The sequence below is a fragment of the Onychomys torridus genome, chromosome 12 (genome assembly GCF_903995425.1).
Source record: "Onychomys torridus chromosome 12, mOncTor1.1, whole genome shotgun sequence".
NCBI lineage: Eukaryota > Metazoa > Chordata > Mammalia > Rodentia > Cricetidae > Onychomys > Onychomys torridus.
Window position 1 is genome coordinate 2,929,058 of NC_050454.1, and position 144,179 is coordinate 3,073,236.

Here is a 144,179-nt window from a genome sequence, read left to right on the forward strand (position 1 = left end):
GTAGGGTGTCTGCCTGCAATCCCTTTTGCATTTTTAAAATTGGATTACAAGATAGTGTCTCCATACAGCTTTTTGTTTGTTTTTCCCCAAAGTTTCTCTATTTAGCCTGTCCTGGATCTCACTCTGTAGACCAGGCTGGCCTTGAACTCACAGAGATACACCTGTCTCTGCTCCCCAAATGCTGGGATTAAAGGTGTGCAGCACCACCACCCGGCTTCCACATAGCTTTTTGTATATCCCTTGTTTTGGCTGTGACTCACACCTTGCCCTCTTGATTTTCAGTCCCCCAGTGTCTCCCCTGCTTAAACCTTTCTGCCCCTAATGCTCCCCTTTCTTTTCACCTGTGGTTCTATTTCTTGTGCCTGAAGGCTCCACCCCTCTGCCCTCCAATGTCCACTTCCTACTTTCTTTTCTTCCATAGCAAAAAAAAAAAAAAAAAAAAAAGAATGTCACAATTAGAATTCACGTGAGAGAGACACCACGTGGCATATGTCTGTCTGGAGCTGGGTGACCTCACTCAGTACAATTTTTTCTAGTTCCATTCAGCTGCAGACTTATAATTTTTTCTTAACAGCTGTATAAGATTAAGTGTATAGACACTATATTTTCTTTTTATTAAACATTTTAGTCTTATGTGTTCATGAGTGTATGCCTCATGTGTATGGGGTTGCCTGAGGAGCTGGAGTTACAGGCAGTTATGAACCGCCCCATGTGGGTACTAAGAACCAAACTCAGGTCCTCTGGGAGAGCAGTAAGCCCCTTTAATGCTGAACCATAACCCTGGCCCCATGTACCACATTTTCGTTATCTATTCATCAGTTGATGGAAGTCTAGGCTGCTTCCATTTCTTGGTTACTATGAATAGAACAGCAATTGCTAGTATTCTGACCGGCCCCTTGGGGCCACCCTGGGTCCTGACATAAAAGCCCTTCCTCTCTCTTCCACCCTCTCTCCATTCCTATGATGTGTGCACACCTCCACTTTCTCTCCCTTCTCTTTCTTCCCTGTCTCCCTCTTTCCTACCTTTCTCTCCATCTATTATAATAAACTCTCCAGGTGGATGCAGCGCCTGGGTGTGAATGACTTTCCACATGCGGCACCCCTGCTGCATCTGCCCAGCATGTTTTCCCTCACAAGTGGAATACCCTGGCCTGGCCATCTGGGGGTCCCCCACTCCTGCAAATTCATAACAGCAATGAACATGGATGTGCTGCTAAATGCTGTCCTCTAGTACAACATAGCCCTTGCAACCAGGAACACAGTACTGCAGTTGCCTGCACTGGGCATTCGCAAGACCAGCCCTGATGACAGTCATGGATGGGGGTGGGCTCATAGGGTTCTACCCCTTCCTGCTGTACTCTCAGTTACTGACAGATTCTTGAGGGGAGGCGCTGTCCTAAGTTGTATAGCCATTGCTGAGCCCACCAGGCTACAAAAGAAGCCATGGAAAGTCAGGGTCACATAGGACGAAACTAACAGATGAGAAGGTGTGGGAGATGTGGGGTAGACAAGGGTGTAGGGGAGCTAAGAGGAGTTGGAGGTAAGAGTAATCTGTAAGGATTCTGTATAAGTGCAGCTGGGGGGGGGCGTCTCATCTGGCGCCTTATTACATCATCAGCGGGCGACTTCGTCCCAGCCTAAAACCCGAAGTGCACCCCCACAGGCTCTCTCTGCTCTTGGTCTCTGTCTCCTCTGCCAGGCCTGGCTTCTCCTGTCCTATCCCTCTTGTAATAAAGCCCTTTCTAACTCTGGTAACCAAGGCTTGTGGTTCTTCCACCACTGACCAAACCAGCGCCACCACCACGGTAACCCATATAGCCTTCCATAATCTGTATGCATTAATTAATTAACCTTGATGCATAGCCTTCTTAAGATTTCCTTCTGGCTATGATGGTACACCTCGTGCAGCCTTGAAGCAGGGGGAAGGGCTTGGACTTGCCTCTACTGGATGTGCCTCGCTCTGGGGGGCCTTGCCTTCTTGTGGGGGGAGTGGGGGGTCAGTTGGGGGTGAAGGCTGGGGGAATGGGAGGAGGGAAGAGGGGGATCTGATTGTAAAATGAAAAAATTTTCTTAATAAAAAAAAAAATGGGAGAAAAATATTTCCTTCTGGAACCAAAGAGACCTAAAACTGGATTGATTTTTGCTTCTGAATTTTTGTTTCACAACATTTTGCGGGGATTATAGCCCACTAGAAATTTTGCCAGAAAAAAATTCAGAACCTGTAGCTATATTAAAGGGTTAAAGGTGTGCATCACCACACCCCTGTTTTACATAATTTTAAGCTTCCTTCTGTATTGGTATTTAAAGAGGGACAATTAGGACAAAGGTGGCTAACTCAGCAGTTCTCAACCTGTGGGGCGCAACCCCTGGGGGTTGTTGAAAGACCCTTTCACAGGGGTCACCTAAGACCACTGGACAACAGATATTTACATTATGATTCATGACAATGTCAAGTTTACAGTTAGGAAGTAAAAGCACAGTGAGGAAGTAGCAACACGATAATTCCATGGTTGTGGGTCACCACATGAGGAACTGTATTAAAGGGTCACAGGATTAGGAAGGTGAGAACCGCTGCTCTGGAGGAAGGGAGAGCCTCTGCCCTTGAGTTGCCTGACCTGTAGTCTTGCCTGGGCAGACCCAGGCAGCGTCTCAGCTGGCAGTGCAGGCTGTCCTCTAGTTCTGCAGATCTGCACAAACTGCCATTCCACGGGGACCCAGCAGGGGCGCACTTCCCACAAGGCCCCAGGAGAGGCTGCAGCTGCTGGCTGCACAGGACTCACCTAGCTGTGTCCCTCCCAAGAACTCGGTGGACAAGGAGCTGCCCCGGCCCGACTGTCCAATTGCTGTTCCCCTAGGCCACTAGCTGACACCCCCGGGAGACACAACGCTCAGCAAATAAGACACCAGGACGCCAGGATCTTGTTAGCTTGGATATTTTTTTTTCCTTTTTTTTTTTTTTTTTTTTTTGTCACAGAACACTGTTTGCAGTAGAGAAAACCGGCATTGCAGTCTGGTGATGTCTTGGCTTCTTCACATAACCAGGACGTAGTCATCCTTCAGCGCAAAAGCCCTCATGGCACGTACCCTATTGAAATTCAGGACGGCTCTGTTATTCTTTGTCATTTTTTAAAAATAAACATTTTTAGATTTGTCCACAAGAAGGCCACACAGGCTCTTGGCTAGCGGAAGACAAGTCAGAGCAGTCGCTGAATACTTGGGCTGCCGCCTGCGCCAGGCTGGCAGTTGAAATCTTTTTTTTTTTTCAACTCATTTTTATTAAAAAAACAAAAAAATGCTCCAACTATCAGTTTTACAAAATCTCTAAGGGAAACACAAGAGCAAGGTGCTGAGGTAAAAAACACCTGAGGTAGCTTTATTTGTGTGTTTTTCTCATTTTAAAAAAATCACTAAATTTAATGCCCTGGGCCAACAACCTTGTATAAATTGCTGTTTTCCTGCACTTTAAATTTTTAAAGAAAGCAATAATTTCACTAAATGTTGATGGCTTATATACCAAAATGTAAAAAGACAAAGTACATTCTTTCTTTATGGAGTTTTCCTTTGTTTGGTTGGCTGGTTGGTTTGGAGGGTTCCCGTTTTCCTCTTCCGAGACGCTAGGACAAGTGCCATCGACTCTTGTTCGATTGAGTAACCAAGTGTAAGCTGAAGCTGGTTTGTGTTTCCCGTTTGTTCCGTTTGTGTGATGTGATACTCAGAGCACTGCTTTGCCTGGGGGGGGGGGGTGTGCATAGATATGGGGGGAACAGAAAAGGATGAAGGGATTCAGAAGGATGGTGGGCAAAGAGGAAGGGAGGGGAGGGAGATAAACAGAGAGAGATAGAAATATATAGCAGTATGCAAAAAACCAGTTTACAACCTGTGAAGCAGAGAAATGGGTGTTTGGGGTAAACAGGTGACAAGGGCCTGGGGCCCCTCCTCAGGGACGGTATCCCTTCTGTTGATAGACACAGGTGACCCACAACTGCCATTAAGTATCCTTGATGAGAGTTCCCTCCAAGTGAAGTTCGTGTGGGCGGCTCAAAGTTCCTTTCTATACCAATGGACCTCACCCAAGACTTTATTCTTTGAAGTCTAGAAAAGCCTGCTTTCTCTTCAAAAAGAAAAAAATTAATAATCGAGTAAAAATTGTAGTTAGTTGAGTTATTTGATATATTATTTCTAAAATATATTAACGCTGCAGGCACCCTGTGTAACCCACAGGCCACATATCTTAACATCTTTCCCCTTCTAGTATGTACATACATGTACAGAGACAACGTTCCACAACAAAGAAAAGGCTGTGGATTTTGCTTTGCTTTGAGTCACCTATGTTAGTTCAACTGAAAGGGATATCGTCCTGGGAGCTGAGGAGGGATCTGAGTGGATGGGCAGTGGGTGGCTGGAAGCCTGCAGAAGCCAGGGGAAGCTGGGCACAGGCCAATTGGTGTTTCTGGGGAAGCCGGGCCCTCCCTATGCTCTCCTGGATCCCAGGATGTGCAGGGGTCTGCAGGCCCTGGCTGCTCTGCAGACTTCTCGCTCCTCAGGATGGTCTTTGGTTTGCTCCCGATCTGCTGGCTGTTTGGTCTCCTCTCTCTCGGGTGGTGGGAGGGTTACATTCATCTGCTGTTTGCTGGCGCCTGTGGGGGCCTCACTTGCTGCGCTGCTGTGAGGCGACTCCCTGAGGGTATTTCTGCTCCTGCTGCTTCACCTGTTGTACAATTTCCCTGATCTTGCGTTGCGCAGTCTGCAGCAAAGAGAGGGAGGGGAGGGCACAGGGAAGAGACAATCCCAGTTCTGGGGCCCCCACAGGAAAACAGAGGGTTCCGGACTTGGGAAAGGTTCAGTGCTCAGACCAATCTCATTTCCCCCAGGTCGTTTATGACCATGCTCAACAGCCAGGGCAGAATTCCTCCTCACCTCACCAAGCCTGCCAGGTGCTAGGTGGGAGGGGGTGGGAGAGGAGGGTGCACTGGGGTGGAGGGAAGGAACTGGCAGCTTCTAACTCACAGGGAGCAGACTGCCAGGGATTAGCAGTGGGGTCAGTGATGGGGTGGGAGGCCAAAGGCCCTGCCACTCCCACCTGAGTTCTCATATGCCCCCTTCCACCTCCACCCCCTTTCCAGAGCACTAGAAAGATCAGGAAAGGGGAGAGACAAGCGCCCTGACAAAGCCCTGAAGAACAGGAATCCCAACCCTGAGCCACAGCTGCCCACAGGCTGAACTCTGCCACTGGCCACAGAGCAGCTGGGAGTCGGATACAAATCTCCTTCGGCTTACAGGAGGATCCCAGTCGTCCTCTTCTAAACCCACCCAGCAAGAAGCATCAAGACAACGAGGCCACAGACTAGGCCACATGTCCCTGCAGTGCTGGATTCTGTGAGTGCAAGGCAGCAGTGAGGTGGTGTTCTGGGGTGATGGGGAAGAGAGCAGCAGACTACTTGGTCCCTTTCATTAGTATTCTGAATCGCCCCTTGGGGACCTGCCCAGCGTCCTGATGAAAACACTCCCCCTTCACTCTCTTTCCTGACTCTTGCCAGAGGTAGAGTTCACCCCCCTCTCTCTCTCCCCCTTTACTAACAAACTTTCCACATGGACATGTGTCTGCATGATATGAGTAACTCTCCACCTCTCCACACATCTGCATGGTGGGTCTCCCTCACCCACCAGGGCCCAACCCACCAAGGCCTCCCTTGTCACAACACCTTGGTGAGTAGTTACTTTCCACAGTGAAACTTGGCCACCTGGCTGCTCTGCCGGGGCCTTGCTGGCCATGTGGCTCCTCAGAGGAAGGCTGGGAGGGCAAGCAATGCTAAGCTCCCAACTCCAGTGGAGCAGAGCGTGCCAGGAGCCTTGCACCAACAGTTTCCAGTCCCCAGGGCCAGGGGCCAGGGAGGGGCTCCACTGCGTGTGTTGTGTGGTGGTCGGGAGGGGCTTAAGCACATGGCCACTTGACACAAATACAATACATGAACTAGTGGAAAGAGCTGGGCGGGAGGCAGAGCCCTCACAGAATAGTACCTGGCTGGCAAAAAAGTGTCCGATAATCCTGACGATCACCTCTTCATTTTCGTCTGGTGTTTGGTCACGAGGCACAATAACTTCTGCGCTTGTCAAGTTCTGTAGCTCATTTACCTGGAAAGGCAGCGAAGGAAGCAAGTGAGGTGAGTAACTCCCCCTCTCCCCCATCCCAGCCACCCATAAACCCGATACTTGGGCTGTGGACGGAGAGACCAGGGACCCCTCTTTCCTTTCTCCTGCCTCAGCTCCTGTGGGTTTGGCTCCAAAGGGCTGATTGACAGAGAAATGGGGGTGTAGCCCTAACTCCACGAGGTTGCTTCTCAGGCTGAATGCTCTAATTCTGCAGACACTCGTGGGGACTCCTAGTAAGAGCCCAGGTTAGTGGACCACTTCTGGACCTGCTTCCTGGCTGCTGGCCAGGAGCTATGGCCTCCTCTTGTCTGACTCAGAATAAACCAACCCACTTCCTTCTCCTCCCCCTCCTCACCCCCACCCTCTTCTTTCCTTCCTTTCCCTCCCTCTGCTCTGTCTGGGCCAAGGTTGGCCTTGAACTTGCTATATAGGTGAGGATGACCATGCACTTCTATCCTCCACTCTCCATTTTGCTGGGTTCTGCCTGCCCTGGCCTTTGGCATGATGCTCAGCTCACAGTCAGGGTGAGGGGATCAGAGGGCAGCTAACCACAGCTGGGGATAGAATTCAGTGACTGCTTCTAGTCTCTGTCTCCAACATTTCAAGTCTGTCGAGCGGTCAGTGTGCGAACCTGGGATTTGGACTGTACTTGCAGATCCAAGCCAACTATATTCTTTTGTGTATGACTCACCACATCTAGAACCTGAGCTCCCCGACCCCAGTTCCTGCCACTCAACATCACGTAATCATCACAGGCCCAGAACTGCTCCAGTCATCTCATCAAGAGAGAAAGCCATATTCTTGTGTCCACAGATCACCTATTGATGTCTAGGATCAATATTCTTTCCTCTGGGGGCTGAAGGTTGATCCCAGGGTCCCATACTTGGTAAGTGCATGTTCTACCACTGAATTATGCCTCCAGCTCAGGGAATTTGGGTGACGTGTGTTACTGAGTCCTTCAGACTGAACACATAAATTACACCTTCTTACCCTATTGCTGAGCCAACTCCCCTAGAGCAGATGGCCAGACTTGAGAAAGGACCAGAAAATGGGATGTACAGTAGGGAGAGTGAAAGGGCCCCTGGAGACTGTCGTCAAGAGAGAACACAGGGCAGTTGTAGCCTCTGAACTTGGAAACCAGGCAGAGAGTGGTCTCAAATGGGTTGGTTCTATCTGCTACATGTGGGTGTGAGGGTAGGGGTGGGTGGGATAGGAGATAGCCTTCTTGTCTTCAGATATAAACAGGGCTGGGTGGCATAGTGCTCAGGAATAGGGTGGGCTTGATACCATGGGACTGGGCCCTTAGTGCTAGAGCCTTGCGGATGACCTTTCTGTCCTTGGAATCCCCCTGCCTCATGCATCCTGCATGTGCCGGAGCCCAAGTGTGTCAGCCCAAGGCCCTCATACATGTTGAGAGCGAGCAAAGGAGCTAGTGAGGATCCGAGGGAAATCAGGCATGGCCAGGGCAGGGAACTCATCCAGGTAAAGGGAGTCGGGAGCCAGCTTACCGTTTTCCCCCCTTTGCCGATCACGCGGCCAGCCGTGGATGAGGGAACACGGATATGGGCTTCCAGCTTCACCTCTTCTTTGGGGTTAAAGAAGTTTTCTTCCTTCAGCTTCCCAAAGATCCGCCCCTGAGCCTGAGAACAGGATGACTGGTGATCAGGCCATTCTGTCAGTGCTTTGCAGGAACTCGGAGTCCCAGGGATGGAATGTGTGGGCTTCCCTCCAGGCACTGGGCAGCTGCATACCCACCTCAGCCACCCACCTCAGCCACCACACTCTACCATCTGTGCACGCTGCCAAGCCTTGTGGTCTGCAGATGACTGCTTCCTCTAAGGACTGTGTGTGTCTAGGCAAGGGCAACGGTGAGCCACCAAGACTGCACCTTCTTTTCATATGCCCAGTGCCTATAAGTGTGTGTTTGGCTGAATTTGTTTAAGGCATTCTTAACTCGCCCTCCACTGTATGCTCCGTTCTCTGGTGACTGAAGGAAGTAACAGGATTTGCTAAGTCTCAACACGCCGCTGCTTTTGTGGTGCTGAGAATCAAACTCATGGCCTTGCACATGCTGGCAAAGCCACCTTCTCCTCCTGTACTCAGTCATTAGTACGCTGTGGGACCATCGCCACTATCCAGAATATTCTGGATCCATCTCAGTGGTGACACAAGCCCATAATCCCAGTTTCTCGGGCAGCTGAGGGAAAGAATTGCACATTAAAGCCAACCTGAGCAATTTAGTGAGGCCCTGAATCAAAACTGAAAAAAGAGGACTAGGAATGTGGCTCAGTGGCCGAGCGCTTGCTGCCTCCTATGTGTGAGGCCCTGGGCTCAATCCGCAAGACTGCCTGTCACTCTCAACCAGCCTATTGTCTTTCTCTATGGTTTGCTACTGGACACATGTACGTGGAACCATGGCCTACATGCTCTTATTTCTCTAGGGCCATTCCTTGGTAGCATGCATTGGATAAATCATTCTCTTCTGTGGACATACCACATTCTGTTTGTTCATTTCCAAGCTTTGGGTTCCCTGTGATTTTCATTGTAAGAGCTGAACTTTTATAAATTAAAGCACATTTCTGACTTCTTGAAATTCAAGTTTTAACGTTCCTCAAGGAAGGACATCAGACACAAAGCCATGTTCCTCGCAAAAGAACTCTCCCCAATGCTGCTAGAATTCCCTCACAGACTGCCAGAACTGCCACGACATAAGGCTTCACCTCTGCACCCATGTCAATGCCCTCAGCTGGAGAAGCCCAAGATGGCCGTCCAATCAGGGACATCCTGGAGGCACTGGCACCCTGACTGGGCATCAACAGACATCCCACCTTTCCATGGAGAGAAAAGAGAGCACAGAGGAGAAACGAGGAACCACGCACAAGTCTACCTGTAAGCAGCAGAAGGGGAAATGGACACTAGGCTGGCAAAGAATCTCAACTCCTCTGAGCTGTCTGCCTTTCACCCAGAGCCTGCAGGGCCGGTGTGGGCTTTGGCACTGACCTTGAACTGGGCTTCAGGTGGCCCGGTGATGATGACCATCCTTTCACTGACATCCGGACCTTCTGCTGGAGCTATCTGCGGTTTGAGAAAAGAACATGCTGAGGCCAAGCTCCTGTGCTTGTCTAAGACATGCTGACAGCAGCTGATGGCCAGCTTCTGCCTCTGAGCTCCACACACAGTGCCACCTCTGCCCTGGGTCTGAGAAGTCATGACCTGAATTCTCAGTATCAAATATGGGTCTTTGGCTACCCAGGGCCAGTAGTTACTGGCTGTCCCTACAGTGAGCACCTTTCCAGCAACTTGCCTCTTCCCTCAGCCAAGTCCTAAGAGATACAGGTTCTGCCAACCCCCAGGCCTAGCGGGAAGGAAAGGTTAGTCCACAATGCTGTTCAATTGGTATCTAGCTGCTCCCTGCAGTGATGAAAATGGACTAAACCTTTGAACTATAAGAAAGTCCTAACTGAACGTTTTCTTTTATAAGAGCTGCTGTGGTCGTCATGGTGTCTCTTCACAGCAACAGAACACGTACTATGACAGGAGTTGATACAGGGAGTGACAGGCCTGACCCTGCTGCTTGTGGTGGAATGTGGACTTTGGAACTTTGGATTAGGAAAGCAGTTCTTAAGGAGCCACTATTAGTAGGTGCATGAAAGACAGTGTTGAAGGCAATTTGAACTGTGAAGTCCCAGTTCAAGAAAGTTCAAAGGGGAAGAATATTAGTAAATGGCCTAAAGACCATTCTTGTGATAGTTGGAAGAAAAAAAAAGTGGCTTCCTTTTTGCCCTGTCCCCCCCCTCCGCCCCTTCGCGTGCGCACACACACACACACACACACACACACACACACACACACACACACACACACAAAATCTGCCTGAGGCAAAATTGAGGAGTTTTGGATTAATGGCACTGGCAAAGATCTCAAGATAGTCTAGTATTGTCTCGTTTGTGTGGTTATTAGTGGTCACTCTCATGCAGATCTACAATGAAAGGGAGCAAGATGAGAAAGGGAAAATACAAAATGTACAGTTTGAGGAGAAAAGGAGCACCAGGAAGTGTCACAGAGCGAAGTCTAGTGCTCAAGGAGACAAAGTTTCAAGAAAAGCCTGACGCTCAATGGAATAAGGGAGAGGGGACCTCAGGGCAAGATCCCATCCAGCTGAGCTTCCAACTTGTGGAAAGGAATTAAAGAAAAGCTTAAGCAGTGAAGAAAACCATCAAAACCAGGAAGCTGATGAAATGTATTTGAATGAGGGGGTCAAGTTCCAGCCCCAGCAAGAAGAACATGGCAGCTTCAGCCATGTGGTTCTGGCTTTGGAGTCGAGGATACAAGTCAGGTGTTGTGGAATCTCCCTCTGTGACTAAGAAAAGCTAGAGACACCAATGTGCTGGGGCCCAAAGAGGCCATTGTGTGACGCTGTGAAAGTGAAGCCTGGATTTCACTGAAGACCCTGAGATGTTGGAGATGCCAGAGTCATGAGGTACCTGCCGAGGAGAGCTACTCACAGGGAGTCGAACCAGTCAATAGAGAGCAGTGTGCTGCAGTCAACAAAGCTGAAAGGAGTTGGAGATCTGAAGAGCGCTTTGACGTCAGACACAGAGATGCAGAGTTTGGAGTTTGTCCAGATGGTTTTTAGTCTTGTTTTGATTTAGTGTTTCCTCACTATGCTCCTTTTCTTCTCTTTTGGAATGGTAAAGTATATCCTGTGACATTGTCTGTTGGAAGTATGGCACCTGCTTTTTGGTTTTGATTTTATAGGGATTATAGTTAAGAGACTGTCATGCGTTTCAGAAGACACTTTGAACTTTGGAATTTTAAACAGTGTTGAAACTATTATAGACCTTGGGGACTTCTGAATTTGGACTGAAAGCATTTTTGCATTATGGTATGGCTACAAGCCTTTGGGGGCCGGGAGTGGAAAGTGATGGTTTGAATAAGAATAACTTTCAGAGGTTCACATTTCAATGTCCAGGGAATAGCACATTGGTAGAACACTAAGACAAGGTCTTTATTACATTTTCCTCCCAGCACATCCTGACTTACTTAAACAAATCTTTAGAGGAGGAAGAGGAAAAAGGAGAAAGTGACAACAAAATTGAGCTGGACCTGGTAGTTCATGTCAGTAGCCCCAGCTACTGAGGAGGCCAAGACAGGACGGTCATTGGAGACTAGATGTTAGAAGTTAGCTTGACAACACACACACACACACACACACACACACACACACACACACACACTCCTCTCAAAAACAAAACAAATAAATTAAAACTCAATCATCAAATCATGGCAGAATTAAATGTAATTCAAAGTCAAATGAATGGGAAGCACATCAGGAACATAAGCGTGAGCCAGGAGCCACAGGTGAGCACACAATGCATCGTGCAAGGCCTGACAGTTCTCAAGTAGGCGTCTTTAGAGCATTTGCACAGCTGAGCAAACCACACTCAGGAGGTAGAAGCAGGAGAATCAGGACTTCAAGGTCATCACAGGCGCCGTAGGTAAGCTGGCAGTTAGCCTAGGCTATGAGACCAAGTCTCCATCAAGCAAGCAAAAGATAGGGGGGGAACATAGTCATTACAGGGCCACTCAGGCAGAAGGAACCCAGGGATCAGGGAGGTGCCATTCCCTCTGCTCTGTGAGCACACTGTCTACAAAGCTCAGAGGAGACCTCCCTCCACTCAGAGGTCTGATTCTGTTTTCACTCCATCCAGGCTCTAAGCCAGGGTCTACCCTGGGACTTCAGGGTCCAGTGCTGTGTCCCAGCCTCCCTGGGAACACTCATCCACAGCATGGTGTCACCTGCACTGATCTAGGAGGAAGGACCCCTTCATCGAGACCTCTGAAGACTCCTCTGTGGCATGAGAACAAACGAAGACACAGGTAACCAGTAAGCGAGCTCCCGAGGACCTCCATGGTGGGCAGTTACTTCTTGGTGGTAGCCGCAGCCTGCTCAGGGGATGGAGACTGGGGCAGGCTGGCCCTGAGACAGGTGGCAGGAAGCCCCATCTCCTTCAAGATCCATCACCGGCACAGAGTCCTGAGAATGCTGTGGAGTGATGCCTACAGACATGATCAAACCTGCGCCTCAACTCCCTCCCTCTTCATTTCCATGAAGGCGCTAACTGGGAATGATTTCTCATAAGCATTAGCAAATGGGGAAGTTATTGCTGTGGTCAGCTATAGTAGATGGTCAGGATCCTAGAGGTCAATGGAATTTATATCTAAGAGCTAGGCTGCCCACTTAGGCTCCTTGCTCAGTCCCTATTCTTTCTGAGTCTCACTTCTTCCGGTAAAGTGTGCCTTGGATGAAGGAACCCTTCAAAGCTCTTTGGTCCAAATTGTCTCACTGTGGTTTTTCAGCATCTCAGACTACAGCACTGAGCACCAGCAAAGATCTCCTGGATGCAGCCAGCCTCTTCTCGTCCTTACTTTCTCCATTGTCTAGGCCAGGATGCTACCTGTGTCAGGCCACTGGGCATCAGAGCCACCTGGTCTAGGCTTCACCCAGTGTGAGTCTCTAACCACAAGCAGACTGATGCAGGCTGAGGGGGCAGCAAGGTGCAGTTCTTTGCCAATGGCACTGCACAATTCAGAATGTTCTGGGTTTGTCTGTCTGTCTCTGTCATACTTGCTATGGGAGAAACTCCAGCTCTTGGGGAGAAAGTGTAAGTATTCTTTCTCTCCAAGTCATGAGAATCGGTTTCATAATTCGGGGTTGTCTCATGGTAGCCAATTACCTTTCACAGCAACGGGAAGTGTTTCCAGAAGTGTTCAGCATCTCAGCAGAGCTGACAGCCGGGCTTGAAGCAGCCCACGGCAAACGACCCTTGACAACTGAGAGGTAAGCCAAGAGGACTTCCCTAGCCTTCTGCTCAGTCCTGGCCTCTTACCAGGTGATGCCATCAGCTCTTGTCTGCCTATGGTTTTATCAGCACCTTCCAGAAAGTTCTTCATTCAATTTGTTTTCTCATAGTCTGTGAGTCCTTGAGGCATGGACTAATAGACGCACCGATGTGCTGAGTACTAGCACAAATGCTCATTCCACTGGAGCACATCCCCTCAGCTCGGAACAAATCTCCAGCCTTCTTTTATCTCCTTGGGAAGAGGAGACAATGCCAGTCCTCAGAGGACCCGGTTTGGTCAGTACTGTTATCTCTCTCTAACATAGTTGTTTGGCTGAACAGGGAAGGACTAAGATGAAGAATGGGAGCAGACAGGAAGGGCCCTGGAAATACGTTCCGCAGATTGTCTCTAGGTGCTGTAGGAACTGCCCGGCACTGACCAGAGGAGACCAGGGGACAGGCAGCAGGCAGCAAACACCTTACCTTGATGGAGGCACCTGCGAATCGAGCCAGCTGTTTGATGTGCACCCCCTTTCTCCCGATGATGGCGCCCACAGCCTGGGTTGGGATGAAGAGATTCACAGTCTCCTGCTCCGGGTACTAGAAAGGAACATGTGCACACTGTCATGCTCACTGGGCACCTCACAGCCCAGCCGAGTACCTGAAGAGTATGGGAAGGCCTCACTACCCAGGGAGATGGCCAAAACAGCATGGTCGACCTTTGTGTGGCCTGGGGCTCTCCACGTGAACCCAAGCGGGATTGCATGAGCCTACAAGCCCCTCTGAGCCTGTGTTTGCTGGGCACGAGCAGCCTGAGTTCTCTGACACACACAGATTTGATATGTATGTTTCCTATGCCTTCATCTAAGAACCAAAATGGTTGTGATGGCTCAGTGGATTAAAAAGAGCTTGTCATGAAAGCCTGATGGCCTGAATTCAATTCCTGGAACCCATGGTGGGAGGAGACAACTTCTGAAAGTTGGCCTGGCCAGCTAAACACACCTGCCCATGGACAGAGGGAAAGCTGTCCAGTCCATCCTGTAACCAGGAATACTATTTCACAAGGTGACTCACCCTGCTGTGTCCAGGCCCCATAGTGAGTACCCAGGGAGGTGGGCAAGCCACCTGTCCCTGGAAACCCCTGAGGAAAGACAGCAGCTCTTAGGTCAGGCTGCCAATGGTTCTTGTGGAAATGATGTGTCTTCAGGGTTAGACTTTGATTAAAGAACAAAAAAAGTGTGGTGTGGTGTGTGCCTATGCACATGTTCATGTGTATACACACATGTTGGAGGCCCGAGGTTGATGCTGCCGTCTTCCTCACTCACTCTCTCCTTAGCTTTGACACAGAGAATCCTAAGGAACCCGGCCAGTGAGATCCAGGGGTCCTGTCACTACTTCCTCAGCACTAGGAGTACCACCGCACCTAGCTTTTATGTGGGTGCTGAGGATTTGAACCCAGGTCTGCGTGTTTGTATGGTAAGTGCTGTGCCAACTGTGCTACATCCCTTGCCTACTGGAAACTTCTCTTTAGCTTATTAATATTTTCTAACTGGTTTTCTTTGTGTTTTTAATGTATTTTAAAAGAGAGAGAGAGAGAGAGAGAGAGAGAGAGAGAGAGAGAGAGAGAGTGTGTGTGTGTGTGTGTGTGTGTGTGTGTGTGTGTGTACGTACGTACGTAAGTGCTTAGGAAGGCTAGAGACCCTGGATCCCCTGGAGTTGCATGTGACTGTGAGTCACCTGATGTGGGTGCTGGCAACTCCAGTCCTCTGATGAGCAGTGTGCACCATTAATGACTGAGCCATAGCTCTAGTCTTTGGTTCTTTAAGGAAGGATTTTACACTGTGCGTAGCTTAGGCTGGCATGAAACTCACCACACAGCCCAGGCTGACCTCAAACTCGATCCTCCCACCTCCCACTCCCAGGATCACCTAAGTGGCCAAACAGTCAAGGAGGCTCCCCAACACGGAGTGTGAAGCAGGGTGGCTTGGTTCATATACTCTGAGCTGTATCCTTCTGGGCAGCCTAGAGCCACAGCAGAGAACAGTCACACTGTGACCTGTAACTGGCCTGTTCATCCGGGGCCATGTGGGGCACTGTGGAGCAGGAAGAATGGTGGCTGGAGCAGGTTTGAGGCGCACTTACGGAGTGATGATGCGGGAATGGGCCGAAATGGTGAAGAGGGTACAGACTGGAGAAGTAGCCGGAGTGGGTCTGCATATTAATGAGACATTCAGTGAGTCAGGTGTCTGTTTCCACGCGGCCCATGTGCTCTGTGAGCCAACACCACTATCACATCTACAGACTTGCACCTCTGTGTTTCTATTCCCTGGTGTCACCCGTTTGCAACAGGCCCCGGGCCGCAGCTTCCAAGATGAGCCTTGCTAGGCACTCAGGCCAGTCCCACTGCTCAGACCCGCCCTTTAGTGGAGACAGGGCTAGTGGCTGCTATGGGGGAATTACAAGTTGTGCATTACAAGCAACAGAGAATCCTGGGGACAAAAGCCAAGAGTTATTCAGAACAAGAAAATGTGATCTTGGGAAGACGGAGCAGTTAGCTGCATCAGAGATTCCCAGAAGGAACAGAAGCTCAGTGTGGAGAAACTGAGAGGACAGTAAGAGAAAGGAAGCAGACAGACAAAGACATCGTGTGCAAATGTGGAGAGGAGAGTCGGGAGGGCAGATGTGGACTCACGACGCAGAGCTAGCTAGGAAGAAATCACAGCAGGGACTATGATATTCTACATCTATTTATAAATTCTTAACCCGCATGGTGGTGCTGTGAGACAGAAACATATCCAAGTTCATATTCTTCTGGGTAGGACACTTACTAAGTGAGCAAAGCTGTGTTAATTATGTTTTACACAAGCTCAAGGAAACAGTACTATCACTGTTGCTACCGGCAAGACAGTGGCAGGTGCAGAGCACCAAGGCCCGACAGAGGGCCATGTGAATGAAGCTTGGAGCTGGAGGAGAGCTGGGCGCCCCCCCCCCCCCCATTTCAAGGTGATGTGTGTGTCTTCCATCGTCTGAATCTCCAGCTGGACTCAGCTCCAGATTAAGATCCACTTATGATTTCTTACCAACTAAAACAATCGTTCTTTTGAGCTCGGGGAGAAAAGACGGAGTTATGAGCACGCTGTAGTACTTCCTAGGTTCTGCGGCATCAGGGCTCATGCTCTGGTTGAACTGAAGAGTCTGCAGTGAAGCCTCTGCCCACTAGAGGGTGCCACCACACTGGGGTCCCAGGAAGGCCTCACGTTTTGAAGGTGGTGGGCCAAGCGGGAGCTGCATCTTTGTGAAAACTGTCTGGGAAGCTCAGGGATTCCAGCCCTTTCTCTGTGCAGGTCCCTATTCTGGAGTGTGGCTGGTAGGTACAGGGGAGACAACTCCTGTAGCTTTTTCGCTCAAGACTCCAACCAAGGGAAATGGGGCCTCTGTCTGCCTCCGGCACTATTCCTTCAGTTCTCATAGCAAAAGTGATTCCTGTAAATTGTGATTCTAACACCCATGCAAGGCCAAGAACAGATCTAGAGCACAGCTTGTATTCCAAGTCCTCAGAGTCCTAACATGAACACTGCCCAAATCAGAACCATCCTGGGACAACAAAGAGACTTTTAAATTAGCTGTAAAAAGATGATGAGGACAGATTCTTTTTATCCATAAGTCAGAGCTGCAGGATTGTTCGAAGGACAGAATTCTTTCTCAGCAACCAGGAAGTCATTTCTAGCTGAGACTTTGGTCTACGTGAGTCTGAATCTCTAGCTCTTGTACAAAGTGGACCATTTTTTTTTTTTTCAAAGCTTTCTGAGTCCACCATAGGCTCAAATGCCTATATCCGATTGTATTTGACCATCCACTCACTCATTCACAAGCTTTTGAGCACTCATGTGTGAGACCTTATTTTAGGAGATAGGGGCACAAGGGACTTATGGTTTATGTGGGAGACAAACGCAGAAAAAACTTCAAAGAAGTCTTCAGACACTGACCACAAAGACAGAATGAACAAGCAGCCCAGGGGCAGCAACTCCTGCTGGGCATCAAGACTCCAAGACCAAGATCACACATGGCCCTGGACAAGAAGTATGTGGAGCAGGGGGTTCCTAGAAGGTCAGGCCAGGATAGGTTGGTCTCTTTGAAATTTAGACAGAAGGCTAGTATGGTGAATACAAAGGCATTTGGAAGGGCATAAGGCGGCAGGGGGTTGAGATCATGCCTTGTAGATCTGGTCCAGATGTGGACTGACCTCAAGAACATCTGTGAGGCACAGAGTGTGGACCGTTTCAAGGAGTGTAGATGAGTTTTTATTTACAACGAAGTCGGTGTCTATCAGCGTCCTTCCCCTTTCCATCTCCCCATGCTAAGGTGGAGTTGACAGTATCCAATAGAAAGGGATTTTCAAATTCTCTTTCCTCTGGTGATCAGAAAGCCATCTATCAGTGACCCGAGAAAAGCAGGATGCAATCACCTGCCCAAAAGGCCAAGCCTGCCTGTCAGTAGGCAACTTCTTCTTGACACTGGGTTCCCTGATTCAATCCTTGTACGAGGGAGAAGAGAACCATTTTTTTTTTATTAAAAGCCTTAGCACAGTATCTGCATGTGGGGGAGGGGAAGGTGACAGCTAGGTGTGCCCCACTAGGAGGCAGTGGGAGGTCTTCTTCATATGCCTGTCCATTGAAAGTTCCCAGTTTGACTCTGCTGGTGGGCAGACACATTTGTGACAACTCACAGGGGTCACCTTCAGTTCACCTCCTTTCCTGGAAGAACTGCAGGATCCAAGGTACAGTTAAGAAATGGGCTGACACCAGAGGTCTCTTCAAGCAGGAGCACCCCGAGACCATTAGTATGAAGAGTGAGAAAGGATAGGAGGCCCAGGCCAGGCTTGTGTGTCATACTTCAATGTTTCAGTGGCTCTGATGTGATGGCAGATTCATACCCAGCTGGAAAGATAGCAGTATTCCCTCTGGAACCAGTGACGTGGGCCCAGGACAGGCAAGGACTTGGACAGTTTTCCAAGGTTAGGAAGGTTAAGTGTTCTGTTCCAGACTGTCAAAGTGTTTTTGTCCCCAGCAGCTTATCCACTCTGGGTTCTCTGGGGACAACTGGGGGAGAGGAGGCAGGGGCCTAGTAACTAAGAAGCAGGAACGAGAAGCAAAATGACCCTAAACCTCTGCAGCCTAAGATGCTTTATCCCCATACATCGTCACATGCAAGTGTTGATTACAAGGAGTCACTGGTCTGGTTCGAGGCCTCTGCTTTCTACTACACTATCGATGCTGGGTCCTCACTAGAACCCCCCTCCTCTCAGCTGTCCTGTTGTTACCCTGTGTCATGGAGATCTTGCAGCTTTGGGTCTATGGGTCAGGTTCCTTCACAAGTTCCAGATCGTAGACAGGGTGAATGTTGGGGTGGGCCAAGTCAGAACCCTGGTTCTGGGCCTTGGTCAGCCTGTCGGCTCTCCCTTGTCCTCACCACCAAGGTGAGCTCTCCTGTACTGTCCTGGCTAGTTCAACTGTCTATAACTCCAGTTCCAGGGGGTCTGACACCCTGACTCACTAATGCACATAAAATTGGGGGAAAGAAATGAGTGAGGAGAGGCAGCAAGGCCAATCAACAGACCCAGTGAACAAGTTCTGAAAGAAAGCAAGATCTCAGAGAATGCAGGAGACAGCCACAATGGACAGGAAACCCTTATCTACCTGTAGATTTAACAAAAGTCCCTAGCAGGAGATTGGGCCTGTGCTCAATTGGTAAGTGCTTGTGAAAGGGAGCCCAGCACTGCAGGAGCCAGGCACGGAGACCAGAGCACAGAGAGGTGAAGCAGCAGGCAGAAGCGGAAGTTCATCCTCTACCACATGGGGAATTTGAGACCAGCCTGGAATACAGGAGACTGTCAGCAGCAAATACATAAATAAGTAGAAAACGGAAAAGTGAAAGTCTGCAACTCTTACTAAGAAAATAAGAGCAAGCCACGCAGTGGTGGTGCATGCCTTTAATCCCAGCACTCGAGAGGCAGAGGCAGGCGGATCTCTGTGAGTTTAAGGCCAGCCTGGTCTACAGAGTGAGTTCCAGGTCAGCCAGGGATACACAGAGAAACCCTGTCTCAAAAAAACAAACAAACAACAAAAAACAACAACAACAAAGAATATAAACATATACTATTAGGAATCAAGAAACAAATGACCACAAGATCAGACATTTAAAAATGAAAACAATCTATTATGCACAACCTCATGGTGTTGTATCTAAAATAGAGACAAATGGATGTTCCCCCTTGTGCTGGAGAGCAAACCCAGGGCCCTGCACATGACAGGCAGGCATCCCTCCATTGACTTTCAACCCAACAGCTGAAATAGACACTTCATAGAAATTACAAACTAACAAAAAGGCCAAGAACTTTGAAAAGAAATGGGAAAAAGTCATCTTTTTCTAAACAAAAGTTGCCAGATCGAGATGTTTCATGAGTAGAATTTATCCTATCTAAAAGGAACACCACCAACAACAAATCAGTGTATTTTCTTTCATTTTGTCAGACGGTAAAAGCCACCAGCTTTCCAGTTCATTGTTAGTGGAAAAAACACAAAAGCAAAAGCCAGCTTTCTGTCGAAACTGCCAGACAGTATAAAACTGGAGTGACTCCCATGCAGTCACAGTTGAATGGGACGAAATGAGGTGCAGAAATGCCATGAGGGAGACAGTGAGACGGTTGGAACCGGGCAAGGCAGTGCGTTCACCCGTGCAGGGGTGGGATGGGACAGGAGGATCAGCGGCTCGAAGCCACAGTTAGTGAGACCAGCTTGGGCTGCCTGAGACCGTCTCAAAGAATCACAAGCAAAACAAAGGGCAGAGCTGGATTTCAAGTTGACTGATAAAAACCGCAGATTACTCAATAAATTACTTTGGGAAACTGGCTATTCACTTGGAAAAATAATAAAGTTAAATCAAGATGAATCCCCTGTAAGATACAGTTATAAACAACCCCCAGCAAAACCAACTACTAAAAATTAGTGTAAGGAAAACATCTGTACAGTCTTGAATGAAGAGGCTTTTTCCTTAGCGTGGCATTAAAGGCCAAAAACCCCAAAGAAAACATCACATTTTCAGCTTTTATTTATTTATCTGTTTCAATTTCTTGAGACAGGGTCTAACTATGTAGCCCAGACTGCCTGAAACCTTGGGAATCCTACACCCTCAGCCTCTCAAGTGCTAGGATTAGAGGCATGAGCCACCATATAGGGATTAAGAAATCATCTTTTTTTTTTTAAACATTATCTTTATCCTTAAAAGTTCCACACCAATCTGGTCTAAGAGAACACTGTGATATTTAAATTGCACACATCATTTTCTACTGTAATTCCAGTTATCAGGGGCTTTAACTTTCAAATAGACTCTAAAAGGCCCCTTATTCAGCCCGTACCAGGAAGTGAGATGTCTTCAGTGCCTTCTAATGGCACTAACTTGGAGATTACATCTCACAGCAAAGGTAAAGGATGTGAACTCCATATCTGCCACCCCATGAGTGTCTGCCACGACCCCTCCATTACACAGCCCAGTGGTGGCTCCTTCCTTTCCTTGAAGGGAAATTGGATATTGAACCGGAAGAGATGGTATGCAGTGATTCCCAACACCTCAGAAAAGCTTCTGCCAGACAGAATGTGCTGGGCCTGCTGGCATGGTGCCAATTCATGCCTGTTTTGAGAGTGAACACAAGGGGGCCCCAAGAGCCACTAGACCTACTACACCAGAAAGCAGAACAGAATTTGCTCACCCACCTGATTCTTCCCCACTGAAACAGTTTATACACAAAACAAACCTTGTGTTTAGAGAAGAAAAAGTGGGGATGGGCAGCTGTCACGTGTCTGGTGGCCAGTGTCTTCAGCCCCCATTTGGTAATGTACTAATCCTGAATGATGATTGTGAATGAGGGCAACAAGCAGAAAATGTACCATTCACATTTCTTCTGCTGAGAACTGTGAGTCAAAGAACACTTACTGATAACTCATTAAATATCAGGCAGTGTGCTGTTTAGACTCAGACGCTGTGGCCTTTTCTTTTTAAAACTTCCTTTCAATAAAGTATGTTTGAATTATGCACAAAGGTGGGAAGTGTGTATCTATTCAAGAATAATCCAGGTGTCATCTGTATTGAATAAGGAACACTCATGAACGTTGTCTGAAACAACCATAGGGCTTCTCTGTGTAGTTCTGGCTGTCCTGGAACTTGCTCTGTAGACCAGGCTGGCCTCGAACTACCTCTGCCTCCCAAGTGCTGGGATTAAAGGTGTGCACCACCACTGCCAGACCAACAACTTTTATTTTTACAAAATAGACCCCGAGTGAATGAATCGGGGAGCAGCTCTTTTTTCTGTGGCATGACACTTACCATGTTCAGAGCTTGGATCAGTGTCAATTTCCCACTGGAAAAGTTCTCACTTGTATTATAATCACCCACAAAGACAGAATGCAAATAAACGCTTTTGCCCTTATTCAACATAGCAGAGTAGCTGTGCTGCCTGGAGGTGCCCAGCATGAGTGAGCCTCAGGACACCGAGCTACTTACAGCGAAGGGGTGGTAGGGGGCACTGGGGGGGACCCCACGGGGCCCTGCTGGTGAAGGAAGCACGGACAGTCCTGTTGAAAAGATGCCAAGTGCACTGAGGTTCAACCCTGGGATTAGATTGGCTTGTTGCTGGGAACAGAAACGAAGAAAAGAAGATGAGGGAGGGAAGCCCAGAGAGGCCAGGCTTGCTGTGGCCAGTCTCCACCTCCTGTCTGCACAGCACCCGTTTCCCAGTCAGTTCCGCCCTGGTACCTGCACTTCCTCACCTTGTCCTGGGCGTGGACAACAAATCTCAACCTCTCAACCTAACTCTGACATTCCTTCAAAGCTTCCCTGTCACCCTTGAGGGTAGCTGCGTATCTGACTATGGTCACCCACGTCTTCACTAGCTGCTTTCCTGCTGAGCCCGGCTGCTACCCGACCAAATCTTGCTTCCTCCATACCCTGTGCCCTTCCACCTCTGGACTCCAGTGCCCTGGTGTTGGTCCAGGTGTCTCCCTGACCCCTCCCAGTTGACTCGGCCTTTCTAGGCTCTCCTAATACTCCTACCCCTCAAAGATACTCCTGGGATCAGTGGCCATTTTACTTAGAGCTATATTCAATATCTGACACACAGTACTCAATGAACATTTGCTGAATGAGAACAAACACCAGTCTTTTCTAATCACCCAAGGACGGGTCAGACCCTTCAAGATCTCATCACTCATTTCACATTTCGACCTAGCATCCTCACCAGGGCTGGAGGCAGAGAAACTTCTGCAGTACCTTTGCTGGCCTGTGCCCAGCCTGCCCCAGTCCTTGGCTCCTGACCATGAAGCAGTCTTCTAAGAGTTTCTGTTTGTTTTTCTGTGGGTAAAGTCACTCTAGAAAAACGTCCCATTTTGTAAGAATGCCGAACAGCAAACCTGGATCCTTCACTATCGCCTCAGGTTGTATGTGAAGACTTGGTGATTATATGATTTCTCTCACAGCATGGACTTGGCACAGGTGTCTAAGGGCTATGCGCTGAAATGGTGCTGTGTAGGGCACCCACACCCCTCTTGAGCACATCCCGGTGTTCACGGAAAGAGATGTTTAGCAAAGATAGAGTCTCCAAGAGAATGAGATGGCTAGATGAAAATGCCACAAAGCTGCTCACCCAGATGTTCTTCCTTTCCCCATCCTGGCCCACAATTACTGTGTGGTAGGCAGTCAGCAGGTGGGGCTGCAGAGGTGGGGGATGGGATGCTGACCTGAGGAAGAACTGTGCAATGCCCCTGAGAGGGAGGCAGCAGGGCTGCAACACAGATCGCTGTGTCAATGTTTATTCCTCTGTGAAATGTTAGTGGGTGGGATGGGAAGGAGATGAAGGGTCAAGTGAAGCCCAGAGGTCAGTAAGGTTGATTACTATGGAGACTGAATTGTGGCCCAGTCTCCGAAGATTATAGTGAAAATGAAAAAAGATTTCACTCTTCTGAGATGAGCCTGGACTTTGCTGATGGGGGAAGAACTTTAAACAATGAATGAAGTGAGGACTAAGTGACAGGAAGAACGTGCAGCCTGAGAGCACTCAAGTGGGTGACAGCATTACTAGGCAAACTACAAGCAGCAATGGGCAAGCAAGAGCTGCCAATCAGAAGGTAGCCCTCCTTCATCCCACAGGCCACTCTGAAATGCCTGCTTCAAATAGACTTCCCCCCAAACAGCCTAGACTAGACAAGGTCTCTGTACCCTATGATGCCATCTGTTTTAACCCTGAATAATTAACTCCAGGCCTTACGTATGCTACACACACATTACCACAAAGGTAAACCTCCAGCCCAGCCTATTTAAATATATAAAGGAGATAGGGTTTCACTATGCAGCCCCAGCTGGCTTGGAACTCATTATGTAGACCACGCTGGCCTCGAACTTACAGACATCCACCTGCCTCTGTCTCTCCAGTTCTGAGATTAAAGGTGTGTGTCACCAGGCCTGGCTAACATATATACTTGGGATTTTAAAGAGAGAGAGGACACAACAATATTATACAAAGTTTAGAAAACAGGGGAACCCACTTTCCTGGCCCTGTAATTTTCATTCTCGTATCACAGCATCCAGCCCTGTTGACCCCCATTACTTTGCACATATATGTATAACCCAGCTTTGAAACCTTCCTGTTCCAATATATGTGATCATGAACATCACCCTACTTTACAGTCTGGAAGATATGATTTTATTGGCTCATACTGATCTGTGTTTACCAGATTAAAGACATCTGTAATCCTAGGAAGTCGGACCCTCTTCCCATCTGCCCTAAGGCAATTCCTCCTCAGCTGAAGGACAGCTATCCTTACAGAGCATGGGTCCTACCCTAGCTGTTGGAAAACCAGCAGAGAAGGAAGGACTGGGCACTTACATTAACGGCCAGCATATCATTTTCGAAGGCCTCTCGCAGCTTCTTCATGATCTCTATCTCAGCATTGGCGCATGCATCAATGGTGCCCTTCACCGTGATGGTTCTCTCGGGGTTATAGATGCTCAAATCCTGCAAGCTGGCCAATGAGGAAAAGACAGGAAGAATAAAATTCCAGACCACAAACACATCCTGGTAAAGACTTGATTTTTTTCCCAACACTGTAACATACAATCCTGCTATCTAGTTGCAAGTCTTACTAGACTAGTACTATGGATTGAACCTTGGCTTCATGAATACTAGGAAATGTTGTGGAATAATCTTTTTGTACACTGTGAAGATATGTCATTCTGATTTGTTTACTAAAAAGCTGAACGGCCAATAGTTAGGCAATATTTTCAGGCACATAGGATGCTGGGAAGAAGAGAGGAGTCACCAGCCAGAGGGAGAGGAAGCATCAAGCATTACAAAGTAAACGAACGTAGATTAAAAGATATGGGATAGGACTAGAGAGATGGCTCAGTGGTTAAGAGCACTGGCTGTTCTTTCAGAGGTCCTGAGTTCAATTCCCAGCTCACAGCCATCTGTAATGAGATCTGGCGCCCCCTTCTGGCCTGCAGGCATACATGCAGACAGAACACTGTATACATAATAAGCTATTGGTCAAGCTTTCATAATTGATAAGTTTCTGTGAGGTTATTTGGGAGCTGGCTGGTGGGACAGAAAATTCTGACTACAAGGAAAGCCTTCTACCTCTAAGCTATATCCCTAGCCCCAAGTCTTACTTTGTATTTTAAGAAAGGTCTCACTAACGCTCTCCTTGAGTTCACTGTGCAGCCAAGGCTAGCCTTGGACTTTTGGTTCAGCTGCCTCTTCTCCCAAGAGCCTGGATTACAATCTTGGGCCACAGAACTGACCGTATTTTTTTATCTTAAAAATTTCATGGTGCTGGGGATGGAGCCCAGCCCACCACCCCCCTCTTGCTGGTAAGTGCTCTGGTGGGATATGGAGCCAACCCTATGGACCTGCTTCCTGCTGCTCAGAGTATGGCATGGCTAAGCATTTCCCCTCCGGAGAAGGGTAGAGGCTAGGAAGGCCCAATCAGTCGCTCCTGAACATAAGTAGTTTGAAGGGGTAGCTTACGATGAGATGGTGATCTTGGTCCCTGTGTCATGTTCAATTTTCTTCAAGTTTCTGCCTTCTTTGCCAATCAGTCTTCCAACCAAGCCGTTGTGGGCCAAGATTTTCAGCGGCACCTCCTCAGCTCTAAAAAGAGAAAGTAGATTCACCACTTAGAGCAGACGCTGTGCTGTCTCTGGGTGTCGTCTTCACTTCTTACAAACGGAAACCCATTTTTAAGGTTCTTTCCCAACCTCAGCTAATAAATCCTGACGAAAATGAGCCACACAGTGGTGACTCCACTTCCACTGTCTACTTACTAGTAGCTAGGTGGCAGTGAGTGGGTCCAGAGGCAGGCCAGTGGGAACTAAATTAAAAAATAGAATCCCATATAATCTAGCAATCCCACTTCTGGGTGTATATCAAAAAGAAATCAAAATCATGACTATTTGCAAATCGACATTCACAGCAATATCATCAAGAAACAGTCAAGGCAGAGCAGTATAATCCAGATAAGGGGATGGACATTTTATGGTCTACAACGTAGAAGAACTTGGGGGCGGAGATAAACCAGTCACAGGAAGACAGATCCATGTAACCCACTTATATCAAGTATTAAAGGCAGTGGTTCTCAACCTTCCTAATGCTGCGAACGTTTAATGCAGTTCCTCATGTTGTGGTGACTCCCAACGACCATTATAATTTTATATATATATATATAGCTTTTCGAGACAGGGTTTCTCTGTGTAGTTGTATGAGTATTTTGCCTGCACATATGCCTGTATTACAGAAGAGGGCATCAGATCTCATTACAGATGGTTGTGAGCTGCCATGCGGTTTCTGGGAATTGAACTCATGACCTCTGGAAGAGTAGCCAGTTCTCTTAACTGATGAGCCATCTCTCTAGCCCCTCCATAAAATTATTTTTGTTGCTACTTTATAACTAATTTTGCTACTGTTATGGATATCTGGTTATGCAGGATATCTAACAAGTGACTATGAAAGGGGTATTTGACCCCAGGAGGCTGTGACTGACAGGTTGAGAACCACTGGTCTAAGGTAATCCAATTGGTGAGAACAGGGAGACAAGGCTAGGAAGTCAGAAGCTATTTAATGGGCAGAGGGAGGTTCAGATTTGTAACCTGAGGAAATTCTGGACATGTATTTTATAACAGTGTGAATGAATACATTGTTATGTGTATTTTACCACAACTCTTCAAAGCATTTAAAAAGGCACACAACGTGGCGGCCGTCCTTTCAAGTTTGGGATATCTTCTGTGGAGACACAAGGTCTGTGGTATTATAAGGAAAGCAAAGCAGAAAAAAAGTCCCAGATCTCTGAGCCCAAGGTTCCAGTGACCTCAGAGCTTTTTAACTGAGGGTTTTGTGTTACCTGACAAAATGTTTCTCACTACTTAAGCCACTTGTATTTTCTACTAATTGAGAATGGAAACGTCTAAGAGGCACATCACTGCAAGGCACCAAATAAGCAATATGGTTAGCGGCTGTCCCAGAATGCACCCCTCAGAGGGCAGCGGAGCCTGTCTGCAGTGCTCCCTGTGCATGCCCAGTGCATACAGCCACATCCAGCACACTTGGCAAATAAAAAGGAAGCTTAGTGTCTTATCGTATATCATTTGCCTTTTCCTGGCCCCCTCTGGTCTCTGTCCTCCCTGGACCCTCAAGTCACTGCCTGTGTCCCCGAGTCTTGGATGGGTCTCGTGTGCAATCACCAGGCTGATTGTTCACCGCTGTGTTCACTCCTGCTCATAGCTTCAACACGAAGCTCAGCGCTCGGCACGGCACAGTGCCGCTGCTCAGAATAACTCAGACATTCAAACTCCGCACACCCATCTTGTGGTCATTTTGTAAGTGGCATACGACTAATCAAAAGAACCAAGGAGGGTGTTATTTGTAAAAGCCTCAATAATTTAGATCAAAGAAGGGTTCCTTCAAATGAAGCCAGGACATTTAGGGAACTTCAAACAGTTCCAAGTAAAGTAAATACTTGATAACTGTTAGGTGAAATGTGGTAACAGACTTGTAATGTTGCTCTTTTTAGAACACGTTAGTCTTGGTTTCGCACACCACATTTGCTATTATTTGCCAAATGAGTTTAATATTCAACATTTCTCTATAAAGCTGCCAGCACTGCCCACAGATTTTGAAGACTGACAATCTTTTTTAAAACTAGAGATAAATTTAAGTAAAATCTAAGCTGCTGGGTACACTTGCGAAGGATTTTTCTTTTTTTCTGAAACAGGGTTTCTCAGCCCTGGCTGTCCTGGAACTCTCTGTAAACTAGAACAGCCTTGAACTCAGATCTGCCTGCGCCTGCCTCTGCCTCTGGAGTGCTGGGGTCAAAGGTGTGCACCACCACCGCCCAGCTATTTGTCTTAATTATATGAAATGGGAAGAGCCACCTTTAATCTGGGCCACAACCTCTGCTGGCAGCCTGTAGCAGGGACTTGGAAGGAGGGAGCTCTTGCTTTGGCTGGCAAGCCAACTCCTTCACTGTCGTCAGTGTTCTTTTGGGATCCATACACTGAAGACCATCTGAGACATGCAGCCTCATGGACTGAACAACTGCTGGACTCTTGGATTTCTAGTCAGTGGACAGCCATTGCTGGCCTAGCTAGACCACATAGGCCACAGCCTGTAGGCCACTCTAATAAATTCCCTTTCTCCCCATCTCTCTCTCTCTCTCTCTCTCTCTCTCTCTCTCTCTCTCTCTCTCCATATATATATATATCCTACAAAAACACCAAGCTACTTAGTCATAACATACACGCAGAGGACCTAGGTCAGACCCCTCCAGGCTCCCTGGTCTCTGTGAGTGCCCATTAGTCCTAGACAATTGATTCTGAGTGCTGTGTTCTCGTGGAGCTTTTTAACACATTTCTCAATCTTACAGAACTGAGTGGTCTAGGCATTGCATGAACTTACAGTTTGGTCTCATCAGCCTCTTTCTGCATAATTTCAAGGATCATGCGGCATGCTTCAGATGTCCCTTCTGGGGTGGCATGGATGGTGACAGGCTTCTCTGCAGCCCCAGAGTTCTCCTTTCTGTGGATGTCTACCCTATGGGGAAAGAATCAGGAGCCATAGCACAGCAATGTCCAATAGGGCCTTGGATGCAAAAAAGCATAGCCCCGGCCAATACAGTGAGGACAGCGGAAATGCTATCAGCACACTTGCAGCTGATGCTGCTCTCCGAGGGGCCGATGTGCAAGGGGGCCGTTCTGACAGGAGTATTGCAGGACCAAGGCACCCAGGCAACCTGGTATTAAAGCCAGTTTGGCTAATGAAGTATTTTGTGTAACCTTCAAATGTCTAGAGAAGTGAAGGATAACATGAGAAGGGAGCAGCCCAATGGAGCAGTGCTGACCTCTGCCGTATGTGAATCCGAATTCCAACACCAAACTCAAGCAAGCTTAATGTATCTGAGCGTGGACAGAGGGACAGAGACAGGGACAAAAGTCTGCCTCTCTGCCTTCCTAAGGTTCTGGTTTCCTTTCTGTTGGCAATCTGCCTTCTTCCAGGCTCTGTCCACTTTCAGTCTCGTAACTGATGACAGCCCCTTTCACTTCGCTGTCAGAAAGAACCAGTCTTCAGCCCCTTTCTCAAACTGGGACCCACACTTTGAGAACTGATGTCACTTCACTGAAACTTAAGCCACCTTATACAATTTTTGCAATCAGAACAGAGACATAAAGATTACTTTATAATGCTGAGGTTAAAGGCATGCACCACCACGCCCAGCTAGATTACAGCTTCTTATTTCAGCATTTCCCGCCAGGGAATATGCACGCTGGGTCTTACCCATCCGTGTCTGCAGGGGTAGGGTGAGCCCGTGTGCTGTGGTCTTAACAGACACAAAAATCAACAATTGTACCAATCATTTTGCCCACTGACTGCTACCTCCAGTTCAGTCTTCTTACATAGAAAGTTAGACACAAAGCCAGAGACTTTCTTCTTCACTGTAGCAGTGACCCACAGCTTCTACAGAAGACAGCCTAGATGGTCTAAATGGCTGCCCCAAGGCTGACACCAGAATGTAAGAGCTCGCCCCAGAGCATCCTATGACCAGAGTTCCTCTCAGCCACTGCGGATCTAAATGTGCTCACAGAACACCAGCGTAAGGGACCATCCTTCCTGGAGGTCCTCATTCTTCTCTTCATGGACTTAGCCTTTCAGGGAATGGTGATTATGTCATCAGCATGAACACTCATCACAGTCCCCACCAGAGGTGAGTCTAGCCAGTCTTTTGAAAGAAGAGCTGGGCCGGGCAGTGGTGGAGCACGCCTTTAATCCCAGCACTCGGGAGGCAGAGCCAGGTGGATCTCTCTGAGTTTGAGGCCAGCCTGGTCTCCAAAGCAAGTTCCAGGAAAGGCGCAAAGCTACAGAGAAACCATGTCTCAAAAAACTAAAAAAAAAAAAGAAAGAAGAGCTGTTCCATATGACAAAGCCTTCCACTATAGCAACAAGTCTGAGCATGGTGGAGACGGGGTGCAGGTGGCCCTTCAGAAGGAAGCAAAGAAAGCCCTGGAGGCACATACCGGGACTGGGTCTGCTTAGTGATGTTCTTTATGGTCAAGCCCTCCTTTCCGATGATGGCACCAACAAACTGGGTGGGGACCAGGATCCGAAGCGGGAAATCAATCTGTCTGGCCTGAGAAGAGTTCCCGGGGCTGTGGCCTTGTTCCCGGGATGAGTGGTCCCCACGCTGGACTCGCTGAGGGGGTGAAGGAGAGCTTGCCTCTTCATCAGGGATGTAGGAAATCTTGAAGGAGTAGTTCTCAAACTGATGTCCACTTAGCTTCTCAATGGCTCTGAAACACAGCAGGGTAGGAAGGCTTATTGGAGAGTACAGGAAAGACTAGACGTCTGGAGGGAGGGCTGACTCACTTCGCTCACTAGCCATTATGTGGTGCCTGTGCCAAGCATCAAGGATACAGAGACAAATCCTGTCTCACCCCTCGAGTCTCAGGCGACAATTAAACAAGCTCTCTCCACACCTAGATCTAGGTGATTCAGGCACAATTCTGCAGTTTTCATCCCTATCCCCAACCCCACCCCCAAGACTAAACTCCTCTCACCAAAACCTGTCAGTATGGGTCCAAGAGAATTGTTTTCTAATCCTAACACGTCTTCATGATTATTTTAATCACATCACAAAATTTAAATATATGTGGGAAATTCAGAAACACATAAGCACAAATTAGGGAAGCTATAGAATGAATAGTTTCCTTGTCCCTATTATGCATTGTTTACTAATGTATTAAAAATAGATATTCTATTTCTGATCCTTAAAACTCAGTTAACACTCTATAATTCATTGCCCACTCCACTTGACGCAACTTTAAAAACGAGGTCAGCCTTCTCCTGGTTCGCTCTAACTCCTGCTCCTGAGCCTCCCTTAAGTTTGTAAATTATGCCCAGTCTCTTGAAAAATCATGTTATCATGGGTACCCCTAAAGTTACATCTCCTCCTCAGGGGCAAACGCCTAGAGATTAGATGGCCCAGTGTCCGGCTGGTAACATTTCAATATTTACTATTCTATAGCAGATAGGGTATATCTATGCCCCCAATCCTCAAGGTTACAGATGATCTAAAAATAACTACTATAAACAACAAAATTTACTTCTGTATTTTAAAAACTGTACATGAAATGGGAGAATGCCTTTACATGTTTCTGCAGCAATCCTACTGGGGGAACACTGAGGGTCTGAGCATTCATTACAAAACAGAATTCAGAACCTTCTGAATTCAATGAAGGCAAGAGAGTAATGTGTAGATACTAGCCAAGCGGTGCCAGGGTATGACTAAGTCGGGCAGAGGTGGCAGGGCCTGGCCACGCCTCACAGCAGATGAGCCCATACTTTTAGTGATGACCAATTATTTAACTTCCTGAGCCTGTCGGTCGGGAAATGGGTACACTATGTCTCCACATGCGCTGAGAACTGCAACAGCAGTGAGGTAAAGCCTGGGCTATGCACAGCCAGGAAGTACGGCCACCTGTTATACTTCTAAGTTCACCGGCCTATGAGGCACTTCAAGGACCTCCTACCAACAGAAACTTCTTAGCTAGGCACATGTACTACTGGACATGGCTATAATCCCCCCACCTCAAGCCCAAAAGATTTTTTTAAAAATCTTGCTTTTTGTTATTGTTTTAAAAACTTAATCCCATGTCTTTTAGTGGCAAACTCTAATAATTACTGAAGCAACAGAGGAATGAATGGAATAAAAATAGAGAGTCCAAGTCAGGCACATGGGTGGAACAGTCCCAGATAATTAAGCCTGCTGTTGTCACTGAGGTGAATCCTTTTAAAAATAGCATACACATTAAAAACTACCGTTTTAGTCTCCATTCAGTGAGTGTGGATAGAAGGCTGTGCACATTTCTTGTGGAAAACGAGCATGCTCCAGGTAAAAGAGGCCCCAAGAAGCTCGTCAAAGTGAGCCAATGGGTGCAGTATCGTAACGCTGGTATCCTTCCCTTCCCGACATGGTTCCCGCCTTTCTCCTGATGCCAAGTTCAACACTGTTCTACACGGAGTCCCCTGTATGATCACCCAACAGCCCGGGATGAGCTCCCTGGGGTTGCACAGACATGGATACTCTGAAGTTGTCCTGGCATGTCCAAGAGGATGTGGACTGCCTGGCACCTGTCTTCTCAGGAAAGGTTTCCAGAAGCAGGACTCAGATGAAACCAAAGACAAGCCCAAATAAACCTGCAAGGAGGTAAACCCAGACCCACTTACATCTTTGCTTCCTCTCTGGTGGTATAGGTGACGTTGACAACAGCAGTTTCTGTATCTGTGTTTACTGAGGAGAAACGAAAATTGCATCATCATTTAAAAAGAGCTCTCCCCCTCTGGCCCATGGAAGGCTGACTTCAGAGGAAAACACATCGTATCATCTTAATTGGAGTCATGTGCACCTCTGCTTACTATTAGTATAGAATGTGTAAATCAAGTGTATACCACACTCTGTAATCAGTTGCACCTATAAAACGTTGCCCTGAATTTCACTTGTTTTTTTTTAAAGATTTATTTATTTATTACTTATTCAGTGTTCTGTCTGTGTGTATGCCTGCAGGCCAGAAGAGGACACCAGATCTCATTACGGATGATTGTGAGTCACCACGTGGTTGCTGGGCATTGAATCAGGACCATCTGGAAGGAGAGCCAGTGCCCTTAACCATTGAGCCATCTCTCCAGCTAGAATTTTATTTTACAAGTACTTCTGAGTAAGTGAACCACCTCTGAATATTTATGTATTTTCATTTTCAATATGCGCACAAAAGCAAACAGTTGCTTCATCACAAGGTGGTTGGGAACGTGCTGTCCCTAGGACTGTCATCCTGAAGTGCTGCTAAGTCACCTCTATGCAGACACCATTGGACTTCAGATTCTGAATTACTTCTTTAGGCTAAAACCACAGAGGGAAAACGAAGGGAAGAATATGACAAAGAAAATAAAGAAGAAAAAATCACCATGATTCTTTGTGCTTCACTATTTTCAAACTTCTAGATCTATTTATTCTGAATTTTAATTATTAATTTAAAACACACAGACTGTTAAAAGTTTCCCATCTGCAGCCTGTGGATGCTGGCTCCCAGAAATGGCTGGGCTTGAGCCTTCTAGTTAAGATATCCACCATATATACACATACAATAGTAAGGAAAGTCAGCCATATATATCTGTGGCATGCAATGTGTGTATATGTGTGTTTCCATCCATCCACCCATCCACCCATCCATGGTAACATCAGGAGACGGAGGCAGGATAGGAAGCCTGGGCTACACAGCAAGTCCCTATCTCTAAACAGACACAGACATGCAGACACAGACAGATACACACACACACACACACACACACACACACACACACACACACACACACAGCATTCAAAGGGCATGATTGATGAAGCTTGCTAAAACCCAGAAAACCTAAATGGAAAGTATGTTTACACAAAAACTAAGAATGACGAAATTGGATCCTCCCTTCAAAACATGACGTTGTGGAATTTAAAGTCAACAGCATTAAAAAATTTCTGGAAAGTCACAATAAAGCTCCCTTTCAAAGTAGCAATACTCCTTCTTAAACTTCAGGAGTTCTAGGACCATCCCCGCTGTAACATCATTAAAATGTAAAGAAATGTAACTCTTGAGATTCTCAAAGGAATCTGGCATCCCCCAAACATTAAAGACTCTAGGATAAAAACCTATTTTGCCCAGTAATTTCAAAGCAGCTTCAGACTTGGTGGGGGGAGGGGTGTTGGGGGACAGGTAGGAGGTGCACAGTCAGCAGTAACTATTGGCACAATGATTGATACATCATCAGCACCAATCCCAGCCCTGGCCTCTGCCCTGGTGCATTAGGCTGCTCCTAATGGTTCTTATTCACAGATGCCCACAGTGCAAAGTGGGGGTATATCACTGTCCTCACTCAGTGTCAGTGTTGTCAGAGGTCTCCAGTCTGCAGTCTTCTAGACTGACAGAGAAGGCTGCAGATGCAGGCTCCCAGAAAAGGCATCCTCTAGGAATCCCGGATCCTGAGATTTTGCTCTCACTTTTCACTAATAGTCTCTGCCCTTCAAAGATATCTGTCTTCTGAAAGCCACGTGGTCCTTAATTCTAGAGGAAGCTGTGCTCCATTTAAGTAATTTATTTCATTGCTCATGACAGCCATGTTCCTAAAACTTTACTGACAGGCTCTAATGGCTCAAACTTGCCTAAGAAACACGACAGAAGAGCAGCTCAGTCGCTTGCTCTGTGCCTCCAGGTGCAGGAAGTGCACAGGTGCTGAAGGGCTGTCTGCTACCTCAGGGCCCTTGAACATCTCCTCCTCAGGTAGCACCATCCTCAGTCGATTTCATGGTTACAGCTGCTAATCTAGCTCCATCTCTCTAAAACTGGGGTTTCAGGTATGGGCCACCGCACCCAGATCAGCACCTTGTTTTTGCAATTTTTTTTCAAGTTCACACCTGCTACTAGAATGTCTTCCTTTCAATGATAAGGAAGTGGAAACTGAGAACAGAATTCATAGAAAACATTTTTCCTTCTGAGTGCTTTTCTTTCAACTCTGAGCATGGGCAAGCAGTTATGAGAAACAGAGAAATGTTCCTAATAATCGTGGAGGGGAGCACACCCATATGATGAGTGTGCTTCAAAATGAGTATGCTTAGTACACTGACAGACTGGACCATCTGTGAGAAATTGGATTCTATATGATCTTTCCCTAAGGACTTTGTGACCCTTTACACTTGTTTACAAAATACACCAACAGGTTTCCACTGAGTGACGTGACCATTTGATGCTATAGGAGGGGTAGAAATCACACTTATTATGTAAGTGGAGACGGAATCAGTGCAGTTCAGCTGGTGAGGCTGAGTGACTGTCCAAGGGTTCACAGGCAGAGGGCGATTAGGGCCAATGTAAACACCACCTTTACCATACTTTGGGGTCTTCATTGTCAGTGTCCTGGGATCCACCTTTCCAAGACTCCTACAGAGCTTCAGGTGCCTTTTTGGTTCCCCTTAAAAATCAGTGCTTCAGTCCTTAGCATATAAAAACGAGTAGCAGGAGAGAAGGAAGTGTTTCTGGGGCATATGCACTGTTGTTCCTGTGATGGAGGGCCTCAGATCTGAGTGCACATAAAACCACTCAGAGATTCTTGATTCAACTATGAGCCACTCCCTCCACCCCTGTAGTAGGACAGGCCCATATGGACGAGGAAATGGGCTCAAACCAGTTGCCAAAGCATAGGACATAACGTACTTCCTTATGAGCCAACCTGGAGTCTGCCTGAGGGCCTAGCAACAGGTGCTGTCTGAGTTCCTGATCGTGCCCAGCCAATGAGGGACGACCATGCAATGCTACCAGGTTGGGACACAGACAGCCTGGGTGCTGGGAGGACGGTATATAAGGCCTTCCCTGTTATTGAAGAAATGAATCTGCTGTTAGACTTCAACTGACTCCCGGTGTCTGGGTCGTTGATGCTGTGCCTTCTCGATCCCTCCCCTAGAGGGAGCCGTTAAAATCCAGCAACACACCCTGAGTCTCCGCAGATTTGTGGTGAACCCTAGGAACCTACATTTTCATACGTGTCTCAAGACTCTTGGCAGGGAACATCTACCTCATAGTAAACAGATGTTCGGTTGTGTCCTCACCTCCTATTGAGCTGGAGTTAGTTAAGTAACAGCAGTGTTAACTATTCTCAGATAAATTAAGCTTGCCCTATCCGAACTATGTTTGTCCAGAGCTTATGCTCACTGCAGGTATTAAGAAGCCTGAATGCTAGGTGAGGTGGCCATACCTCCAATCCCAGCACTCGGAGGCAGAGGCAGGCAGGTCTCTATTATGAGTTTAAGGCCAGCCTGGCACATATATTGAGTGCCAGGTCAATCAGGGCTACACAAAGACACCCTGAAAGATTATTCCTTGAACTGAACTATATAGATATATAGAGATGACAGATAGACATAGATGCCTCTGACAGGCAGGTGTACAGACAGACACTAGAGGAAGAACATGCCAAAGGCGCTAGGACTTACTACTTCTCCTTGATGACTCAACCTGTAAGAAATACAATGTCCTCTCCAACATCCAGTAAGCTAACCTCCTCACTCATTACCTTGTTCCACATTCTCCACTGTCCCACACTCAGCCAACAGTCCATCCAATACCTGTAAAGGAACGGGAAGAAAAGATCATAAAAAAAAGACACTGATTTGCCTCTGCAAGTGAAACACATTAAAACAGAGACAGTGTAAATAAGTTGGCATTTCAGGTCTTCCATAAGAACTCTACACATCTAAGAATTCAGGACTTTTTGCCAATTACTTCCCAACAGCCTATTCAATAAGATGACACCACACAATTTTGGAATCTGGTAACTGAAAAGTTATACTCAACTGATTACTCAAACCATGCTGTTGAAATGAAAAGCAAAATAGAGGACAGAGCTCATTTTTCTTTAGGGGATTTAACAATTCTTCCTTTGGCTTCCAAGCACCCACACAGCAACTTATAATCACCTATAACTCCAGTTCCAGGGGATCAAATGACTTCTGGCCTCATGTGCTACTGAACACATGTGGTGTACAGACCCACACAGACACACATACATACATACACATAAAGATAATAAATTTTTTAAAAATTTTGTTCTTTTGCTTTGTTTTGTTTTGTTGTGAGATAGGGTTTCTCTATGTAACTTTGGAGGCTGTCCTGGAACTCACTCTGTAGACCAGGCTGGCCTCGAACTCACAGAGATGCACCTGCCTCTGCCTCCCAAGTGCTGGGATTAAAGGTATGCACCCCCACCACCTGGCAAAAGTTTGCTCTTTTTTTTTTTTTAAATCCCTACATAAACCAGGCTAGCCTCAAACTCGAGAGATCAGCCTACCTCAGTCTCCTAAGCACTAGAATTAAAGTCACACACCACTATACACCACAATGCCTGGCGTGCATGTGTGTGTGTGTGTGTGTGTGTGTGTGTGTGTGTGTGTGAGGGGGGGGGAGGGAGGGAGGGAGAGAGATGGGTGCCTGCAGAGGCCAGAGGTATTGGATCTGGGGTCATAGGTAAGCCACTCAATTTGACAATTGGAAATTGAACTTGGGTCCCCTGCAACGGCAGCTCTTCAGCCTCGTCCTGTTTCTTCTTCCCCTTTTAAAGACAAGATAAAAAAGCTTTTTTTGAGGCTGATCTGGTATCCTGTGGGTTAGGGCAGTTTGTTCCTAACAATGGGGCCACTCCTTGTATCCTACTGTATTTTATATTAAGATAGCAATCTTAGAACTTTGAGTGCTCTGCAGATATATCTTTATTTTTTTATTTATTTTTTATTTTTTTATTTTTTTTGGAGCTGAGGATGGAACCCCGGGCAAGCGCTCTACCACTGAGCTAAATCCACAGATATATCTTTAATGGTTACTCATAGCAACTAACTCAAAACAAAAACAAACAAACAAAACAAACAAAATCTACTCTGACAAAGAACTTTCTGTTTCCATAGGTTTCCTGGTGCCTCAGCCAATCAGAATGTGAAACAACAAAAATCTTTCATCAGATCATACGGTTAAGAATCACAAAGAGGTGCACACTTTGTCTCCTGGCTGGTGTGCTGGTGTTTGTGGTGTGGTACCTGAGGGAGAAGACTGTGAGAGGCCAGAGTGCACTTCGCTGGAGAGGGAGAAACAACCAACCTCTAAATTGTGCCATGTGCCCCAGCACTGGAAAGGAAGGACAGGACCCAGAGGTGTGGGGGACAAGTCTCAAGGTCTCTGAGTCCTAAAGTAAGAGGAAGCTAAGCCAAGGAGGTGTCTGGTGTCCCGGCTTACCTCCCACTGCAGGTGAGGCGGGATGTTTCGAATCTGGATTTTTCTGCTCCTGTAAAGATAAGAGCAGTCTAGAACATTTTCTCCATACACTCCAACTTCAGCAAATAACAAAATCAGAGAGAAGATCATAAATCAAGTTCACTGTCCAACTATATGTACCAAACCCCCCACAGAACATTCCTACAGTAGATAGTAGGCTCTGGGTTTTAAGGTTTCCAATTACCTTGGGAGGAAAAAAAAATCCACAAATCGCAAAGTTAAAGAAACTACAATTTAAATACAGATTTACATTTCCAAATTCCTACTAAAGAAGTCAGAAGATAAACCAGCATGTGTTGTTTCTCAGATTATTCTCTCAAAACATACAAGCTTGCAACCGGTCCTATTCCTAGACTCAAAACACAATGGGTAAGGTCTCAAATACTTAAACGAAATCAGATTTTGTTTCATGTCAAATTTCATTTAAAAATTTATTTTCAGAAGGTAATTTATTTGCAATTCAAAATTAAAACATCGTAAAAATTTTCCATCTCCAGTTCCTCAGTGGAAGCAACTTGTTTCTGTATATCTTCAGATTCATGTAAATACAGACTTCATCTCTTACAGAAGCACCGGTCCGTTCTCCAGTCTGTACTTTGTTTTTTCACCTGATAGTAACACACTAACAATCTTCCTATTTTAGAAAGCTTCCTCGTCGGTTTCCTACCCCATGAATGTCGGGCATTTATTTCATCTAGCCACTTTCCTTATCGTGAGTGTACACACACACACACACACACACACACACACACACACACACACACACACACCTACCTTTCTTTTTAAAGTTAGAGGCCTTTCTTAAGACATCCTCAAAGTCTGATGGCTCTAAATGATTTAGGTATCTTCTTCTGTGTTTGTTTTTGCTTTTCAAGACAGGATCTCTCTATATGTAGCCCTGGCTGTCCTGGAACTTGCTCTGTAGACCAGCCTGACCTCAAACTCATACAGATCCTCCTGCGTCTGCCCTCTGAGTGCTGGGATTAAAGGTATGTGCCACCTAGCTCTTCTTCTGTTTTTTAATGTAAACATTAAAATTACATGGAGAATAAGCCAGGCATGGCGATCTAGGTTTCTTATACTAACAGTCATGAGGCAGGAGGATCCTAAGTTCAAAGCCAGCCTGGGAAGAAAGGCAGCATGGTCTTTCTATTCTCATCTGCTGAGACCCTATTAAGCTCTGGGAAGACCCGCCAGTGTACAAAAGTGCGATTTCCATTGAGCTCAAATTCCATCGACACTCATTTGCAGGGGATGCTGGGGAAGAAATGTGGTCCCCATTCCTTTTGTCTTCTTTCTGGTGCTAGTATTTCCAAACAGTGTTTGTACACAGCCACATGCATCCCCATGGCTTCAACCTTGGCAACAGCCTGGGAGGAACGAAGAAGTACAGACTACAAAAAGGAAAGCCAGTGAAGCGAGCAGCTCATCTCTTCTCTGCACATGCAGGTTTGAAAAGAGCCTACGAAGGCCAGAGGACAACCTCAGGTGTGTTCCGCAAGGCTCCAGGAGCCTAGGCACAGGGTTGGAGCTCTTAAAGACACTAGGTACACTAGGTTGGCTGGTGTGGGGATCACACTTGTGAGCTGCCATGTCATCTTTAAAGTGTGAATGTGTTGTGTTAAAGGCTAGTATGGGTTAGCATGTAAAACCTCACATCTTATGGCCGGATGGAAAAAGAAGCAAGAATCAAGAGCTACTTTACTGTCTTTACTGTCTCCATATTCTAAAGCCTGGTTTAGCACACTCTTCAGCCACTGTTCTTAATAAAGAGGCATGCATGCCTACAGTAGCTGCACAGAAATTCCTTACAGACGATGCCACCAAATCCATCTGTAGGAAAGTCATCAGAATTTAAGAAAACAAAGTATGTCTAAAGAAAAAAAAAAGGTGTTATTTCGAAATATAAATATTGACTCTAACTGCTAACCAAAAATACAGCCCACAGACAGCAACTTATTCATGAGTTCAAGGATATCTGAACAAGCATAGCTACTGCACAGTAAGTATCTACCAGCAGACGATAAATGAGTTAGTTAGTTATACAATTCTATATAAATGAGCACAGAGTTAGATCAGACAGCTGTTAAAAATGGAGTGGGTAAGTACACACATGTACCCTTGCAGGGAACTCTCCAAGGCGTGTTGTTACAGAAAACCAGTTACTAATTAAGTTGATCCTAGTTTTGTAAATTATTTTTATGTGTATGTGTATACAGGGTGTATGTGCACTATGTGTGGGTGCCCATGAAGGCCAGAATCAGACCCCTTAGAACTGGAGTTAGTTACAGGTGGTTGTTAGCCAACCAACTAGGGTGCTAGGAACTGAATTCAGATCCTCTTACAAGAGCAGTTCATGCTCTCAGCCACTGAACCACATCATCGGCCCCGATGCAGACCATAACATAGGGGCTGTTATTATGGCTGGCTTGTATCTACTATGTAGCCAAAGATGGCCTTGAACTTGTGAACATAGAGTCTCCTTTCTCAGCCCCTCAGCTACTATGAGTTTTAATTGTTGATCTTTTTTTAAAACAAATAATACGGGGCTAGAAAAATAGCTCAGCAGTCCAGAGCACTGAGCAGTGGGTCTATACACATGTTACGTGCAGGAAACTCACTGACGATAGCCGAGCAAGGCACTGATCTGTGAGTATAGCAGAATGTGGTTCACAGTCATTTTATTGCTTCATCCCTTCAGCAGAACAGTAGTGTCTGGTTTTCTCCTAGGTCCACAGCCTATATAGTCGAAGTGCCTTGGCCACCCAGGCAGTGTCGGACTGGGGTTCCATCTCACAGAGTGGGTCTGAAATCTAATTGGGTAGTGGCTGGCTATTCCCACCAGCTTTGTACCACTACTGCACCTGTGTATTTGGCGGGCAGGCTGCCACAGAAGACAGAAGAGCTTGTAGCAGGGTCTGTTTGCCTTTCTCCTTTGGGAGCATGCAGAGTACCGTCCGGCATCATGAATGCTAGTCAGTAAGGTGAAGGTTCTATGTAGGCATCAGCCCAACTTCTCTGTGTTCAGTGAGTTATGAAGGTGCTGTTTTCAGCAGCACGGCCTTAGCATCAGTTTGTGGGGAGCCACCAACATCTTGGGTTGTTTAGGGGTTTCCATGGGACCTCTTTGGCCAACAACTTAATTAAAAGTTACCCAATTCCTGCACTGGAGGTTTTGTTGAGTGACAAGAGACGTTTAGCGGAGCCCTTTATTCAACTATCCCATTTAGATTTCTTTTTTCTTTCCCCCCACCCCCGACACTGTCTCTCGGCGTAGTTTTGGTGCCTGTCCTGGATCTCGCTCTATAGACCAGGTTGGCCTGGAACTCACAGAGCTCCACCTGGCTCTGCCTCCTGAGTGCTGGGATTAAAGGCGTGTGCCGCCACCTCCACCGCTACCGCTGCCGCTGCCGCCACCGCCACCACCCAGCCTCCATTTAGATTTCTTTCACATATGTACACATTTTAAGGAGCTTTTACTTGCTGGGTGGTGATGGAACACAATCCAGGCATTCCAGAGGCAGAGGCAGGTGGATCTACACAGTGAGTTACAGGACATCAAGGTAATCTGATAGGGAAACTCTGTCATTAAAAAAAGAGAGAGAGAGCAGCTTACTTTATTAGGTTTCCATATGAACCCTCAAATGACCCTTAGTCCCTCTCCATACTCCCCGCCATGGCCCCTTCTTCTCTTGTGGTTTGATCCTCCTGTTCCAGTCCGCCATCACTCAGCACCCCTCAGCCTCTTCTCACCCACCCATAACTATCTACTGTATTTTTCTTCCCTAGGGGGGTTCTTCCTTCTCCACTAGTCCCTTACTCTATACCTGAACTCTGTGGTTATATGGTGGGAATGTAAACTTGTATACCCACTATGGAAATCAGTGTGGCAATTCCTCAGGAAGGGGAATAGACCTACTTCAAGATAACAGTTATACCACTCTTGGACATATACCCAAAGGACTATCCATTCTACTACAGACACTTTCTCAACCATGTTCACTGCTGCTCTGTTCATCATAGCCAGAGATTGAATCAGCCTAGACATCCATCAACAGATAAATAGGGAAAGAAAATGTGGTACATTTATTTACACAATGGAATACTATTCAGCTGTTAAACTGAAATCATGAAAGTCACAGGTAACATGAAACCTGTGTTCTGATGTAACCCAGACCCTAAAAGACAAATATGGTTATGCATTTGCTTCCATGTGGATGTTAACTGTTAAGTCTTTTGATAAGCAGGGTATAATCCACATAACTGTCACTTTAATCAATATGTAAGATTTATTCCTTAAAAGTATACCAGAACTTGCTGAGTAAAGAGGGAACAGGATTGCTTCAGCTAGCACTCATATCTCTTGCTCTATTACTGCAGAGCGGCAGTTTATTTGACAAATCGGGTGTCCAAGCGCAACAGGAGAGAAACTTCAGGGCTCATCCCATATCCTAACTGAGCAGTCCTGAAATGACAGCACTTCTTGCAGCAGACACTTCCAGGTGAAGGCTGCATGTCTGGCAAACAGAAAGCAGACCTGATTAAATTCCCACGTCAGGCTGCTTGGAAACGTAATCTCTAAAATGTTTGCCCACAATCCCTCTAGCCACAGATCTGGACATCAAGGAATAAAGGAGCTGAGAACTGGGAGCGGAAGGTGAAGCTCACTAACAGCCTGTACAAAAACCTCTTCAGAAAACTGGAAACCAGACCGGAGGTGCATTCCTATAATCACAGTGCTCTTGAGGCTCAGGGAGGAGGATGGAGAGTTACAGGCTAGCCTGGGCTACACAGTGAGACTGTCTCAAAGAACAAAAGGAAGAACAGGATGAGGAGGAAGATAAAATAGAGGAAGAGCAAAGAAGGGAAGGAGGGGGGCAAGACTGGGAGGTGGGGATGTTGTCACAGGAAAATTCCAACACTTTTCTGAAGCTCTGAATATAATTCTCTCTAGATAACATCCCGCATCAGGCTCCTCCAACTCATTATTTACAATATAAAGAAAAATAACGTTAGCTCTCCCAATCTTCTCTGTGGGCTCACTGATACCCTCTCGCTCACCCCTCTAATAGTTTAATGGGATGTAGACTAATAAAATCTCAAAGATACACCCAAAACATCCTTCACAGTTTCTAGCAGGACAATATGCCCAAACTACAACTGCTACTTATGCCAATGGCTCTATGCTTCTCACTGAAGCCTTACCCACTCCTAGTAAAGTGCCTATCACTGTCAAAATTCTCAGATAAGTAAGCGAGTCCGTTATCTAAGTCTCAGTTAGGGAGTGACAGGTTTTTGCTTCATATATTTAAATATTTAAAAATGTCACACTGGAATTGCCAATTCAACAACAAAAGTTTGTATTTCAAGGATGTATTTTTGTTTCAACACACCCTGGGTAGGATGCATCCCCTTAGACAGAAGAACTACTAGCCTTAGGGATGAACTTAGTGTAAGCCTTTCCTTCAAAATCAACCTCACTGCAGATTTTCACCAAACCGTCTCCTACTGGAAGGAAACTTCTCCATAGGTGGGGACTCATGGAAAAAAATCACCTGTTTCAACTTTGCCAGGCTGTGTCATGCCTCATGGGGCAAGACCAAGTTTTAGAACCTCCCCAAAATATAGGTGGGACAAATTCCAGAGAGCTCCCAGATAAGCATAAGGGTGCATTGCCTTAAAACAAGAACACAGTGGAATTCAAGAATGTGAGACATTGGATACAAAGACTGCATCTGTCTGTGAGTCCCACTTTGCTTTTCAAGGTGGAAACAGAAGAAACAAGAACGCAAGCAAGCATTCCATTTAATCTCTCATTCTGCTGTGATGAAGTGCTACTGTGTGTGGGTGGGGGGGGGGGGGGGTGTTCTGAGACACAGTTTGGGAATGTAGCTTAGGCTGGCCCTGAACTAGCTATGTAGCCCAGGCTTGGCTCCAACTCATGATCTTTAGGCCTCAGTTTCCTGAGTGCTGGGATTACAAGTATGTGCTTTCATGTGTGATGAAGTCTCCACCTAACAAAACCCATTTCTAGAAAAGTGATTAACTAGCTTTATTGGCTCCCAACTTAAAATCTGTATAATTAAGACTAACCATGGTAGAAACAAATATTTATATACAGCAGGGAGTTCAGATAAACAGCATAAAGAACCCAAGTTCTGATGTGGCACCTGGACATGCTCACCCAGTCACCAGGGAGTGTGTCCTCCTTAGCGTCACACCCCCTGACTTCTCTAAGTCATACCTGGATCTACCCTGTGTTTCCTCCTCTGCTCAGATCCTTTTCACTTTCCTTCTTCTGCTCCAGGAGGTAGGACCACAGCAGTGTTCAGCGACCAGAAGCCTCTGAGCATCTGCTGCCTTTTCTCCTAGTCCACCCCATTTTGTTGATGACAGTGGCTAGTCTCTAAACAAGCCACTTTCTTCCATTTCATATTATAAATAATGAGTCAACACCATTTTACCCCGCCCCGAAAAGAAGAAACTGTGTCCACAATCTTTATCATTATAGTCATGATGAAGAATACTAATATTAAATTCTCTCTGGAGTCCAAAGCTGTGCAAACCACATACTCCCCCTCATAAGCACCTCTCACCAGGCCAATCAGATCATGTGTGAGGGCTGGGGTCCTGAACAATTGGACCACCAGTACCCAAATATTCCTACCAAAGGCTAAGAGCACTCTGATTGATTTTGAAGACTAGGATGCTCTTTAAAAGTTTTATCTAAAAGTGTTGCCAAATCAGGTAACAAACACCTGTTGTATCTATCAGAAGCCAGTCCTTTCAAGTTGTCCAATCCGTGGGCTGCATGCAACCCAGGATAGCTGTGACTGTGGCCCACCACACCTGCAGATAACATCATGTCATGATATCAAAAGGCTGAATACCTGTACACTGGGGTGTCAGTGAACAAAGTAACATTACCTTTGCTGCTTACTCTCTAGGGAGTGAAACACCAGCCTCCATTTTCATAAACACTAAGACAATTGTTTGCTCAATCCAAGTCCCTATCTTTCCCTAGCTCATTTTTAGATTTTTTTTTTCTGCTAAAAGCAAAGCACCTTAAATGCCCATGCCCGTATAACATCCTTGTAATGTAACACACTCCAGTAAAGGCAAAGAGAACCCCGGGAAAGCTGGTGTTGAGCGTAGGCAAGACACTGTTGGTGTGGCATAGGCACGTTGAAGAAGCTCTCCTCTACACCCACACTCTGCCCCTGCATTTAGCTCTCTGAGTTTCTTTTTGCCACTCAAGAGAGCATTCTGGAGAAAGACCAACAAAAACTTAGGATGCATCTGCAACATGCTCCAGGAGGAAGAACAGGAAGGAGAAAGTTCTAATGGCTAGTTATCATAATGCAAGGTGATCCAGAAAAGTAATTTTTCTGAAGTGGGGGAGGGATGAACAGCTGTAATCCTGGCTCTCTGGAACCTTAGGCAGAAAGATCCCAAGTCCAAGGCTAGCCTTGGCTACAGAGCAAATTTGAGAGCAGTCTGTAATCAAGACCAAGCAAGAAGCACGTTTTGAAGGACACGAGGAGACGCCAATCAATGACCACCTCTGGCATCTCAGGAGGTGCTGTGGTTGAGAATCCCTGAGGGTCCACAAGGTGGAGGCAGGGGCAGACACCTGTAAGGGGGCAAGGGAACCTCTGGGAAGTAAGCCAAGCAGAACGCTCTTGGGTCACTGGGGACATGAGGCATTTCCTCGTGACTCCTTTGGCAGCTTTTACCCTCCTTGTTCAAAACATCACATGCTCACTGGTGCAACTCCCTTCAATACTATTCACAGTGCCAACACACTCACCAGAACCCAGCTGTTATGGGCTCAAATCAAATGTGTGTGTTAAGTAACCCTTGAATCTGTAAAATTAGCTGCATTGGGTACTTGTTACAGTAATGAAAAGGCAAAACATGACATGTTAATTCTTTCTTTAAGTTAGCTTCCAGCACTAACCACTACACAATTTGAATACACAGAAATTCACTTCTGCCAGGCAGTGGCAGTGGCGCACGCCTTTAATCCCAGCACTCAGAAGGCAGAGCCAGGTGGGTCTTTGTGAGTTCAAGGCCAGCCTGGTCTACAGAGTGAGATCCAGGACAGGCACCAAAACTACAGAGAAACCCTGCCTCAAAAAAAAAAAAAAAAAAAAAAAACAAAAAGGAAAAGAAAAAAGAAATTCACTTTTGAGGATGGGGCCTGTCACCATGCCTCATCCCTAGCCCAAAGTTATCTTTTCAATACTCAAAATTTACTGCTTGCTTACACGGCAGCCTATAGCCAAGTTTTAGAAAAGGTCATCTTAAGAGTATATGGTTGTAAAAACTCTCGGGGCAACTGCTAGAAGAACTCTCCCTGGCGGGGTGGAAACAAAAGCCTTCATTACTGAGCACCAACAAAACCAAGGCACCATTCTTGCTCAAGTCCAACTTGAGGAACCAATGAGCCCATTGAGCCTATTACAGAGCATGCATGCTCGAGGATGACCCCAGACAGCCAGGCCACTGAAAAGTCTCATGCCAGCATGGATGACTTCCCCATAGCTTCACAGCTAACTGCCACAGCCTATATGCTCCAGCACCTCCCACGACCACCTGAGCACCAGCAATCAGGACAGAACTGCATACAAATGGCAGGAAGGTGCTGCAGGATGGAAAACTCCCAGGCGAGGGTCCAACAACCCTCAATCACCACTAATCTGATCTACCGGGGGGGGGGGGGGTGTCACTTGCACAGCTGTTCTGATGAAGATGGTTTTGTGTTCCATAACTTCCTTCACTTCATACACAAAGACAAAGGAATACAATAGAGTTCAGCCCAAGAATCCACATGGTCTAATGCCAACATCTCTGCATCTTCCTTCCACCTCAGTTTCTCTGTAGTATTTCTGCCCCAGAGAGGCATCCATACACTAGATGATGGACACGCCCCTCGGAAGGATACATCCCTGGCCCTCAGTTACAAAGAGGCATAAAGGCTACAGGAAGAGTGACATACAGCTTCTTCCCCGCTGGACCTTCTAGACTAGTGAGTGTTCCACATAACTAGACCAAAGAATGCCTAGAGGATAAGGTGCAACTATTTGAGGACAATGTTCAGAGTTCAGAGGAGAGGAGGTGTGTAGGAACTAAGTTTAATCCTGAAGGAAGAATAGACATCCGGTGGAAAGGGGAGCAAAGGGCATTTATCCTGCAGAGAAAACAGCACAAGTAAGGTTGGCAATCCCAACCAGGTAGCAGCAGGTTCAATATGGGCAAACTCAGGAAAGTCCCAAATCATCCAGAAGCCGAAGTACGCAGAGAAAGCTCAACAGGGCTGCAATGACCTGAGGCCGAACAAATACACGCTAGGATCAGGAGTCCCAGGACCACTAACAGCCAGGCAGGAGGGGACCGATCAGGAGAGCGCTCACAGAGGGAGCCGTCTCCCCAACCCCATCCCCACCCAACAACTCACAGGCAGAGCACCTGGATGTGGTCTGCGGAGGCAGACACAGAGATACACTGACGCCAGGGCCAACCTGTGGGCTCCTCTCGCCCATAGCAGCCACGTGAGTCTTGTTTCCCATTAGGTGTGAGCCCTCTGGGGCTGCAAACGGACACGGGGTGTGACTGGCCTGGAAGGAACAAGGATATTCTAGAGATTCTTGCGGAGCTCACTTCGGCTATCCAACTGTTAGACAAAGGTCCTCAAGAAACTAGAATTTCCCCCCAGGAATCTCGAGCTGGGAGGAGGTGGCTGAAGCCTGGTGCCAGCTAGCGGGGTCCTCCTGTCCCCTCCCTCCACTACCTAGAGAAGATCCACATAGTCCTGACCATCTGCGTGGCCACCTTACAGGAGAAACTAGAGCCCAGACAATGATGGGTTAATAACGGGCAGGACACCCTGGGCACTGGGCACGACTGCTTAACTATATAGCCTTCCACCTATGTTAGGAGCCAGAAAGTGGACTTGGGGTAGGGGACAAGCCGCTGGACATCCTTAACCCTCTTTTTTCTCCATGTGGCCATACTCTATGATTTTCTTTTTTCTTTTCACCACTGGTTTAATTGGCCTGTGAGGGTGGGTGGCTGAACCTGGCTTATTAGGGCAATCAAGGCTCGGTTCTAACCCCAAATAGGTCCAGTAACAGTGAGAGGTCAGAGTCTAAACAAAAATGTATTGTTAATAAATTCTTATAATTGTCATGTGCCCGCCCCCCCCCATTATCCATAGAACAGATGTAGAAAAGCCAAAGGCTCAAGTTCAAAGGCCATCTACCCAGGTATTTGTGGACCTTGGGGGAACTGTTGGGAGAACCACCTCAACTCTTATCTGGTCTCAGACCTCTTAGGTTGGATGAGAACGCCTCTGAAGTGCCACCGTGATTTCTGGCACACAAGGTGTTCTGTTTTTCTAGCTAAAAGGAAGATGAACCAGACTGTATTGGCGTTCTCAAAGTAGTCTGGATATCATGGTAGATGGAATTTCCTAAAGATGACTTCATTTAAAAAAAAAAAAAACAATGCCACCCTGACCTTGCTATTTCTCCCACTGAGATAATTCTTCTGAAATCCTGCCAGGCTTATGGCCAATGGGAAAATGAGTCTCTTCCTTCTGAAGCTAGATCACACAGCACGCTTCTCTTAGGAATGCTACCCTCAGCCCTCAGCCACTATGGTATAAGGAAGAGTAAGCAACCACAGAGAAAAGGCACCGTTTCAGCCAACAGCCCAGCTGGGGTTCCAGTTATCAGCCACATCAACCTATCTCAGCCACTGAGTCTTCCCAGAAGGCCCAACACAGGGCAGAGACAAAATATGCCTGACTACACCCTTTCCATTCTTGACCCACAGAATCTGTGAATATACAGGTTTTATTTTAAGCCACTTAATTTGGGCTTCCTATGTAACAACAGAAACTACAAATAGAAACAGAGTCTTTTAAGGCAATGGAGGATCCTGAAAACATTTGGGAGTGGTTAAAAGTAAGATGAAGGTTTCTAGGTTAATCTGAGTGTGGTCACCCAAGGTGAGGTGAGTGTATTTGGAGGAAATCACCAATCTTGTGGAATGCACACACTGAATGTCCTGGTAGGGAGCAGTTTACAGAGTACATATTAGATTCAGAGGTCAAGGAAAGGTGAGATATTCAAATGACTCCAACACCTGAACTAATGCAACCACCAGAATCAGACATCTCCAAACAGGTTTCTTGGTAGATAATGAGTGGAGAAAGAAAGTAAATTTTGTTTGTGATGATTAGGGTCAATTCAACAGAATTTAGACTCATCTGGGAGATGAGCATCTGGGTGTGCCTGTGGGGTGTTATCTTGATACATTAACTGACGTGAGAAGACCATCTTAATGGTGGTGAGACATTACCTGAGCAGGGGCTTCTGCACAAGGCAGGAGAACAGAGAAGGCAGGAGAACAGAGAAGGCAGGCTGAGAAGCCGCAGGCATTCCTTGCTTTCTGTTGCTTGTTGTGATACAATGTAACCAGTTACTTCAAATTCCTGAAGCCTTGATTCTGCCGCCATGATGGACTGCCTTCTGGACTTGTAAACCAGAATGAACTCTTTCTCTTTGGAGTTGCTATAGTCAGAGCGTTTTATCACAATAAGTAACTAAGACAGAAATTGCTGCACCAGCAGTAGGTTTGTGGCTGTGATAAACGTGACCATGGGGTGGTGGTGTAGAAGCCCTGGGATTGGTTTCACAGTTAAAATGTGGAGGAGTTTGGTGCCTCATGCTAGAAAAGCCCTAGCGTGCTGGAAGCAGGGCTTAACGGGCCATTCTGGTGAATGTTTAGGAGACAAGGATGCTTAGAAGACAGAGACAGTGACAGTCACCTCATGAGGTTTCAGATGGGAGAAGAACAAAGTGGATGAGGAACTGGGCTCTGGGGAATCTGGCTTCATTCTGTGTGCATCCTGAGAACCTGAGTCTAAAGGAATTCAAAGGTATAGAACTAATTTGGTAGCGAGAATCTCTAGACAGGAGAAAGTAGATGCATATCGCTAAAGAGGAATGACTTCCTGAAGACAAAAATCTCACACATCAAAAGCTCCAACATGTGAAAACAAGCGTTTTGAAAAGAGAGAGCTGGAACTGAGAATATATATGGCTGAGCAGTCAGGTTTCCTCCTCCTCCTTCAAAGAGAGTATTTTCCAAGGGTCAGCACACAGCTGCTGATACACCTGTGGCGCATGGGAGCCAGGCTGTATCTCAAGCTGGCAGCAGAACTTGGCAGTGTTGTTCATGTGCTACTGGTTTGGAAGGTATGAAAGATGCAGGATTGTGCCGGGCAGTGGCGGCACACGCCTTTAATCCCAGCACTCCAGAGGCAGAGGCAGGCGGATCTTTGTGAGTTCAAGGCCAGCCTGGTCTCCAAAGCGAGTTCCAGAAAAGGCGCAAAGCCACACAGAGAAACCCTGTCTTGAAAAACAAAAACAAAAACGAAAAAAGAAAGATAGATGCAGGATTGAGAGGATCCTGGAGTCCTGTTCCAGGGTTTCAGAGAGCAACTGAGACCTGGCCATGTGTGGCAGGGTCAGAGCTCCTGCCAGGGAGCCTGCAGAGCCCACTATGTATGATGACGGCAAAGCCCAAGGTGCAATAGGAACTTCAGGGCGTCTATCAGAGATGCCAAAACTATGGGACGCCAATCAAGGACAGCTCCAGGCATCGAGTGGAGCCAGGTCAAGAGAGAGGCTGTGTGTGCTGCAGACAGAGCTGCAGAGGTGGGGCTAAGTAAGTCCTTCGGAGCCACTCAATTTTATCATAAGCCTCAGATGCCACCCATGGGGCTGCAGGATTCGGGGCTGGCCCTGCTGGATTGTAATCTGACCATTTGTTCCTATGCCAAGATTTTTCTCTCCTGGTATAAGAATGCTTATTCTGTGCCATTGCATGTTGGAATAAAGAAATTTGGGGTTTTTTCTGTTTTGTTTGTTTTCAAAAAAGAGCTCCTAGTTCCAAGACTTGGTTCTTTTAAAGTGTTGGAACTGTTAAAGAGTGTGGGGACTTTTAAAGTTGGACAGAATGCACTTTACATTATAACACGGTCATGAGTCTATAGGGACTAGAGATGGAAGGTGACAGCTTAAAAAACGCCTGTGGGTGTCTAGTTGACAAGGGGTGGGTTTTGTGATGATTAGTGATAACCGCTCACTTGACAGAGCCTATGATCACCTGAAGAATGGGTCTCTGGGTATGCCTATCAGGTCTTAACACTAATCAACATGGGAAAAATCAATCTTGATTGTAGGCAGAAGCATCCTCTGGTCAGGGGATTCTGGACTGTGTAAGATGGAGGAGGGTACCAAGCATGGGAAGCATTCCCTGCTTTCTACTTCTTGACTGTAGATGCAATGTAACCAGCAGCCTCAAACACGGCTTCCCCACCAGGATGGAATCTAGCCCTGAACTGTGAGAATACATCCTTTATCCTTTGAGTCACATTCATTGGACTATTTTATCACAGCAAAAGAAAAACTAAGACACCATCCTAAACATGTTGGACCTACATGATTGTCTAGACAATCTGTGAGGTATCCAGCAAGAAGTTAGACATTCATGACCAGAAGTTGACTAATGAATGATTCTGGCTGAAACCTTGGAACAAATAACCATACTAAGAAAATTCTGGCCTCCAGATGCCTACATTCAGTTAATCAGCAACCAAGAGGGACTAGGGTTGCTCCATCAAGAGACAGAATTCTCAAAGTCCCAATCAACTTCTGGAAAGATGTAATCAAAGAGACAAATGATTGCGGTTGATCCAAACAACTGGGGCCTAAAAAGGCCAAGATTAGAGGAGAATCTCTTTGCTACTGACACAAAGTCAATCAGACACATGGACTGAAGAATAGAGATGACAAAATGTACATTTCTAAGAGTGTGGGGCTCACATGGACACCTGCACTCATCTATCTCCAGGGTACACACTAGGTTCCTAGACAATTCTGAGTTCCCCAGCCAGTGGGAACTTCAAACTTTAGAATAACAGTTCTAACGTTAGTTGAACCCTTCAAATTTCTTGGATGGTATATAGTATCACTGGAGGAAACAGGCCATCTATACTGCAAGGCAAAAACCAAAGCAGGGTTAAAAATGGGGCGGCCTTCTACCTGGGAAACTGCACAAGAAATATGGCTGGCTGGATTCCTTTTATGTCAGTAGTAAATTTTTTGATCAAGAGGCTGTTCTGGGAAAGTTGTGGGTGGAACAGATTCATTAACAACTCTAAGGCTCTCTGAATCTCACTCAAAAATGATATGAAGAAGAGGAAGTGGAGACCCTGATTGGAGAAACAATAACAGTGAATTCCAGAAGTGTGGAGCATTCTAAGAACGGCAAGCCAGAGCACTGGGAGGCATGGGGTCTGAGAAGGAGATGCTCTTATACCTGCTTTCATGCTGGTTATCCAGCTTCTTCACAGTGGGCAGACACAGCATCAAACAGCTGGACTGGACTGGGACTCTGGACCTCAAAAGCAGAACAGTAACTGGATGACCCACAAGCAGAGTCGGCAAAGAGACAGTTCTGCAGATCATAGCACCTCAGTCCCCAGCAAGAGTGAGAGGAAAGAGAAGTTACAGTTTTCTAAGATGTTGCTGGAAGTTCCTGGAGAAATGATATCACAATTCTTCCAGTGCTGTGTTTACTTTCCCCAAACACTGTTTGTAATGAAGGCAATGATGACAAGGTCTGAATGGTATGTGGGGTTTTTATATGTGAAGAGATGAGGTTCAAGAAAAATCAAGCAAGCATAAGGAAGGCATTTAGCTGCCTACTGTACACTATTTGGTTTAACACTTACAGTACTCTAAGGAGTCTGGCAGTCCCACTTTATAGAGACCAAATGCACATTCAGAAGGGGTAGGGCTGTACTGCCAAAGCTGAATAGCTAGTGCATGCCAGAGTCAGGATTTTCCCCAGCAAGCCTGCTTCCAGCGCTCATGGGCTGGACAGATCAATCTGTTAAGAGGTGCCTCTTAAGAGTAACAAGTTCAGCATTCGTCAAGTGTGAGCTAATGAGTTTTGTGCCCCAACAACGACTATACCCCAGAACCGGAGACTGTACGGAGGGGCACTTCCATCACATATACCTCAACCAGACAGCACGTCACACACATGTCAGAACCACTCTGTGAGAGACAAAGTTCCTGTTGTCACCCTTATCTTTGGAGAGCCTCTCTCAGGACTCCCATGCTCCTGTCCAATTGACCAACACATCTTCCCTGCCCCACAGTATCCCTGTCTCAACCTGTCATCAAGCACTCTCTTCTCTCCATCCCTTCAGAGTCTGGACTCAGGAAGGAAGAGTTCGGATCACCAGACAACCAATCTCTGCCAAGCTGTTAGCTGACATACCGTCTGGGATACAAGTTTTCATGTAGTTAAGATGTGTCTTACCATTATACGGGTACTATACAGGAGTAATTGCAATGACGGATGTCTTGGGCATTCTAGAAGGCTGAAAGAAGAGAACGATTTTAGGGCAAGCAATCAACTAACCATTCAACCAATAACCTAAGTACAGAGTCCTACCTACACCCACTGTGAGTTCATTACTGGGCAGATCAACTCATTCAGGGAAAGTGCCTATTATTATCACACCCATCTAACGACAGACAATAGCCACAGCAAGGCCGAGTAACCTTCCAGAGTCACAGCCAGTAAGAAGCAGCAGCAAGATCCAAACTCTCACTCTAGAGACACCCAGTCTTACTCTTGACTACTAATCCCCACAGTGCTCAGAGTGATCTGAAGATCCTCAGGGTCCCCAAGATCCTTTTGGGAGTCCATAGGGATAAAACTATTTTCCTCATTATGTCAAGATGCTTCCCACTTGCAGGTATTTGCAAAGGTTGTACAAATCAACAGAAGATTCAACTGCAGATGCTTCAGCCTGACTGGAGGCGTGGGCAACGAGCTGTATCAACAATCCTGGGGTCCCTCTGTCATGTGCTGTCAAAGCAGTAAAAATCACTCAAGTTTAGGTATGTAGATTCCAGAGTCAAAGCTAAAAAAATGTGATACAACAAGTATGAAGACAGCACTCCTACTGCATACTGAAGTGAGGTGACTCGGGGGCGATGGGGCAGCTGTGAGCCACCTTCTGCACGGCAATCCAAATCCTCTGACAGTGGCTGGCAACAAGAGATACTTGGAATTGGGGTTCTGACAGACAGTTCTTGAAAATGAGCAAAGTGAAGTGGTTATGCCAGTATTTGTTGCCAATGCTGAAATTTGACATCTTGAGCAAAACTTAGATTTTTAGAAAACACGTGCACAACACCGTGAGCCTACAGCTTCTCCACATTTGAAGGTTTGGGGATGAGAGTGGTCACGGCGGAGACGCAGGCAGTTTTATGACACTAATGTAACAAGTCAACATTTACAAGCTCTGAACTGCCCGACAATCTAGTATTTTCCACCGCACCATCCCACAGTAGTCAATGGTTTTAAAGTAAATTAAGTATATTAAGAGTTAGTCACAGGGCTGCAGAAATGGCTCCGTTTTAAGAGCACTTACTGCTCTTGCAGAGGACACCCAACCACCTACAGTTTCAGTTCGAGGCATTCCAACTACCTCTGACCTCTAGGCACCTACATTCACGTGGTGCATGTAAGTGCATGCGAATGCGCATGCACACACAATAAAAAGAAATCCATGAATCTTCTTTTTAAGATTATTCATACAGAGCTGGTCTAGCGTATGTGAGGTCCATGGTAGAGAGCTGGTCTAGCGTATGTGAGGTCCATGGTAGAGAGCTGGTCTAGTGTATGTGAGGTCCATGGTAGAGAGCTGGTCTAGCGTATGTGAGGCTTCAGCTTCAATTTTAGAAATGGGAAGAAAGAAAAAAGGGAGGGAGGAAGGGAGGAAAGAAGGAAGTAAGTCAGTTAGTTAGTTGTTCAAATGGTTTCAGATACAACACAGAAAAGAAACTTTAAAAAACTATCTCTTGAGGGCTGAAGAGACAGTCTAGGACACTTGCTTGTCCTTCCAGAGGACCCAGGTCCAATTCCAGCACCTAGAGGCTCAAATCCACCTGTAACTCCAGTTCCAGGGGATCTGATGCCCTCTTCTGACTTCCAGAGGCACCACACACCTGGGTACACAGTCATACATGCAAGTAAAACACTTGGACATGAAATCAATCTAAAAGGAGAGACTACCACTTGTCAATTTTGGTACAGCATCAAAGAAAGACACACACGATTATCTGAAAAGGCTGTTAAAATATCCTTTCTGGGGCAACGAGTTGTCTCAATGGGTACAACCTAAGTTTGACCTCTGGAACTCACATGGCAGAAGCAGAGATCTGACTCTCCGACCAGCTGTTCTCTGCCCTCTACAGGGGTGCTCCCCATGAACACCACGCATGGAGAATGTAGATCATGAGAAACGCTCACACACCTCAGCTTGCTACAGCTTCCGGCTCAGTCACTGCCAGGGTCCACCCTGGTCCCTGATCCCGGGTCCACTCCTCACCATGATGCTGTCTGTCATCCAGCTGCTACTCCTTCCCTCCTTTGGCACCTGGCTCCACCACGCTCTCAGCATTCACCAGGAATTAGGGAAGGCTGCAGTGAAGCATCTCAGGTCCGTGCAACACCGATCTTGTTCTTTATCCCTACAGGGCAACAGCCTTAGAACTCACCTATGCTCATGCCTTTATCTTACTACAGAGCTGACCCACAGCGGCAGAGAACAGAAATGTCGTCTTCCCAACTTTGGTATGTTCCAGGGAAACTGGCTCTCGAGGACAATGGGGAAAGAAGCCGAGGAATGGTTAAAAGAGAAATGTTAGTACGTACTTAATCCCATTGACACTACACGCCAGACCAAAGGCGGAAGCTGCGCGCGAGGGTGGGAGGTCCTCAGATTTAACAGATATTACAGCAAAATCAGAAATCTGAGAAATCAGAGCAAAATAAATGAAATAAGTATAAACACATAACCCTTAAATACATAGAGTAGGAATATAAAAGGCCTAGGATGCTCTTTATCAATAAAACAGGAAAGAAATAGAGGGGAATTTACAAACTTGGTGATAAGAAAAAAAAACATATTCATATTACAATTTAAGCATTTGTTCTGAGCCGGGCATGGTGGCTCGTGCCTTTAATCCCAGTACTCGAGAGGCAGAGGCAGGTGGATCTCTGTGAGTTTGAGGCCAGTCTGGTCTATAAAGCAAGCTCCAGGACTGCCAGGGCAACACAGAGAAACCCTGTCCTGATAAACCAAAACCAACCAACCAACCAAGCAAAGGATTCAGGTATTCAAACATCACCAGGACTTCAGCATGATCTTACACTCTTTTTTTTTCATTCATTTTACACACCAATCAAAGATTCCCCCTCTTCCCTCCTCCCACGCCCCCAGCCTTCCCACTCCTTATCCACCCCCCACTCTCCTCCCCAAGAAGGTAAGGCCTCCCATGGGAGGAACATCCAGTAGAGGCAAGTCCCAGCCCTTCCTTCCCCCTGCATCAAGACTGCTCTTAACATCTCTGTCAGAAGGGGGCACAGCTTTCCTTACAGATTCAGCAGCGGCAGGGAAGCCCCTAGTCCCTCAGAAGGTTGCTCACCTCTGCCAGGGCATCTATGGGGCCAGGCAGCCCAGCAGGAATCAGCATCTGCAGGTGTGTGAGTTAAATGCCTCTCCCAATCTGTATTATTAAATTCGACCAACAGCTAATAGCTGGGCAGAAAGTATGAACTCCTTCCAGCTGGGATCACATAGGTAAATCCTATCTTAAAAATAAGTATCAACTCCTTTTGGAAGAAGGAAAAAGATGGACGTGCCCAAGGCCAGAGACAGCATGTTCTCTTATCTTTGCTTTTATGATGCTGTTGTCACATGTGTGTCTGATTGGAAGCCGAGACCCTGGTGAGGAAATAAAAACTTATTTACAGGGCTCTTCGGGGAAGACACAGTAAGCTTTACACAGCAGATATGAGGCAAAAAAAAAAAAAAAATCTAAGACCCAGGTTGTGGCCACAACCACTAAATACCCCGCAAGCCCACTTCATAGCTGCTAGGTCTCAGAACTCACTGCATCCCCAGGCCTATGGACACCACCGCCAGACTCCAAACTAGTCCCCAATTGAGGCTCATAAAATGTGTCAGATGAGTGAATAGAGGGGGGCTCTAGAGACACCACACCCAGTGGGAGGGCAGATTAGTCTAAAACCACATGCATGCACTCACTAACTCTGAGCACACTGGTCACTCCAGTAAGAGGCCTCTGAAAACTGGCTGGCTTGCTCCCTCCGGGAAGTTTTACTCCGTGCTAGTGTTGGGCTCCCTGGGGGCCCTCAGGTCACCCTTACGATACTATTGTTGGATCAGACCAACCAGATTATAATAAAGTAGGTTGTTCCCACTTCTGGTTGGACCCAGGACCCTCCTCATATGGCTGGCATGCCAGCCAGGTCCCTTCCAAGCGCCTCAGTGGGCTCCCTCAGGCTCCTTCCCATCAGGTACCACACCCCTTCAGGTCTCTGCTGAGTTGAAGGCTATCTCCCCTGCCTAACTTCCACAGAGCAGAGATAATTCCAAGGCTACCTTGCAACTGTCCAGGCAGGAATCAAGGCGCTCTACAGGGATACTTGTGCCTCTCCTGCCCAGCTATGTGACTGTTAAAATGATAAACCCCAAGAAATGGATTTTCCCCAGGAGTCTCAGGCAGGGGGATGCAAAGGCTAGGACTTTGGTTCTGCTTAAACCCAAACTTCATGTCAGGACAAATGGACTTGGGGGAGAGTTCGCACTGGATCGCTCCCTAATTTGGCCACACTAAATACATCTCCTTTTTCTGCTTCTCATGATTATTTGTTTAATTGGCCTATTGAGATTGAATGGCCAAACCTGGCTTAACAGGGTTGCCAGAGCCAAGACTCTGATCCTGCAAACTCTCTCAATGAAAGGTGAATGCTTTTGACAACTTGCACCGAAGACTGTGTGTGACGCTCCCACCGGCTGGCTCTGGTGTCTGTTCCCTCCTGGAACATGACCTCCCAACTACAACACGTGCAAGATCACTCCACACTCACGTCATAACAATTCAAGGGCAACTGAGCTGCAAGGAACCTGCTGCCGAGCTTCACCCACTGCGGCCATTCATCACTGCACTCCTCCATCCTGCTTATCCTCAGAGATCCCAGCAGAGGGCACCAAGAGGGAGGAAGCTGATAGTGTTTAAAAAAACCAACCGTATCCTCAGTTTCAATGAGTCTCCCTACCACCAGATTGAGTCAGCTACCACGGACTGCAACCTGATGCCTCCCGCTGACCCTGATATGCAAAACAGTGTAATCAGAACTGGGTGGTAAATCCACGCTAGGAAGAGGATGACCTCAGCCTTCAAAATTAGACCTGGAGAAAAGCCCTCAGTGTCTCCTGCACAGCAGCTTTTGACATTCCTTCCAGACTTTAATATCATGCTTATAGGTTTCACCATAAAAAATAGATTTTTTTTGAGCTGAACATTTTTTTTTTCCTTTTAGGTTTTCCGAGACAGGGTTTCTCTGTGTAACAGCCTTGGCTGTCCTAGATCTCACACTATAGACCAGGCTGGCCTTGAACTCACAGAGATCTGTCTGCTTCTGCCTCCCAAGTGCTGGGATTAAAGGCGTGCACCACCACTGTCCAGCTCTTTTAGAGTTTTTTTAAAACAAATTTTAAGGGCTAATTTCTAGTTGGCTTGGTAGTTAAGAGCACTGATTGGTCTTGCAGAGGTCTTGGGTTCAGTTCCCAGCCCCCACAGGGCAGCCACAGCTATCTGCAACTCTAGTTCCAGGGGGTCCAACAGCAGCCAACAAAACTCTCAGACATACATGATTTTTTTTAATTAGTATTTTAGGTTAGCACACAAAGTCATGGGTTTGCTGCAGCATTTTCATGGCCAGCATTCATTTTTCTTTCTTGTTTTGATGGTTCTAAACACGTGGTGTTTCTGTCCTTCACATTCATCCTTTTCCAGCAGTCTCTGTCCATGCTGCGCTAGTCAGTTCCTTTCACGTCTCCTGTGTCCTTCCTTCCAACAGTGCTGGCTCCTCTTTAAATTCCTTCCAATCTGTCGACATCTCTCTGTAACCGATGTGTACCCCACCCTTAACAAACACTTTAGGTAGCCCTGTTACCCAAGAGTTCTCCAAAAACCTCTACAGTAAAAACAAAGCGAAAAGGGTAGTTCAAATCTGTGATCTAAGCTTTGATATTAAATTCTACCAACACTGTGCATGAAAGTGTGCATGTCTCATTTGTACAATTAAGATAAAGATATGGGAAGCAGACAGACTCATTGCAACAGCCTCCCCAACAAACTATTCCAAAGACACACTACCCTTCCTTCCTGCTTTCAGCAAAGAACGAACATTTCTCCAGGAATCCTGTGTTGGGAGGAAAAGGCTGAATCCCGGACGCTGGGCAGAGGTAGAGCTCACCCCTCAGGAACTTACGCTAACTTTCTGGCTTTGGTTTGATCTTTTCTATAAAGATTCCAACAGTGACACAGGAAACATGGGAAAACAACTAGGGCTCTTTTTCTCGCTGCTTTGGTTAAATGTAAATAAATTCATTTTCCTTTATCAATTTCCTTTTTGTCATTTCTTTTTAAAGGAATGGCAGTTTAGGGGGCTGCAGAGATGGCTCGGTGGTTAAAGGCACTTGTTGCTCTTCCAGAGAATCCAGGTTCTATTCCCAGAACCTATGTGATGGCTCATGTAACCCCAGTTCCAGGGCATCTGATGCTTTCTTTTGGCCTCTGCAGGCACTGTATGCATGTGGTGCACAGGCATCCATGCAGGCAAAACACCTATACACATGATGTTCTAAAAAAAAGTAAGGAAGGAAGTGGGGGGGACGGACAGATGGACGGATGGACAGATGGACAGTTTATAACTCTAAGTACCTCCTTATTACCGAATACAACTGGGGCTGGAGAGAGCCAAGATCTTGTCTCAGACTCACGGGATCCTCTGACACTGCACTTCTGAACACCGAGACTTAAATGTGCATGCCACATCTGGCTCAGAAATCTTACTAGTTCATCTAATTTGAACTTGGACATAGAACAATGGGGCATGTGTGAGCAGAAGAAACACGTATACTGTGTCCATGGTCACCGCTTGTCACCTGGTGCCCATAGCCCTTGTGAGGTTCTCAGTACAGATTCCGATGGACTCTACTTAGGTTCAGCAAGATTCAGGGTAAGCTCAAGAATGCATCAATCTATGCTTAAACACAAGTCAAGCACCTAAGAAACCAAGCTTCTTGGGAAAGCAGAACTCTAATAAACATGAATGACTTGCATAACATTTTTTTCTCAGCATTTCTATGCAGCCCTGGCTGCCTTGGAACCCATTATGTAGACCAGGATGCCCTTGAACTCACAGAGTTCTGCCAGCTTCTGCTTCCCAAGTACTGTGATTAAAGGTGTGCACCACCATGCCTGGCTCTCATCACCCACATTTTTAAAAGCCAAGTGACAGCAGCACATACCTGTAATCCCAGTGCTGAGGTGGCAGAGACAGAAAGCTCTTTGGGGCCTGCTGTATTGGTAAGCTCCATGTTCGTCGAGAGACCATCTCAAAGAACGAGAAAGAGGCAACTGAGTAAGATGCCCTTCGTTGGCCTCTGTTTTCAACACACACACACACACACACACACACACACACACACACACACACACACAGGCACACACACAAATGTATGAACATACACATGATGAGCCAAACACTGATTAGAGTTCTGAGTTGTGGTTGGGTGAAGTCTGCTAATCAACAATCACCTACAGCCATCTTCAATCAGATGTAACAATCCAGACCACCTACAGCCATCCTACATCAGATGTAACAATCCAGAAGTCAACAACAGGGACTCAGCCCAAAGCAGAAGGAAGAACTTTTAAATGTTAATGCTAATAGTTCCTCCGCTAGCTTAGCCTGTGCCTTAGGAGGTTCCCTGGGAGGGACATGTGGACTGAGGGCAGCTAGTACATACTCTCAACACATCTCTGTGTGACACGAGCAACCTCGGGCTGAGCAGTGAATAACTGCTGGTGCACCTGTCCATCTTTGACACTCTAGAGACAAGATGCAGCTCCTGGCACGCGGGAGATGCCTTCCGGTTGCTAGCACAAGTACTTGAACACAGTCTTACTTTATTCTTGAGACACTCGGGGAAAAAAATACTTAAAAAATAATTTTAGTTGTTAGATGTTACTTTTGATGTTACTGGATCTGAGTAGTGGTGACTTGGGGATTTACTTTATACTCATTGGCTGAATCAGTGTGCATTGGGGAGGGGCACACACACTTAATGTATATGTCTTTGTGTTTAAAAAAAAAAAAGAGAGAGAATAAAAGGTAGTAACTGTTCACCCTAAGAGAAGAAAGAGAAGAGAAGGCTGGGCTAAACAGGATGCTGATTCACATTTTTTGTTGTGGGTTTTTTTTTTTTTTAAGTTTTGGAACTCACTCTGTAGACCGGACTGTCCCCAAACTCATAGAGATGGCCCTGCCTCTTTCTCCTGAGTGCTAGGATTAAAGGTGTGTGCCACCACCACCTGGCACATTCTTTGTTTTTAAAAGATGGAAGCACAGTTTTCATCTTTTTGTTAAACTCAGCATACTATGTTTTCACGTAGGAAAAGAAAACCTATTTCTTAATAAAGCAAACCTTGGCTAAATGAGACACCTGTGCGCAGCGTGCTCAGCATTTGTCCTGACAAAATGAAGGGAGAGGTAGTGGGCGACAATCTGCTCTGACCTTTTCCCACCACCTGTCACCCAGAAAGGACAGAGCGGTTCCAGTTCCGGGTTAGGGATTAGGCAGGAAGGACAAGTGTCCCAGGGAGCGGGCCTACAGAGCAGATCCAACACTGCTCTTTCCAAAGTGTACTGTCAGGACAAGAAAGGTATGCCAGAGGCCAAGGAAAAACAAACTTCAAAGGTATACGGTTACAGGGTTCGAGGTTAGGGAGAATCTACTGTTTTTGTTATGTCACACGTGACTCTGTATGTGATGGGCGAGCATGCCTGTGCATGTTTGAATGTGTGCGCACGGGGAAGCTAAAGTTGATGCCAGGTTCTTCTTTAAACACTCTTCGCTTAGTTACCGAGGCAGGCTCCTCACAGAGGCTGGGATCTGCCATTTCCAGCCAGTCTAAGCTAGCTAGTGTACCCGAGGTACTGTGCTGGGGCCCACAGGTGGCTGTCATGCCCACCTGCTTTAGGTGGGTGCTGGGGCTTCTGCCCAGTTCTCACACAGTCTAGCTGCTTCCCAGCACCTTGAAACATCACACTTGGTGCACTAAATGCCACTGGGTGGTAACAAAGGTCCTGGGCTGCTTATGTAGGCTTGGGGAGCTTAGAACTCATAGTGATTCTCTTGCCTCTGCTGCCACCACACCAGGATACACAAGTGCTCTTTGAGTTCAGAAATATGGATTTTAGCTTGGCCCTGCCTCAACTGAGTGTAGCAGGCTCTGCTGACGCCCCATGGGAGGCCTTGTCATGAAGGAGGTGGGAATGGGGGTGGGAGGAGGGGAGGGAAGGGATCTGTGGTTGGTATGTGCAATGAATAGAAAATTTCTTAATAAAAAAAGAAAAAAAGAAATACAGATTTTTAGCTAGGAGGTGGTGGTGCACACCTTTAATCCCAGCACTTGGGAGGCCGAGGCAGGCGGATTTCCATGAGTTCAAGGAAAGAATGGACTTCAGAGTCAATTCCAGGGCAGCCAGGGCAACACAGAGAACTCCTGTCTCAAAAATAAATATGTGTGTGTGTGTGTGTATGTCAATAGATAGACGGACAGACAGATGATAGATTGATAGATAGATAGATAGATAGATAGATAGATAGATAGATAAGAAATCTTGATTTAAAGCTGCTATATATTTAAAAGTTCTCAGACCTGTTAACACTCTGACCCTGCACCTCTCACTGACCTTTGTTACGGTACTGTCCCAAGCCCTGGGCTTGAAGACCGGCTGCCGAGGGTCTTAGAGGCTTTGTTGTTTTCAATCTCCAGACAGAGATTAGTTCAGTTTCTTTAGTAGGATGTCCCCAGTGGTGACTAGAGTTCTCCCTGTCTTTTTAGAAAGGGATCCCAGGACCAGGATGGCTCAGCAGGCAAGGGTGACTGCCGAGCAAGCCTACTTAACCGAATCCCGTGTCCTCAGGGAAGGTGGATGGAGACAGTAGGTTCCACCAAGCTGTCCTCTGACACAAATGATACATTAAAAATCAGAATAAACAAATAAAAAGGATTCTCGAGCTGAGTGTGGCGGCACGTGACTGTACCCAGTCCTCAGAGACAATTGCCATAAATTTAAGGCCATTGTCTATATCACAAGTTACAGGCTGAAACTACAGCGTGAGACCCTGTCTTGACAAAACAAACCCCTTTCTTTCTTCACACCACCACACTGCCCTTAGCAGCGGTAAAAAGGGGCATGTGGTGTATGAGTCCCATGACTACTGCCCGCCCGTGTCCAGTGTAGAGAGAGCGTCCGTGTACCCTAACATCAGGAGCGGTGGCTGGCAACCACAAAGAACCCACAACACCTGTGTCACCACTGTGGGAAGTCAAGCATCAACATTTCAAGCAGCAGCTTTCTTTTCACCAATGACGAGGTACATAAAAACCCTCCTTCCCAGTCAAGGTATTCCAGACCGGTAGAACTGGATAGACACATACACACAAGCATTAGAGGCTGAGTTCCTTCATCACAACATCACCATGGCAACCCCATTCTCCAACGTATGGCTGCCCTGCATTACTCCAAAGTCAGCCTGAATTCCATTCTTCTCAGTTTCCTTTGCTTCTTTCTTTTTATTTTTGTAATTCTTTAACTACTTCTTTGGGAATTCTGTGCAATGTGTTCTGAACAGTTACCCCTTCTCCTCCTCACCCCCAACTCTTTTTGGATCCACTCCTTTCTCTACTCATCAACTTTGTGTCCTTTAATCCTCAAGTTCTTGACACAAAGAGCTTTGATATCACTGACAAACTCAATCTCATTACAACTCTGTGACTAAAACAATTTAAAAATAGGTGTTGCAATCTGAGAACTTCTCTGTTCTCCAGTTTGAGCTTACTGAGAAAATTTACCATTAACTTTGTTCATGTGCATATATGCCCCATGGTGCAGGTATGAAGGTTAGGTCAGAGGATGACCTGAGGGAACTGGGAGTCTATTCTCTCCTTTCTAAACATATAGGTGGTAGGACTCGAACTCAGGTCTTCAAGGTTGGTGGCAAACACTTTTCACTCACTGGGCTGTCTTGCTAGACCAAGAACGGTAATCTAGCCTAAATAGTTACACATTGAGGCTGGGTTGATAAAGGATGATTGCCTATTGGTTTATTTATCATTCGTCTAGACTTAAATATTGCAGGGGAAAAAAACCACTGAGAAGTTGAGGTCCTCACTTGAATATGGAGTTAAAACGCATAACCATTACTGTTTAGACACTAACAGTAATGAACTCCGGAGCCGACAGTCCAAACACACAATTGGCATGGATGCAAGTGTAAACAGTTCATGGAAACTGGCCAGAAGTCCTCACTCTGACCATTTAATCTCCTGTCTCCATTGTGACTCCCTGGCTGGCCACCTCCTTCCAGGCACAACATCCTTGGGCAAGCTCATTTCTCAGGGGCATCTCTTCTTCCTCAGGGAAAGACTGAGCAGGAGAAAGTTTTCAAGTCATTTCCCTACAATCAGACTCAGAATTAGCCTGGATATGGCCTCTCATTAAAGGCAAATGCTCCATTACAATGAAAAGTCACATTATGTTCAAAAGGTCCCTGACATCAAGCCAAAAAAATAAATTAGTTTAGTTCAGAGAGCAAAGAACCTGCTCCTGAGATAAACCAGGCAAGGATAGAGACCTAAGAAAAATCTAAAAGCGCACCCAAAGCAGCCATTTCTGGGCCCTCAGTCCCTAGCTGACTTAACGTGTAAGGCTCTCAGGAATTCCTGCCTCCACTGAGCATGTAACTACTGGATGACAGTGACCTAAAACACTTGATTTAATCAGAGAGAAAAATTTACATTGCTGAATTAAAAAGCACTTTTAGGGTCAATAAGACAGCAGCTCCCCAAGTAAAAGTGTTGCCACCAAACCTAATTAGTAACTTGGGCTCCATCCTGGGACCCAGCTCCATATGGTGCAAGCAGAGACCTGACTCCCACAAGGTGCCCTCTGGTCCTCACACGTATCACAGAAAAATACAAAGTAAGTAAATCGATGCCACTTTAAACATGTTTAAAAGTGTTTCTATTCATTTATCAGCAATTCCAACATTGATGGTCTTTAAATTTCTTACTCCAAATCAGCTACTGTATTTCCCCCATTTTTAATGGAAAACTTCATTTTGTTAGCGAAATTTTGTTTAAAAAGCAAAGTGTATTTTCTGCATATTTCCTATGGCCAGAAGCTAGTAGGAGTATATTGTAAAGCTTTTCTTTTCAGTAAAGAGGGAGAAATAAGATACACAAGATACTTCCACAGCTATGTTTTAATCTCTCATTCACCTGAGAAAATGTAGGGCTGAGAGCAGGAAGAATGAACTTAAGCATCAGGCTGTATGGTCTGATTAGTCAGCATTCCCCAAAATGCCAAGGCCGTGTGGAAGAAAGGAACTTTCTGATTCACTGTGTGGCTCAAAGGCTTCTCATGGAAATGAATAATGTCAATGGAGGGATTTCCCTCCCAACATTTGAGCTCCATGGCCAACGTGGGCTCCCCTGGTGCTGGGAGTGTCTGGTGCCACTCCTGCAGACTGCCAGCTTCCTCAGGAATGTTCTCTTTCTCTCTCTCTCTCTCTCTCTCTCTCTCTCTCTCTCTCTCTCTCTCTCTCTCTCTCTCCATGTCTGACCCCTATTTCTTATTATCTTTGACTGCCTCAAGGTGTCAGACCTTGTACCAAGAGAATCAACATCAATGGGTAAGATACAGGAAAGGTAATACATAATTATCTTGGAGAAAAAGTCAACTCACATCTCTCTTGTAAAAAGTTCATTATCATCTCCCAAAATAAATCATACCTGGGGAGACCACTCAGCCACTGCCATGAAAAATAAGGCAACTGTCTGACCCAAATGCAGCAGGGCATAGCCATGGTCTCCAGTACTCATTTTAAAATCCTATCTTCTAAGACCACCCCTGTTCCCGAGATCCATATAACACATAATAAAGCAGCAGAATATATCTTTCTCCCGCTGCCCCCAGCTCAGGGCCATGGAGTTACCTGATTACCCTCTTTCCCTCTGTCAAACTTGAGCATCTACTCCCTAATTCAACAAATCCCATTTCTTCTCTCTTCGCAATCTCTATCTGCCTTCTTTGGGCTTTCCCAGTCAATATCCCAGTACAGACCTTTTGACTCAGCTCCTACCCGCTCACACCCATAGCCTCCCCATCTACTGCACATTTCACTCATGGACACCTGCTTATTATCTCACAGCTGATTAAAAACAGAAGCGGCCACAGAATGAACTGTCTTGTCCAGTGTGCACAATTCCCCATGGTTCCAGACAGTGTTCCAAATACATTCCAAAAAATGGGTTCACTGGCCACCTCGCCAGCAAGTAGTCTTTCCCATAGAGAATGTGAACAGTTTACCTCCAGCCCTATGAGTAATCTGTACAATCCTGATCCACGAGTGTCTCATGGGGCTGTGTTTCTCATCCTGGCTGTGATGTTAGATTCTTTCTGTGCTGATACTATAATCATAAAATTGGTCTTAACATTTTCTCTAAAAACATCCTAACTTACATAAATAGAGAAATGGTACAATTACCCCAGCTTTGACAATTAAGCACCCTGTGGCAATCTTACTTCATATATCACCAAACCCACACAGGCATGTCTAACCTGTGGCCCACGGACTACACACACCTCAGGATAACCATGAACATGATTGAAACATTACAATGATTTGGGGTTTTGTCTGGTAACTCAGTCCATGGTTCTCAACTCTGGAGGTGACAATGTCAAGAAGCTGAACGTTATTCCCATTGCTACTTCCTAACTGTGATTCATCTACTATTCTGAGTCATACTATAAGTATCTACTACGCAGGATATCTGACGGGCAACCCCCGTGAGAGGATCATTCCACCCCAAAGGTTGGGCACCCCCCGTGAGAGGATCATTCCACCCCAAAGGTTGGGCACCCCCCGTGAGAGGATCATTCCACCCCAAAGGTTGGGCACCCCCCGTGAGAGGATCATTCCACCCCAAAGGTTGAGAGCGGCTGTAAAAGGAAACCCTGTCCTCATGAGCAGGCATGCCCCTCCCCTTAGGCCTTTGATGGACATCCTCGGCCTACACCCTGCTGGGCCCCATCTGCAGGCATAGAAGCCACCAGTGTTACCTCCAGGCACTGAGAGCTCAGGGTTCCCTAGCAAGTGCCCCCCACTCTCCTCTTAGTCTGGAGTGGAGGACCCATTTCTCAGCTCAGCATTCATTGTGTTGCTAAACTTTCAATGTCAGACATTACACACATTTTCCCAGTCAAATTCTTTCTTCACTTCAGGGTTCAACCTTAACTGACCTTTTGTTTTGCTAATTTCCATTCTCCCTCTATTTCAAGTTGTGGGGGTTTCTTGTTTTTCTGTATTCTTTGAAGACAGAATCTTGCTATGTACTCCAGGCTGGCCTTGAACTTGTAATCCTGTGGTCTCAGCCTCCTGAGTCCTGTCACCATGCCCAGTCTACTTCAGATGTTTCTACACTTGATCTAGAACACTGTTCTTGGACCCGGTTAAGATTTCAGCTCACACCTTCTGGTGTGAGCTTCTTGAGCCCCAAACACTCTGGTTCCTGTCTTAAAGCCCCACAGAGTCCCCCACCACCACCTAGGTATGATTATTTTACTTTTTGTTTGTTTGGTTTGTTTGCTTTGGTTTGGTTTTCGAGACAGGGTTTCTCTGTGTAGCTTTGGAGCCTTTCCTGGAACTCCCTCTGTAGACCAGGCTGGCCTCGAACTCACAGAGATCTGCCTGCCTCTGCCTCCTGATGAGATTATTTTCTTTTTTAATGATGGGAGTTGGGCAGCATTCCCTGAAGCTTAGTCTTGGGGCTCCTACAGAAGCAGAAGCAGAAGCAGAAGCAATGCACGTGATTGGAATGAGGATGTTGGAATTGACTCCTGGGTACCCCCCAAGGAGGTGCAGGTACAGTGGAGCATCTGTGTGGACTGTGTAGAAAGGCTGGAGATGAGCTGGGCGGTGGTGGTGCATGCCTATAACCCCAGCACTCAGGAGGCAGAGGCAGGCGGATCTCTGTGAGTTCGAGGCCAGCCTGGTCTACAGAGGAGTTCCAGGAAAGGCACCAAATCTACACAGAGAAACCCTGTCTTGAAAAACCAAAAAAGGCTGGAGATGGTAAGAATAAAACCTAACCTGGCAGAAAACAGAGATATAGACTGTGGCTGCTGCCTCAGTGACTGTGCAGGGGAAGAATCACACTTCACTGCTGGAAGAGTATGAAGTGTCTGTTCCCACTCCAAGGACGGCTCCTAGGACATTTTAAACAGTGGAGCTGGTTACTTTGCTCAGGGGAAGAAAAACCTCCTGGACCTAAAAACCCAGGTCCCTCAAGGAAAAGCCTCACCAGCAGAGGACACGTGAACTCTTCATTAGAGTTCAACAAGACTCTCCCTGTCCCCAGGACACAATGATTAATGGACCATGGGTCTGAGTATAGTGGTTTGAATAGGAATGGCCCCCACAGAGTCGTGTGTCTGAATATTTGGTCCCTAGAGAGTGGCACTATTAGGATGTGTGGCCTTGTTGGAGAAAGTGTGTCACTGTGGAGGTGGGCTTTGATGTCTTATATGCTCAAGCTATGCCCAGTGTGGCTCACAGTTCACTTCCTGCTGCCAGCAGAATCAGATGTAGAACTCTCAGCTGCTTCTCCAGCACCATGTCTACCAGCAGGCTGATGTGCCCCACCATGAAAACAATGGACTAAACCTCTGGAACTGTAAGCTAGCCCCAATTGAATGTTTTCCTTTATAAGAGTTGCTGTGGCTGTGGTGTCTCCTTACAGCCACAGGAACCCTAACTAAGACACTGAGTTTTCTTTATATGTTCCAATCTTAAACATTCATCACCATTTTCCACTGTAACAAAAACCCTTCGGCTTGGATTTGAACTCTTGTATACGACACTTAAGTTACTTCAGCAAAGTGACACTTCCCGTATTCAATCCAGAGCAGAGGGCACACAGTTTAAAGTCTGCTATTGTATCTGCATCACTGCTCATATTTAAAAAAACAAAAACAAAAAACTCTTTTTTAAGGGGTTGTTTTGTTGAGTTGTGTGTGTGTAGCAGTGTTAAAATTTTGAGGTAAACTTTAATCCCAGCACTTGGGAGGCAGAGGCAGGCAGATTTCTGTGAATTTGAGGCCAGCCTGGTCTACATAGTAAGTTCCAGGACAGCCAGGGATACATAGTGATGAGACCCTACCTCAAAAAAAATTTTTTTGAGAAACAAATACGGGAAATACTGTAACTGAAATTGTTTTTTGACCGTATCTGATTATAGGTCAAGCCCTGAAAGAAGCATGGCTTGAGCCCCGCTCTACTGTACCAGAGCTGACTGTGACCAGGTAACTCACACCTGTTGGACAGTCAGTGCTCTAGCAGAAAGCAGCCTGGTACAGAGGAAACTCTGGGCAGATTAAGACATACAAAAGCTAATTTCTTAAAATAGTTCATGGCAAGATGGCTCAGTGGGTAAAGGTGCTTGCTGCCAAGCCCAATGACCTGGATTTGATCCCCAGCACCTATCTGGTGGACGGAGAGAGGACTCCTGACAGCTGTCCTTGACTTACACACTTACACACACACACACACACACACACACACACACACAGAGAGAGAGACAGACAGACAGACAGACAGACAGAGACCACGGCACATCAGCGCCATCTGCCCACAGTCAATAAATAAAGTAAAAAATGTAAAGTTAACAGGTTCAATTTACTCTAGTGCTTTTGAAAAAAGGTGTGAGAGTGTGTGTGTGTGTGTGTGTGTGTGTGTGTGTGTGTGTGTGTGGTGTACAGCTGTGTACCGTTAAGCATGCAGTGCCTGTGGAAGCCAGAAGAGGGTGTGAGATCCCCAGGAACTGGAATTACAGGCAGTTACAGCTGCCATGTGGGTGCTGGGAACTGATCCTGGGTTCTGTGCAAGAGGAAGCACTCTTAACAGCTGAGTCATCTCTCCAGCCCTCATTTTACTGATAAAATTCATAAAAATTCATATTTCACAGAATAAACTCTATTAACTGGTCTTTCATCCCACTCTCATGCCAAACCAATTTCGTAGTTTCTTAACAAGTTATTTTCTTAAAGAAATCTTTGAGCCTGGCAGTGGTGGTACACACCCTTAATTCCAGCAGAGGTAGGTGGATCTCCAAGTTTGAGGTCAGCCTGGTCTATAGAGTGAGTTTCAGGATAGCCAGGGCTACACAGAGAACCCTGTTTTATAAAAACAACAAAAATGTGAGAGAGCATTTCACTAGGCTAGCTGGAAGCTGTAATCCTCCTGCCTCTTGAGTGCTGACACTGTAGATAATACACTGGCACACTGGTCAGCATGCACTTTTTTGTCTTGTTTTTAAAAGACTTCCAAAGCCTGGAAGACTATCAAAATGACCAGGGGACTTCCTTTGCTGTACTGGGAGCTGAACTTGAGCTCTGAACATGCTGGGCAAGCATTCTACCACTGACCTACATCCTCAGCCTCAGCGAACTGCTAAACCTACTGCACACAGCTTCATGGGTCCAAGATTGAGCACAGGCACTAATGTTTATAAAAAGCTGTCCAAGGGCTAGGAGATGGCTCCGTGGGTAAACGAATACTTCTGGGCAAAAGAGAACCAGAGTTGGAATCCTTCAGAACCCATGCAAAGAGGACAGGATAGCAGGTTCTGTAATCCCATGTTCCTATAGTTAGGGTGGCAGAGAGAGGAGGCTTCCCAGAAGGTCATGGGCCAGCTAGTCTGGTATACACTGCAGCAAGCAACAAAAACCTTGTCTCAAACAAGGCAGAAGGCAAATGACACCTGAGAGTGTGTTCTGACCGACACACACACACACACACACACACACACACACACACACACACACGGCACATGTGCATGTGCACACACACCTAAGATTTTTTTTATAAAAAAAAAAAAGCTTTCCAATGACTCAAATTCAAGTCTGGGTTCGAAAAAAATGACAATGGATACCTCTTTTACAACATCTAGCCATCTCTTGAAAGAATTTTTTTCAATGGGCGGTGGTGGCACATGCATGCCTTTAATCCCAGAACTCGGGAGGCAGAGCATGCGTGCATGTGTGCGTGCGTGTGTGTTTCTTTCTTCAAGTTGAATTTCCAAGCAACACCAAAATTTCCCCTTAGAGGGTCCCTAAGGCACTGCAGGCACACCTCTAATATCACAGAAAGCCTCTGCATTCCTCCTGTGATGCAATGCTCTGGTGTCCACTATTCTCGTCATAAAGAGTGCCATCATCAAGTTCATGCCATAGCTGTGGCATGAGCTAGCTCTGCCCTCTCCTTCGATAACATGCAACTGAGGACTATTTCCAGTGGAACTCATCCTGCTCCAAGCCTACACGACCCTGTCAGGACAGGGACTCAAAGAAGACACGAAATGAGTAACTCTTTCATCAACTACAAGTAAAGCTGGGCTGGAGAGATGGCTCCACAGGCAAGAGTGCTTGCTGATCTCCCAGAGGACCTGAGTTTCTGTTCCTAGCATCCACACTGGGCAAATCACAACAGCCTATAATTCCAGCTCCAAGGGCTCTGACTCCTTCTTCTGGCCTTCTAGGTAACTACGCACACATGAACACCCTACCACACACATAAATAAATAAATAGATAGATAGATAGATAGATAGATAGATAGATAGACAGATAACAATACATTTTTTAAAAAGCATTTATCAAGTCTAGACTAGACATTCAAGGGTAGGGATAATACTCAGGGTAGAACTCTCGCCTAGAATAGATGTCTAAGATGAGCTAGACCCCTCTTAGCTGCAGAGCTGAGGCATGAACGAAAATGTTAACAGTAGTTACCTCTAAGATGTACAACTGAGTGTGAGTAAGAGTGTGTGTGGGGGGGGGGTGATATTTTCTCGAGTATTTTAAGAGGCTTACTGGCGAGAAATATCTTAAAGACAGTGAAACCAGCCTGAAGACTGGAAGCGTGATGGAAAAGGAAGCATCATGGGACAGAACTGTGAGGTTAGGGAGTGCTACAGAGCCAACCCTGCTCCAGACTCATGCTTTAAACACTCGGTATCCAGCTGGTGGCGCTGGATCCCTTAAGGGGTTGGGGAACCTTAGAAGATGGGGGTCTGGTTCCAGCACTTTTGGCTCCCATATACCATGATGTGATCACCACCACCAAACTCTCCCACAGCCATGAACTGTTGTGGGATATTTGTACAATGTGTGAAGATATATTGCTGTGATTGGTTTAATAAAGAGCTGAATGGCCAATCGCTAGGCAGGAAGTATAGGTGGGAGTTCTGGGCAGAGAAAAAAGAAGTAGGAGATGAATCGAGGCACATGAAATGCCATCGAGATACAGAATGAGTTAGACACACAAAATGAAAGGTAAAAGCCATGTAGCAGAATGTAGATTAATAAAAATATGGGCTAATTTTAGTAATAAGAGCTGTGGATCAGGACTGGAGAAATGGCTCAGAGGTTAAGAGCACTGGCTGTATTTCCAGAGGTCCTGAGTTCAATTCCCAACAACCACATGGTGGCTCACAACCATCTACAATGAGAGATCTGGTGCCCTCTTCTGGCCTGCAGGCTGAACGATCATGGTATACATAATAAATAAAATCTTGAGAGAGAGAGAGAGAGAGAGAGAGAGAGAGAGAGAGCGAGAGAGAGCACGCTGTGGGTCAAGGTAAGGCAACACTTTCATAATTAATAAGTCTCTGTCCATATCGTACTTGTGATCTGGCGGCCCAAAGCAAAGTCTTATTGCAACAAACAGAGCTACTCTGCCAAGCTTCCCTGCTGCGGCGGACTAAAACTCTCTCATACTGAACCAAAATAACTCTTTCCTCTCTTAGGTTGCTTTTATCAGGTACTATGGTTACAATGACAAGAAACTAACAGAGAGAGACTAGAGGAACACCACAAACAGGGAGCCAGGCCTGTCCTGCCAGCCACATGAGAAGCTGCGGTAGGAGGGCCCTTCAGGCCTAGGAGTTCAACTACAGCCTGGATGGCACTGAGGCCACTACTCACCCCTAGAAACAAAAACAGCAATTTAAAAAACCTACAGAAATGCCGAAGGATTTATAACCAGCAACTGGGAGTAACTGGAGGTTTTTAAAGGCACCTTTTAAAATAATAATACCTTTCTGGGGCCAGAGATGGAGTCAGCTAGAAGAGTGCCTGACTAGTATGCGCCAAAGTCCTTGGGTGTGATCCCCAGCTCATATAAACTGGGATAGTGGTACATGAGGACAATCTCAGCACTCGGGAGGTGGAGACAGGAAGACAGAAGTCCAACATCAGCTGTGGTTCACTGAATGGTTTGGGGGCCAAACTTGAGCTTCAGGGGGTACTGTCTCAACAAACAAACAAAAAAGACCCCCTTTTTTTCTTGCAGGAGACCCACCCACCTTACAGAGAGTAGTAGGATTTACTCAGTCTATTGGTTAAAATATAGGTCACAAACAAAACACTCTTTTATAGGCAATACAGTTGTGTTGGGCCAAACATCTACACATCATGACCTCTCTAAAAGGGCCACATGAAATTACCCCATGCAACAAGTAATTGCCCTTAAGTTCTTCCCACCATGTGCGCCTAAATAAGACTGAGTGCTCAGTAAGTCACACAGAAGTGGGGGTTTTGGAATCATCTCGAAGGGGGCAGAGGCAGGAACAAGGGCCAAAGACTGAGGCCAGTATTCACTCAGCAGCTCCAGCAACTTGTTGGCACCCTGCTTCTCTTTAGTCCTACACACTTCATGAATCTAGGCCATCTTTTTTTATTTTTAAAGCATTGATCAAGCAATTAAAACAGACTGATGTAGTCGGAGTTTCTCAGGTCCCGCCTGCCGCACCCTCCCCAGACCTGTAGCCACTTATAAAGTAATCATCCAGAGGCTTAATATTATTTATAACTGCTCAGCCACTAGCTCAGGCTTATTACTGACTAGCTCTTACACTTAAATTAACCCATAATTCTTATCTATGTTTAGCCACATGGCTTGGTACCTTTTCTCAGTTCTGCCTTGTCATCTTGCCTCCTCTGTGGCTGGCTGGTGACTCCTGACTCAGCCCTTCCCCTTCCCAGCATCCTCATCTGCTTACCCTGTCTATACTTCCTGCCTGGCTACTGGCCAATCAGCGTTTTATTAAACCAGTGTACAAGAGCATTATCCCACAGCAGACTGAAACCACGGTGTAGATAAGTTATTGGCATGAAGACCCTCACTCATTTATTTAAAAGTCATTGCTGCTAGTTTGAACTTTTCTGTCTTCTCTCAATGTAGCGTGTGAAAGGACGCTGAGCTGTAAATGCTACGCCATCAGCAGGGCCTCAACTTAGGCACCTAAGTTACTAGATGTCTTAGGTAGAAAGAAGACTTTCTGGAAATGGAAAGACCAGGTGAGGTTTCTCCATTCACATCTGCAACAAAAACATCTGTAGCAACTTCCGCCGCTGGCTTGGTGGCTAAGAACTGGCCATCTCATTCAGGTATATAAACAGGTTCTGTGGGACCAAAGCAACTCTTGAGCAACTCAGCTCTCAAGTAAGTGGAGGACACAACCTCAGAGCTCCATCAGGTGGCCAGGAGGGGAGTCTGTCTTGGGAGGTTTATGCCAGAGGCCTGGAAGTGGTTTTCTGGAGGCCATCATCACCCTGATTCCCAGAAGGATGATTCCTAAAAATAGGTGATGATATCTCTCCTATGTGTAATTATGTTACAATAAAGCAGCTGACATTATGACACGTCATTAGTCACAAGCCATACTGACTCAGATTCCTGCCTGTGGAGGGGATGACCTGGGCCACAACTTCCTGAGGGTTTTACTGGACAGCTCTTACCACACTCAGCCTTGCCCCTACCCTGAAGACCACGGGGCCGGGCTGGTAGGACCTATGTATGCCTCTCCCACTGCCTTGACATGTCTACTATTCTGCTCCCAAATCACTTGAGTCCAATGATGTATTTCTCCTCCCTCCTTCCCCTTGCTAATTTTAACTCAACTCCAAATTAATATTTTTTGAGAGCTAACATAATTCCTGGCCCCTCCTACCACTTCTCATGACTGAGGAATGGACGTCAGCACAAAACATCTTCTGGTGGCCTCAGAACAGAAAACTAAGTTAAAGTCTCAGTGCTTTCCCAAAGCTGCCAAAGCTCTGGTTCGCTCTAACTGCTGCTCTACACACCGCTTCCCCCCTCTTCTCTCCCATCTAGCTATATTTAATAAAGCCCCAATACAAGGGATACACACAAAGCAGAATTGGACATTGGTTCTTTGAATCAGTAAGCTCCGGTCTACATGGCACCAGTGAGAAGCGCTGACCAGAGATCAACAGAGGTGAGTGCATGTGGCCAGGCACAGAGGCCACCTCCCTCCTCAGGCACTGCCCCCCCCAGCTCTCCAATCTTTCAGCAGGGGGCTAGATGCTGACGCTGATGTCACTGCATCACACCCTACTCCAGGTGTGCCTGGGGAGGAAAGGGACACCTGAAGAAGACACACCTAAAAGCACGAAAGCATGAAGAGGTGCTGGGAGACTGGGGAAGCCCATGCTTCCTCAGACACATCCCAAGGCAGGGGCCTGGTACCACAAGTTCTCCGCCAGTCACTGATCTCACACTGAAGGAAGTCCTGTGGAACCTGAGGACAGGGAAGTCACTCTGGTTCTGGTTTTCTGGACAGATGAGGATACAAGAGCCATTAAGTTCTCTGGGGAGAGATTCAAGTGCATCGGGCAGTCATGCTATAAGCCTACATACAGACGATTCCACAGGCTCTCGCTGTAAGGAACAGGGGTCACGGGTTCGGAGACAGGAGCCACATCACACTAGGCTTCGGAGTTTCTGTTAAACAGACTCCTGCTTGCCCCACCCCTTTCCCCAAACCAACAGCAGAGACTTGTGGAGAAAATGTACATTTTCTAAGAAGCTAACAGCTGGGTAACAAGCTTATTGTCCACTACAGTGGTCCCCACACCATTACCTACTGTCTAATGGGAAGCTGTTATCATGCACAATCTAAATAAAAACCAAGATATTGTGACAATGTCACCTGTGCGTCTGTGTGGCCTGTTCATATCTGCTTGGCCACTGTCCTCGTTACCCTGTCTGCAGAGGGTTCCTTTTGTCTCACCAAAGAATCTCCTCTTTCGCTCTCTCTTACACACACACACACACACACACACACACACACACACGCGCAATTTTGAAGTACAAATTCTACACACAACTATATTTTTCTTGCCATCATTTCTCCCCTCTCCTCACAAGTCCCCTTTCATGACACATACATATATTTAAATCTAGAGTCAACATATAAGAGAAAACATCTGAGACTTGTCTTTCTGAGCCCGGCTTGTTTCATTTAACGTGATGTCCAGTTCCATACACTTCCTGCTAATGACATCTTTTCGCTCCTCTTAACAGTGGAATATTTTGTGCATATGTGCTGTGCATCTGGACTGTGCACATGTACCAACCAACACTTTTAATCCATTCACTTGTTGACGGCCATCTAAGTGGTTCCATGCCTTGGCTATGGTGAATGATGCATGAAGCACATGGTGTGCTGGTATGGTATGTCTTTGACACACTGACTTAGATTTCTCGCAGCCTATACACAGTAATGGTTTGGCTCAGTCACACGGTTCTCTTTCCAGTGTTTTCTGAGGAACCTCCACACTGATGTCCACGTTGGCTGTACTAGTTTATGTTCCCACTAGTGGTATCTTGAGAGTGTCTTTTTCCCCCACTGGTAGTATAATTAAATAACACCCTCAATTACTTACTACTAAATTAAAATAAAATCAAACTGCACATTTCTCCTACTGCCATCTCTTGTGTTGAGGTTTTTTGTTTGTTTGTTTGTTTGTTTTCTGAGACAGGGCTTCTCTGTAGCTTTGGAGCCTGTCCTGGACTATCTCTGTAGACCAGGCTGGGCTCGAACTCACAGAGATCCACCTGCCTCTGCCTCCGAGTGCTGGGATTACAGGCGTGCACCACCACCACCCGGCTTGTATTGAGTTTTAATGAAGAGTCTCACTATATACCACAGGCCAGCCTAAAGCCCTGAGATTACAGGCATATGCTATCGTGCCCGGCCCTTACAAGAAAAGTACTTAAGAATGCAGTACAGGACACAAGTTGGCAAACAAGAGCCAGGAGGCCAAACTCAACCGGCCAGCCAGCTAGTTGTGTCTTTAGGGTTTCATTTGTTTTAATGTTCTACAAGCTAAGAATAGTTTTTAATTTTTTTAATTACATTCACTGGTGGATTAGTTGACTGTGTATACACAGGAAGGTCAGGGAATAAACTGCAGGAGTTAACCCCTTGTGTGGTCCCAGGAACTGAACATCATCAGGCTTGGCAACAAGCTCCTACTGAGACACTGTGCCACCCCAAGTATGATTTTAACTTTTTACAAATGCTTGAAAGGGCTGGCATTATGGCTACTTCAGTAAAAGGACTAACTTGCCACCAAGCCTGATGACCTGAGTTCACCCCCCAGGAATCCACAGGGTGGGAGGAGTGAACCAGCTCTGACAAGTTGTCCTGTGCCTTCCACTTGTGCACGCATTCATAGATGTTTTGGTATGCTCTGATCACTGCTTTTATTTTCTCTTTACTCCAAATCTGAAAGATGAGTCAATGGGAACCGCTTACAGTATGTTCTTTAGATATCAGACAGAAAAGTTTGGAAGTAGATCTGTGCAAGGTCACAGCCCTGATAAACAGCAAGGCCAGCATAGATCCCTTTCCTTGCCTATATCCTGCAGCATTTCCATTACACAACTCCGTCTTCCTGGCTGTCTACCAAGTGTGGCTGCCCGAAGTCCTTAAACATTTTCTACATATTTGACAGCTCACCATAGTGTAAAATCCATCCTTCCTAAAATAGGATGGAAAACAAACTCCCAGCCCATTTCCTGCGGAGCAGACACAGCACTCTGGGCTAGTGCTGCCCTGTCTGGTGACAGAGGTGGAGCATCGTTGGCAGGCCATTCTGACCAGTTCCTCGAAGCGCTGCCTGGAGTCTGTCTCCTCAGCCACACAACAGCCTGTGTGTGGCCTTCTTATCTGCTCCTTCAGGCTTTCCAACAATCTCACTACTACAGAGCCCTTACTCCGAAAGCACGATCACAGGATCACAGAGTCCAGAGGAAACTTTTATGATACTTCAAGATGTCCTATTATGTACATTTATTTGTATGGAGATGGGAGTGAGTAAGTCAAAGGACAACCGGTGGGAGCTGGTTCTCTTTCCATCATGCTGTGGTCAGGCTTGGCAGCAAGTGTCTTTACCTGCTGAGCCACTTCGCCAGCCCTAGCAGACATCTAAAATCTTCCAGAACTTCATTCCACCATCCCCTTGCAAAGCACAGTCCTGTTTTCACTAGCTCTTACCAGCTACTGCCCTTAAAAAGGACCCTGTGATTAGTAAATTAGGAGAGGCCAGGTTAAACAGGTCCTTCTCGCCACGCTTCTCAGAGCCGTACAAGGCACACATGCTTCACACACTCCTAATACAGAAATAAGGAGAACAGACATTTGAAACGTGTACCTGACCACTGAACCACTACCGAATATACTTCACAGAACAGGAATGCACTTTGGAAATAGAAAAAAAAAAAAATCCACTATCTAGGAAAATGTTTGTACTTATAAAATGTCAAGAAAATAAAGCTGCTGAAATAGGAATTGTAATCCTGGAAAATATATCTGGGCCAAAAATGCTTTCCTACATATTTTGGGGAATGAATTTGGTAGTAATCAGCCAGTGCCTTGGTAATTATACTGTAATTCCACATCTAAGAATTTATACTTTAAAAATCTGAAATGTGTTGGGGCTGGAGAGATGGCTCAGCGGTTAAGAGCACTGACTGCTCTACCAGAGGAACCAGGTTCAATCCTCAGCACCCACATGACAGCTCACAACTGTCTCTAACTCCAAGATCTGACACTCTCACACAGACATACATGCAGGCAAAACACCAATGCAAATAAAATAAAAATAAATAAATTACTTTTAAAAATATCTGAAACGTGGACAAACATTAGATCCCTGCCCCTTAATGTACACCTAAGACTTCATGAGAAAGGGGAAAAGGTGCTAGCCCTTGAGAGAACACATCTCTCTACTGAAAAGAACAAGACACAAATGGGCATTCATAGTCCCATCGAAACAGTAGAAACACGGACTCAACCCCGACCTGTCCCAAGAGGTATCAGTTAAAACAGATCCCCCACATGCCCATAAGGAAGAAATAAGACGACTCCCCCAGATGTAGAAATATAGGGAGAGGTGTTCCACAACTGCACACCCCGGAGGCTGAGCATGATCCTCAAACCCTGGGTGTAGGCGTCCTTCAGGACTCGGTACTTAGCAAAGAACATGATAATGACAATCAATGACTGCACTGTTAAACCTTTTAAACAGTTAATTTAGCTGTTTTAAGAGGTCATTTAATATTAACTACGTTTGTTCAAGTTTTATCTTAAGAACATGTGTAGTAATCGCTTATGAAGGAATACATGAACTGGAGGAGTGGAGGATGATGCTTCCCTTGTGGCAAGCTGCAGGTTCAGATCATGTGACTAAGGCCAGCTGCCCTCTAGTGGTGGAGGGCCACACTCACTCTGAGGCTTCTTGGAGATCAATAAGCTCTTTTTGTTTAAAGTTTTAAATCACAGAAAGTTATAAAGAGGCAACAAAGTTTCTAAAACCCTGTAGAGACTCTTAAATCTTGACCTCCAAATGAACTAAGGACATCCAGTTTAAAGGCTACTGCTTCCTTATTTATTCTCAAATTCAGTGTATAGATCAGTGTTTCTCAACCTGTGGGTTGCGACCCCTTGGAGCCTTTTTGCAGGGGTTGCCTAAAACTATCAGAATACACAGATGTTTACATTATGATTCATAACAGTAGAAAATAATAGTTATGAAGTAACATGAAAATAACTGTCACCACAACATGAGGAACTGTATTAAAGGGTCAGAGCATTAGGAAGGTTGAGAACCACTGGTACAGGCAGCCAACCCCAGTCTCAAGACATAAGCAGAGCATGGTAGCACATGCTTTTAACCCAGCACTCCAGGGACAGAGGCAAGCAGATCTCTGAGTTCCAGGCCAGTCTGCTCTACACGGTAAGACCCTACCACAAAGGAAAAAAAGATCAGAAATCATTTACTTCCAACCACGAAAACTATATGAACCAAGAAGCAAGCTCAAGCCTCCATCATGTTTAAAGCCAATTAGACACTGACCTAACAGTAGGAACCAACAATATTTTCCCAACTTTCTCTCCAACCATGCCAGAAGCTTGGTGGCTTCCATATTCTTCCCTCCACAAGTTACCTCACGATCTTGCCAGGTCCATGTACTGAGACGGACTATGAGCTTTGACGGTCTCCCTCGGACTCACTCATCAATGCTGCTGTCCCATCGGAAGGGAGACTGAGGATGTCTGTAGTTCACTCGGAAGATGAAGCTTCCACCCCAGGACACCACACAATTAGGACACACACATGACTGGTGGGGGCACCAACTCCCTGGGGCTTATCTGGTGATTCACAGGGACCTCTAGTCCTCCCGAGGAAAACAGGATTTGTCGTGAGAGGTAAAATCAGAGAGCACAGTCTCACATAAGGAATAGCAGCGGGTTCAATCTACGCAGAGTTCTACTGTTGCAAAGCTTTCCTTTGCCGCTTGAGTGAAGAGCCTGCAGACTTTGACTCCAAAGAAACAGGGACGGTGAGTGCCTGAGTCTGAGGCCTGACAACCGAGTGGAAGATGCACTCCAGCTCTACTTGATTCCCCATAGCATTCGTGCATCACAGGGGTGTGTGTGCGCGTGCGTGCGTGCGTGTGTGAGAGTGTGACAGAATGAGTGTATGTGAGAGAGTGTGTGCATGTGTGTGTGTGTGTGTGTGTGTGTGTGTGAGAGAGAGAGAGAGAGAAGAGAAGAGAAGAGAAGAGAAGAGAAGAGAAGAGAAGAGAAGAGAAGAGAAGAGAAGGTATCTAACCAGCAAATGATAAGTTTCTACAGGCAGTGTTCTTAGAGCTACAGGAGACTTTAATAGGTGACAAGGGGAAGGCTTTTTTTTTTTTTACTGTTTTATTCATTCATTCATTCATTGGTTTTTGAGACAGTGTTTCTCTGTGTAACAGCCCTGGCTGTTGTGGAACTCTCTCTGAAGACCAGGCTGACCTTGAACTCACAGAGATCCACCTGCATCTTCCTCTGGAGTTCTGAGATTAAAGACATTCATCCGGTTGGGGATTTAGCTCAGTGGCAGAGCACTTGCCTAGCAAGCACAAGGCCCTGGGTTCGATCCTCAGCTCAAAAAAAAAAAAAAAAATTAGAAAAAAAGTAACATTTTGCCGGGTGGTGGTGGTGGCGGCGGCAGTGCACACCTTTAATCCCAGCACTTGGGAGACACAGCCAGGCGGATCTCTGAGTTTGAGGCCAGCCTGGGCTACCAAGTGAGTTCCAGGAAAGGCACAAAGCTACACAGAGAAACCCTGTCTGGGGGGGGGGGGGGGGGGGATGATTCACCACCACCACCATCAGGCTTTTGTTTTGTTATTTTTATTTTATGTGCACTAGTATTTTGCCTACATGCATGTCTGTGTGAGGGTGGCAGATCTCCTGGAACTGGAGTTACAGACAGTTGTGAGCTCCCATGTGGGTGCTGGGAATTGAACCTGGGTCCTCTGGAAGAGGAGCCAGTGCTCTTAACCACCGAGCCATCTCTCCAGCCCTGGGAAGGCTTTTTAAAACCCAAGAGAGACTCATAGAACTTAAAAAGCAAAGAGGTCCCAAACCACTTTCATGCCAAGTATGGTTAGTCCTAGGGCTCCAGAGGTTAAAGTGGAAAGGTCACCAGGAGCTGGGGGGGGGGGAGGTGTGTGCAGGGCAAAACTAGCAACATTAGTTCCATCCTCAGAACTAGATGACAATGGAAAGAGGACCAGCTCCACAGATGAAGGGTGTGTGGTGACACCATCTACTTACTGATCCACTGGAAGGAAAGTGCGTCACGTGTCACCGGCAGAACAGATATTTTTACATAGCTATACGGTTTCTTATTACAAATGTATGTGTACAGAAAACACAGCCCGCCCACCCCCCCCCCCCAAAGTTTCAGGAAGCAAATCAGAACCAGCAAAACGGCTCAGGGAGTAAAGGAAGGTTCTTGTCTCTAAGGCTGATGACCTGAATTTGACCTGTGGAACCCACATGGAAGAAAATGAAAACCAGCTTCCCCAAGTTGTCTTCTGACTCCCACATATGTGTACATGCACACATGAACACACATACAAGTACACAACTGCTTTTAAAAAAAAGGGTAAAAAAACCACCTTTGACAAACTATGGGCATTTCAACATGAAATACACTAGTACGGATCTCTATGATAAATCTTTTTTCTTCATTTTATTTTAACGAAAATTTTAGATTTAAAGCCTATGAGGTTTTTGCCTGCATGTAAGTTAAGTGTACCACACACGTGGCTGGTACCCTTGGAGGTAGGAAGAGGAGTCAGATCCCCTAGAACTGCAATTACAAATGGTTGTGAATCATCAGGTGGGTGCTATAAGCACAAACCGAGGTCCTGCGCAAGAGCAACAAGTTCTCCCAACCACTGAGCCACCTTTCCAGCCCCCAATACTTAAAATGCATTGAACACATGATGCATCCACATGGAGGCCTGAGGACAGTGCCATCCTCAGGAACACTGCCCACCTCCTTTGAGACAGAACCTCACACTGACCTGAACTCACCAATTAGGATAGACTGGCCAGCCAGCCGACTCCAGGGATCCCCTTCTCTGCCTCCCCAGTGCTGGGATTATGATGCATGTCACCATGCCCAAGCAATCAAATGGTGGTGAGGATACTATCACTTTATCCTCATCATTATGGGGATGGGGGGACAAGGTTGATGACCCAAGCCCAGCCCCTGGGACCCACATGATGGAAGAAGAGAACAAACTTACCAAGATGCCCTCTGGCCTCCAAGGGAGCTGCAGCACATGCAAGAACACAAACATACGTACTCCCACATGGTAAATACATACACCACCAAGATCAATGCCAGCTATTCTGAGTTTCTTCATACAATTTATGAATTTGTTAAAGAACATATGTGGCCAAGTACAGAAGTAAACAGATACCATGTACCCATCTCATTTAGTCACGTGAACAATTCTACAAGCAGTGACTAGAGAATTAGGAGGAAGAATCCAGCTATCTGTCTTTAGAATGCCGAGAAAGTCCCCTCCTAAGGAAAAATAACAGCGAACTTGCAAGCCCTTCTGTGAGATGCTCTCTAGCACATCTTTTAAAGCATGGTGTTTACAAGGCTAAAAGGTTACAAGAGACCTTTGTAAGACTATAACCAGCTCCCTACAGGGAACCTTTTGGGAACTGTGCCTACAGAGGAACAGCACCAGGCAGGAATGCATATCTCTATTTGTAACTGCAAGTGCCAAGTCCTGTGAGAAAAGCTCTTTGGTCATTGAAGAGCAAAGTATTTTAAACATCTAAGTTTCTAAGAATTGTTTTCATATTGTTCTCAAGTGGGGTCATAGGCTGTGTGTGCACACATGTGCTCGCTTTTGGGAATGTTTGCAACATGAGGCCATTGGGCTAAAGCATTAAAAACCTTGTGGAGAACTCTACCAGGGACCCCAGGATCATGTTCTGGGAGCTCATAGTATGTCTGAGAAAGGAATTATATTATTATTGTTATTATTAGAATTTGGCAGAATCTATATATTGTTTTTAAAAAGAATCAGGGAATTGGAAAGATGGCTCAGCATTTAAAAGCACACACTGCTCTTATAAAAACCCAGAATAAGTTTCCAGTGCACACACGTGTGCACATGCACACACACGCACACACACAGAGCAGCTCAACCACCTATGGTTACAGTTCCAGGGGATCCAGCGTCCTCTTCTGGCCCCTGTTGGCACTGCACGCACACATGCACACACACTCAGGAACACATACATCATATGCACAGAATAAATATTTTAAAATAACAAAGAGTCATTTGTAACTTGATTCAAATGGAAGAGGCAGATTTCTCATAACTGTAAATATAGGCACTGCCCTGAGATGTTGGCAAATTTAAACCCTGACTCAGCAGAGTAAAACAAGCCCTTCTTTTGAGGTGGAGGTGGAGAAGTTGCTAAAATCACCTTCTGAATGTCAGGGAACAACTGAGTCAGGAACTATTTAATACTGTAGTAGATCACTGAAAAAAAGAAAGAAAAGCCACAGGGACTTCAATCAGCTCAGGATCAGAGCTTATTTCCAGCACTGGTTTTCATGACTCCAGAATCTGCACTTCTCTCTCTGACACTGACTAGCCCGAGATGACACGTCTGCTACAGAGGGTCTTCAAAAAAGTCTTTCTGAGCCGGACGGCAGTGGGCACATGCCTTTAATCCCAGCAGTCAGGAGGCAGAGGCAGGCAGATCTCTCTGAGTTCGAGGCCAGCCTGGTCTCCAAAGTGAGTTCCAGGACAGGCGCAAAGCTACACAGAGAAACCCCGTCTCCAAAAACCAAAAAAAAAAAAAAAAAAAAAGTCTTTCTGACCATCATTGCTTGAAACTGACCTCTGTTCATCACTTCTACAGTGTAATGTTTAATAAGCCTGCGTTCATTTATAAGGAACGTTATAGTACCCATCCCCCACCTTCCGTAGGTCCACACAGTATGGCATTTACAAGCTGGTCATCAAAAAATAGGATGAAACTCGGCTGATAGAATGGTTGATGAGCATGTAAGATGCACCACATGTTAAGAGGTATGGGGTTGGCACTCCGGTAGTGGAGGCAAGCAGTCAAATTCAAGATCATCCTCATTGACACAGCAAGAGTTCAAGACCAGCCTAAATAACGCTAAATCCTGTATCCAAAAACAAAGTTATTCCAGTAATCTTATCCCATCATCAGGAACTAATGGTCATGGTTACTCTAGTCTTGTCTGGTAAGAGCTGCCTGACCGTCCATGTAATGACTAGAAAATGGCATACACAGATGGGTGAGGGCCTCCACAGAGCTGCCATGCAAGGACACTGAACTCCAGGCTGGGGCTGGCAGGTGAAAACCAATGGCATCTACTTGAGATTTTTACCCACAAGTCTTACAGGGTATTTTTCCAACATTATCTCAGGACATACATATGAAGGTATGTGGTTGGGATTAACCACCTGACTGTTTTATCAAGGTACAGGGCTTTCTTGATTTATAGTTATAATTTTCAGTACAAATTTACTTTCATTAAGATATCATGGTAAAACTAGGCCAAACTTGAAATTTTCTGGACAAAAAGATAATGAAAGGTCTCATGTATTCGATCCACAGGCCTGCCTGGTGCCACTTGGCCCAGGCAGGTGAAAGACATCCACAGGCCCACCCAGCACTGTTAGGGTGAGCAAATGTATGGTGGAGAAATGAGAAAGAGGAACAGAATGGTTCATGTGCTATAGAAAGAGGCAGAACTGAGGAGGCGATGGGGAACAGGCTGATCTGAGTGGTCTATGCTGCCACCCAGAACCATGATAACATCTGGATCTGAGCTGCTGCCAAGGGCCACATCTGGGTCCACAATCCTAGAGCAGCCAGGGTCTCTGTTGGTGACCATGACCTCAGTAACCACTGAAAGCCATGCAGATGTCCAGGGTCTGGTCAGCTACCCAAGTCAGAATCTGGGAGCCATGCTGGCCTGTGTTACCACTCGAGGCCATGGTGATGTCTGGGCCCAGGCTGAGGTCTAGGGCCATGTCTGGTTCCATGGCCCTGCTGCAGCCAAGGACTGCATTGATGTCCATGGCTCCTGTTGCCACCTGGGCCATGCAAATACCCAGGGTCTGTGCTACCATCTGGGGCCGTGTTGGTGTTTGGGGGTCATGCTTAGGGGTTATAAAGACCTATTGGCCTATGCTGCCGCCCAGGACCATGTCGGGGTCTGGGGTCCTACTGCAGCTGGGGTCTGCATTGATGTCTGCGGCCCATGTTGCCATCAAAGGCCACACAGATGCTTGGGGTCTAGGCCACAATCTGTGGCCATATTGGTCCAAGGGCTGTGCAGCTGGTGGGGCTATGCTGATCTGAGTGGCCTGTGCTGCCACCAGGATTATGTCTGGGCCCATGGCCCTACAGCAGTCAAGGTCTGAATTGATGGCCACAGTTCCTGCTACCACTGAGGGATGGATGTGCGGATGCCCAGGAGTCTGGTCAGCCACCTGAGACCATGTGGTGTCCAAGGGCCATGCTGCCTCTGTAGCCATACTGATCTGGGTGGTCTGCACTGCTACCTAGGTCATGGGATATCCAGTTCCAAGCTGCTGCTGAGGGCCACGTCTGGGTCCACAGTCATGCTGCAGCTGGGGTCTGTGTCCATAGCCTGTGCAACCACCGAGGGCCATAGGAACTATGCATGTCAAAATCCAAAGGCCATTTTAAGCTGGCCCCGCCCCTCGGTGGCATGGGTGTGGGAGAGCTGGCTCTGCTCCTTGCCTGAGGGAGGTGGTCCCAGCAGCCTGGACTGACTATGACTAGCTCGGCTACCATCCAGGCCCACATCCTGGGTCTTGGGTTGGCCCACCCTAACATCTACCCCATCTATAACCTGCCGGAATGCATGCAAGGACTAGTCCTGCAGAATGCTAACCACAGGACCTCCATGACTCAGGGCAACAGCAGGATATCCAAGAGGAGTTTTGGTGAGTATCCAATGACGACAGTGTGCTAGAGGCCTTGAACCAGACCAAAGACTCATTGCAATGAGCATTTGCAGGTAGGGCTAATTGGACAAAAGAGTATACTGTGTGACACACCATAGTTCCCAATGCCACTAAGACAAATGAAGAGGTGTTAAAAAGGCAGGAAAGACAGGAGTGATGTTGTTTTGTTTTTTTTATTGTTGTTGTTTGCTTTGTTTTTAATTATTGGGGGGGTGTTCTTTTGAGGAGAGATGCTACAGAGATTGGGGCAGATATGAAGGCATTGGGAGGTGAGCAGAATTACGGTGCATGATGTGAAATTCTCAAAGAACCAATAAAGAACTGTGTTATGTTTTAAAAAGAGAAAGGTATCATATATTTGATTCAGATTTGAGACACGGACATGCACCATAGTCATGGTGGTAAGCCTGGCCAGGGACTGTATCTACAGGAGAGCCTGGCAGTGTGACCCTCTTGGGCAAAGAAAAGCTGTGAGTAGAAACACTGGGTACAAACAGGCAACAGAAGTATGGCCAGTCGCAGAATCAGTATCAGCAGCCTGCTATCAAATTTGTATATTCTAAATCGGACACTAGTAGGCGAAAGGATATTAGAAGTCTTAGGTGTTTATCTGATCCAAAGCTCTGATGGTCAGTATTTATTAGATGTTGTTTGTCTAACAGTAAAAACTTTCTCTGATCCCTGCAGGGACCCACACCCTTGAGTCCTGGCCTTTGATCTTGTTTGAGACAGGGTTCTAGCTATCCTTGGAGCGTCTGGGAAGCTGCCTGCGTTTGTCTCTTACCTCGCTGTAGGAGTGCTGGGGTTAAAGACGAGAACTTCTTTCTACAGCTTGCTCTACATAGGTTCTGGGGACCCAAGCTCAGGTCCTCATGCTTGCACAGAAGGTACTTTACTCCCTGATCCATCTCCCCAAGCCACCAATCAAATATTTTAGAATATGATCTCTGTAAGGGAAAATAGTGAAAGGGGTCCCTGGTGGTGAGGATACTGTTCCCAACGTCCCTGCTTCTGGTAGAGTACAGATAGGTCTGTTTGTCGTGTGTGGTTTATTTGTGTGTTTTGGTTTTGTCTGAGACAGTCCAACCCCTCAACCGCTGGATTCCAGGCAATACATCAGTAAGAAGTGTCTGCAAGCAGGCAAGTGAAGGTTTGAGTGTTGGCACCCCACTTCATGGTTCTGTAACGCGGGCAGGTTATCGGGGACCATTTGGCTTCCTATTCTTCAGCTTTAAAGATAACTACTCTAATTTTTAAAGTTTATCTGTGTGTGTCAGTGTTTTGTCTGCATGTGTGTAAATGTGTGCATGGTGCCTGCCAAGGCACCATAGTACCAACAGAAGAGGGCACCACAAGATCCCCTGGACTAGACAGTTCTAAGCCACCATGTGGGTGCTAGGAACTAAACCTAGGTTGTCTGCAAGAGAGTTAAGTGAGAACTAAAGCAGGGTGTAAACTCTGTAAACCAACGAAAGGCTTTGAAGCTTTTTGAATGGACCAGAGGGAGGATGGTACTTACATGTCTGAACCAGGACCATGTGGACTAAAAGGAGAAGAAACACTCAGTACCAACCTGCTCATAACAATTCCATGAGGGCAATGTCCATGTCTCATGCCTGGCATGTAACACAAGCTAAACCTGTGTCATAGGCCAGGTCAATGACAATTCTTCCCTCAGATTTTTTAAAATTTCAGTTTGGGGAAAGAATATTGGTTTCTCTCGGACCACAAGTATAAAGAACCATGCCTACAGACCAGCCCTGATGGTGTGTTCTCTTCTAATGAGAAGAAACCCATCTTCAGTAAGAAACAAAGCCAACACTGGGAGACAGAATCAAAAGCAGGAGAGAAAGGAGAGACCAGCATACCGCCATTTCAAGTCCTAAAACTCACTTCAGTTTTGGTTGAGTAAGAAAACAAAAACAGGAGGAATAAAAAAAAAAAAAAAACCAGACAAGCAACAAAAGCCCCTGGTCCTCTTTGCTAGACCGTGTGAATCTTCATCACTAGAAACAAAGAAAACCGTGGCCTGACATGGAAGGATAAAGTGTGGCATCCCTGATCAAGTATGCCAAAGGTCACCAGTGCCCGGCTCACCCAGGGCTTGTTCTGGCCCTTCCTCCCCTCTAGTCCTCATCTAGGAAACTAGGTTAAACCTCTTTGCTACCAGGTGTTCAGGAATCCCGTAGACCGGCGAGCTGAGTCTGCTTAATCAGGTCTCGCTGCCATGGCTAACCCCTGCCCCCTCCCCCCAAGCACCACATGCAGAAACTTCGACATCTTTCTGTCTAGAGCAGTCACCTCTGCCAAGTGTCAAGCAGACTAGGCTTCAGGCTATGCATGGCACAGAGCTTGGAGGGTGCAGAGAGCAGAGTCTCTTTAAATACAACCAGTGTAAATGACATTCATCTACCGAAAGAAATCTTTTATCACAAATGGACAAGAAAAAAATTCTACTTTCTTCCCACCAGCCAATCACCATTTACCTGGCTAATTCTGAATTATAATTTTCTTTTATTTTTTTCAGTGATGTGGTTATTTTATTTATTCTACCCATTTATATCGCCCTAAGAGTTCATGTTTTTATACCCCAGTACTGGGGTTTTAGAAGAGAATCAAGATGAGCACAGAGAAAACCACCCAGTTCAAAATTCCAACAGTTCAGTCTTGGGATATTTACACATAACTTGGTTTGGGCTATGAAGTTCCTTTGGCTTTAAGAGAACGTTCTGTTGACTTCACTATTAGGAATGCCCCTTACGCTGGTGGCACCTTCTTGGCCCTTAACTTTTTAGCAGTTATCTGTGACTGTATGGAGCTCATCATGATAATTTCAAGTAAGAGCAGGTAACCAATTATGACAGGAAAGAGGCAGACGATGATGCCACTACTCAGTGCCCTTGAGGCCGATAGGTAAGGAGGTTAGCCAAGATTCAGGAGTGTAAGCCTACATGAGGAAAAGTATGGAGCCAGGCTAGGGGCTTACAGAGAAGAAACACACACATGCAAACACACAGACATACACAGTCACATGCACACACATATACATGAAACACACAACAGACACACATGCATAAACACATAGAGAGAAATAAACATTTGCACACATACACATGCACGTACAGAGACACAAAGAAATAAACGTATATACACAGGCACACACAGAGAGAAAACACAGATGCACACAGACACACATGCATGCACACATAGACAGACAGACAGACACACACACACACACACACTTTTAAGAGAAAAGAAGAAGAACAAAGCCATAAATTGCTCTTTCTGGCTGTGGTCGTGGTGAATTTCCCACAATGCCCCTGTGGCTTTAGACACTGAACCCTTTTCTGACCAGTCCTCGGTCATCCTTACAGCCTCTTCTTTTGGATCTGGTTGTTTTCTTCCTTACGAAACTACAATGTGAGAGCTGTGCAATGCTACCTATGCTATGAATAAAAACAGTATGTGACTATGAGTCACCAACTACAAGAAACTGTGTTCGCCTTAGTGGAAAACTCAGAAAATCAGCAATTAATAGGACACTTGGAAAGTGTCCGAAAAGAAGGAAGGTGGGTAGGTGGGTAGGTAGGTAGGTAGGCAGGCAGGCAGGCAGGCCAATCTAGCTCAGCTGAGTGGTGTCTCTGCAGCCAAGGAAGGACCCATGTGTGCTTGAAGCCACGGCTACATGTAAGCTCCGGGCTAGCCTGAGCTACAAAAGATCCTGTCAGAAGGGAAAGGGAAGAAAATGAATCACAGGTTTCTATTTTAGGACTTTATTTGAAAAGAAGGGAAATAAGAATTACTTTCTAACTGAAAACTGTATGAGGGAAGTTGCCCATTTCAGATTTTTTTTTACCAATTTAATATTAAAGATACTTTTTGAATAATTATAAAAGTCATCATTTTGTCACTAGTATTTGAGGAAAGAAAAATAATTTTGGCAGTAGAACTGTGAGCTAATTCATGGTAGGCCCAGGCATTTGTAAAGGTCTAGCAGTTCCTGGGACAGTGGACCCAGGTCCAGATGGTGCTGAGCAACTCTAAGCCACAGAAGACACATGATGGGTGTGAATCGGTCACTGTTGTGCCTTTATACGTGAGCAGAAAATATCTAGCAGATAAAAGTAAATAAAAGAGCCAATAAAGCTGACAAGATGGCTCAGAGGTTAAGAGAACTGGCTGCTCTTCTGGAGATCCTGAGTTCAATTCCCAGCAACCACATGGTGGCTCACAACAACCTATGAGATCTGGTGCCCTCTTCTGGCCTGCAGGCAGAACACAGTACACATAATAAATAAATCTTTTTAAAAAGGGGGGGGGGGGTAATAAATAAAACCAACTTCCAAGACAACTGCATAGAGGTCGACTTTTCTCTTCCCTCAATTCAACCAGACCCAGCAGGTGCTTCGGGGCATGTGTCTGTGCCAAGAACTGCTAGCAGCGGCCAAATGGTAACAACCAAGCAGCTTGCCTGAGGCATGCATCTTGGAGGGCTCCGGTCACCTGGCGGTCCAATGTCCTCAGGCCCATCCACTCATCAAAACAACTATAAAGGAGGGGGTGGGGTGGAAGGCAGACCATGACACACTTTGGAAAAATATGATTTTTAAATGTACTTAAGTATCCTAACTAGCATTAAAAACTTAATAGTTTTATGGAACCTTTTACTCCAATAATACTACTTCTAAGAAAGATACATTCCGACAGAGATGCTATAGTTCTAGTCACAGTCCTGCATTTTTATTCCTCCAGTGAGGAGGATGGCCAATCAGAGATGAGGCAGAAGGAAGAACAACTCTCCAAAGATGGGAAACCAGAAGAAGAAACAGTTACGGCCCAGATATGCCAGGGGTAACTGGAACATGTCACAGCAGCAGGAACCTGCATCTTAGTGCAACGGCCCAGATATGCCAGGGGTAACTGGAACATGTCACAGCAGCAGGAACCTGCATCTTAGTGCAATGGCCCAGATATGCCAGGGGTAACTGGAACATGTCACAGCAGCAGGAACCTGCATCTTAGTGCAATGGCCCAGATATGCCAGGGGTAACTGGAACATGTCACAGCAGCAGGAACCTGCATCTTAGTGCAATGGCCCAGATATGCCAGGGGTAACTGGAACATGTCACAGCAGCAGGAACCTGCATCTTAGTGCAACGGCCCAGATATGCCAGGGGTAACTGGAACATGTCACAGCAGCAGGAACCTGCATCTTAGTGCAACGGCCTAGATATGCCAAGGGTAACTGGAACATGTCACAGCAGCAGGAACCTGCATCTTAGTGCAATGGCCCAGATATGCCAGGGGTAACTGGAACATGTCACAGCAGCAGGAACCTGCATCTTAGTGCAACAGCCCAGATATGCCAGGGGTAACTGGAACATGTCACAGCAGCAGGAACCTGCATCTTTGTTTCCAATCATCACTAAACCCAGGTGCATGTTTCACACTGAATCCTGAATCCTATCCTCATGGAAGATATAATGGCCATCTGCTTGAATGCATGATCACAGTAAAGTTACTGATCAAATTGTAAAAAATCCTGCTAAAAGCAGATTTTTTTTTTTCCTTTGGGGGTTCAGATATCACCAAATTATGATCCCTCCAAATACAGTAACGATGCAGAAGAAAAACTCATCTTGGCTGCTGGGCTCTTGCCTTTCTTCCTAATGGCCAAGTGTCAAAAAAAAAAAAAAAAAAAAGGGCCGGGCAGTGGTAGAGCACACCTCTAATCCCAGCACTCGGGAGGCAAAGGCAGGTAGATTTCAGTGAGTTCGAGGCCAGCCCGGGCTACAGAGTGAATTCTAGGAAAGGCGCAAAGCTACACAGAGAAACCCTGTCTCGAAAAACCAAAAGAAAAAAGAAAAAAAAAAGGAAATGAAATTGTCAATATATTTATTTAGCATAGATATTATCAAGGTTATGAGCACTGATTTGAAGGGTGGGGTGTGACTCTGAGACATGTTTGCCTCAAATACACGAGGCCCTGGCCCTGACCCCGAGCACAGAGTATTCAAAGACAGAACCTGTAAGCTCTCTCACCTCCCTACTCATCCATCCCCTGACCACATCCTACATTCGCCTCAGCAAGAAAAAAGAAAAAACGGGGTGGGGGTGGGGGGACATGACATGCTCCCTGAGTCATTCCAAATAGCATTCTTTGCTTCCTGATTCATTCAGGTCTCCGGAAGGCCTGCCTGAAACAGGAGTGTAAGAGAAGCTCTAAGACCTATCAGATGATAGAGGAGAGGTTAAAAATAGAAAGGAGCCACTACTCGTTAGAAAGACACAGGTGCAAACAAAATGAGAAGAGCGTTCGGCCACACCGTCAGCATTCCTAAAAGACACCATAAATAGGCCTACAAGAAACTAGTGACATCAGGCTCCTGACAGCTCCAAGCCACGTGAACTGCCCCTCCTCCATAAGCAGCCACAGCTCCACTCCCTCTACCTCAACCAGAAGCTCCCGCTGCCCTCGCACACAGCAGTACTGGGTAGTGCTCAACATTTCGGTCCTGATGACCACAAACATGGTCAGTCACTGCCAAACTATTCAGACCTTGGCATTACAGGAAGCTCCTATCAAAGCCTTCCTGGGGGTCCTCTTAGAGCTCTTGCACTGGAGGCCAACTTTCTGTTCCAGGTTACCCAGCTGCACAATCATGTGCCTTCCTATATTAAGACACATGGGACAGCAGAAAGAATGCTAGACCATTTTCCAGTGAGACAGATCAAGGTTGCATCTAAAGTTTTCTTCCCTCCTTTCTTACTAGCGGCCTTTAGAGACTGGCAATTTCCCCGAACTCCAGTCTGCTCTTGTGAGGACTAAGCCTGCCACCACAGGGCTATGGAGAGATCAGCAACAGTCCTGGCAAGTGGCCCCTGTTTTCCATACTAGACCAGCTATCCTCATCTTTCCCATCCCATCCACGTGCTGACCACACATGGATCCTGCCTGTCAAGCAGCCTGTGGATGCTTCACAAAGGCCGAGGTCCTAAGCTCACGGGATAACTGCAGTAAAAGGTTAACAAGGTTTGTCACCGACGAAGCCATCTTCCCAGCTCTGCAGACACAACAGACTAGGGTGCCTCCCGGCCCCGCTGAAGCCTTGTATCATAAAGGCACTGGCCCCTGGTCTCTCTCTTCACCTCGGATCCTATCAGCTCAGTGAAGACGGGAACTGAGAGCAACACACTCATTGTTAAGTGCTGTTAAGAAAAGGCTTTCAAATATGTTTTTGTAGAGGTGACCGAGTTGGCACAGCTGGTGAGTGTGGGCAAATGGTGAGTGGGAAATGGGCCAGAAGACCTGGTCCAACCTGGCCGCCAGCCTCCTGGCTTTCACGGGCTGCCCAGGCCAGCAGCCTGAGTTTCTGCGGCATTTGCTACAATGTGAGCACCTACCTGTCTCACTCCAAGGGTTGTAAGGACTGGTACCGTTACTGCCCCTCACTGTACTGGCTAGGAAGCTTTCCTCAAATGATGTCAAGTAGCTGGGCTATTGGTGAGACAAACATGGGAATCCTTCCTGCCCTTCTTTGCCTCTGCAGCAGATAGATGACCAAACAGAACAGAGTTCCCAGGGAGCCAGGAGAAAACAGTGGCCAAGCGTGCTTTTCCTTCTGAAAACCCTTCCTCGGGAGAGAGTCGCACCTCCAGCCTGGGCGGTCAGGAAGGGTCCTGAGGGTGCACCAATGCCAGGCACTTAGAGTGTGTTGTGTCTTGTCTGAAACCCAGTCTGCATTTCGACTCAGAACACACTGTCAATTAGGAGCCTTGAGGATAGTGGTGTGTTGCTCAGTAACGGAAGTACTGTTTGGATCAAACTATTGTAGCAAGTGTTTTTTGGCAGGTAGGTCCTGTTGGTGCAGAGCCAGGCACAAGTTTTAGAGTAACTGGTACAAAATTGCCACAATTCAGAGGTTCAGATTAAACAGTAACTCGGATTATGCAGGCAGTGTGCTCTAGACATTCTAGGCAATTATCAAATAAATTACCCTGGAGAAAAACATTATTGTTTAAATTGGTCTCCATGATGTTCTACCTCAAGAGTTCTGCCTCTAGAACTCAGTGTGAAGAACACATCAAATTCTTTAACTAGAAACAGTTCTTTTGGTTTGCTGAGATGTTCTGCTGTTTAGCACAGGCTGTCTTCAAATTGGCTGTAATTCCCCTTTCCTGTGGGTGCTGGGATTAGAGGTAAGAGTCAGCCACCCTGCCCTGATAAAAACAGTAGTTTCATTTGTTTGTTTTCTTTACATTTTCTCTATTGACTTTGTATGTGTGCAGCTGCATGCACCACTGTTCAAGTGGAAAGGTCAGCGGACAACCTGCAGGAGAGTTGGTTCTTGCCTTCCACCCTGTGGGTCCAGGGGATCGAACTCAGGTTGTTGGCATGACCGCAAATGCCTTCACCTGCTGCAGCATCTCACTGGCTCAGAGGAAAGAATTTAGCCTAAGCCCTAATTCTGGGTCTGTCAGCAGCCAGCGCTTGGAACAACCCACCTGCCGCTGGTTTTTCACCCATCAAGTACAAGCACACACACTTGCTGGGCTCTCGTCCTCCAGTCTCTGCTCTGTTGATCTGTTTCAAGTTCTCTGGTACACACACACACACACACACACACACACACACACACACACACACCATGTAATTTTTAAATGTTTAAAAAATAAGATGCAAGTGACTAAAGAAGACACCTAACATTGACCTCTGGTGTGTACACACACACACACACACACACACACACACACACACACACACACACACACACTTTCCAGGAACCCCCTTGCTCTCACCACCTCCAGCAACAGCAGTCACAGGTAGGTCCCACCCGAAGGCTTACCCCAGGAAATAAACTGTGAGGAAGATGTTCCTCAAGACCTCCTGATACAGTCTGAATGGCTCAGGCTCTCCAAATCTTTCCTATCTAAATTTGTAAAAGTACAAGTATTTATTAAACACTAGATTCTGTTCCTGGGATGATAGCATTTTTTCCCTCACCACTGAGACCTCTGAGAAGGTAGTGCCCAGATGTATACTATATACATGCTGATTTTGCTGGGCTTGGTGCAAAATTTGTAATTTTAAACTACTACGGATGTCTATAATTATTTTAAACTATTATGGATGTCTACATCATTTATTTCGTCACGTTATTGGTCCACTCTGATTTATTTGATGCCAAAGCCCTGAATAAGGAAATTAACATCCAAGTTTGACACTGTTGCTATGAGAAAATACCACTGCCCGGAAACACCTGTGTAATATACGGACATACTTTCTATGTGCTCATTGCAATATGCCCATCCTATGGCATGCATATGAAGTCAGGGGACAGCCTCGGGTGTCAGCTGAAGCCTTCCACTTTGAGATGGGCCTCTGTGTTTTTCCACCGTGTATGCCGCACTAGAAGCCGCACCTGTCCACGGAGTTCCCTGTCTGCCTCCCGTCTCCTTACAGGGATACTGGGGTTACAGCTACAAGTATGCATCTGGCTTTCTGTGTGGATTCTGGAGTTTGAATCTCAGGTCCTCGTGTTTGCAAGGCAAGATACACACTGCGCCATCTCCCCAGACCTGCCTTGGGACTGGGAAGAGGGCCTAGCAGAAAAAAGTTTTTGCCGCCTATGCATGAAGAACTGAGTTCCAATCCTCCGCACCCACATACAAGCAGCAAATGCCTGTAACCTCACATCCGCAGGGCTTGCTGGCCAGCCATTCCATCTAGCTGAATTACTGAGTACCAGGTTTTATGAGATATCCTGTCTAAAAAAAAAAATCAAGAGGAAAGCAATAGAGAAAGACACCCAATGTTAACTCCTTGCCCCTGCATGCTCACACACAGGAACGCACACAAACACGCGCTCGCGCACACACAGTCACAAAACTACTTTTCAAGATTTCTATGTATGTCTTAGTGTTTGACCTGCACCATCTGACCATGTGCATGCCTGGTGCCCATGGAGTCCAGAAGAGGGTGCCAGATCCCTTACAACTGTAGTTACAGGTGATTGTGAGTGTCCATGCCGGTCCTGGGACTCAAACCTGGGTCCTCTGTAAGAACAGCAAGAGCTCTTAACCGCTAAGCCATCACTCCAGCCCCTCCCCCAACTGCTTTTATAGGGTGCTCTTTTTCCTGGAGGGATGTTTATACTGCAGAATTGTGAAAAGCAGAACTGCCTGCTCAATAAACCCCGACTGAAGTTTTTCATTAATCAACTTTCAGAAGGAAGACACTGGAGAGGACAATACAAAGTGTGTTCTGAATTTCCGCCCACTTACGTCCCTATTGGCTATACACTAGCATCATGTGGGGTCTACACAAAGCTGCCCCGGACCATTTAGTCACTCCCTGGATACCTGTGCGCCATCTGGGCAACCATCGGTGTATTCTTTACATTTCCATTTTCCACCCCACCTTAGACTTCTAACATTAGTGCAGATGTGACTGGCCCACAGGCCACACAGAGAACCATGTACTCAGCCTCCTCTAGTTTAAAAATGTTATTGCTATCTTAAATTGCCTTCTTAAAAATGAGACTACTCTTTGGAAAGGAGTGCTGACATTTCAGATAGGTTTTAAGCAGTATGAGACAAAGAAGAGAATTTTTCCCAGTGTAGTGGTCCAAGCAATGGGGAAGTTGAAGCTTGGGGTCAAGGCCAGCCTAGACTACAGGAGACTTAAAAAAAAAAAAAAAAAAAAAAAAGGTTTTCTGCTTGCCTGTCAATCTACAAAGGTAACTTAGTTCATCAGAATGTGTTCTTCCCTAAGAATGGTACCCAAATCAAACACGATAAACAAGATACAATTTACTTCAATCCTTGGGAATCACTTCCCACGGACTGCCTGTCACCCAGGCATTGATGAACACATACCAGGAGTATGTCATTCCTTCCTGCTATGGGTGTAATCAGACACAGCTGCCATGCATAGGTGGACAGTCAGTCCATGACCAAGAGGGTAAACTGAGATCTGGAGGGAGCCACTCAGAAGGACCAAGAGAGACTTGATTCAAGACAAGGCCTTTGAGATGGGTGTTCAAGGATACTATGGGGCTGCCGATTTCCCAACGTCCGCAACAACTTTTACAATGCCTGTGCAGTTTACTGCCTGCCTGCCCCACAAGCTCCATCTGGACCTTGTCCCCAGCCATTTCAGGAGTGATCAGGAACTACATACTAATTTGAATTCTAGGCTGACAGGCTCTCTGGTTCACTACCTTTGAACTTTCCAGTATTAACCCAATGGTTCCCACTTAGAAATTGCTTGCCAAATGATGGGAGTAAATGGTAAAGAGGCTGTATGTGGAAACAGGTACTGCATCCCAGGGGCACCCACAGGTAGGGGGAAGATCAGCAGCAGCTCCAACTGTCTGAAACCACAAGCCCAATTAAATGCTTTCTGTCACAAGCTGCCTTGGCCATGAAGTTTCTATCACAACAATAGAAAAGTAACTAATACAACCTCTTCATTAGAGCTGAAATAAATGTAGATGTTAGCTGGTGTAACACTTCCTTTGGTGAGCTGATATGGGGGTTACAGACCCCCACATCACAACCGCCTCCCAGCCTCTCTTGCCTACCAACTATAGAGATTATTGTCCTGTCTCCCACGAACACAGTTTGTTAGACTCAGTCTCACACTAAGCTGGACTGGTGGCTCACACTTGACACCCAGCACTCAGAAGGCTGAGGCAGAAGACTGACATGTTCAAGGTATGTGTGGACTACAGAGTGAGTTCTAGGCCAATGTGGGACTACACAGAGACACTGTCTCAAATTCAAACAGAAAAACTACAATTAGCTTAGAAAGCAATGCGGAATCCACGTCAAATGGCCCCCAACTGGAACTAAAGTGCATTATTCTTGGAGAATGTTTCCAGATAAGAGTACCGAAGGGGAAATGTTTTCACTATAATAAGCTGTGAGCATCTCCATCGATGAGTTCTCATCTTCCACAGGTTGAATCATACTACATCCCATGGCGGACGCTCAACACTCTTTTGAACAACTAGAGTGACAGCTGATTTCTACCATCCGAAAGCTTCAGCATCCTAAACGCAAGACAACTCTGTCCTGAGGCTCAGTGGCCACCAGCCCAGCCCACTTGGAACTGCAGCCCAGAAGGGACCGTCTTCCAACCAAGGTTGCCCTCTGACCTATACTTGCAGGCACACACAGATGCAGACACACAGACAAACGTGATAGACCCTGTCTTAAAAGACAAAGTGTGCAGCCCTTGAGGAATGACATCCAAGGCTGACCTCTCGTCTCCACAATCATGGGTGCACACACAGTCAATATTCTAAACTGCAGAGGGGTCAGCAAGCCACTCTGATCATAGAAAAATGGAAGCTGGGCATGATGGTGCATACATTGACGCCAGCATGTAGTAGCAGAGGCAGGAAGGCCTCTGTGAGTTCAAAGTCAGGTTGGTCTACATAGTGAATTCCAGTCCAGTCTCAAAATGGGGAGAGGAGAATAAGAATGATTCAGAATATAAACTGGTTGGGTGTAATATAAACTTTACAGAAAATTTAGCACTGCATTTATTTTAAAAAGCACCTTTCTTTCTGAAGGAGCAGGCCATCCTAAAGGGACTAGGACACCTCTAAGATTCAGTCTCCACAGCACAAAAGAAACAACATTGGGGGGGGGGGGGGCAGTTCAAAGCAATCATCTCTCTCCTAGAGGGCAGAGGTTTGGTTCCCGGAACCCACACAAGGCGGCTCACGGATACCAGCTAACTCCAGTTCCAGGGGATCTGACGCCCCTGGCTTACACAGGCCCTTGCAAGCACTTAGTGCACAAACACTCACACATGCACACACATGCATCAATGCGATGTCAACTTAATATAAGCTAAAGTGATCAGAGAGGAGGGAGCCTCAACTGCCAAAGCACCTCCATAAGATCAGGCTATAGGCAAGCCTGGAGGGCCTTTTCTTAATTAGTGATTGACATCTCATCCCTGGCTGGTGGTCCTGGGTTCTATAAAAGCAGGCTGAGCAAGCCATGGGGAGCAAGCCAGTAAGCAGCACCCCTCTATGGCCTCTGCATCAGCTCCTGCCTTCCGGACCCTGCCCTGTGTGAGTTCCTGTCCTGACTTCCTTTGATGATGAACTATGATATGGAAGCGTGAGATAAATCCTTTTTCCCCCCAAGTTGCTTTGGGTCATGGTGTTTCCTCATTGCAATGGAAACCATAACTAAGACAATAAATTCATATAACTAATGTAATCAAAACCTTTTTTTAAAGTTGCATGTGTTACAGGAATAAGCACGTTGCAGACAGCCAGTGACGAGCTCATATAGAAGTCTGAAATCATGACTGTTACTATACACTATAAATGACTAAGTTAAGTCACTTAGGGCATCCTAGAGCAAAGCTGAGAGGCTGGCATGAGTCTGACAGCCACATGGATATATGTGTGTGTGTGTGTGTGTGTGTGTGTGTGTGTGTATACACACACACATACACTCTTGTACTAGAGATACAGCTCGGCAGCTCTGTTTGCCAAGCATGCTGTGGACTTCCACTGTCAAAAATGGATATGCTTGACAAAAAAGACAACTCTAAACACTATCAATTTCTTCCAAAATGTCAAGTATCATTAGAAGAGTTTGCAATATATTTCTAATGTGTGGTAAAGGTAGGGGCCCATGGCTTTAGATTTTAAGTTGGGGAGAAAACTTCATATGTCTGATATCAAAGTGACCACTATGTCCTGCTTGAGAAAGACATTCCTATTTGGATAGTAAATGGCATATTTCTTAGAAAACCAATGATTTTAAAGAGTAAATCTATTTTCCTCTCGTAGGCACGGCTAACCACAGTATGGCGTAATTCTGGAGAAATCAGACCTCACCCAGTTACAAAAATAGCAAAAAGGACTCTTTGCTGCTGGCAGAAAAGTAACAAACATCCTTCTTGATAGTAGAGAAGTGTTTTGTATTTTCAATTAGGCACTTAAAACATCAGCTCTTCCAGGTGAGACAGAGAGAGAATACTTATTTCTATAAAAGGTGATCTAAATGAAATCATTCTTTAGGGAAGGTTAAAACAACAAAAATCCAACAGAGGTTGAGAGCTAAAACTGTGTCCTCGCTTGAGGCACCAAAAACCTGGGCCTTATTCTGTAACCTCCGAAATGGAGGCTTCTTCCTCATCCCACAGGTGTACGGAGAAGTCCACAGGATGCAGTAGCCGGCAACTGGTCCAACCGTGCTTCCGTCAGCAGTCCAGTCTCACTCTGAAAGGTGCTAAGCCATCCTTGCCCTCCAGTGTAAGTCCCAAAGGAAGCAAGCATCTGCTTGCTGACTCTTCCGGATGGACCTGAACGCCATCACTGCTCCCAAAGTTGCCACCTCCTGACACTCACCACCCTGACAGGGTGGACTAGAGTTAGTGTCTCGTGTCTAATAAAGGGAGGGTGTGCAAAATCAGAGGGTCATAGAAGGCAGCTGGCGACATTGCCTGTTGTGGGGATCTGAATTGAGCTAAAAAGCAGGTTGTGCTGTCGGGGGCCTCCATAGATTGTGTTGCAACTGAGCCTTCAAGAGACAGCCGCTCCAGCTGGCACCTGACCACAGTTTATTGAAGACCCTAGCCACATGGCTGCCTTAGGAAAATGAGTGAGATGGTAAATGTTGCTCTTTTGAAGCACTGATGGGGGCGGTTAATTTATCCACAGCAATAGATGATCAGCACAGACCCGACAGCATCTTGCTTCACAAGCCTAACCTCTAAGAGCCACTGGCTGCTCCACACTGCCCCCCAAACCCTGCACTGCCCTTGTCTGGACTGTTGCAGGACTCCGGAAGCCTCTGCTCTAGGCTGAGCATACCTAGTCAAAACATCCGAAATCTGAAATTTCCAAAATGGGACGCTGTTGAAAATTCCACATCATGAAGGTTAATCCCACATACAAAACCATTAGAAATCATAACTCAGTGTCTTATTTACTAGTCTACTGCTGTGAAGAGACACTGTGGCCAAAACGTGTAAGGGGTAGCGCTTAACTGGGGGCACCTCAACTATGGGGCCCATGAGGTAGACTGTGGTAAGAGGAGAGCAATTGTTGGTTTTCAAGTGTTTTTCTCCTTGTAACTCTCAAGTTTTTAGTGTAACTTGGGCTTTAGACAGAACTACCATGAGGAGGAAATGAGTTTTCACACGATCATGTGAGACTTTATAGATCTAAGAACTGAGCCAGGTGTGCTGGAATACACCTGGAATCCCAGCCTTCAACAGGCAGAGCGGACGGAAGAAGGCCAAGAGGGCACACTAGCCAAACCTCCATGGTGAGACCCTGCCTCAAATACAACAAATCAGAAACTCAACCAGCCTTAGTTTTTGTTTGTTTTCACGACAGGGTTTCTCTGTGCAGCCCTGGCTGTCTGGCTGTCCTGGAACTTACTCTGTAGACCAGGCTGACCTCAAACTCAGAGATCCACCTGCCTCTGACTCCCAGTAGTGAATTTAAAAGTGTGCACCACCACTGGCAGGCCACCCTAATATGTTTTTAAAGAGCGATTTCCGAAGCCTTTTAACCCCACCCAATCTGAATCATCTTCCGTGAGCCTCCTTTGCTATGTGGCTCTGGGTGGCCACCTCATACTCCACACAAGCTCTTACACCAGGAGTCAGTAAAAAAACTGAAAAGGCCATTTTCAAAAGAGTAAGGAATTTGGACTCTTTTCCCCTCACAATGAAAATGAAGAAGAGAAAGGGGAAGAAATTAAAAAGGTAAGCTAATGACATTATTGTGACTTCAATTTTAGTAAATTTGTTTAAAAAAAAAAAATTCTTCGAGGCACAGCTATTTCTGACCTTCTAAAAGTAGCCAGTGGAAGCCCAGAAGGCTAAGGAGATAGCTCAGTTAGCAAAGGATTGGCCTTGCTTGCACTGAGATCTGAGTTGGGTCCCCAGAATCCATGGTTTAAAAAAGGGGAAGCAGGTTATAGGGGTACATTCTGTGATCCCAGCACTGGGGAGCCAGACTAGACCACCTGACAAGTTCCCAGCCAATCATAGGCTCTCAAATAACAGTGAATTGTGCCCAAGGACACTATAGGTTGCCCTCTGGCCTCTACAAATGTGAACACATAACCAGGTGTGTGCACATACACGTACACACATGTGCACACAGTCTAGTTCTCATGGTAATTCAAAATTTTGAAGTTCAAAGCCAGAAGTGGTAGCACAAGCCTTTATCCTAGAACTAGGGAGGTTGAAGGAGATGAATCCCTACGAGCTCAAGGCCAGCCTGGTCTATACAGTGATTCAAAACAAGTTTTTAAGTTCAGAAGACCAGCCAAAGCCTGGAGTGCTGATACACATGCATTAAATCCCAGCATGCAAGAGGCAAATCGCCCTTGAGTTCAAAGGCATCCTAGTTTACACAGGCCAGCCAGGGTAACTATGAGATCCTGTCTTTAACAAAAAAGAAAGAAATGGGGTCAAAGACCAGTCCTCCCTCCTCTCCCCACCACCCTGCCCTGCAAAATGGAGCTGGCCATTTTGGGGGAACCACTTGGATCCTGAAGTTCCAAACAGTGTCTGAGCTATGCTGACTGGAGTCTTGAAAGACATGGTTTTCATCTTACCATGTGTGGTGGTGTGCATAGGAATGGCCCCATAAACACATGTGTTTGAATGCCTGGTCCACAAGGGAACAGCACTATTAGGTGTGGCCTTATTGCAGGAAATATGTCCCTGTGGGGGCCAGCTTTGAGGTCTCATATGCTCAAGCTATGCCCAGTGTGGGGAATTTCCTGCTGCCTGTTCACTTCCTGTTGCCTGCAGATCAAGATGTAGAACTCTCAGCTACCTCTCCAGCACCATGTCTGCATGCATGCTGCCTTGCTTCATGATATGACAATAAAGGACTAAACCTCTGAATCTGTAAGCCAGCCCCAATTAAATGTTTTCCTTTATAAGAGTTGCCGTGGTCATGGTGTCTCTTCACAGCAACAGAAACCCTAGCTAAGACACTACTGCAAAGTGACCAGCTTCTTCATGCTTGTGACTTACGCTACAAGGTGCATTTTAAAAGTGTAATTACAATGCTGGGCATAGTGGCACACGCCTTTAATCCCAGAACTGGAGAGGCAGAGACAGGTAGATTTCTGTGAGCTCTAGGCCAGCCTGGTCTACAAAGAGTGTTCCAGGACAGCCAGAGCTGTTACACAGAAAGTCTTTTTTAAAAAAGTGTAATTTCAACTTTCAGAGCAGAATGTGTTTTGACACAAACAAGCTGATGTCTGACTCACTTCTGATGGCTCCCCTCTGCAACATTAGGATAACAGGGATCCACCACACCAGGTTTATGAAATACCAGAGATTGAACCAGGGCTTCCTAATGCTAGGCAATCACTCTAGCGACTGAGCTACATCCCAGATCTCAGAGTGGTTTTTATTTTCGTTTTTCGAAAATGTCTCTTAAGTCAACAGTCTCTAGTTTGGCCTTAATGAGGATTTATTGCACCCAGAGCCAAAGAACAGAATCCAGACAGCCTTCAACTGCCTCAACTTAAACATTCAAAAAGTGCGCTAACTAGAACACTTTCAAACGTATTCAAATGCACCACTTTTCATCAACATATTTCCCTACTGGTATTTTACTTCCAAAACCATCTTCCTTTTCCAGGAACAGTGAGGCACACCTGTCATCCCAGCCCTTGGGAAAGCAGGAATAGGGTGATTACAAATCCCAGGCCAGCCAGGACTACATAGCAAGACCTTGGTTTTTTTTGTCTTTTTGTTTTTTTTTTTTTTTTAATTAAGTTATGGTGGTATTTGTTTGTGATGTAACAAATAAAACTTGCCTGATGGCCAGGCAGTGGTTGCACACGCCTTTAATCCCAACACTCGGGAGGCAGAGCCAGGCGGATCTCTGTGAATTCGAGGCCAGCCTGGGCTACCAAGTGAGTTCCAGGAAAGGCGCAAAACTACACAGGGAAACCCTGTCTCAAAAAAAAAAACAAAAAACAAAAGCTTGCCTGAAAATTAGAGTGCAGAGCTAAGCCACTAGTTAGCCACAGAGGCCAGGCAGTGGTGGCACACACCTTTAATACTAACACTCAGGAAGCAGAGGCGGGTGGATCTCTGTGTGAGTTTCAGGACAGTGGGGGCTACATAGAGACACTGTCTCAAAAATCCCTTCCACAAAAGTAGATAATGTCTTCAGCAACAATTTGCAGATGCTGGCAAGGTAGAGAATGCCAACGGTAACCCATGAGCCTTACATAACCTCTACCTGTGTAGATGTTTACAATCGACATTTTTGAACTTGTTGCCAAAATTTAAAGTTTAGGGGATTAGGAGCTCGAAAGCTGCTCAGCAGTAAAGAGCACTGGCTGCTTTTCCAGAGAACCCAGGTTCAGGTCCCAGCACCCACACAGTGGCTCTCAACCGTCTGTTAACTCCAGCTCCAGAGGATTCAATGTCCTACTCTGATCTCCATGGGTACCAGGCATACCCACGGTACACATGCATACATGCAGGCAAAATACACATAAATACGTAAATCTAATGATTAAGTTTAAGCATTAAAAACTCTGGTTTAACTTTTCTCTTGGAAACTGTATTTGGGAACACTGGCCCTACATTTCCCAGTGCAACAGATGGCTGATGCTGTCTCTTCTGCAGGGCTCCAGAAACCTCCTGCCACCACCTATCACTGTCATTGCGGGCTCCTGAGAATGGGCTGCTGCTGCTACGTATTTGGCAAGCTCTCATCTTACTGCACAAGATGGATGTAGCTATGAGGCCACTGATCCCAGAAGGCAGGAGGAGAGAATGATGCACACAGACATAGCAACAGAGTGGTATGAGCTGGGCATCACCTGTGCGGTTCTGGAAAAAGCACTGAAGCTAAGTTCCAAGGTCCTGCAGGCTCCTCAATAGTCTGTAGCCACAGGAAAAGTAAATAAATAAATATATATATATGGGTTTTTTTAATTATTTTCTTCATTCCAGATTTTTATTTCACTATGGAAGTTAAACTCAATATAGAAAGCCAGTAGGAGAAGTTAGGATCTACATGTCCCCATGAAGGTCAGAGAGGGCTTCCTAGTTCGGCTGGCACAGAAGATGGTGGAGATCATGAACTCACAGCTCAGGCTGCCTGCACAAGATCAAGCCAGTGAACATTCCAGAATGAATGGAGAGAGGCTCACAAGCTGCCACTCGACCTGAGGAGACTGACAGCCAATGGCTGATGGAGAAGCCGTTTTCTCTAAGCATGTGGCCACTGTGTTGACCACGCTCAGTAGATGACGTGGTCGTGGTTGGCACAATTTTGGTAGATTTTATTTAATAACAATAATAATAATAATAATAATAATAATAATAATAAAAGAAGTGAGGAGAGAGAAGGAGGAGGTGGATCTGAGAAGAGTTAGGGAAAGAAGTTGGGGGGTGAGGGTGATTATGATCAAAATACATGGAATGTGTTTAAAGAGTTAAAAATAAAGAGAACTAACAAGTGTTTTTAAAAAAAATTCTTATTTGACCTATAATTACTCTCTCAGTTAATTAAATATTATTGGTACATACAAAATAAATGATAAAGAACCAGGTAAGGAAGGGAAAATTATTTTACACAGTATGACTGCTTACAATATCTTGCCATCACTATGGTTTAAAGACTATTTTATATTTTATTCAGAACATTTTCATTCATCAAGAATGTAGTCATGGGCCCATTAGACGGCTCAGCAGGTGAAGGTGCTTGCCTGGCAACCTAATTTTGATGCCTATGACCCACAAAGGTGGAAAGAAGAGCTTCACAAAGTCAGCCTCTGACATGCACACATGCTGGAACACCGTGCCTCCCCTATATAAAATAAATTTTAAAATAATAGATGTAACCATATTGCTTTTTCACTTTCCGTTTATTGTCTTTATTTTTCAGTTTTTTTATTATTGTGTGTGTACAATGTGTGTGAGCGTGAGCACAGATTCCCACAGCATATATACGGAGGTCAGAGGGCAGCTTGCAGGAGCTAATTCTCGGCGACTGAATTCGGATTGTCAGGTTCAGATGACAAGTGCTTTTACTGCCTGAGCCATCTTGCTGGTCTTTTTAAAGAGAATGCTTTGATTAGCATATATTAGCCATACATAAAAAATGGATTTCATGATGACATTGTCATACACGCATGTGATGTATTTTGAGTACATTCATACCCAACTGTTGTCCTCACACTCCCACGAATCCCCTTTACCCAATCAGCCACCTTTCTAGTTTTAACTTTTTTAAGGGTAATACCCTTTTTCTGAATAAAACCCATGCGTATGGAGGAAGTGTGATGACTTCCAGCCCATCTGACTTGCTGGCCATCAATTCGAACCAGTTTCAAATGTTTTGAAGATTATGTTACTCCTGTAGAGAGTGCCCCCAATAGACAACTGAGAAAAGAACTGTTCTGTTTTAGAAGTGAGTTCGAAGGCCCACAACAAACGCTGGTTCCTCACAGAGGAGTGGGTCCCATGTCACTATGGTTGACTCCAGTGGATTGTAAAGAGCCTGCCTGCCTGGAACATTCCTAAAGGAAACTGCTGTTGACTACAGGGAAATCCAGAGAGCTGGGAGCCCGCCATTCAACCGGCAAAGCAGACCCCATTTCTGAAGTGAAAGTGACGGAGGAGAGGAGGTCATAGGAGGAAGGTGCATGGGCCAGGAGCTCGCTGGCTATGCGACAGGGCAATCAACCCGCCCGCCGGACTCGAGATACAGACCCCAGGGCTTAGGGCAAAGGCTGACACATGGGCTGGCTTTTAAACACCGTGCTCTTTCTAAACCAAATTCTAGAGGCAACTCCAGTGTCTAAAGGAGTCATGAGCTGTGTCAAGATTCTCAAGCACACACAGCTATTCCTGCTCTCCATAAACTCAGCTCTCCTCAGTCACAGGCTCCAGAGAACTCAGTGTTAAAAACCACTGTCCTGGGAAGTCAAGTAAGAGTTTGGCCTTGAAATCTGTAAGGTAGGTACAACACTGTGATCATAATCATCACATGTAAACGGAAGTCACAAATCTGCTGGGCGGTGGTGGCCATTGCCTTTAATCCCAGCACTCGGGAGGCAGAGACAGTCGGATCTCTGAGTTCCAGGTCAGCCTGGTCTATAGAGAGATCTAGGACAGGCTCCAAAGCTACACAGAGAAACTTTGTCTCAAAACAAAACAAAACAAAACAAAAAAAAAAAAAGAAAGAAAGAAAGAAAGAAAAGAAAAGAAAAGAAAAAGAAAAACTAAACCCACAAATCAATTTTGGTATCTAAATATTTTGAAAGCATTATTGAAAATCAATGAACAAAAGAACTAACTTTTCCCAGGCAAAACTCTGAAGATGCAGAAAGAACTGTATTAGAAAGCCACCACCTGTTCCCAGGCCTCCACAGCCCTGAAAATAAAATGCCCTTTCCCAAATCTCAGTCTTACTGCAAATAATGGGGCAGTCAGCACCCTGTCATCTTGGAGATTTTGGGACGAATAAACAAAATGTGTAAAAATTTTAAGAGCAACAACAGCTAGAATTTAAAAATCTTAAGTCATTAGACTTTTTAAAAACTCCCTAAAAGGAGTAATTGGTCCTATATTTCTAAAATTCCTGCTTTCCTCATGCTCAGGTGTCCCAGCAAACGGAGAGTATCACTCACAGTCCTGGGCCTGAAGGCATAACTGTCAGTTAGAGAACAGGAGGCTGGCTGGATCCAGAAGTCAGATGACTTACACAGCCAGATTTCTTTTCTATCCTTCAGTAATTAGGAAGGAAATGAAAGCGATGTTTTCCCATTGCAAAGGATGGACACAGTGGCACTTACTGATGGGAAAACCTTCAGCATCTGACAAACTCTTTCCCAATCTTTCAACCACTTACAAAAATATCTGCAGTGTGTGGCCCCACACCCCTTGAAGCGTGTGTGTCAGCTGCACCAATCCAAGGAAGTGTGTGCCACAGAGACCATACATTCCAACACACTGAGCAAGCACACACGTGCCTCCTAAGCTGCCCCAAACCTCAGCAATGAGGGGCACGGGGCTAGAGTACACAGAGGGCCTGCAACCCAGCGTTCCTAGCACCCTCACAAAATGCAAGGGAAGGCAGGGGTAGAGGAAGTGGTCAGTGCGTGGCCTTAAAGAAAGAAACCTTTTGTGAGCAGGCCAGTCACCCTAGGAGTTTGACACTGTCCAAGGAAAGAAGGTTGCAGAGCTGTTGAGCCCTGGCTGCCCTGGAAGCATCGACTGTCCTCTGCACTCTGGAATTACAGAACACACACAGCAGACTTGAGCGACCCAACCACCTCTGTTCCTATGGCAGCCTCTCTTCCCCCATCCTCTTTCCCTCCTTAGTAAATAAAAGGACCAGACTCCTTTTCCAGGTGAATCTTTCATCACCTACATCTGACAAAGAGATACAAAGCATGATCCTTCAAAACTCTATGCGTACAATGATGAAGGAAAACATCCATTTGTCAAAGCGGGGTTGCTAACACCAGAGATGAGGAAGCATTTACAGTAAAAGGTCGGGAGCAAGACAAAAGCCCACACAGCTTCATCCCCAAGCATCGCACTCAGCAGCTGATGGGCTGGCTGCGCCACAGGGGAGGGCCAGTGTTTAAAATGTTATCTTCTGGTACCTTGAGCTATCTTCAGGTTCTTGACTGAGAAAAGGGATTAGCCTTTATAACTTAACACATTTCATAATATTATCTTATTAATTAAATTAATTAAATATTTTTTTTTAAAAACGCACCACCTTCCTCTATAGGAAACAAACCTCCTTATACCTCATTTCACTGGTGACTGTAACTTGAGTCTCATGTTACTAAAGAAAAAACAGCCACGAATGCACAACATGTTTCAAGTACCCAGTTTAAAGGCATACACAGATCTTCAATCCCTGTCCCTTCACATCTGAAAGGCTTAAGCTTTCCCCTCCCTCCTCTCTCCATCCTTTCCTTTTGTTTTCCAAGACAGCTCTATGTAGCCCTGGACGTCCCAGAACTCGATGAAACTTGATCTGTAGACTAGGTTGCCCCTGAACTCAGAGATCAGCCTGCCCTTGCCTCCAAAGAGCTGGAATTAAGGTTTCCTAATGTTAACAAGATGACCTGTTTTAAAATATATAGTTAGGATTCTGTATTTCCTCTTCACAAACTATAAATATTTTTTAAAATACAGATAAATGAATTACTGAGGTAAAAAGTATTACATACTTCTGCATCTCAAGTATAGAATACACACATCATAGACACGGGTGTGTCTTTGTACTTAACCTTACAACCATTTTGGTTTAAGCATTTAATCTCTTTTACATAATTAGAAATTTCTCTACTCCAAGACTACTTTTAAAAATTCCTTCAAATCATGACCAACACTTTCAATTTCTTTTTATCACTTGTATGTGTGGTTGCTGAAATAGGCATCTAAATCTCTATGCAGCCCACGATGACTGATCCTCCTGCCTTCACCTCCCAAGTGATGGGATTACAAGCACATGCCACCATACTCAGATAACTGGTTTTCAGTTACACTGAACTATGAACATACCAGACTTCAGCCCCTTCTGTTCTCTGCATACCCACTGTGGACAGGAGTAACACACACACACACACACACACAGTTATTCTCACAATTCACTGACTGGTCACTCAGTCTATTCAAGCTAGACACACAGCAGCAAAATATAGCCACTGCTTCTCTGAAGCAGTCTGGTCCAGTGGAAGGACTTGTTTGGAGACTGAAGGTTCACAGCCCAGTCTGCAACAGGGTTAGGAACAGACCTCTCAGGCTCGGGATGGGGGTGGGGTGGAGAAGGCCTGGAAGGCTGAGCCCAGCGCCTAGCATATAGCAGCTCCCACTCTGTAATTATTAGTTACTGTCCCCATCCCCCACCTTCTGAGTCACAATTCCATAGAAAATGCCACATCCCGCCCTGGACTGTGCAACTTGAAGAAACGCATGAAGGGTTAGAAATAACCCTTCCCCTACTTTTTTCCTTGACAACTGCACCCTCTACCACCACCTACCAGCCTGAGAGTCCACAAAAATTACAGGAAACAAGGTGATGAGTTCAGGAAAACATTACAGCTCAGAGATGAGGGCAATTCACACACACTGCTTAGTTACTGAGTATGTCGTACTAAGAACGCAACTCCAGAGGTTTGGATTTAAAAACAAAAAAAAAACCTTTTTCTGTGCAGAGAGTGAAGTAGAGGAAAAAAGACTAGTTCCAGGGTGAATCCAGGAAGGACTGGCAGCTCTGACCGACAAGTCAAAGAAAGCATAGCGCTGCCTGCTGCAAGGGGCTGAGCCACGACAGCCCACCAGGTGAATTCTTGAATTTTACCAAATGGCACACACACTTGACCAGAGCTAAAGTTGGTGCCTAATTTGTGTGGCTCGGTTGAGTGAAATGGCCTATTTTTATTTTATGGTATATTGTATATTTTTTTTCTCCATGTAGCTCTGGCTGCCCTGAAACTTGCTATGTACACCAGGCTGGCCTTTAACTCACAGAGATCCTCCTGCCTCTGCCTGGGATTAAAGGCCTGTGCAATTGTGCCCAGTGAGGACTGTCCTTCTTAGCACTGTCTTATTTCTTAATATAAAGAATGCAACCACTAATAAATAAATAAATAAATAAATAAATAAATAAATAAATAATGTGACAGTATAAACAATGGCCAAACAAGCAAGCAAACAGAAACACCAAACACCTCCTTGGATAAATCCCCCATACTCTGTCCAGCAAGTTGAGAGAAAGCAGAGATTCATGCTGCTTTTTAAGTGGCATCCTTGCCCATGCCTTTAATCCCAGCACTCAGAAGGCAGAGGCAGGTGGATCTCTGTGAGTTCGAGGCCAGCCTGGGCTACAGAGCAAGATCCAGGCTACACAGAGAAATCCTGTCTCGGAAAACAAAAACTAATAAAAGCATGTGCTTATTTCCAATTATTTTTTTCCTATAAAAACAGTTTAATGAAGAGTAGATCATCCAGACCACACTAAGAATAAGGCCATCACAAAAGGGCCCTTCACAAACAATTTCTATCCTTCCTCAAGGGCATCTGGGCTAACAAAATGTTAAGTGAAGCCCTCTAGGGTAAGATCAGTGATGGAGCCCTTGCCTGGGTTCTTCCCCACTACTGAATTTATTTCTCTGCCTTAGACAACTTTCTCCTTTTCTCTAAGACTAAGTTCCCTCATATGAGAAAAGAACTAGTCCATTTTTCCTCTTCTCCAAATCTTACTTAGAAAAAAGCAGACTGTCTGTTGAAGAGGCCATAATAGTTTTTTTACCATATGAACTTGAGATGCAACCACATGAAGATACATCTCACCACAACTCTCTCTAGTACTGTGTTCGTAACAGTACCAGATCAAAAAACCTCTAACAATTTTAAAGTTCAAGCTTCCCCCGCCCCGAAGGCAAATTCACACTTATGTATTAAATGAATACACAACAAGAAAAACTGCAAACACCCCTCTGGTTGCAAAGGTTCCAGACAAGTGTTTCTGTTTACTAGGTAAACAGATGCTCATGATGTAGGAAGATAGGATAATACTTAAAATGTGTATCCAAATCCTTCTAGTTCACCTACTGAACTTACTAAACTGCTTACTTTAACAGACTAGGAATACTGTGATTAAGTGTTCAAATTTTAGGAAATAAAAGTGTAAGAGACATAAACAATGAGAAGACGCAAGAATAAGAAAACAAAATGCACCTCAAGAATGCAAAATTACTGGGGGGGGATCACCGCTTGAGGAGGAGCTATCTAATCACTGAAATGATGGACACAAGGATGGCACTTGGGCTTGATGGCCCCTTAATACAGACGCAACCATTTCTGCGCTGCTTATATTCAACATCAACATGCCATCCAACTCTCAACCAAATTAAAGACACATTATTGTATCTTTTTTCTCCTCTTTGGCAGTGAAAGCAACAGAACCTAAGGTTTTCTGCAATAGAAAATAATTTCTTTCCCTTATTTTATGAAGTAACCCAACTAAAATCCATAATCAAAACAGGAAAAGTAAAAAAACCTTAAAAATAATTCTGAGCACTCTGCAATTTGCTGCCCAAAATAGAACCCATACCATCCATGCCACCAAATGAAAATTATAAGCTTGTAAGCATCAGGTCAAATTATAAAATAAAAGATTTAAAATGTTTCAATGGCAATGAATGAGGGGGGTGGATTTCTTTACTGGTAGGCATTTGCTGTTTTCTAGCATCTGCTCATCGACACTGTTTGAATGTTCCCCAAACTAATTTGTTCTTCCCATTGAGTACAAAAAGATAAAACCTGACTAATCAATTGCTCAGGCACGCCTTCTTAAATAGAACTCTCCTGTCCCTCAAATAAGAAGTCAGTCATAGTTTTTGAGATATTATGCTTTTGACTAGATGTTTCATTTTTAAAAATTAGTTTAGCTAAGGCCCATCAGTTTCAAAAACAACAAAACCAAAAACTGAAAATACATTCATGGTGTTTAAATATAACCTTTAAAATTATATTTTGAAATTTTGTCATTTTTTTAAGCAGCTCCCAATTTTATGCTGTTTCTAATAAAACTGATCCACCACTGATTTGCAAAAACAACAAAATACCCTCTTAAGCTTAGCATTTCTAAATGAAAATGCATATTCACTAGCATACACTTTATAAGCTGGGCACAATGGTGTATGCCTATGATCCTGGCAATTCAGGAGACTAAGGCAAAGGGGTTCACGAGCTCAGGAACAGCTGGGGCTGCACGGGGAGATCTTGAGTTTAACAAAGAAAATAAAAGTTTGTGTGTGTTGGGGGGGTGCATTGACAGATCATGAAAGCCTTCACAGAAATGAATCAGAGGAATCTAGGAGGGTAGTTTTGCATAGGGCTTTCTTCTCAGCAATGTGCTCATTGAAAAAGCCGCCACAGGTGTCTGTGCCTTGACTACCAGGAGTGGAGGCACCTGTACGGGCCAGGCATCTCTCAGGGATGGTGCAGCACACATGACTCCAATCATCTAGTGATTTTATTAGCTTTGTCTGGACTGAAACTCAGAGTAATTAATGGCTGCTCAGTTAAGGGTCTCCTCTTTCTCTTGCTACTTATCTATATAAAGCTACTGCCCCCTACAAAATGCACATACCCCACTGAATCAGAAGGATGCCACATTAGCTCAGTAACAACTGACCAATTGCTCATCTACATTTGAGGGTTTCATTAGCAGACACGGAATAGTGATCCAGCTGTAGACTGCAGATATTTAGAAAGTATCAAACATTTATAAATAGTTCTAGGAGAAATCTACTTTTACTGCTTTTCTGTCTTGTTATAAATGTACCCTGGTCTCCATCCTTCTATGCACAATTCAGCATCATTAACATGCTTCTTCAACCCACTAAGGAACTTGAAGCAACCTGCACACACACACATAAAATTACTGTTTACTTAAAATGGTGAAATAATTTTCACATGTAGTTAGTTTTGAATCTTCTGATCTCCTTCAAGTGTATTTTAAAATATAAAATCATTTCTTAAAGAAAATGTACTTCAGATCATTATATGTAAAAGGCTTTCTTAAAATATTATTAATTTTCCCTCATCAATCAAGTGACAACCTCAGCTTAACATAATGAAACACATAACTCCTAAAAGATCATCTTATTATCTGTAATTGCAAATAAACATTATTATTGAAAAGCACAATATAGCAAATGGACTACATGATCAATTCTCTTTTAGAATTAAGGTTTAAGAATTTAAATACTTCTATAAATTGCTGCCTTACAATTTAAAATTGATACTATTAGAAAACCTATCTAATTCAATAGTTCCTATTGAATTAGAAAAATCAGGCAAAACAATACATTTTATTTGTAGAACTCATTAGTTTTTAATGTTTAAATAATATATAAAAAGTTAAATGCTAGCCTCCCAAAAATATCTTAAGACTACATTATTATCTAAATAGCAAGCAAATTATTTTTTTTACCACCAGCCCTAATAATCTATTTCTTAGAGATAGGAAAAATATGTGTTCCCTAGAATATTTTTAAAAATTACCTTTTTGAAAATGTGCAACTTCAAAGCTAAATCAAAGTGACTTTATAGTTTGATATCATATGACACTGTATTAATCTTTCTACATATGTAATTAAGTCCGGCCATTAACTTCTAATTCAACAAACTGTTGAAATAGAAGGCTACTGTATGATTTAAAACTAATAAAGTCTTTTCTGTTTCTAGAAAATTAAAAATTGATGCAGAAAAAGTCTTTGTTACGGGGAGGGCTTGAAGTTGGGTGGGTTTTTTGGGGGGTTGGTATTTAATTCAGCTATACACAATGTAGTACATACAAGCAAAATACAATTGGGATACTGTTTTCTTTAGCATTCCTATAGGAGACCAAATTCATCTGCATTGGAGAGAACACAATTACTGATTTTTAACTCATGAAAGACAGATTCATAGCTTTCCCTACACCACTGCGGAGTATTTGACTGTCCCAGCTGAAACCTGTCTAGCATCATTCAGCTACTTCCTAGAAGTGGGTAGATCCTGCATTTTTTTCTAAAGCTGTTTCTCACAGAATCATTCAACTTTAAATACAAAAGCATATTCAAGTCAGCATGCCTTAGATGAAAACAATTTATCCAATATGTGTACATGTGTGTATATGTGACTTTTTAAGTGAACTTTCAGCAGCACCCAAAATAAAGTGTCTATCAAGGCAGTTAGTTCACTTAACTTTGAACAGCACTTTTAAAGTTGTTAAGTTTTTCCTCTTTACTAAATCTCTGACCCACAGGAACTATATGAACATAGAGAAAAAAATTCAAAGATTTTTATTCAGCAGACTGAAACCAAGTAGACCGTAAGAGAAATAGATGATATGTATAGCTTGCTGTACAATAATCTGCACTTTAAATGGATGAAATATAAGTAGCAAAAAGGAAAGAATTCTCTACTCCAGGATGACTGAGCAAACAGCAGTGTCTAGTCTGTCTACAATGCAGCCACGTGTATAAAATGGTGGTATGTGATTTAACAAAAGACCCAATGGTAAGCAAATAGCATGCCAACAACTCCTCAAATGAAGATTAAAACATCTTACAAACTATCACCTCCTTTTTAAAAAAAAAAAAAAAAACCTATTTGGAATACAGGTATTAAAACAGCTTCCTGAAAAATCAAAGAACTAAGCACAATATTAAAAAATTAGCACTCAATTGTTGAATCATTTTTCAAGGAGGCAAATAAGAGAGGATGGCTTGTTTTCCCCGTGCTCTACAGAACACAAAAACCATGTACAGAACTGACCACAAATTTATTTCCAACTTGTCAATTTACACAGAAATGCAACAAAAGAGCAATAAAGCGATCACTGTATAACGTGAAAGCTTTGGTCTTAAATGTTACAGTATTCTGGGATTTTTTTTTTTTTTAAAGCCACCAGCATGGCTATGCCCAGAATTAATAGAGAACTCATCCCAGAGGGCTGAACTCAGCTAACCAATTCTAACCAGTTTAGCCTTCTCTCCCTGCAAGCTAAGGGAACGTTTATATTTGAAGTAAAGGGGGAAAAGATTCACATCATCCAATCAAAAAATGGCTCCGCTCTCCAGCAGCAGGTTACCTTGCTTTGGTTTGTTAACTGTCTTCAGGTGTGGTCAACCACACAGCACGCTCTTAGCTTCTTCCTCCTGGTTATTTTATATCACCAACATGTTCAAAGAAATCAATTTATTCCTAGGACTGCAAAAGCCCTAGACTGTTTGTTTACTATATACTAAAACTCATGGCAAGACTTTTTGAACCATGGCAGAATAAAATTACTTAAACGACACTTCAACCAAAATTCAAACAACCTCTGCATTTAAAAAAAAAGCAAAAGCAGTCTTTTTGTTGATAAGTTTTAGGTGATCTAAATAACTTTAAATAAGCTAGTATTTCACTTGTTTTGAAAATTAAATAACATACATTGCATCATGGAATAATGGGACATCAAATAACTCCAATTAAAAATCTATTGACTTTTGCTAATTTTGACCTCCAAAAGGATTCAACAGAATGAGATATTTCTAGATGCACAGTGTATTAAACATTTCTAACAGTACTCATCAAAACTTCAACTGTTGAGAGATAATTGTTTTAAACTTATAGTAAGTACTTAGCATCCCAGAAAACATCTCCTTACCTTTCCCCTCAAAAAATAATACTGAAGGAAACTACATAAACTTAAAGCAATTTACAGAAAGCCAGCTATACATTTTCAACCTAAGAATCCGTTCAGTAGAGCAGCCCAAACTGCAAATCATTAATTCTTAACTTTTTCAAAAACAAAAGTATTACACAGTTTTCTAATGTGGCACACAATCCTTTCCAGAGATTCAGTTACATTAAAATGTATGTGGAAATATGCACACAATGTTTTTAAAACCCTCAAACACATCCAAGTATTTATAAAACCAATTGATTTTAGAATGTTCTCAATCCTGCGTCTTCCCTCTGACTAAGGTGGAAAATCAGACTTAGCCTCCCCAGTTCAGACACTTAATGAGGAATGGCAAAGAAACGTTCCTTAATGAATATAAACTAAGTAACGACACGTGAGGGGAGGGGAAGATAAAGCCGCCTCCTCCCAATTTATAGTCCACAATGAGCTTTAAACAAAGATGTCTCCTTCATTCTCTCTTAGCAAATCACTGGGGAAACCCAACCCCCACAAAGCGTGTTACTCCTACACTAACAATAGCTAACTATCGACTTCACCGCGATGCTGTTTATTCTCCAACGTTTCAACAATAACAACCAAGTGCTCAGGAGCACAGTCCCATTGCCTCAGTTATAGAAGTCTGGCTTCTCCCTGCATCCCAAACAAACAGCCTACTGCTTTAGAACACTATGCAAAATACTGACCCTTTATTTACTGAATTATTTTATTATCCGTCACTAAACTAACCAAAAAAAAAAAAAAAATTAATCGTATGGTCAAGTTAAGCAATTCAGCTGACACAGTAAATATTTACTCTTAACATCTCACAGGAAGTTTGCTATTGTGCTGGGGGTAGGGATGGCAGTGGGGAGTTCTCGTGGAAGGCAATTTATGATCAACAACTTAATCGGCCACAGCCAACTGAATCTACCTAGTGTTCTCCATCCCGACACCTAATTAGGCACCAAACAGTTTGCAAGTACACCTTATATAATGAAAGTAAAATAATAACAATAACAATAATAACTTTCTAAGCTATGTATCTCCACTAACAAAACAAATAAAAGCCCCTTTAAAAAAAAAACATATAGACACATTTTTAAAAGTTGACCATATGTTTTTAGTTATACGTATGGAAGCCCAATCGCGGGGTGGGGGGTGGGGTTAGAAAAAAGAAACTAGGCAAAATATATTTACCTTAGCTTTTTAGAGACTGAGTAATCAACTTCCATGATTTTCCCATGCAATTCCACTTTACCTTTAAAACAGAAATTTAAAGTACTCAGAACCTCCCTGAGTCAAACTCGCGGGGGTCTAGGAGGGGCAAGCATACTACTCTGCGCTCGGGCTCCGCCTTCTGGAGCCTTCAAGGGGTCCCCCACCCGGCCGCAGCTGGGCGAACTAAGATCCAACCGTGATGAAAAGTGGGCGCCACGGGTGGCGGACGAGGTGGGAAGGGCACAAGCCCGGTTCTGACCCCAGGTATAGCTGTGGGTGGCATTACCGGAAAAACACATTTAATAAAGAGAGGCGCCAATTTGAAAAGATGAGCTCATTTGAAACTCAAGCTGCAAGGCTGGCGCTCCCCGGCTTCTCCGGCCCCCAATTCCCCATTCGGCCACCCAGAGACCCCGGAATTCCAGGGCGCTCGCCCCCCAACCCCCACCCCACCGCCCTCCCAGCCAGCGGCCCCGGGGACACGCGCAGGAGTCCCCGGCTCTGCAGCCGCCTGCTTTGGGGTGACCCCCCAGGTCTCACCAGCCTACCCATCCGTTCCCCAAGGAAGGGGTTCCCTTCGGGGTCGGGGGTCGCAGGCCCGGGGAGCGTGGCCCGCAGCGTGCGTGTGCGGGATGCGAGTTGGGAACGCGCGCGCGGGCGAGTGTAGCGCTCCGACTCCCGTCTGGGCTCCAGCGCGCTCGCGGGCCCCCCGGTCGCCTCTTTCCCGGTTCTCAGCCCGGGCCCCCACCGAGTTGAGACAGGGTACCTCGTAAAAAGGTGCTTCTGGCCGAGCAGGAGGCGGGGAGACGGGAGGCGGAAAGCCCCCAGCCCCGAGTTCTTCTCAATAAAATCGGACAAAAAATTCAGGGAAAAATAGGAGCGCTTCCGAGACCAGCGAGAGGGAAGTGAGCTTCGGGAAAAGACCGAGGGAGATGTGCGGTCCGGCAGGAGCCGGGTGATGGTGGGGGGAACCCCGGGACCTCGAAGGGTTCAGTAAAGTCGAGAAGCTACCGAAAGTGGGGGGCCAGGAGAAAGGGGGGTCTCAAAAAGGAGAATGCGGCTCGGGAGACGGCAGAGGGCGAGAGGTCTTTGGCACGAGGCATGGGAAGAAGGAAGATCTGGCCAGAAGGAAAGGAGATGCTGGATTTAGGGGGTCCCTGGCAAAGAGGGCACTGGAAGGGTCAGAGAAAAGGAAAACGGGGGAGTCTGCAAAGGTGGGGGCGGGGGGAGCAGCTGGACAAGCCAGGGACGCTCCTAGGGAACCAGCGAGGTTGGGGACCCTCGGAGGAGCACAGGGTCGCCCCGAGTCTGAGGCCCAAGGGTCTAAGTTAGCCCCCGCTGTGGGGGCAGGGCAACCGGCCGTCCCGGAGCCCGCCCGCTGCCAGAGTCGCGGGGCTGGTGCGTGGAAGTGAGCGTGCCGGCGCGGGAGTCGCGGCGGGCGCGGCCCCTGGGGCTCGGCCTCCCCGCTGCCGCCGTCCCGAGGCGGCGAGGCGCGGCGTGGGTCGTGCGAGTGCTCACCCGAGAGGGTCTCGATGGCGCGGATGGCCCAGTTCTGGTCGGGGTAGTCCACGAAGGCGTAACCGGACTTGAGCAGGACCTGTCCCGCCAGGGGCAGCTTCCTGTCCCCGAAGAGCTGCCGGAGGTCGTCGGCGGTGACGGCGGGGCTCAGGTTCCCGATATACAGCTTGTTCATCATCTGCGTCTTCCCGAGAGCCCGCGGCTCCCCCGGCCCGGCACCCGGCGCTCCCGCCGCCTCTGCTGCCCTCCTCTCCTCCTGAGCCCGCCCCCGCCCCCACCCTCGCCCTCAGCCTGGCTCCCCCTACCGCGGCCGGCCCGGCCCGCCCGGGGGCAGAGGCGGAGGCGGGGACTCGGCGCGGCTGCCTCCTCGGGGCAGAGTCCCGGGCGGGCGCGCGGACAAAGCGCTCGCTCTGCCTACCGGTACCGGGGCGGCGACGGGGCGACGCACCCGGCGCGCCAGAGAGTTGGACCGGCGTGTGCACCGCCGAGAGTGCGCGCCCGGCCCGGCCCGCGCCGCGCGCTCGGATGGCTCGGCGCTCCCCAGGCTGCGCGCCGGACGGGCGGAAGCGGCGGCTCGCCCGAGCGGAGCCGGGAGCTGCTTTGCCAGGCGGCTCGTGGGCTGGAGGAGGAGAGGGGCGCGGGTGGTGGGCGGGGTGTGTGCAAGGTGGACCGGGCGCGGGCGCGCGGCCGGTAAAACGCACAGCGAGGTGAGAGGCGCACGCAGCGGCTGACAACTTTCTCCGCGCGTCCAGAGCCAGGCACAGATCCGGGGACTCGCTGCGAGCTAGGGGAAGGGGGCGCATGTGGTCAAAGGACGGTGAACTACACCAGCCTCTCCCTCAGACCGTGTGTCCAAGGAAAGTTAATGTGTCGCTGGTCCTCAGTTTTCCCCACCCAAGCGGAGAAAGAAGAGCCGGACCTGTGTCCAGCGGCGGCAAGGTGGCAGCCGAAGAGACGACACTCGATGCCAGGCTGAGCGGCCGCTTTGGTTCCAGAGCCTGGAAGGCATTCCCCCAGCTCTGGAAGAGACAAGAGAGGAAAGATGTCCTTCCACCAGAGGACGGAAGGAGAGGGTCCTAGAGCCCACACACACACACACACACCCGGAAAGGACCCGTGGGAATCGTGGAAAAGTAGGGCTACAGAAGAGAAATGGAGAGGTTCTGAGGTGAGATGATTCTGGACTGTGGGTGTAACCTGGGAAGTGTATTGGAATTTAGAGCGTTTACACATGGTGGGAGGTATGTCTGGGTGGAGAAGTGACCATGGACCATAGGGTATAAGGCTTGTCTACTCCATTCCCAGACCCAGCAGTGTGCCCCAAAGTGTGCCAACATCCCTAAGCGTGTTTTATCTGTAAAACAGCCAACTACCCTGGTGAGGGTGACTTAAAGGCTAGCTAAGTGACTCTGACACTTCTTCGCCCAGCGAACCTAAGAGCTTAAAAACTTTTGGGGGATGTGGGGGCTGTCCTTCATTACTTGTCTTGAGAAGGGAATGGTGAATTCTTTTTTTTTTTTTTCAGATGTTTGTTGACATTTCAATTCTAGCTTTCATCAAATATTCACACATTTCCTCCTCTCTGGATTTTACTGCTGCTGGAATTGGGAGCAGCTTTGCTGCTGCTGCTCGGGCTGCAGATAAACCAGGGATAGATGCTTCCTCACTTAAAACGGGGAAGAACAACACAAATGAAAACAACTTGTGTGTGCATAAATCATTGGAGACTGGAAGCCAACCGCCTTCAGATTATTTACACAAAGGCTCCTAATTAGGGTGGTCAGTCTGTAGGAAAGGATAGGTTTGCCCGTTTGCAGTCAATCATAGTTACAGGTTAGAAAAAACAAAAGAGGAATTGCCATGGATTGGTGCACTCCTTCCTCTCTGAAAGGCTAATATGCCTTTCACGTTGCATCACATTTTCAAACATGTCAAGTGTTGGTTGCAAAACCATGGCTGCTCTGCTGGGCAGTGTACACAGTCCACCAATTCTCACCTAGCATAGGTGGCTTCTGGTGGGCCCCCTTCACACTGTCAGTAGGGTTCTTGTCTAACTCCTTTCTGGGAACTAGCTGCTTCTTGCTGCCCTTGGTATGTTCTGTCCTGTAGGCATCTTGTAAACAGTGCTACCGAAAGAACACACGTGATCAGTAAGCAGGAAGGACACTTTTCCACATGCCTCTTGTATTCTTGGCTTTTCTTGGTACTGTGACAAAATATCTGAGAAAAGAAGTCGAAGGAGCTCCTCTCCAAGACCTGCCCAGTGGAGGACAGCAGACAGCGTGGACCTCTCCACCCTCTCCCCAAGCCTCTGGAATGAAGTGTTTTGACTCTTTAAAAAAAGGGGGGGAGGGGAGGATATTTCAGCTCCCACTCTGAGGATGTAGTCTGTCATGGCCACAGGCCCACAAAGCGGCTGGTCACATTGCAATCACAGTCAGGACAGAGACCTGAATGCTGGTGTTTGGTGCACTTTCTTCTTTGTATGTAGCTCAGGACCCCTGCCCAGGAAATGGAGCCACCTACATTTATAAAAGTGGGTCTTCCTGCCTTAAACCCCAGCCCCTCACAGATGTGCGGGCAGTGACTCAAAATATTATCAAATGGACAAAATTCAGCATCATAGCATTCCACCCTTGCTCCCTAAAGTTTTACTTTGATCTCTTAATAAAAATGCGTTTAGTCCAATTCTAAAAGCCCCCATAGTCTTTAATATTCCTGACACTGGAAGTCCCAAGTCTCTCTAAAGACTCAGAGTGACTGCTTAACCAAGAACTAATATAAAGATAACCAGCAAGTTGCCCATTTCTGATCCAGAGACCACCATTCCAAAAGGGAAGAAAGTCAGAGCCAGGAAAAATCTGACCAAAAGAGAAGCGATGGGGCAGAGCAAACAAGATGTACCTGCAGCTATCTGGGACTCCTGAGGAATCATCTGGGTTCCAAAGGGCTTGAGTGGCCCTGCTCCTCCAGCTCTGCCGCCCACAGCAAACACAGCCTCTTTGGGGCCAGCTTCACTTAATGTATGCAGCTTTCTTTGCTGGATTTCTCATGGTTTTACCTTCTCCAACATTCTGGAGTCTCCTTTGTAGCTCCAGCTTCATCTTCTAATGTCACAAAATAGCCTCCCAGAGCCTCCTGGCAGGGGCATCAACCCTGACTTAGTCAAGCCTCAGTGACTCTCTGGAACTGTGATGTTACACTCTGTGACAGCCCCCCACCCAATCTTTCATGCTTACAAAACTAGTATCACATGCATGATGATGCCAGGTCCTGCTGCCAGCTCAAGATGGAGCTTGCTCCCACAGTTCTTTCTTGGACCACAGTTCCACCAGCCTTTGCGTTCTGATCCTCGAGAAACACTTTTCCCTAAGTGGTTGTTATGGGGTGAAGAACCCCTTCCGTAGCATTCTCTCCCTTCAGATAAAGTTGTATTTTGGAGAACCTGATGGGTGGGGTCTTCCCCTTCAGAGTGTCTCTCCTGTTGTCCCAGTGCAGAGGTCCAAGTTCCTTTTGATGGCACTAGTTCCTTTAACAGTTACGGCTGCTTTCGAACCTGCCTTATCTGAGATTTTAACTTGTCTGCACTCTTATCCTCACCAAACTTTACGTTTGTCCTCTTTTTACTTTCTCTCACCCCATTCCTGATTAAGAGCGTCAACGGCAGCCATACCACAATGTGAGAGCTACCTGTCTTGAAGTTCCCTGCACCAAACGCGTTAATCCGTGACTTTTTAATTCAGCCTGACCTTTGTTCTCAGGAGGCAGCCTGAGTCTGTGTAAGGGCAGAACCCGAATGGCCCCCAGCCCACGGTTTACAGAGTTCTTGTCCTCTGAAACCTCCTGGGCTGGGCCTCCACTGTCCATATTTAGCATTCCAGTTTTCCAAATTCCCGCCAGAATGGTCTGTTAGCATTCTAGGGTTTGTCTAGCCCAAATTTCCAAACTTAAATTCCTCCTATAAGCCACTTCTTCCAAAGTCTTAAACCATGAAGCCAGGATTTTCCTACCAGTGACCCATTTTCTACGTCCGTCACTTTTCTTGTTATTGTGAGAAGACACTGACAAAAACATCTGAAGGACGGATTTGGTTTTGCTTACCTTTTGAGCGTACTGTCCATCATGGTTCAGAAGACACAACAGCTGGGCATGAAGGAGCTGGCCACATTGTGTCCACAGTCAGGAAGCAGAGAGAAGTAAATACTGATGTGCGACTTACTTTCCCTTCCCACAGCCTGGAACCCCTGCCCATGGAGAATGGTGCCACTCACCTAACCCAGTCCCTCACAGACATGCCCACACAGTTGCTTCCCTGGTGAGTCGTCTTAATCCCATCACGTTGATTGTGAGATCTGCCACCAGTCACACCTGCTCCATAGCCACCACAGTTCCTTAACTGCAGTGGCTTTTCTGTTAGGAAAGGGGACGGGAAACCTTAGGAGACAGCAGGGATGTACTCCAAGGGAAAGCCAGAAGTCTAGAGATCCTCACTCTTCATCTGATAAAACTCACTCCTAGCTGTTTCTCTACATTAGCCCACCCTAGAGAGCTGAAATGGCAGTCACTTAGAGTTCCTGACTGATCTGGCTGGATTGAAACAGACTAAACCAGGATAAAAGTTTAGGATCAGAAGTTTGGAGACATTCTTAAAGTATTCACATTTCTCTCAAATGTCTACATTAGCCTGGAAACTCCCCTGGAGTTTCAGAAGCAGTGAGAACCTTATTGCTTGCTGTTGAATCTCTGCAGAGTAGCAGTAAGGTGGCCAGGACAATATTTCCTAATCCCATTTTGCAGGTGGGACTATTAAAGCCCAGGAAATGGCCATTCATTGTCACACGGGGCTTAAGACTCAGGTGGTAAACATAGTTGAGCCTGAGAATCCAAAAAGGACCGAGTCTTCATCCTGGATGTTGACTACAGGAATATTTCTTCCCATGGGCAGAGTACCTTTTGATGGAATAATGGTGCTAGAGTTAACTTTTTGAAGCTACAAAACCATGGAGGAAATGGTTGTCACAGTCAAGGTTAATATAGTCAGTGTTTTTAGATAATACAGGGAGCTGGAAGAGAAAAATGAAACCTTAATGGAAGATGGAGCCAAAGCCAGCATGGCAGTAATTTTGAGAATGTCATGCCAGTCTCTGCGTGTACAGTAGTTTACAGTAGTGCCCCTTAGACATGTCTGTTGAGTTGATATGGGGGACATTGTCTAGCCTTAGTTGAGTTACTTCACCTTGCTCTGTTTGGACTCCTCATTTGTGAAATAACTCAGCCATTTTTTCACAATCAACTCCACCTCCCCTGAACTTTACATGTTTTCCAAAGCCTGGGCTGTCTCAGAACCCCACCCCTTTTCACATACTGTTCCATTTCCCTGGAGTAACCTGCCCTTGAATGTTGCTGTTCCCTTTCCCAAGAATAACCTGCCCTCGAACATGCTGTTCCCTGTCCTGGAATGCATTTCTTCCTCTGTAACCTCCTTTCTCCTCCCATCTTGGCTCCAGGATATGTTCAGCACTTCACACAGATAAGAAATATCCTGGCTAGTAGACATAGTTGCATGATGTTGTAAATATGCTTAAAAAAAAAAACCCACTAAAGTACATGTGTTCAGTTTGTGTATGTGTTTGTCTTTCTGGGGATTGGTCCCAGGCAGATGCTCTACCACTGACCAATGGGATGTGAATTACATCTCAGTTTTTAAAAATTATACAAGGGGCTAGGGAGATGGCTCAGTAGGTAAAGGTACCTACTTATGGAAGTATTCAATACTGGGAAACACATGGTGGAAGGAGGGAACCAGTTTGTCCTCTGACCTCTACCTGCATACCACAGCGTGGCATGTACATACACATACATAAATACTAAAAACATTTTTAGTTATATGAGAGAAAGTTTTCCCATTATACAATAAGTTTCAAGATGAATGAGACTTTTGTCTCCTGCCCCCTCCACTTCATTCTTCAAGCCAGTATGAAACCTAGTCCAGGTAATATGTGTTGAGTAAACAGTGGTCATCTGAAACTTCAGCTTGAGTGAAGGCATATACATATGATGGTGCTTTTCTTTTCTCCCTGTGTTGGACACACTGTGTGCTTGTGGCATCATAGTACAAGGCAATAAGGGCACACAACAAGCAAGCATTTTCCTGACCTGACAGGTTTATGGTCAGTAGGGGAGGCAGGTGTGCACACGGATGTACTGTGACATTTTAGATGTGACGGTTTGTTGGCAAACAGATGTCATTCAGCCTAGAGTTACCAGGGATCGTTATGAAGAACTGATGTGGGGTTTAAAGGATAAGTAGGTGTCTTGTTAGAGTTACTGTTGCTGTGATGAAACACCATGACCAAAAACAAGTTGGGGAGGAAAGGGTTTGTTTGGCTTATCTTGTACATCATAATTCATCCTCAAAGGAAGTCAGGACAGGAACTCAAGCAGGGCAGGAACCTGGAGGCAGGAGCTGATGCAGAGGCCATGGAGGGGTGCTGCTTACTGGCTTGCTCCCCATGATTTGCTCAGCCTGCTCTCTTATAGAAGCCAGAACCACCAGCCCAGGGATGGAACCATCTACAATGGGCTGGGCCCTCCCCCATCAATCACTAATTAAGAAAATGCCCCAAAGCCAGGTCTTATGGAGATATTCTCTCAGTTTCTCAAAGGAGGATCCTTCCTTTCAGGTGACTCTAACCTGTATCAAATTGACATAAAACTAGCCAGCACAGTAGGGCTTTACTAGTCTAAGAAAAGGCATGAGATGAATTATATATCCTAGATAAAAAGAATGCCATGTAGAGGCTGGAGAGAAGAGTTCAGTGGTTAACAGCACTGGCTGCTCTTGCTTAGGACCCTGGCTTTATTCCCAGCACTTACATGGCAGCTCACAACTGTTTGTGACTCCAGTTCCAGGTGATCCGATGCCTTTTTCAGGATTCTGCAAGCATTGCATGTACATGCTGCACAGACATACATGCAGGCAAAACATACACACACACAAAATAAATAAATATTCTTTGTTTAAAAGAGAATAGGATGTAAAGTCCTAAAAAAAACACATCTGAAGACAAATTGATTGAAGAATATAAACAATAAAAAGGAGGGAGAACAGGCTGGGTGGTGGTGGCGCACAACTTTAATCCCAGCACTCGGGAGGCAGAAGCAGGTGGATCTCTGTGAGTTTGAGGCCAGCCTGGGCTACCAAGTGAGTTTCAGGAAAGGCGCAAAGCTACGCAGAGAAACCCTGTCTCAAAAAAAAAATAAATAAATAAATAAGGAGAACAGAAAGAATAACAAGCCAAAGTCCCCAGAATCAAAGACAAGTTCTTCGGACTGAAGGGTGTGCAGAGGGCTCAGAGCAAGTGGTGACTTACCCAGAGCAAAGGCAGCTCCCTGTGAAACTTAGAACTCAAATGGTAAAACCATGTGTTGGCCAAGTCAGCAATGTTGGAGGGATTTGGAAAGAGAACAGCAATATATTTTTCTAAAACAAAAGAAGCTGGAGGGGAGTGGGCAATGCCTTTACAACAGGGTGGAGATTATATTAATCTGGCGTTCTAACTTTAGGCCAATTACTAAGTCATGCCAAGATTCACGTATGCCCCCACATAGCGACAGCCACTGAAAGATGAGTACCAACCACACTGAAAGAAGACGTAGGTTTGGGAACTAGGCGCTCCAGTACAGAATATTCTGCATAGACACCGGGAATGCTATCCTGCAGCCATCCAGGAAGAAATGGGTACAAATTGGAAGAAAATGGGTGGCTCAGAGTAGGATTAAAAAGGACACACACCTCCCAGGCAAAAAAGGAACTCATTCTTCATACAAATAGTAAATGTTCCTGATAAAATGAGAGGCACAGCGCATTGGGGGAAATAATCACAGGCATATGGAAAACGAGACAACTGGAAAAGTATGTGACCATTCAAGCCAGGAGCCTTGGCTGTAGGCTCAGTCGTGAAAACGTTTGTACAGTGGCAACACACTCAGCCACAGGAGAATTCTACTGAACAACCAGGAGAGCAAAACCAGTAGAAAAGTCAACAAAGACCGCGAATGAATAATTCACAGAAGACAGAATGCAAATAAGCTCATGTGCCAGTAATTGAGGAAACTGAAGCCACTCCCAACCAGCACATTGACAAAAGTTTTAAAATTTGAGGAGACAGGCATTGGAGGTGCAGAGCATCAGAACGCTCATCTGCTACTGTCCTGAGTGACTGACAGTCCCCCTGACCTGGTAGAGCTAAGATGTCGGCTTGATACCACCTGCCTATCGGTCCAGGTGGCTGTTAGCCCTCTTCAGACCCCCGGCTGTTCTTCCACCCATGCCTTCTGATAACCTCAGTGTTTGTTCTGTTTTGTTTTCCAGGCAGGGTTTCTCTGTGTACTTCCTGGCTATCCTGGAACTCACTCTGTAAACCAGGCTGGCCTTGAACTCACAGAGATCCACCTGCATCTGCTTCCAGAGTGCTGGGATTAAGGGCATGCGCTACCACCTCAGGAGATAACTTCCATTTTATTTCACTGAAAAGAAACAGAAGACCTCAGCATCTCTGCCCAGCCTGTGTGCCGACAGACTGCCTCCTCTATCACTATAGATCACTTTCCGTGAACTAGAAGATCGTAAGTCAGCAAGAGGCAAGCAATTCAAGCTCTGGAGTGACAGTCAGCCTTGGCCAGGGAGAATTGAAGATGGGGCCAGAATTTCAATTTTATGTGTCTATTGTTTTTTTAGTGAGGTGGTGCCATTTCCTGGGGTGCACGTGTCTGCCTTCTTCTGTAGGCTTCTGAGAGCTGTTGCCACAAAGCCCAGGCAGATGGCAGGATTGATTGTCACAATTTTTAAGTAAAATTATTAATCTTGTTTTAAAAAATAACAATAAAGCCTGGTGGTAAATATGTAGAAAAATTTTCCTTAACAAAATTTTATTACAAATCAGAGAATGCTTTCCAAGCTTGATTTTGCATCATAATCATCCAGATAACTTTAAAAATACAGGTTTCTGGGCTGGCAAGATGGCTGGACAGGTAAAGACTCTTGCAGGGAACACTGAGGACTGGAGTTCCATCCTCAGAAAATATATACATGGTGGAAAAAGAGCCAGCTTCCACAAGGTGCCCTCTGGCCTCCACAAGGGCTTTGTGGCAGGCACCGGCTCCCTCCCCAAATAAATGTCATTTTAAAGAACACTTGAAATGTCATTTTCAAGATCTGTCACTGGAATTCTTTTTTTATTGAAAATAAGGGTTTTTTTTCATACAAAATATTCTGATTAAGGTTTTTCTCCCTCCTAACTCCTCCCAGATTCCCCACATCCCACCCACTAAAATCCACACCCTTTCTTTCTCTCTCTCATTAGAATATAAACAGGCATCTCAAAAATGGTAGTAATAATAGCATAAAAACAGAATAGGACAAAACAAACAAACTGGAAAATAAAAAGAGTCAATGAAAAAGCACAAACGGGGCTGGAGAGATGGCTCAGCGCTTAAGACCACAGACTGCTCTTCCAAAGGACCCAGGTTCAATTCCCCGCACCCACATGGAGGCTCACAACTGTCTGTACCTCCTGTTCCAAGGAATTTGGCACCCTCACACAGACATACATGCAGGCACAACACCAGTGCACATTAAATAAAAGTAAATAAATCTAAAAAAGAAAAACACCAGAAACACAGATGCTTAGACACACACCTTAGTTTTACACAGAAAACTATAAAAATAGAATCAGAAACCAGACTGACTTTATATATATAAGCAAAATATCTGTAAGGTTAAAAAAAAAATCATGAGAAACAAAATAACTCCAGAAATACCATGAAGTCCATTTTGTGTTGCCCATCTATATGGGGTCTAACCCTTAAGTGTGGATTATCTGCTCAGTGAGACTCCAATGGAAAATAACAAAGTTTTCCTTTGTGGATGGTTATCATTGGAGATGGCTTCTGAGTTAATAATATGGGCTTCTCCGCACTTCCCTTCTCAGGAAGGACCCCATGCCTTAGACATGTGCTGGCCTTGTGCATGCTGCCACAGTCTCTGTGAGCTCTTGTGTCTAGAGGGCCTTGCTTCCTTGGTGGCCCCCATCCCCTCTGGCTCTTACCATCTTTCTATCTCCTCTTCTGCAGAATTCACTGAGCCCAAAGGAGAGGGATTTGATGGAGACCTCCCATTTAGGACTGACTGTTCCAAGGTCTCTCACTCTGCACATTGTCCAGCTGTGGGTCTCTGTATTTGTTCCCATCTGCTGCAGGAGGAAGCTGTTCTGATGATGGCTGAGCAAGACACTGACCTATGAGTATAGCAAAATGCTGTTAGGAGTCATTTTACTGCTCTATTTCATTATTATTATTATTATTATTATTATTATTATTATTTGGGTTTTTTGAGACGCGGCTTCTTTATGTAGCCGTGGCTGTCCTAGAACTAGCTGTGTAGATCAGACTGGACCTAAACTCACAGCAATCCACCTGCCTCTGCCTCCCAAGTGCTAGGATTAAAGGTGTGCACCACCCTCCTGCCACCACCGCCGTCACCTGTTGATCCATTTCTTTAGCCAAACAGTAGTATTTGGTTTTCTCCTAGGTCCGTGGTCTATCTTGTCTCAGGTTCGAGGCCACCCAGGCAGTGTCAGACCTGGGTTCCATCTCACGGAGTGGACCTTAACTCCAATCAGAGAGTGGTTGGTTGCTCCCACAACTTTTGTGCCACTACTGTGCCAGTGTATCATGTAGACAGATCACCATTGTGGATATTGGGGTTTGTAGCTGGGTTGGTGTTCACCTTTCATTTGGGGGCATGGAGAGTATGTTCCCATACCATGAACATTAGTCATTAGGGCTGAAGGCTCTAGGTAGGCATCAGTTTGACTTCTTTTAATGTTCAGTGAGTTACATAGGTGTTGTCTTTAGCAATAGGGCCTTACCATTAATTTGTAGAGAGCCACAATTAGCCTCGGCAATAACGTGAGTTTGGGGGTTTTCATGAGGCCCTGTTGGCCAACAACCTAATTAGATGTAACCCAATCCCAGCACTGGAAGTTTAATTTAGTTGTGAGAGATGTCTAGTTGGGGTTCTCTCTCTCTCTCTCTCTCTCTCTCTCTCTCTCACATATACATAAGGTTCAGTAGTTAAGAGTACTCCCTGCTCTTGCAAAGGACCCAGGTTCAGTTCTCAATATTCCTAGGTGGCTCACAACCATCCTTAACTCCAGCTCCAGGGACTCAGCACCCTGTTCTGACCTCTGTAGACACTGCACAGATGTGGTACACATATGTACATTCAGGTAAAGCACTCATACACATAAATATAAAAAATTATAAAAAAAAAAAGAAGAAGACAAGAAGTTGGTTTGGGTTGATGGTAAGGGTAGATTTGGGAGGTGCTGTGGAATAATTTTTGTACACTGTGAAGATTTGTCACAAGCTGATTGCCAGTAGCTAGCAGGAGAAGATTGAGCACAAGAGCTAGTCTAGGAGAATTCTAGGAAGAAGAAGGGCAGAGTCAGAGAGTCCCCGGCAAACACAGAGAAGCAAGATGATAATACCATACTGAAAAAAAGGTACCAAGCCACATGGATAAACATAAATAAGAATTATGGGTTAATTTAAGTGTAAGAGCTAGTTAGTAATAAGCCTGAGCTACCAGCCAATTATTTATAATTACTATGAGCCTCTGTGTGGCAATTTTGGAAGCGGCTGCTGGGTATTTGGGAACAGGCAGTCTGGATAGGAAACATCTCATTACAGCAAGGACTTAGGCAGAAGGCTGGGGCATGGATTATGATAAATATATTGCATGCAATATAAACTTCTCAAAAATTAATGCATATATTCAGAAGTTCATACAAACCTTGAAGTAAGCTTTAATACTAAAATCTGTAGCTTTTTCAGATTTTACTGATTGTCAGTGACATTTGTTACAGCAAAAGAAAATTCAAATCATGTTTTACATTTGGGTGTCTCTGTCCTCCTTTAGGTCGAATAATTTCTTGGTCATTTGTTCTTAATGTGTTGACATTCTTGATGTATGCAAAATATTTCTGTGGAGAATGCTGTCAAATGGGCTTATCTAATGTTTTCTTCTGACTAGATTTAGGTTAAATACTCAACAGGAACAGCACAGAGATGACACTATGTTTGCATAAGAGTGTACATTGTGTCAGGGAGGGCATAGTACTCATTTGTCCCAAACTGGTGGTAAAGTGGTATGTGAGTGTAAGTCAGGTTTTTGTGTTACAAAGTTACTAAGTACTCTGAAACTATGTAGATACTTTTTTACCCTTAAAAATTCAACCCTGGGAGTTTTAGTGTTTGTTGGCCTATTATTGATTCTTTTGTGTGTCTTTCCCCCTCCTGTGGTACTAAGTATTGAACCTAGGATCTCACACATCCTTGGCAAGCTCTCTACTACTGAACCATGACCCCATCCCTATTGTTGATTCTTCATTGGATTAATTGCTATGGTTTTATTAATCCAGTGTTAGAATAAATAGAATTACTCATTTGTCTTTGAAAATGAAGTCTACTGCCGGTGCTGGTGTAGTGGTATTGTGTTCCCCAAAATATTGCGCACCCTAATAAACTTATCTGGGGTCAGAGAACAAAACAGCCACTAGATACAGAGGCCAGGAAATGGTGGCGCTCACACCTTTAGTCCTAGCATTCCAGAGACAGAAATCCCTCTGGATCTCTGTGAGTTCAAGGCCACACTGGAAATAGCCAGGCGTGGTAACAAGAGCCTTTAATCCCAGGAAGTGATGACAGAAAGCAGAAAGATATATAAGGCGCGAGGACCAGAAACTAGAAGCTTTTGGCTGGTTAAGCTTCAGGCTTTTGAGCAGCAGTTCAGCTGAGATTCATTCTGGATGAGGACTGAGAGGTGTCCAGTCTGAGGAAACAGGATCAGCTGAGGAATAGGCAAGGTGAGGTGGCTGTGGCTTGTTCCGCTTCTCCGGTCTTCCAGCGTTCACCCCATACCTGGCTCTGAGTTTGTTTTTATTAATAAGACCTTTTAAGATCCGTGCTACGTGCTGGAAGGGTGGCTCACTGATTAAGTGCAAACTGCTCTTGCAGAGGACTCAGATTCAGTTCCCAGCACCCAGGTGGGACGGTCCGCAAGCTCTAAGGGTCCAGCACTTCTGGTCCTCAGGCACCTGTACTCATGTGCACATTCACACAGACAAATACACGCATGAATAAAAATAATAAATCTTGCTGGTGTGGTGATGTGTTTTTAATCCCAGCACTTGGAAGGCAGAGACAAATGGATCCTTGTACCTTCAAAGCCGCCCTTATCTACAAAGCAAGTTCCAGGCCAGCCAGAGTAATATAGAGACCCTGTCTCAAAACAATAATAATAAAACTTTAAAAATGGGGCTGGAGAGATGGTTCAGAGGTTAAGAGCACTGGCTACTCTTCCAGAGGACCCAGCACCCATATGGTAGCTCATAACTGTCTGTAACTCTAGCTCCTTTTTCTGGCTTCCTTGGGCACTGTGTACATGTGATGCACAGACATACATGCAGGCAAAATACCCATGCACATAAAATAAAAATAACTAAAAAAAAAAAAAAAAGAGTGTTTTCTGGACTTCTGTTATCTAACATCTGTCTTTGGTATAAGGATGTAGATAACAAACACTCAGTCTTTTTTTCCCCTTTGTGGTATGGATCTCAGACATCTGAAATTAGGTTTGTGTTCTTAATGTTTTATTATGTGTTAATTAGGTTTTCTCATTTTATTGCTGTTTAATATATAAAGTATTAAAATGGTTGTAAATATTTACTAAGGTTATCCATCTCCTCTTCTATCTGACCCATCTCTACTCATCCACAAGGTTAGCTGGCCTTAGTAGTCCCTGGTAATTTCATGTGCTCTTCTTTTTGTACATATAAATATATGCATATTTTCTTCCTTCTTTTTTTTTCTTTCAGTTTTCAGACAGGGTTTCCCTGTGTAGCCCTGGCTATCCTGGAACTCACTTTGTGGACCAGGCTGGCCTTGAGCTGAGAGATCTGCCTGCTTCTACATCCTGAGTGCTGGGATTAAAGGCGTGCACCACCATTGTCAGGCAATGCATATTTTTTTTTCTTTTAAAGATTTATTTATTTTTATGTGTAATGGTGTTTTGCCTGTGGGTATGTCTGTGTAAGGGTGTCAGATCCCCTGGAACTGGAGTTACAGACAGTTGTGAGCTGCCAAGTGGGTGCAGGCAATTGAACCTGTGTCCTTCAGAAGAGCAGCCAGTGCTCTCAACCCCTGAGCCATCTCTCCAGCCCACACATATTTTTTATTCATCTTTTTTCTTACAGAAAAAGTAGCCTGTTGATAAAAATCATTTGTACTTTTCTATTGGCCACACCCAAGGCCTGTGTATACTTTTCTTTATTCACTTAACAATACACCCTGAAAAAAAATCACCCTCAGTTCATACAGATTTTTCTCCTTTAACAGTTGCACAGTGCCTAGTGTGTGGATAAATCAGTAGTTTCCAATATATTGTATTTTTTCCAATGAAGATGATCAATTAGGGAGATGGTTCATTGAGTAAAGGCTTGAGAATAGTTTGGATCCTGCAGCCTACAAGAAGGGTGGGTGGGCACAGTGCCTGTTTGTAATCCATCTTACAGGACATAAGATAAGGAGTTTCCTGAGCAAGCTGGCTAGCCATAGTAGCCAAAACAGCAACCTTGTGGTCAGCAAGAGATCCTGCCTCTCTCAGTGTATAAGGTAGAGAGATGTCTTAGAGGACACCTGACATCACCCCAGGCCTCCATGTGGGGACACGCATACGTACACGCATGCGCATGCGCAAACACAAGCATGTATGTACACAGGCATGCTGCACACATAACACACAGGAAAGAAAACAGAAAACGCCATAACAGCCTTGTATTTATGCTTTTGAACTCTTGGATTTGTCTTCAGTATAAATTCTTTTGTTGTTGTTGTTGCTGTTTTGTTTGGGTTTTTTGCTTTTCAAGATGAGGTTTCTTTGTGTGTAGCCCTGGCTGTCCTGGACTCATAGAGATCCGCCTGCCTCTGCCTCCCAAGTACTGGGATTAAAAGCATGCACCACCACCCAGCCAGTGTAAATTCTTAAGAATGAGGTTATTAGGCCAAAAGAACTGTGTATGCATGTTTTAAATATACATTGTGAAAGTGTCCTTCATAAACATTATAACAGGGCCTATGGGAGGATACAGGGGCTATGGGAGGATAGCTCACTTGGGAACATGCTTGCCCTGTAGGCATAAAGGCCAGCATTTGATCCCCTGCACTAACATTCAAAAGCCAGGTATGGTGGCACACACTTGTAGTCACACTCCTGAGAGGTGGAGACAGTCTTAGGATATACTGGCCAGGCAGCCTAGTTTAATTGATGAACCCTATGTACCAATGAATGACCTTGTCCTAAGAAAACAAGGTGATGATCTGGGCATGGTGGCCACACACCTTTAATCCCAGTATGCAGTAGGCAGATCTGAGTCTGAAGTCTACTTGGTCTACATAGTGGATGCCAGTCCAACAAGGGCTACATAGTAAGATCTGTCTCAAAAAACAAGAAACAGCCCAAAGTGATGGCTCCTGAGGAACCACACCTAAAGTTGACCTCTGCCCTCCACATATGAACAAGAACACAGACAGTTACACCTGTTTGCAGTCCATCAATTACTAAGAGTACCTAGTTCCCAACTATTGCCAACAAAGTGTGCGGTAATCTTGAAGTTCTGCCAGTCTTATTGGTGAGAAATGGTATCTCAGTGTTGTTTAATTTGTAATGTTTATTACTGGGGACAGGCTCCTTCCTGTATAGCATCTTGCTATTTTCTGTTCCTGTCTGCTGACCGTTCTTCTACTGATTTCTTTCCCATTTTGTGAATTACTTAAATATTAGGTATAGAAGCTCTTTGTCCACGAACATGTGGCAACTATTTTCTCCCAGATTTTCTTTTGACTTTATCATGTTCTCTCCTATGCAAGAAATTTCACTTTTATGTGTCCAAGCTTGTCTCTCTTAGTTCCATTTGGTTCTACATTATTATTGAGCACATTCTTCTATATCCACATTAAAAAGGAACCCACTCATTTTCTAAATAAGAATATCTATTTTTTTTTTTTTTGAGACAGGTCTTATTGTCTCAACAGGGTGGCCTAGAACTTACCATGTACCCAACCTAACCTCAGACTCCCGATCCTCTTGCCCGAGCCTCTCAAGTGCTGTCATTCCAGATGTGTGGGCTGCGTCAAGGAATCTGGTCTGATCTTTTGCCAGTGAAGCCTGCCTTGGAGAATCAAAGTGGCCCCCAAAACCTCAGTTTTCACTCTTCTTCTTGCTTCACTAGCCTTTGCATATTTCATTCCTTCTTACATTTTTCCAGCTTGTTTTATAATGATAAACTGAAGATAAAGGGACGACTCTGGACGTAGTGCTATGCCTTGGGCATATGTAGGCGCACATTGACAAAGCAGGAACTCACTTCTATTATTTCTAGTTCACAAATCTTGAGGGGAGTGAGATTTGGAGGAGGCTTACCCCAAGACAAAAGACTAGATCCAACCATGGCCTGGGATTGACTTCACAGCTCACCTTTTAACTGCTACTCTATACCGCCTCTCAATGTAGGAATGTCCAATGTACTTCCCATTATCAAAGGAGAAATTATTCTATTTCTATTCAGTACCTAACTTCTGTCCCTTGGGGAATGACTCCTTAAGCGTGTGATGGCTGCTTGTGCCTTTTCTACGTAGATCCCACCTTCAGATACAAACTCCCAGGGAGTGAGTCCTTTTAGCAGCTCTAGTTTGCACTGTGACTGCAATGCCTGCTGTTCCCATTGTGGAGCTCTGCTCTGGAGAGCTGTTCTCTCGGTTGGAGTAGAAAAGCCAGGAACTGTGTCCCATGAGGTTATAACAGCTGATTCACAGACCACAGTGGGAAATCAGGAGTGAAGCCAAGTAAATCCCTAGATTCTGTCCACATTGAAGCCTCAAAGGAGAGGGGACTGAGGGAACTGAGGTGTTGGTTAAGCTTTGACTCATGGAAGGTAATGACCAATCTTTCCTTCATGAACGTTCTAGACTTAAACTATGAGCAGTTTTATAGCATGGCAGATCAGACTTCTTTGGGTTGAGTCTTGGAGAATGACTAAGGTCTGGATGGCAAAGACACCAAGAGCCTCTCATCTGATGAGTGCCTTAGTGTGGTTTCTGTTGCTGGGATAAGAAAGAAACATGGGGAAGAAAGGGTCTATTTCAGCTTGCAGCTGTAGTTCCGTAATGAAGGGAAGTCAGGGCAGGAGCTACAGCAGAGGCCATGGAGGGGTGCTGCTTACTGGCTTGCTCATTCATGGCTTACTCACCCTGTTTTCTTACACAGCTCAGGGCCACCCCTATGGGCTGGGCACTTTCACATCAATCATTAATCAAGAAAATGCCCCCACAGAGTTGCCTAAAGGTCAGTCCGATGGAGGCCATTGCTCAAGGAAGTGCCCTGCACCTAGATGACTCTAGCTGTGTCCAGTTGATTAAAAACACAAAACCCCTCCCAGCACTGTACATTTCTATTGTCATACAATGGCATTTTAATACAAAATATGCTCCCTTCCCACAGACCATGGCAGTTTTTTCTCTATGCATGGCTTCTAACTTCTACACTAGGCTTCCCTAACATTCTGGTACTGTTCCTTGCTTCCTCCCATTGGGTTGGATTGTTCCTTTGGTATAGGAGACCATAAAGCAAAGTGCTATGTGGATATCAGAAGACCTAGAATTGAACTCCCTAATGTTCACTACAACCTATGTGACCTTAGTAAACTTGCTTGGCCTCTGAGCCTTCCGTACTGAAAAAAGAGAATTGCCGTCAAGTACCTAGAAGCAGGCCGGGCCCCATGTCAGGTGCCTGGTCCAGATGATTTCCTCCTGAGGAGGCCCCTGACTTGGAGCACTGTAGTATCACCACACTGAAAACTGCAAACTCAGTGGCTGCTAGAAAACAAAACAAAACAAAGTTTCTAGACACAGGTGTTAAGGATTTTAGCAGTTACCTGGCCCTGTGAGACTTCTAATAAACAGTCCCCAGAGTCTGCCTATACCAATGATGCCCACACTAAAGCCACCTATGGCTAGAAACTGGTTAATTAGAGAAAAAAAAAAAAAAACTTGACATTAAGTTGAACTAAAATCAGTTTGCCTCTAGTGTGACATTTGCATGATCATTGAAAGTAAGATATTCCAGCCCACCAGCAAGTTTTATGAATGAAGAATGCAGACTCGAGTGGATAAAGTAAGACATCGTTCTTTTTGTAGATGTGCAGAAGAGCATTCTTTCTAGGCTTGAATTGTTATGGGCTGCCCAGTTCTTAGCGTGGGGCCCTCCCCCATCCTATGAATCAGGCCCTCTCCTCCCCCACCAGTCACTTACTTTGCATATACAACACTTGTGAGTCCCAGAACTGAAAACAAGAGTGTTGCTGTACTCTAGCCCATTGTGAAATAAGAATATTTGTGAGTCAGATCAGAGTCATTAGACCTGGAAAGGCCAAGAACTCGAGCTACACACCCAGCAGAGTGCAGATAAAATGCAGCAGTCATGAGGCTTTAGCTTTGCCGAGTTCCTCTTCAATGGGCCTCATTCAAACATGGATACTTTGAAAACACTTGTGCCAGGCCCAAAGAAAGTGCTTGGTAATACTTGCTGAATTACTGCAGAATGGAGTTTAAATTTTTTTAACCTCTACCATAAGAAGGTGATAAAAAGGGGAATTTTTAAAAAGGAAGAAAAAAAGAAAAGAAAAAAGAGCTGAGTGGTAATGGCACACGCCTTTAATCCCAGCACTTGGGAGGCAGAGGCAGGGGGATCTCTGTGAGTTCAAGGTCAGCCTGGTCTATAGAGTGAGTTCCAGGACAGCTAGGACTGTTACACAGAGAAACCCTGTCTTGAAAAATCGGGGGAAAGAAAGAGAGAGAGAGAGAGAAAGAGAGAGGGGGGGGAGGGAGGGAGGGAGGAAGAAAGAGGGAAGAAAGAAGGAGGGAAGGAAGGAAGGAGAGGAGAGGAGAGGAGAGGAGAGGAGAGGAGAGAAGAGAAGAGAAGAGAAGAGAAGAGAAGAGGAGAGGAGAGGAGAGGAGAGGAGAGGAGAGGAGAGAAGAGAAGAGAAGAGAAGAGAAGAGAAGAGAAGAGAAGAGAAGAGAAGAGAAGAGAAGAGAAGAGAAGAGACAGTGTTGTGTAATATTTTGTTTGTATTCTGACAAAGCTTGCCTGGAGATCAGAGGGTGGAGCTAGCCACTAGTTAACCATAGAGGTTCTGGAGGTCTGTACAGATAGGAAGGCTGGGCAGAGAGAGGAAGTGATAAGGCAGGGCAGAGACAGGATCTTGGCCCTTTTGGTTGGAGGATTCAGAGAGGAAAGAAGTCACTGGTGGCTGCTCCTCTGCTTCTCTGATCTTTCAGCTTTTACCCTGATACCTGACTCCTGGTTTTTTGTTTGTTTGTTTGTTTGTTTGAGCTGAGGATTGAACCCAGGGCCTTGCGCTTGCTAGGCAAGCACTCTACCACTGATCTAAATCCCCAACCTGACTCCTGGTTTTTATTGATAAGGTAAATTAAGATCATGCTTCATCTGGCACCTAACTTTTGGGCATGAATACACCAAAAAGCTGCTTGCCCATGGCATACAGCCACTGGCACACGTCAGAGCTGCATGTGGGGACTCCCACTGGAGTTACTGCCCAGCTGGCTAAGTTTTCCTTTTTTTCCCCAAGCCCTCTGAGCAAGTCTGGAATTTTTCTGTTGCAGCGTCTCTTCAGCAAACTCTACAGGCACATGGGCTCCAAATGCTGCCAGAGTTAGCCCTTCACCACTGCCTTTAGGCAGCTCCCTCTGCATGTGCTTTTTTTTTTAACAGGGTCCTGTGTACATTTTTAAGGCAGCTGGCTCCCTCTCCTGGTGGGTTGTGGGCCTTCCCTGGACCCCCTCATTGGGATGATGCCTCACTAGCTGGCTGCCTTGACACCTGCTCAGGCTTCTACTGTTCTATGCAGCAGCAGTCAGCCTCACACTTCACCATGATCTTCACCATCAGCAGCAGCAGATTTGGTGAGACAATTGGGAATTCTTAAAGGGGGGAAATTAGTTTTTTTTTTTTTTTTAAGTTTTTTTCCACATTAAAAAATGGGAAACACTATTATGATGGAGGGAGTTAGGTCTCTGTGTGATTACACAATGGATGGTTTAAAATGGAACAATTAAAAGAAGGGATAATCAACTGGGATAGACATAATGTTAATTATCATTAGATAATTCTTGATTTATCCCTAAAAAAGTTGGTTGATATGAACTCCAAGATACAAGCCTTAGAAAAACTTACTAAAACAGATCATAGAGATATTCAGACCCAGACAGAGGAATTTAAAGGAGAACCAACCTCACCATTACATTATAAAATTAGAGAAGAACAGCCCAAGGTTATCAAACAATCAACTTTAATATATCCAGTCACCTTACAGGAACAACTGCCACATGACAGATATCCCCACGGCTATGTAAGAGCTGAATGGATTCCTGTGGAAATGTTAGGTTTAAAGAGATTTAAGGAAACGATACTCTCATATGAAGCAGATGTTAAATTCATTGTCAACAAGTATCAGAATTGTCCCACAAGACTGGAAATACTTGGTTACAGCAGTATTGGAACCTGTTCCTCAATTACAATGGAGGACCTAGTAGAAAGATGAGATTAGGACCACTGAACAATAAAATAGGGCTAGAGGTATTAAAATCTCCCAAGACCAACTTCTTAGAGAGGGTGATTATGCTGATGTACAAAGACAACCCGGCTCTATGCCTTGCAGCATCTTTGAATGCTTGGGACAGAATTGAAGAAGTTGGAAAGAGAACTGGGCCATTTATTAAAGTTATACATTGCCCAAAGAAACTTTCACTGATTTTTAACAAATATTGACTTCAGCTGTAAATAGAATGATACCAAATTCAGAAGCTAGACAAATAATAATTGAATTTTGGGCTTTTGAAAATGCTAATTCACAATGCAAAGGGGTAATTAGGCCTTTAAAGACAAGATCAGCACCCTTGGAAGAATGGATCTGTGATATAGTCAATACTGAATATTGTAACCATGATGATGCTTGGCCAGGAGAGGTGATTTCCACAGGCTTAAAGAAAATTCAAAATGTCAGATGTTTTAATTATGGCAAACAAGGTCACCTAAAAAGGGATTGTAGACAGGACATTCCTAGAGACAGTGTTTTTTCTAGGAATAATCCAAACAGAAGGCCCGTCTTCTGGAGTATGCAGAAGGTGCAGCAAAGTCCAACACTGAACCAATGAATGCAGATCAACAAGGGACACACAGGGTAACCTTTTGCCATTGGGAAATGCCTTGGGGGGGCTCTCACAAGCCCCCATGTCAAATTTAGTTCAGTCATTCCCTGTCACCATGGTGGAAATCCTCCCCAGAGCAATTAAAGGACCTAATGCCTATTGTAAAAAGCCATACTGCTCTGGATGATAAAACAGCTTTAGAAGATAAAACAAACATTTCAAGAGAAACCATAAAATGAATATTTTGGCAAATTTCTATAAATGATCAAAGACCAAAGCTAAAAATATGAATAAGTGACATTATAATTAAAAGGTTTGTAGACACAGGGACAGATGTAACAATAATTGCACCGGAATCTTGGTATCCAAGTTGGCCTCTTAAGGAAGAAAATGTTCAGCTTTTAGGGAATAGAACTTTATCTCAGGTAAAACAAAATGAAAGCTGAGTCAAATGTATAGGACCAGAAAGACAAAGAGGAAACTTAAAGCCATATGTGGCTAATATAGCAATGTATTTATGGGGACATGATTTGTTACAGCAATGGAACACTCAGATTAACATTCCTGCAATCTCAGAAACAAACCATAAATTAACATATGTTTCTGGCTACAGCCCACAATTGGATTAAAAACTCAAGAACTGAGTAATTTGTATCAAACCTTACAAGGTAATAAGGACTTAAACAGTTCAAGAAAATTATCAGCTGAAGCTGAGAGAGAACTGGCTTTACTAAAAGAGAAATGGCAGGATGCACATATAGATCATTTTGATCTGGACCTTGATTGTATTCTGGTTATTTTACCTCCTGCACACTCCCCTACAGAGATTTTAATGTGGAGAGAAGATAATATCTTAGAATGGATTTTTTACCACATAAACAGAGAAAAAAATTAAATTTCTGTGTAGAAAAGATTTCTCAGTTAAAATTGAGACTTTGTCAATTATCAGGAATAGACCCAGCAGAAACTGTAGTACCTTTTACTAATGCTGAAATGTCCTCTTCATAGGCAGAACATGAACATTAGCAAAGAGCTTGCAATAATTTTTTGGGAGAGATTAACAACAAATATCCCAAAAGCAACAGAATTCAATTTATAAAGAAAACTAACTGGATCCTTCCTCATATTGTATGGGAAACACCAATTTCAAGAGCCCCTATGTTCTATACTGATGCAAACAAATCAGGAAAAGCAGGTTATAAATCAAGAAATTTAAGTAAAGTGGCTCAAAACCCTTATGATTCTGTCCAAAAGTTATTAACTATATGCTATTCTTAAGGTATTATTAGATTTTCCAGAAACTCTTTGTGTGTGTGTGTGTGTGTGTGTGTGTGTGTGTGTGTGTGTTGTTTTGTTTTTTTCAAAGCTGAGGACCGAACCCAGGGCCTTATGCTTGCTAGGCAAATGCTCTACCACTGAGCTAAATCCCCAACCCCCCAGACCTCTTAATATAGTTACTGACTCTCAATATGCATAGAGAGTTGTTTCACATATTGAAATTGCTGAATTTATTCCAGATGATACAGAATTGATTTTGTTATTTTTCAGTTACAAGAAATAATCAGAAATAAAAATCACCACTTATAACACATATTAGATCCCATATAGGCCTACCAGGCCCTCTAGCACAATGATAAAATTCATCAACTACTGGTAGGAAATGTCCTAGAAGCCTCAGAATTTCATTAAAAACACCATGTCAATAGCAAGGGTTTGAAAAAAAGATTTTTTTCCATCACTTGGCAACAAGCCAAGGAAATTATAAGACAATGTCCTACTTGTTCCTTGTATAACCAAACTCCACTACCTGTGGGAAGTAACCCAAAGGGTACTCAAAGAAATGAAAATCTGGCAAGTGGACATGTTTCATTTTGCAGAGTTTGTAAAATTAAAATATATACACCATACCATTGATACCTATTCAGGATTTCAATGGGGAGAATACTTTGAGTTCTGAAAAGGCTGATTTTGTAATCACACATTTGTTGGAAGTTATGGACATCATGGGTATACCTGCACAAATTAAGACTGACAATGCTCCAGCATAGGTCTTTAGTAAAATGAAATCTTTTTTTTTGCATATTACAACATAAAGCATATTACAGGTATACCACACAATCCTACAGGACAAGCAGTTATAGAAAGATCTAATTGAACTCTAAAAGATGTGCTTAATAAACAGAAATTGGTAATAAAGACCCACAGAGATAGATTGCACAATGCTTTATTAACTTTAAATTTTCTAAATGCTAATGAGAAAAGAACAACAGCTGTGGAGAAAGATTGCATAATAGAAAAAAACTACTGAATTAAATCAGCCTATATACTTTAAAGATGTGTTGACCTCAGAATGGAAACCAGGATATGTGCTACATTGGGGAAGAGGTTCTGCTTTTGTTTTCACTGAAGAAAATTTATGGATACCATCAAAATTGATAAAGGTTTGATTTGAACAAGAGAGATCTCTTGATGAGAAGAGGTGATAGTTCATCAACATGCATGACCATCCAATTTAAACTAATTTATACTACTAACAAATGCTTTTCATTTAATCAGATATAACTTGCCAAAAGGGAAACTCCCCAAAGTTAGTGTTAGAGCAGGGTTTTGCTTTTGTCTTTCCAAGAGAATGAAGAATCCACCTAAGGAATCTGAAGATTACTGGACAAATGAGGCATCTGAAGAAAAAGGATGAATTGTTCAGAGAAAATATCCTTAGAAAAAGAGTAAATTGGCCTATTGGTATATCACATTTCCAACAGGATAAAATTTCATGTATCCTTCCAAATGTTTGTTTCTGCTGTTCTCTACATACATATAATGCAAATGGTCTTTTTGTAGCACCAGTTCAATTAAAAAATTAAAGCTGGCTTTGGAGTTGGAGTATAGCTCTCTTCTTCTCTAAACCCAAGCATATTTCTTAAGAGGAAAATCCAAAATCTCTGTATCATATTAGAAGAGCCACCTGATATGGGACAGAAGAAAAGCCAAAAATTAGGGACTATTCTATTGCCACTAATCTCATAATCTTTTGGTTCTATTTTGACTCTTTAAAACTTTTCTTAAGATCTGAATATTATATTTGAATGTATAAGATTAATATATATATATATTAAACTTTTTGTCATGATATTAATGGTCATATAAAGTACTAACTAATTCTAGAAAAAGGCTTCCTCTAGCTTCCTATACATGATTTCGAGTTTGAGTCTCTATCAGAACTAGGAATTAAGCTTTTGTGCTCTGGATATACATAACAGATTATGGTCCTTTAACCTCTTTAAGATCTGCTGCATATGACATTTAAAATGTTTACGTTTTCTGCAGTGAACCATGACCATGCCTAACAGTGACATTTGATGTCTCCAAAAGGAGGATGGGGCCCCACAACA

The 144,179-nt window shown here is 45.4% G+C and overlaps 1 protein-coding gene across 1 annotated transcript; it reads right to left on the reverse strand.

Annotated features, from left to right (window-relative positions):
• Positions 1-2,917: 2,917 nt before the first annotated feature.
• Igf2bp2 (insulin like growth factor 2 mRNA binding protein 2) lies at positions 2,918-119,951 on the reverse strand. The gene is made up of 16 exons (XM_036203767.1): positions 119,443-119,951; positions 117,904-117,964; positions 37,395-37,443; positions 35,686-35,737; positions 31,810-31,873; positions 29,601-29,873; positions 27,988-28,122; positions 25,066-25,188; positions 23,926-24,061; positions 21,549-21,677; positions 15,135-15,203; positions 13,476-13,592; positions 9,151-9,225; positions 7,659-7,790; positions 6,019-6,132; positions 2,918-4,744 (listed from the first exon to the last, which is right to left on the reverse strand). Exons 1-16 carry the CDS (start codon positions 119,618-119,620, stop codon positions 4,649-4,651), a joined length of 1,803 nt encoding a protein of 600 aa, XP_036059660.1. The 5' UTR covers positions 119,621-119,951; the 3' UTR covers positions 2,918-4,648.
• Between the last annotated feature and the right edge of the window lie 24,228 nt (positions 119,952-144,179).

Bases quoted from the DNA above. Each gene is read 5' to 3' on its own strand.
- Igf2bp2 (XM_036203767.1), bottom strand. From the start codon at position 119,620: ATGATGAACAAGCTGTATATCGGGAACCTGAGCCCCGCCGTCACCGCC. The intron at 117,965-119,442 runs GTGAGCACTCGC...TCTGTTTTAAAG, and splicing joins CGCCATCGAGACCCTCTCGG to GTAAAGTGGAATTGCATGGG. The intron at 28,123-29,600 runs GTATGTGCCTCC...CTTTCCCCATAG, and splicing joins ACTAAGCAGACCCAGTCCCG to GGTAGACATCCACAGAAAGG.